The 141,171-nt window shown below is 39.9% G+C and overlaps 11 protein-coding genes, 1 long non-coding RNA gene and 1 other non-coding gene across 26 annotated transcripts in view; 8 read left to right on the top strand and 5 right to left on the bottom strand.

Annotated features, from left to right (window-relative positions):
• mbnl3 (muscleblind-like splicing regulator 3) overlaps positions 1–16,122 on the bottom strand; it is a 31,484-nt gene extending 15,362 nt beyond the window's left edge. The window contains exons 1-7 of one of the 5 annotated variants that reach the window (XM_067599528.1): positions 15,033–15,326; positions 8,655–9,007; positions 7,899–8,084; positions 2,085–2,249; positions 1,558–1,761; positions 1,230–1,469; positions 53–206 (exon numbers count right to left, since the gene is read on the bottom strand). In XM_067599528.1, coding sequence (XP_067455629.1) covers positions 53–206; positions 1,230–1,469; positions 1,558–1,761; positions 2,085–2,249; positions 7,899–8,072 — 937 coding nt within the window. In that variant the 5' untranslated portion in view covers positions 8,073–8,084; positions 8,655–9,007; positions 15,033–15,326. Of the gene's footprint in view, positions 1–52; positions 207–1,229; positions 1,470–1,557; positions 1,762–2,084; positions 2,250–7,898; positions 9,008–9,121; positions 9,342–15,032; positions 15,327–16,029 lie in introns of those variants that run through there. The other 4 variants (XM_067599527.1, XM_067599530.1, XM_067599529.1 and 1 more) reach the window with 4 other exon arrangements.
• Positions 16,123–17,953: 1,831 nt separating this feature from the next.
• On the bottom strand, positions 17,954–21,402 carry hs6st2 (heparan sulfate 6-O-sulfotransferase 2). Of its 2 annotated transcripts, none has more exons than XM_067599523.1 (2): positions 20,468–21,402; positions 17,954–19,348 (listed from the first exon to the last, which is right to left on the bottom strand). In XM_067599523.1, the coding sequence occupies exons 1-2, from the start codon at positions 21,040–21,042 to the stop codon at positions 18,520–18,522; spliced, it is 1,404 nt and encodes a 467-aa protein (XP_067455624.1). In that variant the 5' UTR covers positions 21,043–21,402; the 3' UTR covers positions 17,954–18,519. The 2 variants fall into 2 exon arrangements, with proteins under 2 accessions (XP_067455624.1, XP_067455625.1); XM_067599524.1 differs by having other exon boundaries at positions 17,954–19,345.
• A 233-nt stretch (positions 21,403–21,635) lies between these two features.
• On the top strand, positions 21,636–21,708 carry trnaf-gaa (transfer RNA phenylalanine (anticodon GAA)). Its single transcript has one exon. It is a non-coding gene; the product is annotated as a tRNA-Phe (tRNA).
• A 4,469-nt stretch (positions 21,709–26,177) lies between these two features.
• Positions 26,178–31,920, top strand: zgc:153018 (Transmembrane protein 179-like). Its single transcript, XM_067599531.1, has 4 exons — positions 26,178–26,501; positions 27,484–27,621; positions 28,882–28,960; positions 29,649–31,920. Exons 1-4 carry the CDS (start codon positions 26,179–26,181, stop codon positions 29,841–29,843), a joined length of 735 nt encoding a protein of 244 aa, XP_067455632.1. The 5' UTR covers position 26,178; the 3' UTR covers positions 29,844–31,920.
• On the bottom strand, positions 26,393–34,019 carry LOC137189576 (uncharacterized). The gene is made up of 3 exons (XR_010929665.1): positions 33,569–34,019; positions 29,684–29,839; positions 26,393–26,481 (listed from the first exon to the last, which is right to left on the bottom strand). It is a non-coding gene; the product is annotated as an uncharacterized lncRNA (long non-coding RNA).
• On the top strand, positions 33,433–40,724 carry si:ch211-107m4.1 (heterogeneous nuclear ribonucleoprotein U-like protein 2). Its single transcript, XM_067599522.1, has 11 exons — positions 33,433–34,373; positions 35,573–35,649; positions 35,803–36,039; positions 36,193–36,305; positions 36,413–36,679; positions 37,798–37,920; positions 38,075–38,176; positions 39,052–39,220; positions 39,920–40,138; positions 40,223–40,275; positions 40,381–40,724. Exons 1-11 carry the CDS (start codon positions 33,580–33,582, stop codon positions 40,459–40,461), a joined length of 2,235 nt encoding a protein of 744 aa, XP_067455623.1. The 5' UTR covers positions 33,433–33,579; the 3' UTR covers positions 40,462–40,724.
• nudt22 (nudix (nucleoside diphosphate linked moiety X)-type motif 22) lies at positions 40,663–47,016 on the bottom strand. Its single transcript, XM_067599525.1, has 7 exons — positions 46,827–47,016; positions 44,347–44,502; positions 43,501–44,140; positions 43,301–43,426; positions 42,152–42,249; positions 41,133–41,226; positions 40,663–40,964 (listed from the first exon to the last, which is right to left on the bottom strand). The coding sequence occupies exons 2-7, from the start codon at positions 44,433–44,435 to the stop codon at positions 40,818–40,820; spliced, it is 1,194 nt and encodes a 397-aa protein (XP_067455626.1). The 5' UTR covers positions 44,436–44,502; positions 46,827–47,016; the 3' UTR covers positions 40,663–40,817.
• Positions 47,017–48,824: 1,808 nt separating this feature from the next.
• dnajc4 (DnaJ (Hsp40) homolog, subfamily C, member 4) lies at positions 48,825–55,693 on the top strand. 2 transcript variants are annotated; one of them, XM_067599532.1, is made up of 8 exons: positions 48,825–48,925; positions 49,425–49,498; positions 50,682–50,806; positions 51,100–51,190; positions 51,597–51,778; positions 53,187–53,354; positions 54,250–54,336; positions 54,473–55,693. In XM_067599532.1, exons 3-8 carry the CDS (start codon positions 50,715–50,717, stop codon positions 54,567–54,569), a joined length of 717 nt encoding a protein of 238 aa, XP_067455633.1. In that variant the 5' UTR covers positions 48,825–48,925; positions 49,425–49,498; positions 50,682–50,714; the 3' UTR covers positions 54,570–55,693. The 2 variants fall into 2 exon arrangements, with proteins under 2 accessions (XP_067455633.1, XP_067455635.1); XM_067599534.1 differs by having other exon boundaries at positions 50,649–50,806.
• Positions 55,694–56,729: 1,036 nt separating this feature from the next.
• vegfba (vascular endothelial growth factor Ba) lies at positions 56,730–75,543 on the top strand. Its single transcript, XM_067599521.1, has 8 exons — positions 56,730–58,762; positions 63,830–63,881; positions 63,976–64,172; positions 64,272–64,345; positions 64,452–64,487; positions 67,290–67,373; positions 68,858–69,130; positions 70,065–75,543. The coding sequence occupies exons 1-8, from the start codon at positions 58,685–58,687 to the stop codon at positions 70,084–70,086; spliced, it is 816 nt and encodes a 271-aa protein (XP_067455622.1). The 5' UTR covers positions 56,730–58,684; the 3' UTR covers positions 70,087–75,543.
• Positions 75,544–83,017: 7,474 nt separating this feature from the next.
• On the top strand, positions 83,018–91,873 carry stx5a (syntaxin 5A). Of its 2 annotated transcripts, XM_067599516.1 has the most exons (12): positions 83,018–83,148; positions 83,900–84,136; positions 85,298–85,368; positions 85,736–85,791; positions 85,909–85,979; positions 86,101–86,217; positions 87,224–87,280; positions 87,396–87,477; positions 88,709–88,795; positions 88,946–89,049; positions 89,318–89,439; positions 90,052–91,873. In XM_067599516.1, exons 2-12 carry the CDS (start codon positions 84,074–84,076, stop codon positions 90,209–90,211), a joined length of 990 nt encoding a protein of 329 aa, XP_067455617.1. In that variant the 5' UTR covers positions 83,018–83,148; positions 83,900–84,073; the 3' UTR covers positions 90,212–91,873. The 2 variants fall into 2 exon arrangements, with proteins under 2 accessions (XP_067455617.1, XP_067455618.1); XM_067599517.1 differs by lacking the exon at positions 88,709–88,795.
• zgc:162144 (RD3 domain-containing protein) lies at positions 91,774–100,597 on the bottom strand. The gene is made up of 3 exons (XM_067599518.1): positions 95,228–100,597; positions 94,422–94,729; positions 91,774–92,997 (listed from the first exon to the last, which is right to left on the bottom strand). Exons 1-3 carry the CDS (start codon positions 95,231–95,233, stop codon positions 92,625–92,627), a joined length of 687 nt encoding a protein of 228 aa, XP_067455619.1. The 5' UTR covers positions 95,234–100,597; the 3' UTR covers positions 91,774–92,624.
• A 348-nt stretch (positions 100,598–100,945) lies between these two features.
• Positions 100,946–126,390, top strand: si:dkeyp-115e12.6 (centromere protein F). 3 transcript variants are annotated; one of them, XM_067599507.1, is made up of 20 exons: positions 100,947–101,152; positions 103,713–103,862; positions 103,949–104,042; positions 104,161–104,338; positions 105,949–106,145; positions 107,223–107,326; positions 107,656–107,720; positions 108,290–108,551; positions 111,319–111,512; positions 112,186–112,311; positions 112,543–112,671; positions 114,848–114,970; positions 116,060–116,195; positions 116,778–118,252; positions 118,713–119,609; positions 119,864–120,180; positions 120,865–120,949; positions 121,533–122,127; positions 123,164–123,292; positions 124,755–126,390. In XM_067599507.1, the coding sequence occupies exons 4-19, from the start codon at positions 104,177–104,179 to the stop codon at positions 123,277–123,279; spliced, it is 4,983 nt and encodes a 1,660-aa protein (XP_067455608.1). In that variant the 5' UTR covers positions 100,947–101,152; positions 103,713–103,862; positions 103,949–104,042; positions 104,161–104,176; the 3' UTR covers positions 123,280–123,292; positions 124,755–126,390. The 3 variants fall into 3 exon arrangements, with proteins under 3 accessions (XP_067455610.1, XP_067455608.1, XP_067455607.1); XM_067599509.1 differs by lacking the exon at positions 103,713–103,862 and having other exon boundaries at positions 100,946–101,152; positions 108,293–108,551; XM_067599506.1 differs by lacking the exon at positions 103,713–103,862.
• Positions 126,391–126,698: 308 nt separating this feature from the next.
• On the top strand, positions 126,699–140,921 carry kcnk4a (potassium channel, subfamily K, member 4a). Of its 5 annotated transcripts, XM_067599513.1 has the most exons (9): positions 126,699–127,195; positions 129,268–129,411; positions 129,680–129,838; positions 130,395–130,683; positions 132,651–132,768; positions 132,970–133,139; positions 134,100–134,286; positions 136,397–136,533; positions 136,623–140,921. In XM_067599513.1, exons 4-9 carry the CDS (start codon positions 130,495–130,497, stop codon positions 137,700–137,702), a joined length of 1,881 nt encoding a protein of 626 aa, XP_067455614.1. In that variant the 5' UTR covers positions 126,699–127,195; positions 129,268–129,411; positions 129,680–129,838; positions 130,395–130,494; the 3' UTR covers positions 137,703–140,921. The 5 variants fall into 5 exon arrangements, with proteins under 5 accessions (XP_067455614.1, XP_067455612.1, XP_067455613.1 ...); XM_067599511.1 differs by lacking the exon at positions 129,680–129,838 and having other exon boundaries at positions 130,374–130,683; XM_067599512.1 differs by lacking the exon at positions 129,680–129,838 and having other exon boundaries at positions 130,361–130,683.
• Positions 140,922–141,171: the final 250 nt, after the last annotated feature.

Below are 141,171 nucleotides of genomic sequence, written 5' to 3'. Positions count from 1 at the left end.
TTAACAGAAGATGGACTGTATCTCATTGTTGCGGATGTGTGCAGAGACTCACCAGTGGGGATAAAGGCTGGTTGTTGGAGCTGCATGTTAGCCAGGGCTTGCTGGTAGTGGAACATGCTGGGGTTAAAGACAGTGGCAGCAGCTCCGTTGCTCTTCTCTAAGATCGGCCTCTTTGGTAGCGACTGCATGGCCGCTGGTGGCAGACCCTGGCCAGCAGAGGAAGGAAAAGCAAGAAAGATGTAGACATTAGGCTCCGACGCTGGCACAGTCAGGCTATTAACTTGTCTTCACAGTATATTAACACTCTACTGGAAACAAAAAACTGCATTATTTAGTGTCATCTCTGAGTAAATATATAGTCGCACTGTACTGTAAGTGCCCTTTAGACTCAACATCCATTTAATCTGGATGTTTCTTTTTACCACCACAAGAGGACACTGCAGTATCTAAGATTAGCTGAAGTGATGTAGGCCAGCCCCAGAGGTCAGACCAAGAGCAAAATGGGATTGCTATGATTTCATTCTCTAATGGGGCCGGTGCTGAAACATCAAACTGCAGTGGAAGATAACCAAGAGAACTTTTTACTCACTATAGACAAGTATAAATGCAACAAATTATAGAAAAAAAGTACCACATTGCAGGGTTTTGCTTACAAAATTGATTCCTTTTTCAAAATTAAAATACCATGAACATTGTTTCTTATTCTTTTCATTTTACTATTTTGTATCATTTTTATCAACTGTTTCTCAACATCAGCACTGCAGATCGACCTGATTATGTTACAGCTGCTCACAATGCTAACTTTAGCTCTTGTAGCTTACTTCACTGAGAGTACGGGCTCACACACATGCACAGCAGCAGACATTCATGGAAAAAAAAAAAAAAAAAAAAATCCCCGGGCTGCGTTATCAAATTTCAACCCGGTTGGGGGATACCATGATACCCTGATCCTTTATTGCATCAGTAAACAATATCCAAGTGGAGAACAAGAAAATCTTCTCCTGTTTCAGTGACAGTGCTTCGCTGAACAGATATGATGAATGTTGATTTGTAACTTTTAAGAAGGTGAGCATCGGTTTACACCTGTTCTTTTTTCTGTTGTCTTGTTCAGCATATAATAGAAAGACAGCTGATGAGATTTCAAATCTTTGACCACTGTTTATTTTTGGTAAAAACAACAAAAAGAGTGCTCAGTGTTTGCCACTGTCACTGTGTTGAGGAGGACTCACCAGGGCTGCGGACGCAGTGTTTTGACTGGCTTGATGCTGCGCAGCCTTTATCCTGGCCTGCAGGTGAGCGGGGGGATGGAAGTACTTGCACTTATCTCGGCTGCAGCGGCCCTTGATGTAGTCCATGCAGACAATCACCGAGTTCTCGCTGCAGTCCACCATGCCAGCCTCCAGGGGGTGAGCGTAGCGGCAGTCGCTCTCACCCCGCGTGCAGTTACCGCGCTGGAATTCTCGACAAACCTGGCAGGACAAGCGGGACCGCTGATCAGCATTTACCTTTCATCATACTTTGGCCAAACATAGAAACACAACAACTGTACACACATACCTCCAGCTTGTCTGTGCGCACATGTTTTTGTGCGGAGGTGCCGTTGCCCATGGCTGCTAGGCCGGTGGGACTCCCGGGGACCAACAGGGGAGTACTGGGCAGCAGCTCAGGCATCAAGCCCATGCCTGGGCCCATGTGGCTCAGATATGGACTGAAAGCCATACTGGGACTCGTTGCCAGGGAGGGCGTCACTGGGAATGTTGTCTGAGGGAGGGAGAGATCGGCAGAGATGAGAAAGACAAACAGTTATGGCAAAGCTTTCCCTAAACGTAGCAGAACATTTGGTGGCAACATAACCAGTATTGTTCCGTTTTTACAGCAACAAAAAGCAACGAGAGTGACAGACAGGAAAGAAGGAGAGAGAGATGCAACAAAGGTCACTGATTGGAATAGAAACAGGGACGTTACAGTAACTATTCGGCTACCGAGGTGCTCCCATCATTAGTATTTTAGCAGGTAAATAGCGTTTCTTCAAACACGCTGCAGTGATTGATTGAAACGTTGTCGTTTTAGTTTGGGCTACTCACTATGGGCTGCAGCTGTGCTCCAGGCAGCATGAACTGCATCTGTTGAGCCAACATGGCGGCTGCGGCCTTCTGTTGGATCAGATTGTTCCTCCCGTTAATCTCCAGCTGGGTTTTCAGGTGTGGAGGTGGGTGCAGGTATTTACAGTTCTCACGTGTGCAGCGCCCCTGAAGAGGAGAGAGGATGGAGGACAGATGAGAGCGAGAGCAGACATGGTGACACTGACACATTACAGCGACTCTGGATTTAAGGGAGATGAAGTCCCGTAATAGGGAGATGAGAATAATGTGATTGAGATGCTAAATCAATCAAAGACCACATGACTCCATCACCAAAAATAAAAAAGCTCACATAATCGCAGCACTTGATCCAACATTAGCAGAGGATTCAATCATATAATCAAGTACAATTTGTTATAATAAACATCAACAATCAAGTGTGTTTTTAAAGCAGAACTACATCTTGTAAATTCTGGTGAAATAAAGTACTAATGAAGTCCCAGAAGAGCTTGATGCTGGATAATTCATGCAAGCACTTTCTAAAAATGCTCATCATTAAAAAGTACTCCATGCTGGAAATGCCAACAATCTGAGCAAAACAGTCATGTAGAAATTTAAGAGGCACTCATTTAAAGTTGTTTGTTGTTAGTACAACAATGCAACTGTACACAGGAATTACACATTTTAATAATTCATTTGTAACTCACTTGGCAACTAAACTGTACTTTTTTATCTTTTCTTTTTATACAAATAGCACGTTATTTTTAAAGCAATGTGAAATGACAGGTGGAGTATTTGAGCCAGCTTTGAATTTTTCCACAGTGGCACAGCAGAAGTCAAACAAACTGACAAGAGATAAAGCTGGAGGGTGAAAACATGTGCTTGACTCTCACCGTCCTGTAAGACAGATTCTGTATCTCTACCTGGTGTTTATCAGTCTAATAAATAAGCTACTTTCCAGAGAGAGAAAAAACAAATATTTCAGAGCTCATATGAGGTTCGATGGGGTAAAGTAAACCTACTTTATTTATAACAATATGATGTTTTATTGAAAGAGATACACTGATATGTTAACATACCATCAGCGTCGGCCACAAACAGCAGGTTACCAAATTAATAAAAGTATCAGGATTTTTTTTTAAACATTTAATTACAATCGGCTGAGAAGATGAACTATTTTTTCACCTGGATTAGCAGTAAAACGTTAGTGTTAGTGTTTACATACCAGTATATAAAGTATAGGTGGGAAACTAATCTCTTATTATTGATTCCTGGAGGTATTTTTTATCGCTCGCCACCTCCAGGAGGTCAGAAAACCACACACCAGAAGAAGAAATGTCCTGCTAAAGGATACATAAGCAAGAGGAGTGTTTGCTGACACAGGGTTTGCCAGTACGCCGGTCAACTGAAGGACAGTTTTCATTAACAAAACACACACATACACACACACACACACACACACACACACACACACACACACACACACACACACACACACACAGGGGTATCTCAGTTTTCTGACGGAACAATGTGCTCCAACAACTACAATTTGGTATAAAATATGTCAGCCTTAACGTGACTTTGTTAAACATGCTAATCTAATGAACACAAAGCACCTTTCATGACTATTTATCAACAAATGTGGCATGAGACGTGTTGGCTGAACAGCCAGTATTCTGCTGTTGGCCTTGTGTGCATAGTCAAAGCTTTTGTATTTGTCCTGCATGCAAAGCTTCATTCAACACATGCAGGTTCAAACAACAGCAGCAGTCAGCTTATATGACCCGAGTATTATACTTATTTAATCAAAGTATGAGCCTTTTGCAATAAATGTGAATGAAACTGCAAGAAATGGCAACAGAACACATTTGCAGAGTTCACACAGCTCAGTATTATTTTGGATTATGAATTAAACTGATTACTGGAAAGAAGTTGAACCATGTTTAAGGCTGACTGAAAGAACTTGTTGTTCTTTATCTGATCATCTGATGAGCCGATACCTTTCTGACTTTCCGTAAAAATATCTGTATCTGTACTTAACCCTGTAATCAATGCAATATTTTACATCCAAAATGAAGCTATGCATCCAAAACAATGACTTGGTGATTATTCTGCATCAGCAGCCTTTGCCAAATATTATTTTGAGCAGAAAAAAATTCTTAACGCTCCTTTTTACTTGTCACTTTTGGCTTCCTGACAAACAGTAAATCAAATTTTAGCCATTTATCTAAAAGCAATTCATTTTTCTCAAGAACGTCCTTTAAAGCAGTGTCCTTCCTCCCTGCTAGAGTCTGTGGGGAAGGTGAAGATGGTGCTGCAGGAACACTGCAGGTCAACACACACTCAGGGGAGAAACTGCAGTCTCCATTAAACCCCTGGGCAGACAGCAGCTGTCTGCTCCTGCAGATGAGCTGTTAACCCTGTAAACTACCTCCACTAAGCATCAGCCACATGCTCTGTCATCAAGCCACACCCACACAAACCAGCTCTCATTAGGTGCCCGTGAGCATGCCGCACAATTGACAAAGCACTAAAGCAACGGAAAATAAAAAAGAGTCAGATAACAAACTGACGTCATGGTGCAGAGACTCTGACGGTGATAGATGATGTCGCACTGAGATGAGGACACATAAAAAAGGGGCTTAGCAGCAGCAGGAGCACTATATAGGACAGAAGGAAACTGCAGTGCCTCCGATCGTATACCGCCATCCAGGAAGGGATTCACACGACCTCACACACCAGACAAAAAGCGGACAGAGTGGAGTGTGTAGCAGCCTGAAAAATGGTCAGGATGGTACACAGGCTTTACACAAACACTCTCGCCTACACTGGAGATGCGAGCAAGCTTTGCGTCAGCAGGCTGTGTGTTTAGGGATGAGTCTGTAATGAGGAGTGAGTCCCATGAGCCCAGCAAACCTGCTCAAACTCAGAGGAAAAGAAAAGTGCCTATTAATGAGCCTAATGATCTTTTTTATGCACAGTGTGCTCCAAAAAACAAACGCCAGACCAAATGACTGTCTGAATTTTGAGTTATGGTAGATATAACATATACATCACCTCTATTTTTAAAGATTTAAAATCTGGGTTAGAGAAGGAGGCCAATGAAAAGTGTTGTTGAGGAGAGTATTGGGTCAGGAATCTCCTTTTGGTAGCCATAGCAACACACTACGCAACACAGAGAAAGTCCCTCTTAGTGCAGTTGTGTGTTGTTGATGCATTCAGAGAGGAGAGAGACGGGATATCAACCTGTCTGCTCAGACAATAATACGATCACCAAACTGTTAACTACATTTTTTGAGCTGTAATAATGATGGTTTTCTTCAGCTGAAGCATCGCTGAGCTCAGGTTTGGGCTTGTTCTCATATGTGACAATGATGTCATCCAAACAAGACGCTGCTGTTAAATCTACTGTATGTTGGGCAGGTGTGACGGCCACACTAATCATTTGAGATGACAGCAGCACTCCGGTTAACAAGGTAAAAAGAACTAGGCAGTGAGCTCCCCTCCTCCTCCTCCTCCCTCTAGTAGGTTAAGACCGACCAGACAGAGCTAATGGAGGAGCAACAGGGAATGACAGCGGTCGGCTCGGACCGGGTTGGAGATGCCAGATATGGAAGGGACGGTGAGGAGGGAGGCCATTAGCAGATAAATCCATAAAATTAACAAAGAAGGGAGGGGCGGGCGGAGAGCAGGAAGAAGGAGTGGTGCTGTAGAACGACTCTGTCGGGGACAGAGCGTGGTGCTTCTTTGTTTTTTCTAGTCAGTCAACCAAAAACAACTGTTGTCAGCTGAGTATAATCCTGAACAACAATGAGGATAAAAACACTGCTGTAAAGAGGTGGCTGTTGACATACTGTGGGAGCACTAAAGCCCTGCTGTGGCTCCTGATGAAGAAAGCCACTTTGACCTTCAGCTGTCACCAACTTCAGTTCTTTCTCAAACTAACAACGTGACCCCGGGGCTTCAAACAGCCGAATGTGGCCTTTAATGCATGTTCACTGCCTTTGGTACAAAGCAGCTCGCCTCTTCCTCCCATCAATGCAACCAGTACAGAGCCAGGCTGTTGCTCTGTGCTAAAAACAGCCGTGCCACTCAGGAAGATCAAACTATCCAATGGGTACGCACTCCTGTGCTGTTGCTAGGCCCCCCTCTCTCTTTCTCTCCCTCTCCATCTCCCTCCTGCTCTGGAGGACATAACACAGAAAAATGGCTGAATAATAAATTCTAACTCAATAAACGAGGAGACAGCAGCTGCACTCAGACAGAAAGCCCCTTGTCTGGGTCTCACTTTTTCGCTGCAGGAAAGCTGGTCGAGCAAAACGTCTCGCAAACATGCATGCGGCCAGACGCGTACACACACACACACACACACACACACACACGCCAAACACAGCGACAGTCTATTCTCAATTTTAGCACAATCGTCCATTGATAGTCGGAGCCCTTTTAAAATACTGTAAAGCATCATCACTTCTCAGATTGTTAGTTTTTCTGCTGCCTGTGAGTAGTGCTAGTGTTGTGGTTCTGTGGAAAGAGGATGAGAGTCAAGAGAGCAGCTGCAGTGGCGTTGAGGCGGCAGCACGACCGACTAGCCCACATCAGCGGTGGAGGGATGGACTGTCAGCAAAGTGGCTTTATGAGAAATTACGCCTGAGTGGAGAAAATAAATATCCTTAAAACCAGAAGACACTGGAGTCAATATATGATATCTATTTCTGCTCAGGCATCAACGTGTCACGTTACCAGATTGAAATTAGGGCTGGGCAACATGACGATACACATAATGAGACAATAGAAATTTGTCATAGATATTTCTATATCATTTATACAGTGGTAACTATCTCTTTAAAATCACGGGCTGTATTCGGTCATTATAGCAACGTTAGAAATAAATTAGCAAGACTGATTTATGACAACATAAAATTTACAAGCTTTTTGCGTCAACGTATTAAAGTACCTTGATTGGGCGTCACGGTGGCGTCTTCCCCCTTTCTCTCTACTCACATTTCCTGTCTGCTTCTCGAATGTTTACTGTCTAATTAAGATGCCAAAAAAATAACCTTGATTCGTCCAGTATTTAATTCACCATATAAGCTAAAAACATATTAGATATTTTATCTATTTTACTGTTATGTTCTAAGTTTTATAATTTTCTAAGTTTTAATAATAATAACAATAATAATTTGTTTTATTTATAGAGCGCTTTTCAAGATACTCAAAGACGCCTTACACACTGTATATCATGATAAACAGTATATACTGCTATGATGAAATGAATTGACCTATAACATGATACAAATTTGATCCATTACGCCCAGCCCTAATTGCAATGCATCACTTCCGACTGCATGACGACGATCAAAAAAATTTCAGCTCACGTGTTTCGGAAATCACTCTGAGAGGGACCTGGTTTTAAATTTGTTTTGTATTTATAATACGGAAAACAAAATTGTAAATCATATTTTGCAATATTAGAATTATACACCACATTTACAGTGACATAAAATAATGATAATAAGGACTTGTCTGTATCAGCCGATGCTAGAAGGATGTAAAGATAAATTTAGAAGATTTCTATCAATAGCTCTGTGAAATGTAAACAGAGGTAAATAGGGTGGACCAGCTGACAAAGTTGGTATCTGTGTGTGTTTATGTGTCGGTGTATGTCTCTACGAGCTGGCACCACTTTTACTTCAGTGATTGTACAGTATTATGTAGCATCAGCTGACCTGACACAGACCACAGGGCATGTGTCACAACAAACAAGAGATGTATGCCAAGGACTGATGATGAGTGACATGTCTGTGGCGTTGTTACCTTGAGTGAGTCAAAGCAGGCGATGACTCGGCCATTCTCCACATGGCAGCTCCGGGAGGGGTGGGCGAACTTGCACTCGGCGTCAGGCCGCGAGCAGGTGCCTCTCTGAAACTCACGACACACTTCCAGGGTCAGCCATTTGGTGTCCCGTCCCATGGTCATGCTGACAGCCATCACAGACAAACACTGAGCAGCGGTGGGGGGGCAGACGTACAGAAAACTGTCTGATGAGGGTGACTAATAGTGACGCAAGGGGAAAAAATCCCCAGTAAAACAGAGAAGGAAATAGAAGTAAAAATATTTTCAAATGTTTCTTCAGCACAAACAGGCAGCTAGTCCTTTTGGTTGGGGGTATTTTAGGGGATGTTTATTAGTTCTTCCTGGGAAAAGTGGCAGCTGAAGTTTCTCTAGGGTGAGATAGATTGGGTTGACTGTAAGCAGAGGCCAGCTCTGTCTCGAAAAAAAAGAAAAAGGAGAAAAAACAGACACTACTCTGAGGACATTGCTCCTGGCATGCTTGGATATGTCGCTGAGACAGACACTGTTCAAGGAGAGGGAGGCACGAGACAACTCTGTCTATAGCCCTCTGCCCTGCCTCCGAGTGCCTGCGCCTTCACCTGGCCACCGGATCAACTGACACCCACCGTAAGTCACTGTTACATTCACGTCAACATGGCCAAGGCTGTGGCAGTCGCTGTAGTACTAGTTATCTTTTGACTGCTTGACAAACTAAAAGGAAAGAAAAAAAAGCAGAACCTTATAAGGATGGCGTCCTTGCACTGATGAGACGAGGCGGCGGCTCAGCTCAGGGTATGCGGGGACTGCAGCTCAGCAGCATGGGATGGATGACTCTGTGGCTGTCAGGATAAAATATAGCCTCCATTCAGGGCCAAACACACACTGGGCTCCGTCCTGCTCTCATCCAGGAGAAGACAGCAGCGCAGCAGCTAAACAGCAGCAGACGACCCCCTCGCAGTAGGCACTTTGGAGTTCCACTTCTTCCTCTTACTTCAGCCTCTTTCTCATCTCTCCTTCCCTTATTCTTCTGTTGTCATCCTCCTCCTCACTGACCTCTCTTCAGCATGTCCTTGCTTGTTGCCAAACCCCTGCTGTAGACCGTAAAAGCAGAAAAACAAACATCAATTTAAAACCTTAACAAAATGGCAGCCTGTTGAAGAGAGAAGAAGAGGTTTAAAAATGCAGCGTTAATGTAAAGCTATAACCTTGTGTGGAGCTTGTTTCAAGGCTAAACGGAGGGTGATGAGGACCACGAGGCAGGAGGGAGGAAGGGAACAAGCCAAAGAGAATAGAGCGAGGACAAACAAATAAGGGAGCAGAGCATACGGGAGGGAGTGAGGCAGCAATGAACAGGAAAGGGCAAGCTATGTCTTGATTAAGTGATACAACAGAGAGAGAGAGAGAGGGAGGGAGAGAGAGAGAGAGAGAGAGGGGATGGAGCGAGATTGCAGGCAGGACAGAGACGTCACTTCAACTCCCCTGAGCTCTACGGAGCAGAAAGTAATTGACTGACTTGACATGAATCATACTGCAATATAGTGTGAGAAGCAGTGTCCTTGAAAAGGCACATGCTGGCACGTGTGTTCGTCACCAGTAATTCGCGACTACAGCAGAGAGTTATTAATGTGGAAAGAAGAAGAAAAAAGGAGAGACAAGGCAGAAAGAGAAGGGGTAGTTCTTCACAACTGCAGCTGCTGTGCTCAATGCCAGGCTGCAGCCAATTGGACAGACTTTTGCAGGCAGGCAGAGCATGTCACCGGCCAATGACAGAGCAGTTTCCACAGCGGCTCCTCCCTCCACAGAGCCCGTCCTTGTTCCTCCCAGGCTTTTTTCACTGGCACAGCACAGTCATGGCTGAGCCACATGCTGATTTTTCAAACTGTACAAGAACTCTGAAGTGACTCCAAAGAGCTTTGTCTTCTTACAGATGTGCAGGAGCAAGTTGTGCCTTATTCAGACGGTGGAGTCTCCTGTAGTGTGATGCAAGGAGAATGCGTGCAGCCTGCTGCTGTGTGGCTCAGTGTGAGAGGGAGTAGGGTGACGTGTCTGGACACTAACTGAATACAGATAACAATCAGTGAGGTGGCCCAATAAAGATACACACAGAGGAGAAACTACAATTTAGCTTCCGAGGGGAAGGCAAAGTCCAAACTGCATTTTGGACATAGGAAATTTTTAAGAAAAAGGAGGGCTAGCCTATATAAAACATGAAGAGGTTGTACATTAATGCACAATGAAGTGAAGTGAATAAATAATAGGCTAGATGCAGGAGAGAAGGAGTACAAAAAAATAGGAGGAGGAGAGGGGGTTGGAGCAGATATTATCAGTCCCTGTGTCTGATGGCAGCAGACACAGACGGAGGAAGCGGCGGGGGGGAGAGTGTGAGGCAACGAGAGTGTGTGTGTGTGTGTGTGTGTGAGAGAGCATGCAGATAGACAACCCAGAAGGAGAACACTGCAGTGGAGTGGGAGAAGGAGGGATAGGGGGAGGTGGGAACCGAATTGATACACCCACCTTCAAACACAAGAACAAAGACACATCCCAGCCAAAAAAAAAAAGGCAGGAATGAGAGATGAGCAGGTACAGCAATTGCTTTGCTTATTATGCTTGTCTGTGCCTCTTCCTCCTCCTCCTCCTCCTCCTCCTCCTCCTCCTCCTCTTCCTCCTCTCAGCCTACCTGCAGATCGATAGAAACTTTTCTCAGGGGGACAAAACAAGCACTCCTCCTGCAGCTTTGCCTGTCCTGCATTCAGGTCCACATCAGAGTCAAGCGCCCTTGCTTACGCATGCCCTGACGACGCAGCTCAGCAATATGCAACCCGCATCATCAAAACGCTCCTCAGCCAACGCTCCTCACTCGCCTCTCCTCTCCTCACTCTCGCCACACCAGACACCAAATGGCGCACGGTTGCCATTACAACTGTTCTTGGAAAGCGACGTGGCAGATACTGGCTCTCCTACAAAGCCCTTTCAGTTTATACCGCGCCCTGTACATTTGAATATACACAGCAATGACCTTTCACTTGCTAAAATACTACGCTGCGATGACTCTGCTTTCCAGGCGTTTCACCCTTCTGAAAATTTCACCAAGTTGTTTAACCAAGCCTTTCCTTGTCACCTTTGCCTCTGGCGTCTATCAGGGCCTTTACGGATACTGGAAGACAATGGGGGCTGTTAAAAATAGAGAAATCACGCCATGCCCACATGGGGTTTGTGTTTGTTTCAGCGTGTTGATAGAACAGACAGAACGACACGTGAGCTCTATTAGCGAGCTTGTAGATCTGACATTTCAGACAACACAGGAGGGAAGTTTTATGAATGGGTTACACAAAAGTGGGTGTAACCACTTTATATCTGAATACAGAAAATGAAAGAACTCGGAGGAGGAACAAAACTTGCACTTAGGTTAAACTATTACATAAAAAAGCAGTCAACCTACCAGGAGTTTTGATTGACTCTGCTGTGTAAGTACACGGTGGGACTAATCTGTGCATTAGTCAATGAATAATTCAGCAGCAGCGGTAGGCCAATATCACCACCTGCACTGCCATCTTTACAAAAGACGTAGAATTTCACTTTACATCCAAGATATGCACCTCGAGTCACTGAGCATTAAAGATAGAAAACATACAGATGACTTGCATTTAATGGATGTTTTACATCCTCATCTGCTGTCTTTTTTTAGGAGACGCTACTCCTTAGAAACGGAGACCCTTCAGTTCTGAATGAAACATCAACTGCCAAGCTGCAATATTGCACAACACTACCTACCACAGCAGAAGATAAACACATGAAGAGACCAAATGACACATGAAAATAACAAACAGACAAGGATCAGATAATTAAGAGGCAAATGACGTGATAGGATACAAGTGAGGAAAAAGAATGGAAAGTTCAGCTTGAAGTACTGTTACAGCTAAATATTGATCAAAAGTGCTGTTCGAGAGACAGAGGCTTGATGCTACATGCTTGAGGCTGCATTATTGTGCAGTCACAGCCCACACACACACCACAGCGATCCTGGTGCTGTGCTTCACAACGCTGATGAATGGGATAAAGCTTCTAACGATTAAAAATAGTGAAAAAAGTGACCATCATTATGTCTTCAAATAGCTTGCTTTATCTGTCCAGTCATCCAAAAGCAATAGATATCGTGTCTAATATCATATATGACAAAGACAAACAGCTAATCCTCACATTTAGGAAGCTGGAAGCAGAAAATTATGAGAGAAACACTTAACTGATAATGAAAATAATTGCCAATTAACTTAGTTGACTCAATTAATTGACGAATTGTTTCAGCTCTGATACACGGATCCGCTCAGACGTTCGAACCACAACTCTCGACTGTGTTTCCTCCTTTGCTTATATAGAAAGTGTACATTTTGTCCAGAAACAATCTTGGCCTACTGAACTTGTTTGACCTTTACGCTGCAGCATAAACAGTCATTTGCAAGGATGCAGCACGGTGAATAAATATAGAGCGCCCCACTTATAACATTCATTATGCTGCTGCCTGTCCTCCAGGTGTCTGCAGTGAGAAGAGGGGCTCCAGCAGTCAGTAGGTGGGGGTCAACGTGTAGGTGGAACAGGATGTAGGAGGTGGAGGGAGGGTGGGGGGGTGGGGGGGGAATATAAGGAGGACAGATGGGGGTTGGCTGCTGTTGACTCCAGCGCACTGCGTCCCTCATCAAACACAGTGCACCAAAGGGCTACCGACAGTGTAACCTTCACCGGAGCTCTGACGTCTGCATTGTGGCAGGTGTGTAGCCTGGGTGCCACCTCGACAGACAGCCCTGCGCCTTATCTGCTGACATTAATAGATAGCCTTATACCAATAAAACTGTAACATGTCAGCCACGCATTCAGCAAAAGGCAGGGTGACACATTAAAGCTAAAACAATTGACAATAGTCAGTTCCTTTATACAGGAATGACATTTATACAGGAACAACATATGGGTACCTGACTACTGTTTCAAGACAGATTATTTCTCCTCTTAGATAGTTTCCCTTCCTTTTCATTTTTGCACAGTCATTGTGTAAGCAGGGAAATATTATAAGAGTCCTGAAACTTGAATTTCTCGCCAGTGGTTGATGGCAATTTTAATGTTTTAAAAATTTTGTTGCACTTATTGTGAATTGCTGCAGATAAAGCGGATTGAGTGAGTGGAAAAGTCAATAGTTATAGGCTAATACAGCTGGTTGACAGAGAGAACAAAATAATGATAAAACAAGAAAAAGGTTGAAGAAAAAGAGTTCAAGCTGAACTTCAAGCACTCAAACGAGACGATATGTTAATGTGTAGAAATCTAGCTTGCAAGCAAGAACGTTGGGTAAATAATACGTATACGGGAAAGTAATGTTTTATAGGCTAATACAGCAGAGAGAACGAGAGAACAAAAGGATCATGCAACTACTGAGTTCAGCATTTCATGTACTGGGGAAAGCCAGCGAGGGATTTTGTGTTACTTTTTGGTTTCGTATAAGAATCTCTGGAGTTTTCTGTGGGAATTTTATTTTTAATGTGGAGTTTCCCCCCATTCCCCAAAAGCCTGGTAAATTCCTTTTTTTGTAGTCACAGGTAGTTATATAACAAACACTTGAAGCTCTGAAAACACACAACGCTGTTCTCCATCTAAAAATGATCTGCGTTCTCCAGTCCGCCAAACAGACAACTCTGTTTGAGAGCAGTGACAAGGACGAGAGCAAAAAACAGGATAACATCAATGACCAGGTGATTGATTAAAAAGCACAAGGTGGAAGATCCATAAATCACAATGAGAGTGAAAGCCAGCAGCCTGGAGGGAGGGCGCAAAGTAATTAGGTTAAGTATCAGTAATCCTTTCAGCTCATTAAAGCACCACAGCTCTCATTCAATCAAACATACACCAAACCTATCCCATCATACAGGACGATATAGCTGACACACAGCAAGAATACTTTGTACAATTCAGCTTAACTTGGCTGCTGAACTTTTTAACTCGGACAAGAACAAAGAGTAGGGCCTTGCAGCTTTCATTTCACTTCACCATAACACTTGAGCTTGGAGTTTCACATCCCTGTACTAAGATCTTGAAAGTAGATGTTATAGCTAAGCTAATTACATACTGCCTGCATGACATTTTTGATTTATTATTGCTGCTACATTATTGTTGGATGGTTTTATCTGCACCGCAAAAGATGCATCATCCCAAGCGGGCAGTTAATGTGTATCTAAATGAGAGAAATGAAAACAGGTTATGTGGGAAATGTGGTGTATGCCTGTATGTGTGCGTGTGTGTGTGCGTGTTGGTCGGTTTACCACTGTTTATATTAAGAACAGCAAAACTAGCTAGACTGGTGCAGAGTCCACAGCCTGGAGGGAGCGTGAACTTGTCATGACTGGCTGTATCGTTAAGTGAGCCAAGACGATGGCAATCCATCCATAAGAGATGCATATATGTAGGCAAGTAGTGACAACACAGTGTGCCATGGTGGCTGGAGTGTCTGACCCTTGGGGGTGGGGGGGGGACAAGGACAAGACTCCCTGCACTGACTGAAAGCAAAGGAGGCTGGGTGAAAAATCCCCTCATAGACCAGGATGCAACCTGCAGGTGTGTTCTTCACCTCTGCCAGCTATAATGGATATAAAGTCAACATTACAGTGAACAGAGTACATCAGAAAGTGATTTCACATTGATTTTTTTTTAGCTCTCAGCTTTGTGGCATGACAGCTGAAACCAATATAAAACACCTAAAGATAGCAAGTAAAAATTCTACATATTGCATTCAACCTAATCCCACCTTAGACAATGCACTACAATGTGACAGCAGCTTGCAACCTTATTTGTGTGCATATGCAGCACAGCGGTCATCTGTCAGCAGACCTGCCCAAAAGCAGGTTAAAATGTAAATGTTATTACTGTCGTGCAGCACGACGTGTAACACAGCAATTACGCCCCGTATTTAACAATAACAAAGGCTGCTTTTGAGCCTCCACGCAACAGGCAGGAAGGCAGAAAACACTGCTGCAACCAGGAATAAATAAAAACTCACACCTAATGTTAGCTTGAATGGGTCAGGTAGCATTAATATTGCTGCAAAGTCAACTGCGCCAGACGTGGTCATGTTCTTACCTGTTTATAGTCCAAATCGGATTCAGATTCAGATGTCTTCCCCTAAATTAACGTCGGTTAAAATGTGTATTTGGTGGTTATTTCCCCACAAAGACTCGTTATTTATCTGTTAAACACTCAGCATTGCCTTACAGTAAAAGAGGAATTAAAAAAAACGCGCTATCTCTAGCTAGAAATAATAATACCGCGGGGTGAAAGAAAGAAGCGAGAGGTCTGGGCTGGCAGCTGAAATGTTAGCTGCGACTACATTTGCTCGGGAGTGAGCACACAGCAGAATGATTTGGGAGAAGAAGGAAAAAAATCAAGAGGGAGGGCAAAATGGTGAGGGAGGAGTTGGGAGAAAGTGTGCGTGTGTGTGTTTGCCTTCGTTTATTGGATAACATCATTAGCAATGAGGGGAAATCAAAGTCACGACCAAAGGAGAGCAGGCAAGGTAAACTACCATAAATAAAGACGTCGCAGGTAGCGTCAGGTACAGTAACGGGCTCCGGAATTTTACACACACACACACGTAACATAAATAAACCGGATAAAAGACTTCATTGGATACGAATTTCTCATTATTACTGAGGGAGAAATGGCTTTTTAACTGAAGGTTCATAGTTAAACACGGTCAGATTAACGTTGGTCCCCAGAAAAGCAATCCATGGCCCAACTGTGTTCTGTCATTTGAAAAAAATTATATATATATATATATATATATATATATATATATATATATATATATATATATATATATATATATATATAATTTCACTTTAAAGTGTTTTACTTTATGGAAATATAAGAATAACGGTTGGGCGTTTTTCACTCTAACTGCTGCTAACGTTTACTAACGGTCAAAATTTAAACGTTAGTTAGCTAACGTCAGCCGGAAGATACATATCAATTACATATAACATATAAATTGAGGCTGCCATGTATCCATGTCATGTCACTCAGTTAGCTATTCTAGTAAAAGATAAAATAAGTAAGTTATATTTAGTTGTTTTTTTACTTTTAGATGTCAGCCATAATGAGAGGTGGAGGGGTGTTCTCCAGTTATTCCACCTGCTGCTAGCAAGATGCTAACAGTTAACACTCAAGCGCACTGTGTCGTTATTTGCTCACCTGGAAAACCGATGAATGGAAGACCCAAAAAATCAAATTATGGTAGTCATTCAAGTATTATTATAATACGGACCCTCTGTATTTGTTAGATATTTCGATATGTCTTCAGGGGCTCGTCCAAAAAAGGAAATTTATTTATTTATATGTAGTAATGGTGTTTTATGTCCGTGCTTGTTGGACTTTCAGATTTTCTGCATTAGTTTTTAAAGTTGACAGAGGCTAAATGTATTTTTTTTTAAACAAAATAACACAAAACCGAAGACTTGGTGTTTTTTTTTATAGTCTAAGTCACTTTTATTCACATTTCTTATAAATTAATTAGGTGAAAAAGTCAGAAATAGTACATTTCATCTGCACCACGCGGACGACGTTATTCTCTGTACAACAGCGCCCTCTGTTGCCTAGGCGGATTAAAACTTGCATTTTTATTTCTGTGCTGTAAATTACTGTTTAACTCGGATAAAACAAAATGCATATTTTCTTGAAAACTGAAACAGTTCCACTGAAGTAAATATAATGGGATATCACTTGAAAGAGAATCCTCTTACAAATATCTTGGTTTCTGGCTTGATGACAAGCTGTGCTTCAAAAAAACATGTTAATGAACTAAGTCCTTAAAAGCAAAACTGGCATTCTTCTATCGTAATAAGGCATGTATTACCCAGAAATGCAGAAAGCAAATTGTTCAGTCAGCCTTTTTATGTGTTATGAACTATGGCGATGTTATTTGCATGCACTCACCTGCCTCTACTCTTCAACCTCTCGATGCAGTCTATCATTCTGCCCTTAGATTTATATGTGGAGATGGCTTTAGAAAGCATCGTTGTACTATATGAGAAAGTTGGGTGGCAGTCGTTGGCAGTGAGAACAGAAAGGCACTGCATCTTATTTATTTACAAAGCACTTCTTGGCAAACTTCCTGGGTATCTCATGTCTTTTTAACTATAAATCATTGTCACACTGCACTAGGTCCCAAGACTATTTGGTCCTCGAAAATCACCACGTAAGCACTGAGACTGGGAAACTGGCTTTTAAATATTATGCTCCACACAAGTGGAACAATTGCAAAAAAAATTTTAAATTAGACAAGCTAATCCCTTTTAATCAATTTAAATCTCTTTTGGTTGACATAGAGCAATGCGTATGCATGTTTGCTTTGACTTGACGTCCCTTATGTTGATGTCTTTTACCTGTTATATAATCTGTTGATGTATACTGTAACTTTCGTGTGTTTTTATTGTTTTATATTTACTCTAATGAGGGCATCCTCGTAATAGGAAGCTTGCTCTCAATGGCCCTCCCTGTTTAAATGAAGGTACTAATAATCATAATAGTCTAATCACAATTTTAATATACATAAAACTTATTTTTTATACTCCAGTATATTTAATGTTGACAATTACCTGCATATACACTGCTCTCATCCCTAAACCATTTCTGGCAGTGCAACTCTACTAATAAAAAAATCATCTCTCCTTTTAACAATCCGATACCTCCACAAGATCAGGCACATTTTCAGTATATTGCTGGATCATTCTTTAAATTTTAGTAGCAGCCTTCACAGTGGTCGTATGAGGATCTATTAGGTCGTCTGAGGATCAGATTGAACAACGACTCAAATCCTATCAAACCGTATTTAAGAATAAGCTGTGATAACAACTTTTACCTTAGTACCTCCATTCGGGAAGTTTTGATTTCATTAAAATGACTTGGGCACTCCCTGCTGGTGCTACAGAGATTTGCAAGTGTAACAAGAAATAAACAATAATGCAGTCTTTCGTGTACATGGTCAGACAAAAGTACATTAGGAGTTCAGTGAATGTAAAAGCATTTTTATATAAAAAGGTAGATTTGGGACACATTCAGTATTTTCACAACATTAGCAGCTATGCTACACATTGAGGTATCTATTTTTTGTTACTTAAAAGACACTTAAAAACAAGTACATTTTAAAAATGTACGTATTTCAGACAAGACAACAGTTTAGCAAACATACAGATTGGTAATCACAAACAGTAGCATATTTTCTGATTAAAATAAGATTAACATTGTTTCTTCTAACAAAGAAAATATAAACATCCCCTTGTTTCAAGCTACATCACAAGAGTTCAGATGTGTGTAATGACAACAATCACTGATGGCAGGGAGCTACACCAGCCTTTCTTTCTGTCAAGGACATGTGTCCATTGTGAATGTCATTTGTGGCAAAAAAATATACAATCATTATCAATAAATAAATGTGTGTCATTTAAAACAGTCCATGGTGAGAAAAAAGAAAATTCAGTGGAAGGCATATAATAAAAATAACTTGGATTATTAACAATAGACAAGGCAGAGCTCACTCAGTATTAAGACACCAAACTGTTTGTTCCTGTTACTACCACTGTTCCACGTTGTCCATGTAGTCCTCCATGGTGCCGTTCTCATCTAGGTCCCACCAGTCTGGGAGCAGTGCTTCAGACTCCACACCGTCTTCATCAGCTTTGCCCCTCTGCTTCTCCTCAGTTACTAGAGAGTGGCTGTCGCCTAGGCGGGTTGTTTCCGTGGGCTTTAGCTGCCTCCCTTGCTTCATTGTGAGCCTTCCACGGAGCCGCCTCCTCTCCTGCTGCCGCCTCTCCCTGGCTTGCCTGCGCTCCTGCTGCCTCGCCACCTGGAAACGCTGCAGGAAAAGGTCCCGGGCGTACTCGTACAGCTCTACGTCCCATCGGTTTAGCTGGCGGATTCTGTGTTGCGTCTCAGAAGGTACCTCAACACTGGAGGCACGTGTGCCGTTCAGCTGTGTGAACGGTGCAATGAACTCCAAATTGAAGGTACGTTCAAAAAGGTACTGGGTCTTACGCTGGTACTCGGTCAGTCCAAAGAAGGCCATGCCACGTAGGTTACGTTTAGCGCTCTCCAGAAGTAATGCCCAGCGCTCTTCCTCACTCATGGCAGAGACATTGTAGCAGCCCACCAGGCTGAGATCAGCCAGCATGCGGGTCTGCCGGTTGTTGGCCAGGTTGTAGGGGCAGTCCATGAACTCCTGCAAGGAGCAACCTGACCAGTCATCCCCTGAGTAGCAGCTCGGAAGCTCAGACAGTGTTGGTGAACGTCCATCACACACGTGTAAGGAGGCCTTCCATGTGGCACCGCGTTGCACGTGACGCCACTCGCTTAGGTAGCGTGATACTGGATCTCTTAGGATAGTTATATAATAATAGTTCCTACTGGAGAGGAAAAAGAGGACATTAGGTTTGTAATATGCCAACTCAAAGATCCACAATGTCACTACAATTAATTTTTCTGTTTGACTGTTAAGTCACAACCAAAGCAAAAGCTCAGAGTACAGTAGATCCCATTTTACAAGAAGCAGTCACTAAGATGGCAGATAGAAGGCAGTGTAAAAGACAGAAAACTGTCATTTTTACCTGGTAAACTCAAAATCAGAAAAAGAGACAGTAGATAGTAGAAAAAAAACAGTCTTTCTGTAATTAGTCATAGATTTTTCATGTTGATTTTTTCATGTGCATATACTCAGTGAAGTATCATGTTAGAACCAGTTGGGTTCGTGTTGGTCAGATTCACACTGAGGATGGAGTTGAATAGATCAATCAAATGAACATCTGTCACTTTGATATAGGTCAAGCTACCATCCAGCCTGACCTGGTTCATCTGTACCATAAAATATGTATGTTAACAGCTGTAGCAATCCATGTAATATCAAAACATTTTGACCTGTGCTTTACTTTTTTTTTTTTTTACATCCCTGCGGTGTATACATTTGTGCAAAACTGAAATCACTTCATTATATTATGGAAATCAACATTATTTGAGCATTAGGAGTATATTTTCCTCTTCAGTAAAGACGACCTTATGATATATTATAGATGATTATCTTGCAGCGTATTGCATGGTGCTTAACTGTATAATCTTAAAGATATAGTATGTAGGGTTGGGCAATATATTGATATTATACCGATATCGTGAGATATGAGACTAAATATCATCTTAGATATTGTAATATCATAATATATGGCATAAGTGTTGCATTTTCCTGGTTTTAAAAGCTGCATTACAATGAAGTAATTTTCTAAACTTACCAGACTGTTCTAGCCATTCTATTATTTGTCTTTACCCACTTAGTCATTATATCCACATTACTGATGATTATCAAAAATGTCCCTGTGAAAATATTTTGTGAAAGCACCAGTAGTCATCCCTACAATATTGTTGCAATATCGATATCGAGGTATTTGGTCCAAATAATTGTGATATTTGATTTTGTGATTGTATGTCACCAGTTCCCCTATGATCCCCACCCAAGCCTCCCTCCCTTCTTCACTAACCTCGGCAGGTTCCTAGGATTCTCCCGTGAGTCCATGCGCGACGGGACGCAGCTGGTCAGCTCAGTCCAGTCCGCATGAAGCCCGCAGCTCCAGCCGGTAGAGAAACGGGAAAAGAGCCAAGTTTCCTTTTTACCTGGCCGATAACAAGTACATTTCTTCTGACCTGCGTGGCACTCGCAGGGCCTCTCCAGCTGAATATTCCGCACCAGGTGACGACCAAACGTGGTGCCGCCTGTCTTTTGAATGTGCAGAAACACTATGACATCGTCTCCTTTGATGTTGAAGTCAACACCGCGATTTAAGTCCGCTTTGGTGAAGTTGAAGCGAGGGATAAAGCGGACCAGAGCGCCATCCTCTGCGATGTAGGGATCCTTTTGGAGCCCGTTTTGGTTTTCATTGCTCCGGGAACCAGTTGTACTGCCCACCTTAAACCAGGATCCCAGCTGGTGCAGCACCTGGCACTCAGACCTGCTGGGACACACATACTGGATCATAATGACGCCAGAGAGCAACACCATGAACAGGACGATCAGGAGGCGGTGGTGGCTGCTGCTGCTGCTGGACTTCTCATCCATCTTCCCGGGACGGACAGAAAAACATCACTCAGGCAGTCCCGGGCCCCTGCCTCGGCTGGGGAACGTCTGGGACTAATGTTTATGAGGCCACCTAAAAAAAAGCGAAAACAATAACAATGCAGCTGCTAGCCAGCTAACGTTAGCTAGTGTCGACTGAAGCTCAGTAAAACGGACGACATGTCATTGTAATATTTGCTGTATTATAAGCAAAAACGCGCAGAGGTCTCACAGCAGACAGATACGTTGTTTTGGCAGTTTTGGAAGTGGCATTGTTTTTTTTTTCTCTCAACAAAGCGATAGTCTTTCTTGCCAGCGTTAGATCGGCGTCCACTGGCGTCGATTCTTGACCTTTTCTTCCCAGCAGCCTCTGCGCTGAATGTGGGAGCGAAAATTACGTCAGCGTAACGTACGGGACGTTTCATTAGTCCGTAGTCATGGAGACACAAAGTCAACCTAACTGACGGTTCAAGCTGTTTCAAGCGATATCGGTCCAGTAATTACTGTTAATCAATTCATATCATATTTGAAATGTTCAGACGCTGTCCTTTAGTGTTTGTGTATAAATTTGACGTGCGCATATTGCGGTTTTTATCGCCGAAATAGCTCAGTTGGGAGAGCGTTAGACTGAAGATCTAAAGGTCCCTGGTTCGATCCCGGGTTTCGGCATTTTGACACAGCGAACAAAACCGGTATTTTTCAATAAAGACGTATAATCGATAATCGTCAATTATTGGTGGGCAGCGTTGCTTTATCGGAATCTGTTTTATTAGTGAAGTATGCAAGCATACGGGCGCCCTGATGGCCGATGTATCAACGCAGAAGTAATGTGAGGTAACGACTGTACGTTGCTGCTATGGAAACGGTCGTCTGTGTCTGTTCGTTGCTGTGACGTGACCGGCCCAGTTTTATAACGTTTACAATTAGACGTCACGGATTCTTCTGCAAGCTGCATCCAGTCTCGATGCGAATCATTGATCTGAACTGGCTTTAATGGTTCAGGCGCATAGCATAAAAACATGGTTCGATTCCCGGCCGGGGCACCCCTGCTGCAAATATTAGAAAGTGACGTGCAGGGATTAAATGAGGGATGTGACATGTAAAGTCCAGTTGGATTACGATACATTTCAGCTGTTTAGTAGGGCAACGACTTCTGCATGATTGATTGTGGTCAGGATTTTTATAACTTTCTGGTTTAATGTCAATTTTTTTCCTCTGGTATCATGCTCTTGCAGTAAAGCTGCAGCAATATGCCTCTTATCTCTGATTTTTTTTCTGGGAATATGCACACCTGAATTAGAGTTTACATTTTAGACAGTGGGTTTTTAAACAGCAGAAACCAATGTTTGTTTAGACTCATTGTCCTCAAATGTGATCAGTTTCAAGGTCAAGAAAAGTGAACAAATATATAGAGTAACGAAATAAATACATCAATTGAACATTTCTTCCCCTCCAGAATTTATTCCTGGTGGATAGAGAAAATTGTACAGCTTTTCAAACAAAAATAACAACAAAATATACATATATACATAAACTACAAACTATACTTACTTTTTCTAAGCTCTTCCTTATTATTTGGGGACGGTGAGTCTACTTGGATGACCTCAGTATTTTTCTCAGTATCTTGGCTATAGCCCTGTCTCCTGAATAGTATAAGTAACACTGCAAATCAAAAGCACCTGTACATTGAGGGTTGTCTCAACACCTATATTATTACAGTTTTAAACATTTATGATAATGATATTATGTTATAAAATGTAGTGATAGGAGATAAACTAGCATACAGTTTTGTTAATTCAGTTCCTGTTCTTTTCCATATATAGACCCATGAACTCCACAGTCCATTTTTAAATCCTAAGTCAAAAATGAAAATGAAAGTCCACACTTTTATAAACAAAATAGCATTGTTGCAAATAGCATTCAGAGTAAACAACCTATGTGGCCAAAATGGCTTAATACAACAAATTTGTGCAGAAAAAAAACAACATTTCAAATTCATAAAATTGACAATTAATAACCAGTTAAATTAATTATCTCCTTCATTCCCAGTGCATTCAGTACATTTCCATACAGTTGAGCTACATCTGGTCTTGGCCTTGCTTGTAATGGAAACCTGCCCTATATAGCAGCCTCATGATCCTCATAATGTTCCAATTTAATTAAGTGGTACAGACACTGTGTCCATTCAGTTCTGATGTAATTCACTCTGGAAACTTGGCTTCAGCAAGTACCCCATTAAGTGTTCATCTGTCCCTGAAGGCGAGCTTTCACTATTTAGTCTATTTGTTCAACAATTCACTGTCTTTTGGCCGATGATCATGATTGATATGGTCAGGATTTTTATAACTTTCTCACTTAATGTGAATTTTTTCCCGTATTATCGTGCTCTCGTAGCTCTTGCAGTAGAGCTGCAGCAATATGCCTCTTATCTCTAGTTACCACATGTTACCACATGTCTTATTTCTTTGTTAGCTTTCAATAAGATGTTTTAGAGGTTTTAGAAGTTGAATACACTATTTATTATTTAATTTCATATAAATCATGCCTGTAGAGTAAATACTACAGTAATACTGTGAGTCCTATGTGGTGTTTTCATTAATTTACCTCCTGCATTGTGACAATTATAGTATTGACAATTGCTTGTATGATATCCTATGATTTTATTAAAATAATATTTTACATTATTTATATTTTTATGGAACTTTTTTCCGAGTATGCGTTGACAAATACTTTGGTACAGATTTATAGTTTTGAGCTTAATGTTAATGGTCATTTGTACTTGTAGTTTATGCAGTAGATTACAGATAGTTGAATCTTTTGCACCTTGTTTTATTTCCACAGTTTGTGTTTTAGCTCCGTCAGTGTTTTTAATGTTCTGTTGTCTGCATATCACGAAAGCTGAAGACGTGTCTACATAATCTGAGCTGATTTGAGAGACCATGGTTTATCAGGGTGGTAGTGGTGGGGTGGACGGATGCCTTTGTCTGTCACACAGGGAAGAATTTCACCACAGCTCCACCCCACATTCCTCTACCAGTGGCATCCAACTGGGACTCCTATGAAGCCATTAAGAACATGCTATGGACCAAGGTTTTTGTAGTATGATGTTAAACTACACTAGACCTCAGTAAGCTGAATTCACATGGTGTCCCAGGATCTCATTCAGTGGCTGTAATGAAAATTAGCATGACTCTTCTTAGTCATGACTTATACAGGATATGTAAAAATGATTTTAAAAGTGTTAAATATGGGCAACAAGACGGCAAATCTAGTGTTTCTTTTATAATTTAATTATTAGGCCTAAAAGTGTATCATCAGCAATTTGTAGTTTAAAATGTTTGCAGGTTTATCCAAAAGCTGAAAAGAAAAATGTTGCATTTTGACTAAACCAGACTGACACAATTAGGATAAAGAAGGTATAATTTTAGCCCTGCTGCCTCCTCACAGTACAGCACAGAGCTGTTGAACCGGACATGACTGTCGATTGGCGTCATTGATCAGGTCCTTCATCAGTCAGAACCATCCAGAGAATCAATCTGTCTGCAGGCTGATTAAATCCTCTGCATGAGCAGACAAAAAGAGGCCAGTTGGTTTAAAAAAAAACAAAAAAACAGATGTGACGTCGCGACGTGCACGTCATCAAGGATCGTTTATTAAAGGAAGATGACTCACTCGACTCAAAACTGAAAAACAAAACGAAGTGGCGTCTTCAAGGTTCACCACTTTCGACCTTTCACTAAATAATAATGATTATTATCGGTTTTGGATGATATTTTCCCAATGGACCCCCCTTTAGAATTAATTTAAGTAAATAGAAGTAGTAATAATAAGAGTAGTAATACTGTTATTGCACCCACCAAGAAGGTGAAAGTTGTTTGTCTCTTAGTTAACAAAATATCTCAAAAACCTGTCGACAAATTTATTTATTTTTTAATTGCAGACCATAGATGTCACCATGTTTGTTTGTTTATTTATTTATGTAGTTTAATGGTGCGGTTCTGATCCAGTATAAAATTTAACATTTATACTGGACATTTTGCCTTATTACGCATAACTCTGAGCAATATCCTATATTTTACTAAATTTAGCTGCAGTAATGAGTGGAATATAATATTCCCAGATATAATTTAAATACTCTAAAAAAACAACTTGACATCAGCCAATTATTATGATTGTCTTTTACTCTGTGTCTTGATGCAGATCCAGGTCTTTGCCCAGATCAAAAAATTGTAAACATTTCTATTTTTAATCTAACCAGTTAAGAAGCCTTGGATGAGGTATGCACTCTCAGGGCAATCTCTGTCTACATATTTTAATGTGTTATTAAGTAAACAAATTGCTATATATAATGTTTACATTCAGTGAAAGTTGAAAGTTTTGCACTCAAAGTCAAAAGGTTATGAGGCAAGAGCTTACCATTGTCATAACAACTTGTCACACTGTACTCGCCGCGGTTTTAACACACACCTGCTGGCCAATCAGAAAAGAGTATTCACCCAGACCATGGTATAATCATCAGTAATGTGAATATAATGACTAAGTGTGTAAAGGCAAACAATAATAAAACAGCTAGAACAGTCTGGTAAGTTCAGAAAATGACATCACTTTATTTTAATGCAACCTTTAAAACAGGAAAAGACTTATGCCATATCACGATATTACGATATCTAGTATCTATGTCAATATCTAGTCTCATCACGATATTGATATAACATTGATATAAAGCCCAGCCAAACTACAAATCTAAATATAAATTTGAGTGTTAATAAACTCTGTGTGTTTATTAGCAGGATATTAAATTATATAAAGTTATAATACTGTATAACCACTACTACTTCTGTTATTACGATTATTATGACAACCGATGATAATTATTGGTCCCTTTTCGTGACTCCTAGAAACCGTGTCAGAGTGAGACCTCTGTGTCTGCTGCTCCTCTGTGTTATCACCATATATGGAGGGAGTTGTGTAACGGCTGGAATGCAGAGCGACGACCCGGTCCCCGCCCTGTCATCTTTAAATACCCCGCACCGCTGAGAGCCGCTACACGGTGAAACACAAGGACATGTGCTGACATTATTGGATTTTATTTTACAGCGTGATTACCGTCACAGTTTAAGTCTTTGTTTGACTTCGGACATGGAGCTGGACCGGCGGCTATTGCTGGCTCACTGCACCGCTCACGCCCTGTCGATCGCGGCGGGCTTGCTGGTGGTCGTCCCGATGGCTCTCAACGGCTCCGCTTTCAAAGGCCGCTGCGCACTCTTCTCCACCGGCTACTGGAGGACCGAGAACCGGGCCGAGATGACGGGGGAGCCGGGAGACGTCTCTCACCTGGTGGTGCAGCAGTGGGGTCCACCGTCAGCCTGCCAGTTCGCCACATTTGTGGGTATTTTCACGGTGCTGTACGGAGCCGCGCAGGGCTGGAGGTGCCTCTTCTATCTGCACGGACGGCATGACGAGTGAGGACCAACACAAACACACAACGTTACAGTCATTATAGTGATATATGACATGTTTATTAATATTACTGACCTAATTATTACTGCAGAACTCCAGTCATTGCAACTGTAGCAGCAATATTATTAGCGGTAGTACTTGTAGTACTGTATACTTTGCACCAACCCATTTGCTGCTGCTGCAGTAGTAGTACTTTAAAGACCAGAAATAACATTTTCTCCTCAGTTTGTTTATATTTTAAATATGTAACAACATAAATAAATACAAAACACAATTCTCCAAAGACAAAACACCCATGAAAAGGAGAAAAAGCAAATAAAAAAATAAGAACCTGTGAGAAAAACAAGGAAATTCTCCCATAGCTCATTTCTATTTGTATCATATGCCTAATCTTCTGGTTAACATCATTTCATAGGACATTGAGTTAGTAAACAAATTAATCTGCTCAGTGAAAGACCAGAAGTAACCTTGTCTATCTATGCTGTAATAATATTATATAACAATATATTGTGCTCCGCTTCTACATACAGACATTATTTTTGTTAATGTCTGTATTTTGACAAGTTTGCTACTGTGTGTGGTTAAAATGTCTTAAGTAACCTACAACAGTACAGACATGTAAACAACCCCCTGAAATTTCAAATCATAGCCTGTTCTGCATCACAGTGTTCATGGATTTTAGGGCTGCACGAAACAATTATTTTCTTGATTAATGGTTAAATTGTGATAAAATGGTCATCATAATTACATAAAGCCCAAACTGAAGTTGTCACGGCTTGAATTGCTTGTTTTATGCAGTCAGACACTGCAACCTGAGAAAGTTATATAAACGATGAATCATTTAGCAAAATAGTTGCTTTTTATTTCAGTGTCAATCATCTAATGGACTACTTATTTCAGCTCTAGTGGGCACATACATAGTCAACATATGGCTCCTGCCACATTCAGTGTGTCTCATGGTCTGTGATGTGTATTTCTGCTTAGCACTCTGTTTTCGTCCTTCCTGACGGTCCTGCTGAGTGTGTGTGTGCTCTTCCTGTCCGGAGGGGCCAGTGTCATCCTGTCTCTGGGTCTGGTTTCCTGGTGTGACACCGTGACTGATGCCAACACACGACCGTACAGGTAGGTTGTCTGATGCATGGTCATACATGTCGATGCTGGTTTATGACTGACAAGTTGGTCAAAGAGACTTTTTGATCCCAAAATACTGATGTTAGAACTTGTGCACCTGTCTGTCCGTCAGCCACAAACCAACCAGAACCATAACAGCTTGAAACAAGGAATGACTGACATTGAATCTTCTGCCAGTATCAAATAAATAATCATTTTCATTTAGCTGATACTGATATTGATACAGGTAGAGATCTTTTATCATCTCTATATGGTACCAACATGCGTCTAGTTTCTACCAGTAACTGTAATCATGGTTTTTGCAGTATTGTCCTAATTAATTTAAGTTCACTTTTTCAGACCTTTTTAATACATTTTTCTAAGTCATACTGTCAAAGAATGACAGAAAACCAGTAGGGACAATAAGGCTACAATTATTTATAAAGTACATCAGGGGTTCTCAGCCTTTTGTATCTTAAGGTCCACTTCTGATCGTTAGAAAATGAGGGAAAAACAACTTAATGTGACAAACAAAGGGGAAAAATAAACTGGGCTATAAATATGTGTTATGCAACTGTCAGCTGTAATGACCAAAGTAATTATTCTGTTTACCTCAGTTAGACACTTGGAATCGCTTCTGGGAAATGAGATGGAGTCGTGATGGGATGGGTGAGAGACTAACACGCAGAGCAGTGTTCACAGTTGATTTCAGTTTTATTCTTGCCTTTGAGTCACAATGGAAAACCCTGACTCACATAAATGAGTCGGGTTATGAAAGGCAACAGAAATTTGATTGCCCGCTATGACAGAGAGAGACATTGACTGGCAGCCAGCATCCAGAACGAAACAAGGTCAACGTCTGTGAGCTGAAGCTTCATTAGTTCATTGTCCAACACAGTGGACAGAGCCATGTCTTTTGAAGCAGGATCCCCAGAAAAAGGGTCCAAAATCCTCTGGGAAGTAATCAGTAAACTTTTGTGACAACTGAGTCAAATGCTGCGTTGTAGCACTGGATATGTTGACATGAGGAGAAGCTTCTGAAGTTTCACTTAGCAGTGAAAACATGTCAAATCATCTCTCCTTGCCTCTTCAGTTCAAGTTTTTTCTTGAATCCCTCAGTTTTGTCTGAAACCAAAAACACTGCTGATGCACATGCTGATAAAAGGACCCATCAGACAGGTGGAAGTCGATCTTTGTTGTTGTGTTTGTTATCGGCTGATTATTGTAGCCTTTCTATGAGTGTCTGATCTGTTTATTTTTGTTTGTGTGCAGCTGTGCCGAGTCCCAGTCTGTCCCTCTTTACCTGGATGTGGACACCTCCTCCTTCTACACAGAGCTCAGTCTGGCACAGGTAGGACCACAATTTAACAAACACACACACACACACATACATACAAAGTCACTCCCCCTGCTCTATAGAGCTTTATAGCATCTTTGCTATAACCAGCTCACTGGTTTTGGTTTTACGGCCCACAAGTTTTTGGTTCACTATCACTGCTCTCATCAGTGTTGTTTTCAGCTGCACCAGGCAGCTGTTTAGAGTGAAAAAGCTCTAAAAAACCCACCGTACACTACCTGCTCAGCACCAAACGGCAGACAGACAAAGTCAACAACTAGCTGGTGAACATAGTGGAGCAATTAGCAGCAACAGAGACAGATATTCTTCTCAGGAGTTGGTGGAAACCAAATCAGAGGAGAAAAGGAGAGTGAATATTGTACTTATATTTGCCAGGTAGACAGAAACACAACTCTAAATGAATGCTAATGTTTTACCGCTGGATGTGTAAATAATCGACTGTTTGATAACAAATTCGTCATAACAACTTTATAAGGTGTCAGTGTTGGTTCACAGGTGGTTGTACTGCCCCAGAGTGGCCAGAAAAAAATCAATTATTGCAGCTTTAACTGGATTAAAAACTAGAATGTTGTTGATGTGTAAAAACATCTGTGACTGCATCCTGCTACACACACTTTCACACTGACACACTCCAGCATCCACAGTCTGTACTACATAACAGTTCTGTCACCTCTCTGCTCAGGCATCTCTGTGGTGTGTGACGGCTCTGTGGCTCACCCAGTCCATCCTGGCCTTCCTGCGGCTTTATCACTCGCACAGCCAGCACATCGGCGGGCCTTGTCTTCCCCGGGAGAAGGATCTGCTGCTGGGCTACAGTCCGTCTGAAGGGTCCGCCTCACCTCCACATCCTCCAGCAACACCCACTATCTTTGTCTAATGTGAAGTGAAGTGAAGTGAAGTGGTGATTGAAGTCTTTATACTTGTCTCCACAATCTAAATTTTGTTGCATCTTTTTATTTTGGTACCTTTCATAAATGAACACGTCATGTAATGATATCTGAGCAGGGCTCAGCTTACATTACATCATTAATTAGCCCTGCATCATCCTCACCCGACACCTCACTTAGACCCAGTTTGTGTCTCTCATGCGTTATTACATTCAAGTCTGTAAGATAAGCATCTGTTATTTTCTGACTGATAAATATCCTGAGATCTTTGAAACATTTTGAAGGTCATTTAACAACAGTCTCGTCAATACAACTGAAGATACGTCCAGAATCCTCTGAGACTCCTCTAAACATCAGGATGAAAAATTATTGTGTCCGTATTTTACATCGAGGTGGCTGGAAATTAAATATATCCTCACATGTTTTGTACAACACAAAAAACATATAAACATACTGTTTATATATAAACATACTGTTTATATGTTTTTTTAGTTTTGAATTAAAATAAAAAGTAAAGTAACATAAATTTAGACAAATATAACTGATAATAAAACAGTTTAATTTTGGCTCACAGAATACAAATTATACAATATTTGGATACATTAAGTTTGTCTTCATTTGGATCCGTTAATAGAGTCACAACTTGGGAAGCAGGTTAAAAATCTATTTCATTTTGCTGCAGACTTAATATTTTTTAGGGTTGAACAATTTTGAAAAAGTATCTAATTAAGATTTTTTGACTGATATTGCAATTCCAATATAATTTGTGATATTAGAGGGAAAGATCATTTTTACATCATTATTCTCATTTTCATTGAATAACATTCTTAAGTGTGTAGAATATGATGTGTAATATGTTGTGTAAGCCAGAACGTCTCTGCAGCACGACAAAAATTAATTTAAAATGGCATATGTCGCCTTTAACAAATTTATATAATTTATATTGTGCCTCCTGCAATGTGAAAATTGCAGAAGGCCATATTGCAATTTCAATTAATTGTTCAGCCCTAATATTTTTTCATCAATATGGTCAGAAGAGTCTTTGGGGATACTGGGAATATCTTCAGAATTATTCAGTTTGTCTGAAATTACATCTTTTGAAACACAAAAGCTTAGTTCTGTGACTCAAATGTAATAATAATACACACATGAGAGGCACAAACTGGAGCTGAACACAAGCTTTGTAGGGACGAAAAGGGATTTTATAGAAAGAAAAAGAAAAAAAACACCCATCAGAGCAGTTAAAGTGGACGTATTCAGTGATCTAATAACAACAGTATTATTCCGAATCTGCAGCTTATCCTCCTCATTCGACTTTGTGAATTAATGCATTTAATTTACGTCACTGACGACACCTCAAGCAACCAGATGTTGTTGCTCCTACAGTCTGTCTTGAGTATATTTAATATGCATGTTTGTTTACAGTTCAGCTGAATATTTTGCACACTTGCGTCCTCATCAGGGAGAATAATTTTTTGTCGACTGTTCTGAGTGTTATATATTCAGACGGAGAACTGAGGCGCTTTTGTAGTGAAGCATGTGGTTAAGAGTGTGACTGAGCCACCATGTACGTAAAACAGGCTCACTGTGTGAGCATGACCCCGATGTTCTGTTGTGTAACGGAAAAAATCACAGCCGCTCCGTCTCTCTTCTTGTGACGATTTCTATTATGATGCTGTTTGTGTGGATGCAGCGGCTCGGAGGGCGTTAATGAAGCAGTCAAATCTTCATGTAGATAAGTAGATAAAAGGTTTGTGTGGAGGAAAGAAATACTGACTTTGCTGAGTTTTTAAACACATGATGCAAAGTTGTTTCCTGTTTGTCTTTGACCCGAGCAGCTGTAATGACACACAGACAGCGGAGCAAGAAATCTGAAGTAAAGAGAGATGAGACGGTTTTGTCGCTTGAAATGAATTTGTAATTTATGAAATGTTTTTGTATTATAACTGAAAATGGTCTTGCTTTTTACCTCTTGTACCTGTTTGTGCTCATTCATATTCCTGTTGTTGTTTTTTTGCATTTGTTTGTCTCGTTTGTCAAATAAAAAGTTTCCCATCATGAAAAAGATTTCTGTAACAGGCTTTTGTGAAATCTTTAAAACATGTTCAAACCACATAAAACTCAACATTCAGATCAACATTTTCTATATAAACAATTGATCAAATGCCTACATTTTATGTAAAAGGGATCAATGATAGTGATAAACTCATATAATTTTCACTTTTAGCCTCTTAGAGATAAAAGACAGATTTTATTTCAGGAGTTGTGTGGAGAACAAAACATATTAATCAGGTATATTAATGATGTGTCGTGCCTGCTGGAAGTGAAACTTTATGCCACATTAGTCATAATTACTAAATAACATGTCAGAGGAGGATAAAGTATTATGAAATAAATAATTGAATTAAGATGAATAAATACATCTAATTTGTTTGTCTTGACTGACAGATAAAAAACTTTGTGATGACGAGTGGCATTCTGAAATAAAATACCAAAGTGGAAAAATGGGATCATGAAATATAAACAGACCTTTTTTTAATAAAAACTTGGATTTAATTAGAAATGACCTGCAATAAACTTGGTTATTGTGGAAATCAGCAATGAGCTGAGTTTTGGATTTTTTTTTTTTTCACAATTTCATGGTTATAGTATATATATTCTATAAGTATTCATATGTTTCTTTAATATTGTTCAAAAATCACTGAATGCAGCTTTAAGTTTGTTTCACTTTGCCTTCAGCAGGTCAACATCCTTCATTTATTCACAGTCAGTAATTTTACAATTACAAATTACAAATTTTTCTACCACAAAATTGACCATAACGCAAAATATACATCTTACAGTTTACAGAAAAATAAAATAAAATCAAAAACTCTGAGCTTGGGGAGTTACAATTTACACAAAAATTTTAAACAAAAAAACAAGGCTGCAACTGACAATTATCTTCATTATTGATCAATCAATTAGTTGTTTGGTCTTTAAAATGTCAGAAAATGGTGAAAAATGTTGATCAGTGTTTCCCAAAGCCCAAGACTGAAGAAACCAGAATTTTGTCATTTTTTCTTAAAAATGACAGAATGATTAATCAAATATCAAAATAGTTGGCGAATAATTTTCTTTCAACTAATCGATTAATTGACTAATCGCCGCAGCTCTAAATATGTTCTAGCTATTAGAGAGTGGCAAACAGTTATTTCAGTTAGATTTCATGGACTTTATTTGAAGTAAGCTTGAAGTTTTGGCACTTTTGCTTAAAAAAATGACTAAATAATATTAATTTTGAATGAGGAAGAAGGAGTAGATGCCATTTTAAGGATTTTAAAGTGGCAATTATACTTTTTTGTGGACAAACCATATCAGACACACATTATTGTTCCAACCAGAGTATTTTTATATGTCTTAATGAATGTCTGGAGGGGATTTTAAGGATCTTTTATATGAATATTTAAAGTAATGCATCGTGTGAACATCAGTTGTAGTAACATTTCTGTCGCTGGGTGTCAGTAAACATTTCTACAAGAGTCCAATCTGCCAGAAAACAGCAGAAGAAGAAGTACAGGAGGACTAGTGGGCCAATCACAAAGTAGGGCACCATATTGAATCGTTGTTTTGGTGTGTGCACTTGGCTGCACCTTTTCCTGAGTTTACTTTGTACCTGTCTTTACTAAAGAAGACACTAAAACTAGAAACCAGAAGCAACAGGGTCTATACTCACACACGGCAACGATGAAGCTAGCGGACATCAAAAAGTTAAAAGTGGCCGAGCTGCGGTCCAGACTTAAAGAGCTTGATTTGGACACTAAAGGACTGAAGGCTGAGCTGGTAGTCAGGCTGTGGTCCGCTGTAGAGGCTGGACAAGGTGGAGAAGACGGTGGAGAAGAGTTTGAACTACAAAAAGACGACTCAATGACTCCTCCAACACCTGCGGAGACGGTGGAGGTCGTTGCCTCCGCCGCCGCTCCGTTCTCATCACCGGTGGCAACAGTTGGTATCACTGCGCCGTGTGACGGTGAGTCTGCCAGAGAGTTCAGAGAGTCTGCAACACAGACTGAGGCCAAAACCAGTCTGCAACCAGACCCTGCAACACAGACTGAGCCTAAAACCAGTCTGCAACCAGGCTCTGCAATTCAGACTAAGCCCAAAACCAGTCTGCAACCAGGCTCTGCAACACAGACTGAGACCAAAACCAGTCTGCAACCAGGCTCTGCAACACAGACTGAGACCAAAACCAGTCTGCAACCAGGCCCTGCAACACAGACTGAGCCCAAAACCAGTCTGCAGCCAGGCCCTGCAACACAGACTGAGCCCAAAACCAGTCTGCAACCAGGCTCTGCAACTCAGACTGAGGCTAAAAATAGTGTGCAGACCGTACAGCCAGACTCTGAGTGTGACTCAGAGAGGGTGACTGTGTGCCAAGCCAAGGGAGGAGAGCAGGGGAGGCAGCAGGGAGGTGCAGAGGATCCTGGAGAGGACAGAGGGAGAGCTTTCTACGAGTTCAAGGAGGAGATACGATATAAAAGGTAATACAAGTTAATCATTGCATCCCCAGATGAGATGGAGCTACCAGGGTTTTGTGCAAAAAATACATAAATCAGGATTATACTAAGTGGTATTTTAGGAAGAAGTACTCAGATCCTTTAGTACCAATATAGCAATGTAAAAATACTTCATTACAAGTAAAAGTCCTGCAGGAAAAAGTACGTGAGTATAAGCAACTAAATGTAGTTAAAGTATTACAGTAAAATTAGAGGTTTGGTCTCTCTGACAGATATATTATTATATATGACATCATTAGATTATTAATACTGAAGCATCAGTGTTAGAGCAGCATGTTACTGTTGTAGCTGCTGGAGATGGAGCTAGTTTCAACTACTTTATATACAGTAAGCTAGTTTAGTCCAGTGGTTCCCAACTGTCGTGGAAATTTTAGATGAATTCACAGAGAACAAGTTGTCTTTCAGAGTTTTATCGCAATATCCAGAATACATGCTCCCAGTTTGCTAGGCTGAAGAGATACTGTTTGAGGTTGAGTGTCAGTATTTGTACATACAGCCGCACACTTCACAGTCATCCCATATTCTTCAACCCTAATAGATTTCTTGTAATTAATTTACAATCTCTCTGGGGAGAGACTCTCTAAGAGATGAAGGCTGAATCCTTATCTGCCTTTCCTCCTTGAGATCTTTCTCTCTCTGCCTCTGTTTAATCAGCAGTAAGGTTACAGTGACCGAGCCCCACAGCTCAACTTTGATGGTACCTGTCAGGAACATTTTCACACGAGATGCAGAGATGACTATAAGGCTGTGTAACATAATTTTAAGACAACATAAATGTGCTTTCAATGTAAGTGATGGGGGCCAAAACCCACAGTGTGTCCACACAGTCATTTTGTGCAAAAATGCATTTAAAAGTTTATCTGAAGCTTATATGAGGCGTCAGCAGTCTGAGTTAGTCATATCAAGTGGATATCTGCCACATTTACAGTCTTTTTAGCATCAAATTCCCTCTTTCTGTGAACTCAGTGTTTCCCTATTGAGCTGCAGTTTCTCCGTCATAAATGATGGGAAACAACATTTTAATACAATTTGGATTTAAAAACAGTGAACTCATCATGAATCGGACCTTAAACATCATCCTTAAAAAGAACTTTTAAAATATTGTTTTCATGAGAGAGGTGTTATTAAGCAGCATATTTGTTTGTTTTGTTTTTCTCAACCAGAGCCAAATCACCACAACCACCAGTGGAGAGAGAGGAGGCAGAGGAGGAAGACGAAGATAAAGTCAGACTGGATCCATGTAAGTCTTTGGATAACATTCATCACCTCTCTGGTAATGGAACATGAAACAAACAAATTTTCTCAAAAAATAGTCCCTGAAGATGCAGTTTGTTTTGATAAAAGTATTAAGTCAGTAGTACAGACGCTTTATGAATCTTCTTGTTTCACACAGATGGCGGTCACCTCCACTTTGAGGTGGGTCCAGATGGAGCTTGTGGACAGCCGCGGTTCTGGGACAGATTCCCCTCGCTGTGGTCGGGCTGCAGGCTCTCCCATGGGGTGATACAGGGCAGGGTGGGCTTCGAGGTGAGGCTGGAGAGGAAGCTGTTGACTACACAAGACGGAGACGGCACTGAGCACTACGGCCTGAGAGTCGGCTGGTCAGTGGCCAACACCTCTCTGCTGCTGGGTGAGGATGTCGGGTCATTACTAGGTTTATTTTATGGTTTTTACAGGAGAGAGAGAAGTTATTTTAACAGAGACATATTTTCTTGTCTATTTTTGCTCTTGTTGAAAGTATTTAAAGGGTCACTTGCTGTTTTCTCCATCTGTTTACCTTCAGGTGAAGAGGAAGTTTCTTTTGCGTATGACAGGCGCGGTAAAAAAGTGTCCGCTGGAAAGGAGGAGAAGTTTGGAGAACCTTTTTCAGAGGGGGATATCATTGGCTGTTACGCTGTGAGTGACAATTTTCTCTCCACTTTTTCCTGCCTTCATATTGTTTGAAACTCTCACATCCAGTTTAGATGGAAATGGTCTCTAATCTCAGCCGTGTACACCCACAGTCTTTCTCCACAGACCACACCGTTCAGCTCTCTTTCCACAAGAACGGTCGTTTCATGGGTGCGGCCTTTTCCCTGGATGCCTCGGTGCTGCAGGGCTGTGCTCTGTTCCCTCACGTCCTCTGTAAGAGCTGTTCAGTTCGATTCCTCCTGGACCCCACGGCCCCTCCCTGGTACTCCAGCCCTCTAGGGTTTACACCGGTGGCGGCGCTCCCTGCTGGGCAGAGGATGAGAGCCACATCCGCCCCTACATCCAGAGCACAGTGTGAGGTGAGAGACTCTAGCCGGGTTTCTATCCAAACAATTTTAATGTGTGTAACAGAAATGTGGCACAATTTGACCAAATTTGACAGTATCACAAGGTATGTATATGATTCCATTTGGTGGAAGTTTGTTTATAAGTTTTAAAAAAATGACAAAATAATTCAGCACAATGGTCTAACAGATAAGTCAGTCTCATTTCGAAACAACATTGCTTTTGTCAAGTGCTTTGTTCAGCATAACCTCCTAATTATACAGTTCTGGTTAGACATTAAAGATGACATTATGTTTTTTGTGATTTTCTGTTATTTTTATACTGTTATGATGTCGTATATCTATGTTAAACATGGTCCAAAGGTCCAAAACTTGAGGTCAACGTTTGTAGAAATGCTCCCTGAAAGTCAAAAGTCAGGGCTTCAGTCTGCTCTGAATGTTTTGTAATGTTACCTCTACTTCCTCCTCGTGATGACATCAGATTGTTCATGTATGCCCACAAACAGCCGTCTATTGGTAGCCTTTGTTGCTATGGATGTTGCTAAGGTTGTTCCATGTGTTGTTTGTGTTGTCCACTCTCATATTTCAGATCAGATTTCGGTTTGAACAAGTACTAATGTTTTTGAGAAGTTTCGAGTAAAGAACGAGAGAAAGAAGTGAAAGCTGACTACTATTGTTTGTTGACGTAGCCTTCAGAGCCTTCAGAGCCTCCAGAAGTCTATTGAGGGGCAGCTGCTGGCCAATCAGAAAAGAGATAGGAGTTAAAACAACCTGTTTCAGACAGAGGCTGAACTGAGGGGCTGCATAAAGCCAGTATGAGATAAATAAGGAGTTTTTTGAACTGTAAATCATGCAAAGATATTCCAGTAGAGACCCAGAATATAAATATAGACCTGGAAATATGCATAATACATCCTTTTTAAAAAGAGCAGTCCTTGTTTATTTTCAGACAGGATCTAAAAGTAAAAGCACTCGTCACAAGTTGAAAAAAAAAGAACAATAACAGTTTACATAATCAGTTCTTGAAAACCTCTTTACAGTGTTTGTGGATATAATGTTTGATTTATATTTCCATGTGCAGTACGTTTACATATTTGTTACATTTCATCTTCCTCTCCCCTCTTCCTCCACAGGTGGTATTGATGGTGGGTCTTCCTGGTTCTGGGAAGAGCCACTGGGCTGCGACTCTCATGCAGCAGCATCCAGAGAAACACTACAGGCTGCTGGGAACAGAGGAGCTGCTCACATGTATGATTGTCAGTCAAACCTCCAGTCTTCACTCTCACGTCTCATACTTGCATTCAGAGATGGTCAGATGACATTTTAGAGTTCTGACTAACTGAGTTGAATGTGTGTGTGTGTGTGTGTGTGTGTGTGTGTGTGTGTGTGTGTGTGTGTGTGTGTGTTTAGAGCGGTGGAGAGAGGGACAGCAGGCTGCGGCAGGCCTCTCAGTGCCTGACTGATTTAATCAAGATGGCTGCTAAAACTCCAGGCAACTATATCCTTGACCAGGTAACCTTTCACTTCAAACACTCAACATCAATCAATTCAACTCTGAAAACCCTGTTAAGTATCATTAGTGTCTTGTGAAACTGCCCAGTAAATATTTACCTACTTTTAAATGCTTTTTTTAGTTTAGTTTTGCGTTGTTTGAACACATCTAAAGGCAAACAGGCACATTCAAAGGCGGGGCAAGAAGTTTTTCATCATGGAGAGACGTGATGCATCATAGAAACAGGGATACGGGTCACGGGTGGACACTTTTAGACAATTACTTCGTGAAGGCGTTCATGGTGTCGCACTTGTGTTGTGTCACTTGCTGTATTTGCAAATATAAAAATGAGTATGTAGTAAGTATGTAGCTGTGTGAAGAATGAGAGCTCTCACCTCTGCATACCAATCACAGTGTGACACGGGCATGAATATGAGACTGACGGTTTTGGAAATTCACAAAACTTTTCAGACAGACACCCTCCCCAGTCTAGACGACGTGGGGGAGGGGTTTGGACACAGTTAAACCATCCGACAAAAACTAGTTGAAGCACACTGGACCTCTTCAGTGTCCTTGAATTAAAATCCTGTACCTCTGTCTTGTTCATGTTTGGTTAATGAATTAATGATAATATGAATCATCGCTGCATTATTTCTTTAATCATTTACTTCAAAACTGTTGAAGACATATAACTAACTGTAATATGAGACAAAATGTTTACTACAGTCGCATATTTATAAAAGTCATATCAAAACTCATCAGGTCACAAGTATTTAAGAGTAAATTTATCACTGAAGCACTGAAACTTGTTTGGAAATGACAGCACTTGTTCAGTTCTGGAAAGTACATCACATTGTTCTCTACTTCATCACTCCTCTCATCCTTTTCTTTTCAGTGCAACATCCTCTTCTCTGCACAGCGTCACAAGCTGCAGCTGTTCAGGGGCTTCAGGCGCCGGGTGGTGGTGGTCTTCCCCTCAGCAGAGGAGTGGAGAAGACGACTGTCTCAGCACCAGACAGGAGACGGGGAGCAGATCCCTGAGACCGCACTGCTCAAACTGCAAGGTCTGACTCCTGCACCGTTTATAGGATTAAGTAACGTCTAACCAACCGTGGGAGTCGACACTCTCCAGACACTCTCCAGCTGTGGTGAACAGTCATCTCTCTTAGGGAGGGAAACTTTTAGATTTTTTGGTATTTCCATTAAATTATTATTCAGTCTCTTATCTTTGGGAGTCCTTTAACTGACTCCCTGATAAGAGAGACAACAGGAGGAGAAAGCAGAAACGAATATTTAACTTTATCAGGTACTTGTGTTATTTTTATGTGATGTAATTCTGTGCAATTCAGTGGTTTGGCAGATTTCATTATTCTTTTATTATTCAATTTGAATCACAAAAAACTGGAGCCTCTGGTAATGTTGCAATAAACAGTTTCCATTGTTGATTGATTTGATTAGTTGTTTGGTCCATAAGATGTCAGAGAATGGTGAAAAAGGCGATCACTGTTTCCCCGCATGCAACCAAAGCCCTCTCAAACATGACTGGTCAATTCTACTTGGGCTACAAATGGAGAACTCTTCTGGTACCAAAATCTTGTCCCGTTACCTACAGATCCGGCATTCATATGCAAATATCTTCAGATATCTGTTAATCGAGATTACGACTAAAGACATTATTGAATTTGGGAAGAAATGAAGAGCTTTGCTACATGTATGTATTTTCTGTGATTCCTCTTTAATTTTGACTTCCTTTCTCTCTCCAGTGAGCTGCAGTCTTCCAGAGAAGGGGGACCTTCTGGAGGAGCTGCAGTACGTTGAGCTTCCTCAGGAACAGGCGCAGACACTCCTGCAGAAGTATAAAGACGAAGCACGCAGACTGCTGCCTCCCATCACCAAACAAGAGAAGAAGAAACACAGACTCCACAAGAAGAGACCCTACCCGCACGGCCCTCCCCCCACTCATCGGATCCGGTGGCTAAATGGTCAGCATGAGAAATAAAAGACATTTATTTTGGGAGACTTGATGTTTAATGTTTGATGATGTGATTTTATCATTTTCTTTGAAGGATGGGGTGACGCGAGGTTCAACGTGCAGTCGTGGAGCCAGCAGCCAAGTTATGTGAGTAATACGCAACACACGAAACCTGAACATAAATCTGGTTTTAACTTAATTTAACAGAGCAAACAAAACCACTTCCTCATCCTGTGTTGTTCTACGTTGCAGTGGAACGTGGCGTATCAGGACCAGAGCTACTACTACGACAACAGAGACTTTGGTTACGGTGCTTATGAGGGTTACTGGTGAGGAAACACGGAGCGAGATGAAACAGAAGCCACCAAACTGCCTGCGTTTACATGGACATCAGTTCTACAGACATTTAGTTTGTAGAACGAGAGCCAACTCAAATAATATCATACAGAAAACTACAGTAAATGTTGCACTTCCTGCTTTGACCAATCAAAGATAATCGGTGTTGTATTTAAAGATTTAATAACAAAAACAAGGTCACTTTTTAGAATTTTTATTCAAAATATTTGTAAAAATCTACTTTTTCTGTACAGTGTATAAATGATGAAAAATACATTTTGCACATTTTGCTCAAAGTCAAACTAATAAATCCCTGAACTTGAATGAAAACTGTTTCTCTTTGTTATATTTGATCATCTGGATCCATTTTCTGCAGCAGGTTGTTTGCTCAGGCTTTGTCCTCCGTCAGGCTTCACTGACTGATACAGCTGCACGGCTCCTTTGGCTGAAGGACAAAGCTCCGACCACAGAGCGCTGCGTCTGTCCAGCTGCAGCATCTCCTTCAAATATCACAGACAACAAAATGCAGTTTTCTAAATATTTCACAGAATATTAAGCTTAGAGAGGTTTCAAATGTCTCTAAGGTGTGATTAGATATTTAACTTCAGTGTTTTTAATAATACAACTGGCCGAACAGAAAATTTGTTCTGGTATTAGAGATTTCTTACCGTTCTGCTGAGGAAGACGATATCTGTTGACTCGTTGGCCTCAGCTCCTCCTTTCCAGTACAACTTTCTAACTTCATCAGATGTCAGTGAGCAACTGAGGACACACGTATATATCAGACACTGCGTTACATCTTTATGAAGCCAACTTACAAACTTACTTCAGAGTTCATCCTGCACTTATTATCTCAGATCACACAACATATCTGCTGTCTGTCCCTGATGTACAGACAGAGATCGGAAAGAAAACTGTCATGTTTTCAACCACTTGGAAGAGTCTGAACAATAAATTTAAATTGAATGAATAAGATATCGATGGCAGAATTTGAGGTAAATTCTATTGTAAATTACTCTGTTATAATTATACTTTTAGCCTTATTTTAGTATTTATTCCTGTTATTAAGATCTGTTGCCTGTTTTCTCTTGCAAACCTCAATTGGACATATCTGGTTAAATTAAGGTTAAATTAATAAATTTAAAAGAATATAATGTCCAGTCAAACACTGTCATAATGGACGGTGACGACCTGGTTTCTCTCTCACAGTGCTGATTTGGGTTTTTTTTTTTTACCTTTCTTGAATTTAAGACGTCTTCTTCAAGAGATTACGACAATGTCAGGTATAAATTTCTCAGATTAGCACGTCATGCAATTTAAAAGTAGATATATTTGCTTTGTTGGCATTCTTCACTCAAACCAGACTGTATATTACAGGAAGTCCTGGAGCTTAGGTGACTTTATTGGATTTGTTTAGAGATGCCTCATTGCAAGGAAACTGTTTCCAAGGTTCATGACCATTTTGTCCCAGAGATCTTTTACAGGATTGGGAATATAAATATACTTGTAGGTGGGTGAATAATACCGGTGCGAACAAATCCTAATGAGATCAGTTCTTGTACGTTATCCCACTTCATTTAATGATAATGATGTAATTCATCTTTTCATTCCTCATTTTCCTGCTTTAAGAGGAAACATTTCTTGGGTATGTTTATTGGATTCAAATGAGAAGGGAGGATTAAAGTACCTGACGTAGAACTCTGCACTCGGTCTGCCAGCGCTGGTGTGATTCAGAGCGACGCCCATCAGGACGGGCTCTCCGAGGAACCTCAGAGGAACGTTCACCTGGAGACAAAAAGGAAGTAGTGAGAGATTCAGGGTCAAAACCTTTCCGTTTCCAAAGGACTTCCCTGTTTTTAACTCTTCAAAATATTTACTTAAGTATTAGTCATGCTGACTCAGCTCTTTCAGATATTGGACAAAGCAAGAGTGAAGATTGTTTAATGTTTCCTTAGAATTTAAAATACAAAGAGTACTGATAGATTTATTAATAGTTCCATGACGGAGACAACACCACTGAGATAACACCAGTGAATCAGTGGTGTGTAGTTGGGAACAGTGTTCATCAGTTCAGGTGGATGTAAATACACAGATGATCATTACAGCCAATCTGTAGGATTTGGAAGTCTTGACTTTATTATTCTAACAAACAGAGTTTGAAAGATGATATAATCAGGTAAAAACTCTACATATATTTGCTTTAAGTGAGCAAGTGGAGTTCATCTTCTATGAGAACTGACTCCAGTCGGTACAGTTATTCTCAGCTGTTTTATTGATCTTTTATTGAGACTTTTGAGTTTTTCTTTTATCTGCAGGTTTCATGGTTTTTCACTGAGGGACTAAAACAACTTGAGCAGTTGTGATGATTGGATAATCATTTAATTTATTTTATTAAAGGAAAAATGTTTAATGATTCCTGTGTTTGATTCCTGATGTTAATTAGACAAGACATTTTAGGCTCTAGATCGACATTTTCAGTTACTTTCTGACACTTTATAAAAACTAAACGAATAACCAATGAATCAAAAAACACATCAACATATTAACTGATAACAAAAACTATCATTAGTTGCAGCCATAGTTCATATGGGAGTAAAAAAAAGGACTTCGGTTCATTTAGTTACCAACAAATCATGAAGAGATTAATGAACATATGAAGCTCTGCAATTATTTTACGCCTTTTGTTTTTATTCTATTAAATCATCCTGCAAAACTCTTCACAGAACCTGACAGACACAAAAAGAGTCACAACAATGAAGTGACAACTGCTGCTGAACTAAACATCATGAGAGGTTATGAATTAACAAATTAAAAGGTGGACTTTTGAGAAACCCACCTCGTCTCTGATCTCGGCGCAGACAGACGAGAAAAGCTCAGCGACGACAGCCTCCGGCCTCTTCTGCAGCGCCGCCATGTCGACCTGCTCCTCACACACTGCCTGACCCAGACGCTCACACACCGCCTGAGGAGAGCAGCGACAGTGTGAGTAACACATCAGGCATATTTTAGTGACACGTACTTCCAATTCCTCCTCACCTTTGGCTCCGGGTGACCTCCGGGGATGTCCAGCAGCCCTCCTGCCTCCGCCACCTTCTGACTCCTCCTGATCAACACCACCTGTCCGTCATCTGTACACAGGACGGCGCCCACACCCAGAGGCTGAGCCAGCAGCGCCAGAGGATCATTGAACTCCTCTTCGCCACGCCGACGGAGCTCTGCCACTCGGCAGGACCAGTTGGTTCCAAGGTAGTCTTTGTAGCAGGTCAGACCTAGTCTCAGAGTGAGGAGCGCCTCGGCCTCCTGAGCTCTGCAGTCACACGTGGAGGAAGCTCGTCTCAGTGTACTGGTTTTCTGCTGGGTGACACCATCTCCGTTTTCTGTCTGATTCACAGACCCGTTTCTCTGGTCCAAACTGTTCCGAGCCTTTTCTCCCTGTCTGTTGACTAATTCACCCTCCCGGTCGCCTGCACAGTCCGAGACGGGAACGTGGGATGAATGAGTGCAGGGTGAGCGTTTGGGAGAAACTGAGGATGACGAGGGACACATAGGAGAGGCCAAGCTGAAAGAGTGCAGCCTGAATTTGGCGCCGTTGAAAAGCCACGGCTCCTTGGACACCCGCTCTGACCACATCTCCTCTATGTGACGTTCAAGAGCAGCATCTGTCTGCCGGTTATATCTGAAAGAAGAAAGAGGAAGTAATTCAAACATTTGAGGTGACAAATACATTTTCATTTCTGTCAAACTACTATATTGAACTAAATGAATACAGAGTAGAATTCATGTGTCATATCTACAAAAATGTTTTAGTGATTCTCTTTTCGACTTTTTCCTCCAATATCTACGTCACACATGTTAGAACTGTTGTGTTATAAATCGTCCTACCTTTCAGAGAGCTCCACCTGCACTTGAGCCTGCAGCAGCCCCCGCCAGGCTGCACAGTCCAGCAGCACAGACACTTCAGGGTCCATCATCTCTCACTGTGAATTGACTGGAGTTGTTGCCGTGATGCAGCTCTGTGAAGTTACTTCTGGTCGTCTCCTTTTGGAAATTATCAATAGAAATCGTTTTGAACAGTTAATGCGGTAAAAATACTGAATCTGTGAGCATTTAAATGCAGCAAATTACTGTGTAGTACAAGTCAGAAACTATTTCTGACCTGTTCTTCCGCTCCAGTCACACAAAGAGACACGTCAACACCACACAGACACTCCAGGCAGCGCGAGATTGTTTGCTGAATCATTTATGACAAACCACCACATCCACATGAGCTCAACGTTTAGATAACAACCCTCGTAGGCACAGTTTCTGTATTAATGCTGTCAACTGACAGGAAATTAATTGCCAACTAATCAAGTAATTTTTTAAGAAAAAAGGACAGAGTTTCTTAAATGTGAATATTTTCTGGTTTCTTTAGTCGTCTATGACAGTAAATGAAGATCTTTGGATTGTGGACAAAACAAGACATTTTAAGTTGCATCTTGGGCTTTGTGGAACAGTTAATCGACAGATTAATCTATGATGAAAGTAACATTTGTGTCCCTAATCTTTATGCTGTTGAATTTCATAAATCATTTTCTGGTACTTGAATAAAATCTTTTTGATTGATTTGTCAGGTATTTAATTTGCTGGAGTATCCAGAAACAGACATTCTTGTCTGGTTATTTCAATCATAACAATTTATCAACTAAAGATTATCTTTTTCAAATTTCTGATTTTATTTCTAGGAAATATATATTGTATGTGATGATAATGAATATATATACTGTGATAGAGGATTTTTATCCAAGTCGCTGACCTCAACCAGGTAATTTGTTGAGGAGAAAACTTGTGCTCCGCAGAGGCTGCAAGAAGGTTTTGCATCTGGCCACACCCACTCAGTGATGTCACAGCAGGTGTTTTGCATATTGAAATCTCATGAAAAACACCTGTAGTGACGTCACTGTGTGGGTGTGGCCAGAAGTTTAAGTTGTTCAGCCACAGAGCAGCAGTCGCAGTTACACATCGGTGTAGTGTTGATGAGTCCGCCCCTAAAGGACTATTGCAAAGATTAGGTTATTAATGAGGTGCTTGTACTTTACCTGAGTATTTCCATCTGATGCTACTTTATACTTCCACTCCACTACATTTATTTGACAGCTTTATTTACTTTTCAGGTGAAGATTTGACACCATGGATAATATAGCAAGATTTTAAAATAGAACACATTGTTAAACCAGTGGTTTCCAACCTTTTCGGCTTTTGACGTCTTACATAAAACAGTGTGTAGTCGGGGGTCACATTTCAGATGTCTATGAGTTGTTAACAGCTCCACCAAATAGTGATTTTTCCCTCTAAACCTCTCACATGGTTTCATTTCAATAAATGTTCAAATGATCCAATATTTCACCAAAAATCAAAGATTAGAGAAAAAGTCCAAAAACTGAAACCAGATTTGTGTATCAGAACTTTGTTTTTTCTTCTTTCCTCTCCCATTAATCATCTCACAACCCCTCAGATTTATCTGGTGACCCTTTGGAGGGGCCCGACCCCTAGGTTGGGAACCACTGGACTAAACAAGTTAACTTTATATAAAGTAGTTGAAACTAGTGTAAGAGTGAAGTTGTGTCTTATGGGCAAAAGTTTTGTAAAAGGTTAAACATCAGTTTACTGTGTTTTTTATTGAACATTGCCTGTTAGCATATGTTTAGTGATGCAGTGTTTGGGTGATATTGTAGTGTTCAGACAGTGGGTAGTTTTGAGGGAGAAGGAGAGAAAAGGGTGAGAAGTGTGATGACTTGACTGAGCGGTACTTGAACGTGACTGAAGTTATCAGGAGAACCCAGAACGTAGTGGACTGATTTATTCCCTCACTCACACCCACGTCGCTTACACTAGCTCCACCTTCAGCAGCTACAACAGTAACATGCTGCTTACACACTGATGCTTCAGTATTAATAATCTAATGATGTCATATATAATAATATATCAGTCAGAGGGACCAAACCACTACTTTTACTGTAATACTTTAACTACACCAAGTTGATAATGCTTACTTAAGTAGGATTTCCCTGCAGGACTTTTACTCGCAATGGAGAAAAGACACATAACTTTTCAAGACGACCGTTTTTAGCCTGTAAATGAATCCGACGGATCAGACAGATTTATGAGTTTATTGGGATCTCTTTAAGGTTTAAGATAACTTCAGTGACGAACAACTTTCAGTTTGTCTGATCTCGTCAGCATAAACAAACAGAGGTATTAGAGTACATATCTCAGATTGTCATGTAAAAATATAAAACCACCTGTTGTGTTTTGTGCTGCTTTAGCCTGAATAACTATCAAGACCTGTCTGTTACTGACTTATAAGTTGCAGAAGCTCTTACCTCCTTCGGCGGAAGTCAACAGACCCGACTGTAGTTTCTTCCTCTTTTTTCTGACTGCGGTGAAGTAAGTCGTCATTTGTGACAAGTTGGCAAGACAAACGCCACTTGAATTTTGATGCGCGTCTGTTCACGCTGATACGGTACCGGTGCTTGGAGGGGCCAAAAAGCACGAAAGACTCGCAATTTCTCATGTTTTATTTCACATAATGATTCATAAAAGTCTCGTTGAGTGTGACGTCACCGAATAAGTCCTACGTGGATAAAACATTTTCCATAATAAAAAATTAAAGGGAAAGTCAGCTCACATTACATTATACCATTCATAATTTCCTCATATTTGAAGGGTCTTTTTTTCTTTAAGACGTTTGCTGAAATTTTCAATGTTCCTTGAGTTATTTTACTGTACAGTTTTTGAGAAAATTAAAGGGAAGTCAGTTCAACTGTCATTATAATAATATAACATATATATATAACATATATAATAAATAACATCCATAATTGTCTCATAATGACCCTGACTATGACCGTGTTAAATTAGGGGTTATTTAACAGTACAGTGTTTGAGAAAATTAAAGGGAAAATTTCAGCAAACTGCTTATTTATTTATTTTTTATGACATTTCAAATATAAGGAGATTATGAATGGTATAATGTAATTTCAGCTGACTTTCCCTTTAACTTTCTATTATGGAAACGGTTTTATCAACTTAGAGCTATTTGGTGACGTCACATTTAACAAGACTTCATTGAATCATGATGTGTAATAAAACGTGAGAAATTGCGAGTCTTTCGTCCTTTTTGGCCGCTCCAGGCACCGGTAACGTAACAGTGTCAATAGACGCGCATGAAAATCCAAGTGGCGGCTGGTTTACCTTGTTTTCGCAAATGACGACTCACCTGAACACATTTATATCTGACGGATGGCAAAATGTGTTAATTACCGCCACCCAGCGAGCAAGAATATGATTCATCATCAGAAATAGTTTTACCGACAGTTGTGTAAAATGTAAATAATCATACATAATTTTAAAGACTTAACATGTGTCATGTAGAGTTCAGAAAATGTTGGTATTTTTTTATATCACATAAAACCTGTGTTTCACCTCTGTAGGTGAACTCGGCAGTCACAGGGTTAAAATCCTGGCAAACAAACACGTGCAGGGGCGTGTTTGTGTTTGTCAAGTCACCAAAGATCAACGACGACTTCTGGTCATGATAAAAATAAAACCCTAGAGACAATTTTAATATTATACTTTCTGCTCCACTACATTTATTTGACAGCTTTAGTTACTTTTCAGATGAAGATTTGACATAATGGATAATATAACAAGCTTTTAAAAGACAACACATTGTTAAAGATGAAACCAGTGGTTTCCAACCTTTTTGGATTTGAACGTCTTACCAAAAGCAGTGTGTAGTCGGGTCACATTTCAGATATCTATGAGTTGATAACAGCTCCACCAAATAGTGATTTTTACCTCTAAACTTCTCACATGGTTTCATTTCAATAAATAATGAAATGATCCAGTATTTCACCAAAAATCAAAGATTAGAGAAAAAGTCCATAAAACTGAAAACAGATTTGTGTATCAGAACTTCTTTCCTCTCCCATTACTCATCTCACGACCCCTCAGATTTATCTAGTGACCCTTTGGAGGAGCCTGACCCTAAGTTGGGAACTACTGGACTAGACTAGCTAACTGTATATAAAGTAGTTGAAACTAGCTCCACCTCCAGCAGCTACAACAGTAACATGCTGCTTACACACTGATGCTTCAGTATTAATAATCTAATTATGTCATATATAATAATATATCAATCAGAGGGACCAAACTACTTTTACTGTAATACTTTAACTACATAAAGCTGATAATACTTACGTACTTTTACTTCAGTTGGATTTTTCATGCAGGAGTTTTACATGTAATTGAGTATTTTTACATTGTTGTATTAGTACTTTTACTGAAGTATCTGAGTACTTCTTCCACCTCTGGAGGATAAATCTCCTACTTCCGGTTTAACTACAGCTAGCTTGACACAGTTGAGTTTATGTAACAGCCCCTCAACACAGCTACCGTGTTATGAAACTGAGCTCAGCTGGTATGTCACTTTTCTACTCTTAATTGGCGGTTTTATACTTTTTTAAAAATATCAGAGCATTGTTTCATGTTTGTTCTCCATCTTTCTGTAATTACATCATCGTTAGCACAGAGTGGCTAACAATAACAAAAGCTAACCCGGCTAACAGTAGCTAGCTCTGCTGCTCAGGTAGCAGAACAAAGTGTTCCTGCTTCAAAATCGTAACTTGACAGATTTGTTCATTGTATCTTGTAATCTGTAAACAAACCCAGCAGTTGCCACGTAGCTGGTGTAGAAGCTGATGAAAAAAGTCACGTCAGATTAATTTAGAAGTGTATAAAAAAGTAATTTGACTGCACACGCCCCCTGTAACACAGCTGCGTGGTGTTTAACTTAAATGTAACAAGTTGTGTTTATCACACAATAAAACAGGTCCAAGAAGTAGCTGGTTGTTTAAATATGTTTTTTAAATTCATTTTCTAAATATTTTACTCACCTCGTCCTCTGTTTTGGTCCGCAGTCAGGTCACGTGTTTCCAGATGAGGGGACAGCTGCTGACTCCATAATTTTCAATCAATGGAAACACACTGAAAGGTAAAAACATGTCTATTAGTGAGGTTAAAAGGTAAAACACTTCTTCCACCAACAGTGTGTCTCTTTATGACAAACTGTTTTTATTGTTTGCTTGTTTTTTTAAGCACAATGGGGGTTGGCTAACATTATTTTCATCATCAATGAAATGCTTTGTCTTGCATTGTCTATAAAATGTAAAATAAAATGTAAAGAAAAAAAAGGATTTCACGTTTTCTCAGAGCCTGGGGGGTTTTCTTCAGTTTGCTTGTTTTGTCTGACCAACAGCACAAAATAGGGCTGGACAACATATTGATATTATATCGATATTGTGATATGAGACTAGATATTGTCTTGGATATTGGAATATTTTGATATGGCATAAGTGTTGTCTTTTCCTTGTTTTAAAGGCTGCATTACAGTAAAGTGATGTCATTTTCTGAAGAAGCAATTTCTATACCAAATATTGTAATTTTCTCTTTGGCAATTTTTTTGCCCATATTATAAAATGAATAGACAAGTCTAGTAAATATCAAAATGACCAGACATTTTTACCACACCGTCTCCAGCATTTGTTTTTTGTCTCTATTTTTTCTCTTTTCTCTTTGTATAAAATAAACATGGGAATCAACCAACAGTGTTTCGCAAGTAGATTTCTGAATTCAGAGTGAAGTCCCTATCATAGCACCAAATATTTCTATATAACCTTAAATATTCATGACAAAAATATGCAGGAATCAAAGTTAAAGTTCAGAAGAAAAAAAAACAAACTTTGATATTTGTTATTAAGACTTTAAAACACAAAAACTCTGGTTAGGTAACATAAGCAAACAGCCCCAAAACTGTCACCACATGTTGAATCAAATTTTTCTGATTGATGCTGAAGTATATGACATCACGTTTTTTTTCAGTTTTTTTTACAACTAAGCCCTGACCCTTTGCAACCCAAAAGAAGACAAAGCAGCAAATACAGAAATCTCTTATGCAAAATAACCAAGACTACTAGTGTGCCCTACGTGTTGTATTCATGTAGAACCAAATCATTCATAGTAAGAAGCTGAGAAAAAAAGGTTTTTAGGGCCTTTTAAATGCTGCAACTGAGAGTGACGTGTCTGAAGTCTGCCTGTTTTAAATGTCTTTCTACTTCTCTTGTTATTGTCTGCTTGTACACCAGTTCTGTAGTTGACAGCTGCTCCTCTCTGCTCAGGTCCTCTGTGTTGAAGTTCAGGACATTTCCATCATGCAGTTGGAGGCTCAGCTGCGTCTCTGTCAGAGCTGTCTTTGGTGCTGCAAGAGTGGACTACGTCTGCTCTCCCAGAGCGCTGCGTACAGGTCTGTTTTGTTTGTCAAGTCAAGTTTATTTATAGAGCACATTTCATACAGAAAGCAACAAAGTGTGCTTCAGGCCAAGAGTAATACATGTATAATGACATAAAATACAAGCATACATATCATTATACATGAAAGCAAGCAAAGATACGCTTGCATACATGGACACAAAGGTAATTAAAGTACATAATAATTCAGTTAAAACAGGAGCAGACAGTGTGTGTTGGATTTAACAAGTGCTCTGCTTTTCACAGGTCTGTGTGTCTGTTTTGAATTGTTTTGCTTTCTCACTTCAGAAAAGCTGTGAACTACTATGATCTCCTGGGAGTCAAAACTGATGCGACCTTGGAGGAAATAAAAAATGCATTTTTTGACAAATCTAAAAAGGTAAGAGTCCTCATCACTCCTCAGTGAGTTGTGTATTTAGAGAACATGTGTAGCCACATGAGGGCAGCCTTTCACAGCTTAGTTTCTACGTGTTTGCTGTTCCCACAGTCGGCTTTTTCACTGTTTTCATGTTGTGGTCACCAGTGTAAATAAGGATTTATATTTACCAAGTGGTTCTGGCACAATTAAAGGGTGCGATGACTCACCCGTTAGAGAGGAAGCATAGTTGAGTGCAAAGCATACAGAGGCGTACATTTAATAGAAAATGAAAGAGTTTTTACATTTTATATATGTATACATGTACAGATGAGCTCATGCCTGCACCAGAATATCTCTTGGTTGGTTGGTTCGGTGTGTGTGTGTGTACACTTAATCTTACTGATCCGCCCGTCGTGTGTCACTGCAGCTGCACCCAGACAGCGACCCATCCAACCCGGGGCTGCACAGTCAGTTTGTGGAGCTGAACGAGGCCTATCGAGTGCTGAGCAAGGAGCCGAGCAGGAAGGAATATGACTTGAAAATCAGACACCCCTACAGCGGGAGCCAGGCCTTCAGATCTACCTCCAGTCATACCAGCTACAGAGCCAGGTGAAGATACACACCTACACAATCTGTCACAGCTTGTGTTGTTAATTAGTGTTACGTAAGCTGACCGTCCTCCACACTCTCTAACACTGCTCGTGTGGGAAAAACTGATGCAGCAATAAATGCAACTTATAGTTTTAATTTAAAAAACGACTCATCTGTGGGCTAATGTTTGCGTTCTGTCACACTCTCATGGGAAATGCTCTTCTTGTGAAGACTGCACCCCTCTATTCATATTTGTATAAATGATTCCTGATGGAAGCGTGCATACTGTAGTTTCATTCTTCTGGTGTTGTTCAATGTTGTGCGTGAATCTAGAAACTGTGTCTGCTAAACTGTATTTGTGTCTGTGCGAAGCATCACTCAGTCTTCAGCAGATTGTGGTTTTGGTGAAGCAATGGCAGAAAAATATTTTTCGTTTACTGTCAGCTGACAACTAAGTAGAAGTTTAACTAAAGTCAGGGACACACATCACATTTGTTGAGCCCATTATGAGAATGATTTGTTTATGACGACTGATCAGACCAACGTTGACAGAGTCACATCCAGACGCACACGACGCTCGTTTGTACCTTCAAATGCACCATTTTAACTGTACATAAGTTTGGTGAAACTCAGTCAATCTGGATTATTTTGAGCTGATTATTTGCTTTGGTATTGACTTAATTTCATTGGTGGTAGTTTGATTTAGAGATTACGATTTACGATTAATCGATTGACAGAAAATTAATTGCCATCTATTTTGCCAATCAATTAATTGTTTTGAGTAATTTTTGAAAGACCAATGTCAAAATTCTCATGCCACTTTCTCAAATGTGAATATTTTCTAGTTTCTTAAGTCTTCTGTGAAACAATAATCAACATTTTTTCTGCATTTTCTGACATTTTATAGACCAAACAACTAATCAGATAATCCAGAAAAGAATCGTTAGTTGCAGCTCTAGTTTGGTTGTCTGTTCTCATGAGGACATGAAGGTGGTTGTTTTGACAAATTAATTAATCAGCCAAATATTGAATGATGATGACGTCTGTGCGCAGTTGGAAGGCTTTATACATAGATTCATATGTTTCAGGAATCTCCAGTACTGTCATTCACAGAACATTTCATTAGATTTCTGTTTTCTCACTGTTGTTGGCCACTTTGTTTTCATTAAAATAATCAAAATAATCTCAATGAAAACAATGGGCAGCAACTGAATCGAAAGACAAACTAATAAAATCCTTCAACACCACACTCTCTATGATGTTATCTGCTGATTAAAAACACCAACTGAACCAGACTGGAACAGATTTGCCTAAATCACATTTATAACTGGCTCAACAGTCGTGTTCTCTATCGAACGCCAATCTGTCAGGCTTCCTTCATGAAATATGTCTGTTCACACTCTTTCTTCAACTGTTTCTCCACCAGTACAATGGCGCAGGACAACATTCGTTATTGGGAGCAGTTCCGTCACTCTCAGGCTCAGGAGATGACGGCAGAGGAGTGGCAGAAGAGGAGGAGGAGGAACTTCCGCCTGGTGGGCTACTGCATCATCACTATGTTTCTCAGTGTTGGAGCCCACATGGTCTTCTTCAGGTAAAAACACAGAACTTACTGTGTTTTTCGTTACTTTGTCACTTTAGTTAAGACTTTTTAAAAGGGAAACTATCGCAGGATAGTTGAGGGATAGTCTGAGTTAGTCATATCAAGTGGATATTTGCCATATTTACAGTCTTCATAGCCTCAAATTCCCTCTTTGTGTTTCCCTGTTGAGCTGCGGTGGAAGTATAGAAACAAAAAGAGGGACTTTGGCGCTAAAAAGACTGTAATGTTGAAAGATATGTACTGGATTTGACTATTTTGGACGACTGAAGCTTCATATCAGCTTCAGATGAACTTTTAAATACGTTTTTGCACAGATGGGGGACTGTGGATTTTGGCCCCAACACTTACATTGTAAATGCATTATGAAGGGATCTTCTAATGGTCAGTATGACCAAGAGGGATGATTACAAGAAAAACATGTTTCAATGTTCGTTTTGGCACCTGACTGTTGTTTTAAGACAGACTTGAAAACATCTAAAGTCTAGTTATTAAAATATAGTTATTCAGATCTTCCCGCTGCAGCCCGTCACATTATTTCCTGAATTCACATTTTCCCTTTTACTGCTTCTACTCTCACGTTTTCTTTGCTGCACGTTCAACCTCCAGATGAGAGGACATGATTGTTTGAGGACATGTCTCTGTACCATGTGTCTTGGCACAACCTCGCGGCTTGTGGCCTCGTATTTGTTTTCACACACCGACTCGGTGGCACTTGTGTTTGTGGAGATTCACTGGGTTGTGATCTGAAGAGCTTGTTATCACAGCTGTACAAACTCATAAATAACAACTGAGCATACAGGACGCCTGCTGCGCTCCGAGTTTTTAGGTTAAGCAAAGTTATTCTGTTGAGATTGTCTTAACTCGAGCATTTCTTCAACTATTACAGTAAACTGGAGGAAGTTCACAATAACTTCATGGACGAGAAAGATCGAGTCATCACAGAAATATACAATGAATCCAAAGAGAGAGCGAGGTTTGTGCAAGAACAGCTTTTCCCCCTGTTTGATATAATTTGGTTGGTAATAGTACATTTGTTTTGATTATGTGATAACTATTTGATTGGCTGTGTGATTCATAGGACTTAAAAGCATTTCTGTGCTATTTATCAGGATCAACGGCTTTAAGAGACAGACAGAAATCCTGCGGCAGAAACACGCGGAGTTTCTGGAGAAATACAAAATCAACAACGATGGAGAGAACAAGTAGGAGAGTCTCCAGCTGTGCTACGTGATGACCGAAATCGTCTGGGAATCAAGTTTGAGCTGCCAGCAGGAGGAATATGCAGCTGACTGGATGTGGTAGTAGTTTTTAGAGTTTTTAAAGTTTATTCTGACCTATTTACACATGTTGATACACCCTCGTTTTGCCCTCGCTAGTGACGCTGAGGAATGACATGGGTGTGACGTGGGAGGGTTTCTTTATTGTCACTCATGGTTTATTTCTAACCAAGCTGAGCTGTGTTAAACTGGACTTTAAAGGTTGCTCATAAAACATTTATACCGATGCTGCTGTTCAAAGGGTCTAGATGCAGTTTGTACACAAACCTCTCCGCTGTTTGTTCAGAGGAGCCGTAAAGAACACTGATAAACTGCCTTTAATGAAGTCAAAGTAACATGTTATCGTCCTCAGATCGACTTCGATGTCGGTGGAACAAAGCAGGTGAGACTCAGACGTGTTGATCGAGTCATGATGAGGCGACTGTTGCAAAGCTGATATGTTTCTTGGTGCTAAAAGAAACTGATATTGATTAAAATCTCCGGTAGCACACAAGAGGACGCTGTACCAAGAGTTTGATGGGACTCGTTCTGTAAAGGGGGCATTGAGGAGGATGCACATGCAAAGTCTACATTTTCAGCATGAATGTTTTTAGGGGTAAAATGGTTAAAACATGACACATCACTGGGTGTGTTCATCATTCCCAGCTGCTGAATTTTGGGATATCACTGGTCAGCTCCTCATTGTTCCCTCTATTGATCCTCTGTTACTGTAGAAATGATCAGATGGAGGCGCAACTCCATTTGTTAGAAATGGAATTTATAAATGATCAATATCATGACTTGAAAAAGGGTAACACAGTAGTAATTTATTTATAGTCAAACTGTAACTAATAATACAGAGACTGTGGAAATGTGCAAACTGAATGGAAAGATGATTAATGATAAAAACATCTTCACTGTTCATTTCAACAAGTTCAAGTACCAACATTTACCATTTTGCCTCTCAGTTTTTAGATATTACAGATTGTTGTTTTTTCTGTTTTTGATTGCCTTATCTTCTCCCTGTTGGGACGTCAGTGAGAAATTATTAAAAGATCAACTTTGTCTCGTCAATCATTACTCCCTGCGTGCTTTGCTTCTCATTCACAGTTGGGTTTGTAAGACAGAGCAGAGTACAGAGACTTCAAAATGATGACTTCCCCGCTTATAATTTTTTCTTTTTTACTACTAAAGATAATGAAGAAGATCTCGGAGGGGAAAAAATAAGAACTACTAGAAGTTAATCAACTGTTTCAGTGCTTAGTTTCTGCTGTGACTTTGGTCTCCTGTGATTCGAAGAATTACAAAGACTTGTAATGAACACTCAGTATTGCTGTAATTGGACAGACTTGTTTGCATATTAACATTCACATGAAAGTTATGTTTATAAAATCACCACCAGTTATGCAAAGACTGCTGGTTTGTTTTTGTTAATTTTTTTTAAAAAAACAACCCAGAATACTTACACTCACTTATGCAAGATCCCGTAACTACTGTGTGAATTATGTTATAGGAAAAGATTTTGACTTCTCATCTGTCTTGTGCTGAGACGTCAGCGGGAGATAACATATCCCCGCATAGCATACAGACACCCTCACCCTCATGTGGCGTGTGAGTGGCCTGTCATAACCCAAACACCATAATGACTGAGACTCTGTTGTCAGCATGGCGACACACACACACACACACACACACACATACACACACACACTGATGGAAGAAAAGGCTTATGGGAAAGGGAGCTACCACACATGTAAACCAGATATGAAGACAGCTTAGTTTAGACAGAGGTGAAAGTGTCAAATCATCCGCTGAAATAATGAGCTGTGTATGAAACGTTCATTAACCTTGATTTGTTATTTGGAAAACTATTGATAGTGTTTGGAGTATTAATAAATCTTTCCGAGCAGGGCTCCCAAATACTAAACTACCTTGTTTGATGTGATTCTGTCCTGCAATAAATACCATTTACTCTTTTAATCACCTCTTTTAATCAGGCTGTTACAACACAGTGTGAATTTTATTTCCTATCAAGGCCACAGCCAAGATTTCAGACATTTAAGAGCATGAGTCAAAGTCCCACAAGATCATCATCAAAGTTTCTCATTTATTTGGGTTTTTCATGTTTTTCATTTCTCAGTTTACAGGTCCATTATTTCCTAATAATCTCCTGGAAAGAACTGTGTAATTCGGTGCTAATTATAGAGCACACAGAGGACATTTGGAGGTGTTTGAGCATGAAAAGCACGGGTGTAAACAATGAAGTTAATCATGGCTGAAATCAGTTTATCTGCCTCAGTTTGAGGTTCTTGGTTTTGTTCATGCTGACTCACCGTCACGCTGTCGTGACACCTGAATACAGCAGAGTCATTGTTGATATTATTAGTAACACCTTTGCTTTTACTGCTATGACAAGTCAAGATTTCTGCTGTGAAAAAGCCTGTTTAGACTAAAATTCAGCTATTGTGGTTAGAGGTTAGTCAGTAGCTGTGTTGAGTATATAAGCTGATTCCCAGAGGAACTTATTTGAAATAATTGCTCAGTTTAACTAGATATTCATTCATCATCAAGAAGCTTTATTCTCCATATACATATATAGATTGAATTACATTGACAAAGTCCATGTTTTCAGCTGACATGCAGTGTCCTGACTACACAAGCCGAGCCTTGGAGTTAATTGATTGAAATCTAATTACAATGTCCTTTCCTGGAAACTTATTTGTTATAGTAACATTCATTAGGAAATTATTATAAATTATTGTAATGATTGAAGAATAAACTGTCAGCAAACATAAAGAAATACACTTTTGGTGTAGAAATGGTTACTGAAACCTTTTTGTAAGCCGAGTAGTCCAATTAAAATGTATTCAGTGCAGAAATACAGGGATCAGCATGTAAAACATTCACTGTGTCCTCCCGGTTAATTAAAAAAACAAACACAAATTCCCAGATAAAATACCGAGGACATGACCTCAGTGTCCTCAGTGTCAGCTACAGCCTTGTTCCCCACTTGCAAAGAGGCCCCCTAAACCCCCAGTTCGGGACCAGCAGAGACGCAGCACCTGTATCCAGTGTCTGTCCCGTTTGGAAAAAGTTGGCAGCGCAATGGTTACGCTGCGTGCGTCTCAAGGGCAAAGGAAATGAGGAAACCGATCACAACAACAAATGAAGACTCCTACCTCTCCAGACCTCTTTCCTCTGTCTGCGGACTGGCTCTGCTGGCTCTGCTGTAGCCGCACTACACGGCAGAGGATTTTATTCTAGCTTCATGTATAAGAGGATAAAAAACGGAAAGATGCGCCTGGAGGGAAAACGTCACGTTTTCAGTGGGAGCGACAGTGTGGAGAGACTGTGACCGAGCCGGGCAGCGGAATATGCGGCACTGTCCCTCTGCACGTCGGGCCAAAGCGTCGGATCTTTACCGGAGAAACGTCCTGTAGCTGGATGATGTGATTTTTTTTTTCACCCGCACACAGGATTTTATAATCGCACCACGTTTCAGCGGGAGTCTGGATGATCCTCCAGTCACACCACCCCCGGACCCCCCTGACCGGTTTCATGAGATCAGGACCAGCATACTGACGGTACCCTGAAAATAAATGTAAGGAGGCATCACTTAAAGTTGACACAAGTGTCACCAAAATATCTGGATTCTGGGGTCACGGTTGGATATTTAATGATGACTCAAGAGTGGCACATTTACAGTTAAATTATACTGCAAGCAGATAAAAAAAAAAGCTCCAGACAACAATCCAGTGTCTCACTGATAAAGATATTATAACAAACTATCAGTAGAGTTTAGGTTTAGTCTGCAATAGCTCAGATTATCATATAATCTCAAATGCAACAAGATAAAAGTTGTTCCTGCAGCACTGAAGATGCCACCCTGGGTGTCCTTTCAAGGAAGGGAGACTGGAGAATGAAAGCGGGATTTCTGCGTCTTTGATCGAGCACAGAGGCGACAGACAGACAGACAGACACCTTCTTTTGTTTTTTTTTCTTTGCTTTTTTTTTTTTTGGATTGGTCCAAAAATATTTTTTGCGTGCCCCTTGGACTCCTGCACAATGGGGATTATGCTTCAAGTTATTCTAGGAATGTTTCAATTCCTGCTGCTCACCAGAATACCGACGTCCCACGCCAAGGTATGTATGGACCATTGACCTCAAAAGACTGCATGTCTGAAGTGGTCAGCCTGCCATCAGCCATGAGGCCTGTTAGCTTTTTACCAGCTTATAATGGTGACCACTTGATTGGCATTTAAAAGAAAAAAAACAGCCTTAATGTATGGATTTTGTCTGTGGGGAACATTGTGGAAGTTATCCTGTAGGTCAATGACACCTGTCACTTCAGGTCCAGTGACAGACAAACTATAATATAATTAACTATAATAGTCCTGTAGCATGTTTGGGACTGTCTGTGGCGCTTAGTAATTGTTTTATAGTGACATTTATGGTATTTAATGTCTCCTTTCACTGTGAATTTGGTTCCACTTTCAAGTTTATAAGCTGTAATTAATCACTTCATTAATGTTTGATCAATATTTTAGGCTGGCTAATACTTTATATATATGAGATAAACCATTCATAAGAACGGTGAAGTTGCCAGATTGTACAAAAACCTCCTCCAGCATGACACTTGCTTTGCCTTTTTATCTATCTAGCTGTTTAATTGATCAGGAAAACCCCAATAATGGACTGATTAAACCACTTATCCTCCTGAAAAGAGCTGCAGGACATCTGAAGCAGAAATACATTCATGAGCAACATTAATATGAAAGAAATAGTTGGGAATTTTTGTGGGGAAATATGTTTTCTTACTGAGATCTTGGCCAGATGAGAAGATTGATACCACTTCAGTAGGCTTAATTTAGCATAAATACTGGAAACAAGGGGGAAAGTAGCTAGTAGTACCTCTGAAGCTCAGTTATCAACATGTTTAATCTCGTTTGTTTAATCTGTACAAAAAAACAAAGAGTAAAAACAATATTTTTTTTGGCTAGGACCAGTAACTTCCTGAAGTCCACACTGGTTGCCTGGCAACTGGTCGAAATAGCCTGGCACATAAACCTCCATACAATGGCAAATTGTCTGTTTTAGACATAGTTTTTTTTTTGCACAAATTAAACAAACAAGATATATTAATTAGTGAGTTTTAAAGGTGCCACTGTTCATATTTTGTTGCCATTTTTGAGCTAAGCTAAGCTAATTTGGCAGTTATTAGCTTCATATTTAACGGACAGATATGAGGATGGTGTCAATTTTCTCTTCCAACTCTCAGCAAGAAAGCAAATCAGCAAATTTCCCAATGTCAAACTATTCCTGTAAGTTATTAATATCAACCACCAGTCCAGTCCAAGTAGACTAAAAAGACAAAGCAAGTGACATGTTGGACGAGGATTTTTCCACAACCTGGGAACCCGAAAGTTGTTCTAATCAATGCTTTATAACCAATATATAAAGAATTAGTAATAAAACCATTAATTACAGCTTATACATGATGCCTCTTTAGACACTGGCTCCAGTTATTTTGCTTTGTTTCATTTAAAAAGACGCTAATTATAATTAAGATTCATTAAAAATGTTCAGTGGTTGTTGTAACATGTTCCTCTAATGTGACATATGGTCTCACACACATATATACAGAGACCTGCATGTGTTGGTGTTTTATTTATGTCTGGAGACTTCTATCAGGAACAAGCAGTGCTCTGAGGCGGTGTGGGATCCAGCTCTGACTTTGAGCTGCTGTATACTGTATGTTTTAGTGATTCATCATCCTAGACGCTACATGGCACACAGCAGCGTGCGCTGAAAAAGCTTCTTCACCTGCTGCTCACAGCCACCGTCTCACACCCGGGACTCTCTGCTTTCATGCTGTCTGCTTCTCTGACAGCTAATTTAGAAAAGGGGTCATCATTTTCCTGCGGTATAGCGATGACGCTGGGTGTGGGAGAGATGGTATATAGCTGCAGGGTTGGATATTTCTCCCTATCTCTGTCTCACACACACACATACACACACACACACACACACACACACACACACACACACACACACACACACACACACACACACACACACTTGGCTGTACACACAGTGTGCTCTGGGAGCAGCTTGACGTGTTAGACAGTAGACAGACAGCAGTACCATTGCAGATGGCACCGGACTGGCACTCAGGTGTGTGCGTGTGTGTGTGTGTGTGTGTGTGTGTGTGTGTGCCAGCTACTGGCAGATGTAGCTGCCAAAAGGAGGTAATCTCAGCTCCGTCTAAAAGGCTCATACAGAAACAACACACACAACATCTTACCCGTCACAAAATGGCCTCAATCGTAGCTTAACTCAGAATCAATGTGGGCCAAACCAGTGTGTGTGTGCGTGTGTGTGTGTGTGTGTGTGTGTTGAAGGGGGTGGAGCAGTTAAAGGGGGGCAATTGGACAAAGTCTACATTCCCTTACAAGTGGCCTTGGTCTTCACACACACAAATATAAACGCAATAACGACTGTGTGTGTGTGTTTGTGTGTGTGTGTGTGTGTGTGTGTGTGTGTGTGTGTGTGTGTGTGTTATATAAAGTTATAAAATGCAGTCTCTCTGTGTGTGTTTTTCCCTCCCAGAGCTGACTATAGGAAATCAAATGTGTGTGAAAAGTAAGATGAACTGATATAAAAACAAACTAAAAGAGGAAAACAACACATGTTACTGAAATAACTGTCAGAACAAAACCTTTATGCCACACAAGCTGCAGTATTTGGTTTTCTTTGGGTCACTTTATAAAATAGTCGTCCGTGTCTCACTGATTGAACTGTAACAGTTTGTTGGTGAGAAATCCAGTGGCAGAAACTCTCACTATCTCCCACCGCAGAGCTACTGAAAGTGTTTCAAGCACCATAATCAGCTAATAGACTTGAGGGCAAAGGTAGCAGGTACACAAACCCAGCAGCTCCCTCCCACAGACAGAATCAAGGAGTTGAAAAAAAGGGTTGTTTTGAGTAAAGATAATTTCAATACGATGGACTCCATCCATGCAGAAACTATTTCATGACAGAGCCTAAAATGAGGCCTCTTCCTTCCATCTTTTGTTCTTCTGATTTATCGTCATAAATTACTGAGCTTTGCGTGTTCAGAGAAAAAGGAAATGTGTGAAATAATCCTCTGTAATCTAACATTTCTATCTATGTAATAACAGTTGGTATGAGTCAACCTTTGAAACAATGTCAAACAGGAGGTTGCTGCTAATTGCTCAATAATAACATTAGTCATTGAGCAATACATGATATAATGATGGTGTTATTTTGTGATTAATGACAGCAGATATATGTGATCTTATTTGTACTGACTTTATGACTTAAAGAGGCTATAAATTACATTTTAGTGTTGAGAGAATTATCACCTGACTCTGTAGCTTCCCTCAGCTTTATTGAGCTTTATAGCGAATTTCAGCTCATTGTTTAGCTGTCCGGCTGGAATTTTTCTGTTTTGGTTCATTCTCAGCGCTCTCATAATGTTATTTTCGGCCACAGTAGGCAACTGTTTTGAGAGAAAAACCTCTAAAAACCCACTGTAAACTACCTGCTCATCACCAAACCGCAAACAGACACAGTTAGCTGTAGACTAGCTGGTGAATATAGAGCATTTAACAACTAAAGAGCTCGATATTTCCCTCAAGAGTTGATAGAGATTAAAAAAACAGAGCTAAAAGAGAGTGAAATGATAATGTTGCTCCATACCTGCTGGATCTGTAAAGAAGCAACAAGTCCACCATATCAACTTAAAATATGTCAGTGTTCACAACTTGTTTCCGCTGCCCCCAAGTGGCCAAAAAATCAGTTAATGAAGGTTTAAATAAATATCACACATCTTGAAACTAAGTGGCAACGTCTGGGGCTGGAAAGTGAAGCCAACGTGTTAAGTACCCAAAAGTGCAGTTCCTTGAATGGACACTTGAGGCTGGCTCCAAAAGCGAGTCAATCCCTATAGACCCACATTTTAAAATTCTGAACTTTACAGCTGAAATAAACACGTTTACAGCCTGGTGCAAAAAACAGTTTTGGTTTCTATAGCTAATTTCCCCGTTCATGACAACTGTACAGGGGGTGATTTGTTTTTATATATAACTCACTTGTTTAAATTATACCACAGTGACAATGTTGGTTAGGTAACGTAACCATGGCGTAACCCCAGATTCACAGTATCGGCGTAGCCATCGCTATTTCACTGTGTTTTCAGTTCATGAAAGCTAATTGTAACATTTTGGTGGCCTAAAAAAGTCTTGTTCAGCCTTCGGTTGCACTAAAAGACCCTCTAAGGAGTCGGATTTTCCATTTTTTTCCAATAAATACTTTTTTTTTAAAGCAAAGCATTAGCTTTATCACAGTTAACCATGGATTGTAAATGCACTGTGCTAATCAAGCTAGCAGCTAGCATTACGGTCAGCTCCTGCCGCTTGTCCAAATATGGTCACTTCTGGTTCCAAAAATCCAAGATGGCGACAGTCAAAATGCAAAGTCGAGGCTTCAAAACAGGAGTCCACAAACCAATGGGTGACGTCATGGTGGCCATGTTCATTATTTTTTACAGTCTATGCATGAAACTGACATTCTTCAGCATGTGAAGTCAGTCTGGGAAAATCTTTTAGGGTAAATTATGGTACTATTGGCATCATGTGTTCATGGATTTTACTCACTTTATAACACATTTTTCTCACAAAATTTTACTTTAACTTGATTTAATCTAATTTTTTGTCATTGAGTATAATTAATCAATCTCAGTTTGTTGTGTTCTGGTTGATATTTGATCATGTACATACATTTTTTTCAGAATATTTGGTGGAAAGCAAATTTAGCTAATTCAAAACTTTTAGTTTGGGTATATATGTTGACATATTGCATAAATTGATAGTATAAATCATGTAAATCAGCTTCCAACACATTGAGGTTATATTAGGATATATATATTAGTATATCAGGATATTTTAAGTATTGGAAACTATTGTTTTTCTATGATGATGACTCACTGGAAGTCATCATTTACTCTCCTACTAACCAGTCGCTGTATCACTGGTTTTGCTTCAGTTTCACTCTCTTTTATTTCAAATTTTAACTAACTTGTATGACCTGTAAGTGCTCTGCTAAATAAATCTAATAGGTCAACTCAACCAAGAAACCCTGAACTTAACTTCACATTAACTTTTTTATTACTTTTATTTCTCCCTCCAGCTTGCTCACTGGCGACCGGCCGATTCCCCTAAATCCAGAGAAGCTCGAGAAGGTATGCTCCCTGTTTCTACACAGACTCTTACAGCACTTCACGGAGCTGAAAGAGAAAAATCAAAACATGCAGTTTGTCTTTGTCTCTCCATCAGTGCGGCGGTGGTTGGAGGTGTACTCGCGGAGCGGCTGTGAGCCTCGGGACACTCTGGTGGAGGTTTGGCGGGAATTGCCGGGGGAGACACACCACCTCTTCGTCCCATCCTGTGTGTCGGTGAGGAGATGTGGCGGCTGCTGTGCCGACGAGGCCATGGAGTGTGTTCCCTTGCTCACGCACACACTCACCATGGAGGTACACACACAACTTCACTGTAAAAAATAGACGATTAATGTTGAAAACAGTGAAAGGATGTTTGCAGTTAAACACGATTGTTTTCTGATTTGTGTGCAGCTGATGAGGACCTCCTTCATGAGACACGAGCTCGTTGAACTGCCCTTCATCGAGCACAGCCAGTGTGAGTGCAGGTAATAAAAACACACTCTTAATGTCTCTGCACAAAGGAACAGAAGGACGGTGTACCTGTTGTTCATTCACCTTTATACTAACACGATCTGTTTTATCTGTGTGCAGATTAAAAGAACAATTCCAGCTGACGCCAACTACAAGGTAACACCCCCTCCTGTCCTTTCTCTCTTCCCTTCAGGGTTTTAATATACCTGCTGTTGTTTGTGTGTGTTCAATTGTGTGTTAAGTTGTGAAATCTTGTGCGCCATACCTCTAATGACTTTATAAAACCCTGTCTAGCAACACATGTTCAATTTCTGCCTTAATGATGCACTCATTATTCTGCTGATGGTGTTATTGAGGAGGAGGAGGAGGTCGTCAGATGAGTTAAATCCAAGTTGCCCTTAAAAGATTCAGTTGTAGTACAAAGAGGTCACAGTTATGAGCTACTTGTTCTTATAGTCATGAACGGAGGCCAGCATGCATTAATTGATTTCAAACAATCTGTCATGTGGATTTATTCCACCATTTTTATTACTCTTCTGGAAAAGTGAAAAAGTCCAACATCTGACCTTTACAAAATACAAACAGCATCACCAATTTAATGTCAGCATGTCAGTGTTTGCTTTGGAGCTTAAACTGAAATTCAATAGTCACTCTCACTGTTTATCTGGAGTGTTTATACCAACAAAATCAGCCAACTAGATATGGTTTGCACTCAAATTGAAATATTGTCTTTTGGGGTTCAAAGTAACCTTTTTGAACTTGGTGAGACTACTTTTTACGTTGCGTGGGAGCAAGTTTACTTCTAGTTGGACATTGATTATAGTTGAACCCATAAATATGAGGCTTTTCTGCAGACGACTACAATTTGCCGTCACTGTAATAGGCCATCAACAGAGATTTCAAAAACAATCACTTTTTGTAACATATACTACCACAAGTGCATTATCACACAACAATCATTAAACTTTTTAGCCTGTATTAGATAGTTGAGTTTGAAAACATGAAGAGAACATCGTGGTTACGCCCTGGGAAAAAATGAAAAGTGGCAAATGTGACAAATTACCTATCTATTTAGTTTGAAGTTTCCACTCCTCAGACTTTAAGTCAACATACACATACTAGGAGTAAAGAAACCTTTTTGTCTGGAGGAAACAGCCCTGATGTCCAGTTTTGTTGAGTGTGAGCTTGGACTGACAGCTGTGAACTGTGAAACAGAAACTCCTGTTGGATGTTTGTCGGAGTGCCTCATACATGATTGCATCTTTAATGTTTATGTCCCCCTGCTTCCTGTTAGGATGTGGACATAAATAAAGGATTCCAATGTATACGTGTGTATGTGTGTGTACGTCTTTTGTTTTTCACCTCAGCCAGGGTTTATATGTGTGTGTGTTTTGCTAAATATGTACTTATGCATGTGTACATTCTCTAATATAAATGTGTGTGAATATTTGTTTCTGTGTGTGTGTGTGTGTGTGTCCCTCTCAGTGAGTTAGCATCTGTGTGACTCTCTCCCAGCATCCCCTGGGACAGCCCGCATCCTGTTGTCACCATAGTGATGATTTTATCTCCCCTGCCATGTGCTCTCTCACAGACTGACGAAGCAGAGTCACGCATCCATGATAGTAAATTAGAGCTCCAAAGACAACAACAGCAGCAGCACAGTCTGTTAATAATGTCAGAGCTAAGCTGGTAAACACTGTCCACATAATTTGATATAGTTTAATATAGTTTACAGAAGATTAGATCAGACAGAGAGAGGGAAACAAACCAGTAAAAACAAAAAACAGATCTACAGGCAGATGCACTTTGCTGTTGAGGGCACCAGTGTTCAATAAGGTAAAACTGTTTTTGCTCGTAAAGGCTAGATGTTAAAAAGAAGGATAGTGATCAGAAAATTGTGGACAGAGCTTGTTTAACTGCAGGCAAAATGGACATGACCCAAAAAAGTGCAGCCATAAAGTCTACTAAAGTCTACAGATGTCATTGTGTTGATTTTCGTTTTGTCAGGACATTTAATAAGATAATAATCCATGTTTATTTGAGCCTTCAAGTCAGTGATTCATCCTACAACTGAAATAGAAATTGCAGCCTTAAAAATATACATATTGGTATCAAAACCATTAAATGATTCTCAAATAGTGAATCTTTTTGTCAACTTCTGTCTCTGATACTGCAAATTAAATTTCATTCTGTTGAGTCGCTACAACAGAACACATGTTACAATATGATGCATTAAAAATAATGCAAAGTTTTGGTAAAGATGTGAAATAAAACACAGATAACAAACATCATAAGTTACTTTAAGAATATACATTTTCTCTATTATGGTGATGTAAGAAGTTACAGACAAAAATGTGAAGCATGTCAAGCTCACTGGAAAGTCACTAAATCATGACTGTGAGCTTCCTGTTTTTGAAAAGGAGATCTAGTTCAGATTTCAAAGGCCTAAATGTTTGTTTTGGGGCAAATTTAAAAGCTATGCATTTCATAAAAAATAAATTTTTACTTAAAATAGAGGACTAGGTCTGGATATTGTGTTTTTATTACAATACTTGTGCAGATATGACATCTGATTTTTGGTACTAATACCAAAACAATACATTTTTTGGAACCTTACTCAGAGGAATAAGAACATGTGTTTCCAACAAAAACATTTTTATTTCACAAAACAAGCCAAACTTCTCAATTATTGTGTAAACAAGAGCAGCTGCCTAAGAAATTCGTCTGAAACTGGCGAAATTAAGATTAAAATCAGAAGCTGTCTAATCAAGTAAAGAAAAATACAAAACATAGCAAGTATTCAATCAGGACATAGAGCATAGGGTTCATTTAAGGATGTGTTACATTCACGCAGTAGATGCACGGAGAAGTTTTTAGTTTGGTGTTTGTTGTTTCATACAAATTGAAAAATTTAAATTCAATCAGGTGTCAAAACTAAACATTTTTTTTAATTCTCAGGCCCCATCTGAAGCCAGCAAGAAAAAACAAGAAAAAGTTGAGGGGAATGTCCGGACAGATGACGACTGAAACCATCAGAGCTGCGTATGTTGAACACTCACTACATACCTCACATTTTTTTAACTCAATAGGCTAGTCAGAGACTTTTTACTCATAAAGCTTCAGATAAATTTTCCACTTATAGTAAATATTAGTTAGTATTTTCCAGATAATGTCGCTCTGAGTGAGAATGTTTGGATTAGAAAAAAAAAAACTAGGTTATCTGGTCTTCATTATTCCTGAAGGACAATTTGTTTTACAGCCACATTATTCAAGGTCTCTCACACGTGCACACACACACACACACACACGTACAGGATACACACTCACTCATGGAAGTCGCCTTTGTTTATACTGAACACATAAGATAAGTAAGCTACATAATCACATTAATACAGCATACAAGTGTTGCTTAACATGAACTGTCATCAGTAATGTGATATAATCCCCAACTCAGGCTCTGAACAAGGTAATTCAGAAGCTTTCAAGGACAGTAAGAACATTTTGAAACTATTAACCTGTTAAACTGTGATCTGAGAGGAACAGGTGGAGCTTCAAACACGAGTTGAGATAATCATGATTCCCATGATTCTGAAGGAGAAAAGGAGTTAACGCTCTTCCCCCTCCACTTTGCTGTCAGTCATGTCCGGCCCCGGGGGCCAGAGGTGGCTGGGTTTTGGTGTGATGTCCCTCAGCACCCATCCATCACTCAGAACAAGCTTTATTCAGACTCTGGCAGGGGTGAAATCTGTATAATTTGCTTCCAAATGCCACCTTCTCTGTCCATGCCAGCGGCAGGCGTGGTCACCGGGATCCGAACAAAGATGGCCCCTCTCTGCCTCATTAAGTAACTTCATTAAAGCCGCCAGCTTCCCGGGAAGACTGAGGCAGAACCAGCTCCAGTTAATGGACCAACTCACGCAGGCAACTTTCTCAGACTCAGAGGGAAAGTACCGAGAATCTGGAGGAGAGACTGAAGGCCTCATAGGAAACTAGCAGACTAGCCATGGCAACCGACAGAGAGACCAATCGACAGAAAGAGCAGAAAGTCTGTCAGCAGCAAAGGAAACAGATCCCACATTAGTCACCCTCACTTCAGTCTCCCACACTCTCCACTGTGTGGGTTTGTTACAGACTGTGGATGTTTAAACAAGGCTCTAGTGACAGCAATATGAGCCTGTTGTTCAGTGCATCACCCCTTTATGTCGACAACTGTTAGATGGACTGCCATGAAATTAGCTGCAGACATTCATGGTCCCCATAGGATGAATCCTGCTGACTTTGATGATTCACTGACATTTCCTCTAGCACCACCATGAGGTTGACATTTGTAATTTTGAATAAAATGTCTCAACCGTCAGTGTGGTTGCGAAAAAAAATTTGGTACAAACATTTATGTTCCCTTCAGGAACTTTGATGTTCCCTTTACTTTTCCATTAGCACCACCATCAACAGTCATCAACACATAATCAATGAATTAGTAAATTCTGGAGATAACCAAATCATTCTTATACCCTTTTCCCATCCAGGACCCCTGCCCCTCCAACCACTACTCCCTCGCCCTCTCCTTCTCCATCCTTTCTTCCCACCAGCTCCTCTCCCTTTCTCTCTCCCCCTCCCTCTCCCTCTCCCCCTCCCTCTCCTTCTCTTTCTCCCTCTCCCTCTCCCTCTCCGGGGCCTCGTTGTAAACCCTGCAGAGGGAGGAAGTGGGCACTGGACGCGACATCGTGCCAGTGCCGCTGTACCATCACTGCTGAGAGCTGCAGCCGGAAAAACCGGAGGCTCAACCCCCATCGCTGCAGGTTAGTCCACATGCAAACACACAAAAAAAGAAATTTCAGAGCTGAATGGTAAATGCACATTCCACATAACCGCAACATCCCTGGTTAAAGGGTTCAAGGGTTCCCTGGTTCAGGGACTTCTGTTGCATGTCATACCCATCTCTCTTTCCCCTTGTTTCCTGTCTGCCTCTTCACTGTCCAATAAAGAAAAAAAATGCCAAAAAAAATTCTTTAAAAAAAAGTAAAGTCAAGAAATTTTTTAAGCTGTTTTTATTTTTTGGTTTTTGAACATACCAATATCGAACAAAAACATAACGATACAAATATAGGGGGAAGATTCTAGACAGATAGTCTGTCCAAAAAATATGAGACATTTAAAAAAACTGAGCTCCAAACAGTGGATACTGTAGGATTTAGCAACTTAGGTACATTTTTGTGAGTTTAACTTAAGAAAAATGCAATCCTTACGCTACATCAGTGCTGAGTACAAATTTAAACTCTATGTACTCCTTTCAGAGCATCTTCTCATTGCTTTGTTATAGCCAAAATACATTTACATAGATACACCCCTGTTTTAAATAATCAAATGACGGATTCTGCAGTTTAGACAGTTAATCAGTTACTTGAAGTTTTGGTGCAGTGAGACTGCATAACTCAGGTGGTACAGCAGGTTGACCATGTATGTTGATTTGGACTGTTTGGAAGTGTCCGGTGTTATTCCACTTAATCAACAGACCACCATTGTGCAGCTGTGATACACAAACCAGCGACCGGGTCCATTATGATTTCAGTATTTTCTTAGTACACGGATGGAAGAGAACTTTTTATGTCATTATTGCACTTCAGAGAATTAACAGTAGAAACAAGACTCATGTCATGTGCATTTGAAGGTTGGAGAGTCAGTCCTGTATCCGAACAATTTCAAGCTATAACCTTCCTCTCTTTGTGCTTCCAGGTGTGATGCCATGAGGACTTGATGTGTCCACCAGCTTCCCTTTCGTCTCCTTCTCTCCACCAAATCCCTGCTGATTCATCACCCACTCTAAGCATCAGTGCCATGAAGAATACAGACGCTTGGACATCCAGTACCTCAAACGGAAGGAAATATTAGCAGACGCACACGCATGAACCTGTAGTAGCGCTCTAGTTAAGCAACAAGTGCAGTATTACATCCTTAATATACTGTAGATCTACGTGTACGTGTGTGTGCAGTCAAACATCTCACCACCTCCTTGCTTCTGTGGCAAAGCTTCTGTCAGTCCACATGTAAATGCGTCTATAGACATGTAGAGTCACAAAACACATCCCATGAGTGGCACGATGAAGGTGGCAGCATAATGGCGACTTAGAGAGACTAGGAGGAGAGGGATATTTAAAAAAATCTTTCCTGGTAGACACAAACCTGTCCTACTGTGGTTCAGTGGTTGGACTCTTTTGATCTGCAGTTGAACTTCAATACAAGAAAACAGTGTAAACACAAATAATTACACCATGCAAGAACAACGAGGACGAGGTTTTACGCAGGTGTCCGACATGTTGATGCTACAGTGGAATTTGTGATTTGTTGTTCGCAGGGAAAGTGCACATGGAGACGGATTCCTGGTTCAAGTCAAGGCCAATGTTTGCACGGAGGATTAGAAAAACAACTGCAAACAGAGTATAGGTGGACACATACACACTCAGACATACCAGAAGGACACAAGACGTGCACATGAACTGGCACCCCTGTGTGCATGGACCTATAGTCGAGCTGAATGCTGGGATGGAGTGTATCTGTGTGGTCCCCCCGCTGAAAGACCCAGATGGGTTATCCCTGCAGCCGTTCTCTCTCATTCAAAGCATACGACCACGGGCTGGCTCTCCAAGCCGCTTTCCGGCATTTGTTTAATTTGGTCCTTTTGTCTCCATCTTTCCTCGGCTCCTCGATTGAAAGCAGCCGCTTTGCCTCTCTTTGCCTCTCTTTTAGGCAGTGAGGAGAATGACAATAATGAGGCCTGGCGGCAGTCCACTGCTTCACACACAAACATTCACACTTACACCAAGAACACAGACGACACACACAATCTCACCCACCCTGTGCTGCAGCAAGCACACACACACACACACATGCATATTTACACACAAGCACACATGCAATGTGAAATGAATGCAGGTAGCCATAAGCTTTTCTTCGTGCCACACCAAGTGTGCAAATATGTCAGTTGTTTATATTTGCAATTTACTGCAAAGTCTTCATTGAATATTGTATTATATGCCTCTGTTTTATATTTTATTATAATTCTGTCAAGTTGATTGAGAAGATATTCTATATTGCAGAATGTGTCTTTGTTTTGTTTTTGTTCATCTTTAATCCGTCTGCATAAAGAGTCACACTGGGTGGCCAACTATGTACACACTCAGCATCTAAACTGATACCCAAATGTATTGAATTTAAACAGAGACAGCTCACACATGGCCACGAATGGGAGACTATATACATTATAATGTGTAATTCAAACAATCACCGGGGCAGTCTTGTCTGTGGCACAAAGAAACCAAGCAAATAACTGTTCCCAGTGCAGTGAAAAGAAAACATGGTTGTTTTTGTTGCATGTTAGAGCCACGATGGAAAGAGTATTATTCATTTGGAACATAACTTGTTTATATTCTGACTGAATCTCACGGTTTAACTCCATGTTAGTTCATGACTGCTTGGCTGCCGGGTGGGAACGGGGATTTGAACTGTGACTGTGGCCGAAAGGATGAGGCCTTGAACAGCTTGTCAAAGCCAGAGCTGTGTTGACGTGAAGACCTAGAGGACACATAATGGCAGGTCAGGGAGTTGAAACCTATTTTTGAGACCTTTTCAGAGCGTGTGTCCTGTGCTAAATTTTACTGAGAACATTTACAGTGACGTCTTTGCTCTGTGGTAATCAGTAGCTATGAGACTCCATGATTCATGTCCGTGCTCTCCCCCAGGATTCATGTCCTCCTGCTGATTGAATAATAGTCACCCAGAAACAGCGTGCAGACCAGAGTCCGAATGGCTGTTTTGCAGCCTTGAGCAAAAGAACTTCAAGTGATTGTGATAAGCTCTGTATTTATACTCTCCTGAGGTGAGATTATTTTTTCCACGCTCAAGTTTATTGTCCAGTGTTTGTTATTACTGTCAATCAATGCTTCAATCACTACCTCTATATGATAACATATTAATGACCAAGTATTAGAGCATTGTTGTTACTTTCCCTGTGTTATTTCAGACCTCGCTAAGATAATTATGTTTTTATTTACATTTAGCAATAAGCGCAGTCTCTGGTGTAGCGATGTGGAGCTGCAGCAGATCTGTAGTGATTATCACCGGTTAGAGGAGCTTATAGGAGTTTTCGGAGTGCGTTTTAGCAATCTGAAGGGAAACATTTTTCCTATGAGGAGAGCTGAACTGGTCCTCTGAGTACAGACCAGACACTGTGTGATAATGTGGAGCAGGAGATGGTTTCCCAAAACCTTTGTAGCTGCAAACTAATGGTGACAATTCTTGGCTTTAAAGAAATTGTTCAACATTTTGGGAAATATGCTTGTTCACTTTATTGCTGAGAATTACAGTCTGTATGGTAAATATCAAGCTGCAGACAGCAGCTAGTTAGCTTAGCTTAGCTTAGCTTAGCTTAGCTGAGCTTAGCTGAGCTGAGCTGAGCTGAGCTTAGCTTAGCTTAGCTTAGCACCTCTAAAGCTCATTAATTAACATGTTAAATCTATTAAAAAACAAACAAACAAAACAAACAGAAAAAACAGAACTGCAAAAACAAAAATTTGCCAATTTTAGGGGGTTATGTGCTGGACTATTTCTTGTCAGTTGCAACCAGTGGAGACTCCAGGAGGTTACTGTGCTTGGTAATAGTCTGGCACAAAAATCCTCTGTAAAATCTTGAATTGTCATTGTTATACTTTTTGTGCAAGTTTTTAAAAATGACCTATAATATGTTAATTAGTGTGCTTTAGAGATTCTGGTTGGCAGATTCTTACCTTTTCTAGCTGTTGGTGGTTGCTGATAACAATCTTCTCATCTAACTCACGTTAAGAAAGCAAATTAGTATATTTCCCAAAATGTTAAACTATTACTGAAATTTAAGTTTTGCTAGCTCACTCTCAAATTTGCACAAACATTTATTAGGTGCATAAATTGATCTATTTTCCAGCCTATATTTGTTTTTATAATATAACATTTTGTGAATGAGTAAATCAATGTTTTGGGAAAGCTAAGAGTCCCTGAACTCCAGTACAGATTGCACTTGTGTTTGAGATTGCAAAGCACACACTGTACATCGTTCCACTGGAGAAAATTGTAATGAGGGCAGAACTGAAGCAGCAAATGGACTCCACTCATGTAGATATGTACGACATATCAAACACATTCCACCTGAAAGAGTTGAGGTGCTGAGATATCAACATATGCATTTACAACTCCGGTTGTTACTTCTTGTGACCAAATTTTTCTATGTTAAAGCACTAATTCCAACTAATAATAGTGACTAATGCTATACCAATCAGCCACAACATTAAAACCACCGACACCTGAAGTGAATAACACCGATGATCTTGTTACAGTGGCACCTGTCAAGGGGTGGGACATATTAGGCAGCAAGTGAACCATCAGTTCTTGAAGACGATGTGTTGGAAGCAGGAAAAATGGGCAAGCGTAAGGATCCAAGCAACTTTGGGCCAAATTGTGATGGCTAGACAACTGGGTCAGAGAATCTGTGGGTCTTCCCAGTATGCAGTGGTCAGAACCTACCAAAAGTGGTCCAAGGAAGGACAACTGGTGAACTGACGACAGGGTCATGGGCGCCCAAGGCTCATTGATTCACATGGGGAGCAAAGTCTAGCCCATCTGGTCCAATCCCAAAGAAGAGCTACTTCAGCAGTTGCTCTATGGGTCTGCATAGCCATCGACCGGTCAGAATGCCCATGATGACCCCTGTCCACTGCCAAAAGTGCCTACTATGGGCACGTGAGCGTCAGAACTGGACCATGGAGCAATTGAACAAGTTGGCCTGGTCTGATGAATCATGTTTTCTTTTACATGGACGGACAGTCAGGTGCGTGTGCATCATCTACGTGGGGAAGAGATACCACCAGGATGCACTATGGATAGAAGACAAGCCACCAGAGGCAGTGTGATGCTCTGGACAATGTTGTGTTGGGAGACCTTCAGTCCTGGCATTCATGTGGATGTTACTTTGACACATACCACCTCCCTAAACATTGTTGCAGACCAAGTACACCCATTCATGGCAACGGTATTCCCTCATGGCAGTGGCCTCTTTCAGCAGGATAATGCACCCTGCCACACTGCAAAAATTGTTTGGGAATGGTTTGAAGAACATAACAAAGAGTTCAAGGTGTTGCCTTTGCCTCCAAGTTCCCCAGATCTCAATCCAATCCAGCATCTGTGGGATGTGCTGGGAAAATGATTCATGGAGGCCCCACCTCGCAAATTACAGGACTTTAAGGTTCTGCTGCCTTGGTGCCAGATACCAGAGGACACCTTCAGAGGTCTTGTGGAGTCCATGCCTAGACGAGTCAGAGGTGTTTTTGCGGCACAAGGGAGACCTACACAATATTAGGCAGGTGGTTTTAATGTTGTAGCTGATCGGTGTATATTCCATCAGGACACACTGGGACCTCCAGTGATTTCAGCATCACAACTCTTTGAGAGCTTTGTATCAGTATCTTGATCCTGTGTCAGTATCAAACATCAATGTGCTTTGTATCTGCACACTACATTGTACTGTAAAGGTAGCCCTGTTCTAGCCTCCAATATCTTAGCAGCCTATAGAGACCCCTTACTAAAGTGTATAACATTTTATAATCTCTAATATCCAGCCATGACCTTGTGTATGACATAGTGCATACTTTAGAAATGTATTAGTAACTTCATTATAGCTGTACTTAACAACTCTCTTCTCTGCAAGTACATTGTACGACTGTAGCCTATGTATAAAGAAAAACTACACTCTTTTTTTGCTGCTACACCATTTGTGCCCTATTATGATGTCTTTGTAGAAAACAATGCAGTTTCATGTTGTATTAGTATACTATAAATGCCAATTAATCAAGTCAATGTCCGCATAAAAGTGTATACTGCATCGTCAAATATATTGAAAATGATACAACCGTGATGTTACAGATGTTATTAAAGGAAATGTCTTATTTTTCGTATAAACCTGTCGCCCTCTTCCTGTCACTGTTTATCTGCTCTGATGTCCCCATCTGACGTCCCTCTGGTTTGACATCATCTCTCCTCCCTCTCCTCCATTCCCTTTGTTTTAATCTGTCGTTTGACGGTAATGAAAGGTAAACAGGCATTTTTGATTACAGTGCCACCCTGGGAGTTGGGGACGGAGACAGCGTGTGTGATGTGATGTGATGTTATGAGACACAATATTGTTCCCTCCCCTCCTCTCATCTGTACTGCTGAGTCAGAAGCTGGACGAGTACAAAGGTGTGCATCCCCATACTGTACGTGTGAACATAACTGAATACATGTACCCAAGTACTGTACTGAAGTACAACTTTGAGGTACTATGTTAATAATAATAAAAATAACTTAATCTGTATAGAACCTTTCAAACAAAATGCAGCTCAAAGTGCTTCACATTAAAGAGATAAAGAACAAAAGAGAGACATTAAGAACATTAAACAGAAATACATGTGTAGAATAAAAGGAGGCAAACAAGATGTTACTTTAATACTTCAACTCCACTTTATTTTAGAAGGGAATTTTGTACTTTGTACTATTTCACAGCTACATTAACTAGTTATTTTGCAGATTAAGATTTTTTCAACAAAACATATGAACAGTTCGTAACATATGATGCCTTTTTCATAGAATAAACTACACAATAGTAGAATATTTACATATTGACCAATTACAACATTAAAACGATGATACCATACTTAAGAACAATTTCAATTTGAGGTGCTTGTGATTATTTCCTTTTTATGCTAATTTGTACTTCTACTGCATTTATTTTACAATTATAAGTTTCATATAGATACTAGTTCCCTCTCAGAAATATTGATCAGTCTATTAATATGATGCATCGTTATAGATTAAACTACTCCAAAATATTTAAAGCTGCTAAAATTAGCTCCACCTCCACCAACTGCAACAGTAAAGTACTGCTTAGATGTTAATGCATCAATAATAATCATCCAGTAATTTAAAATATCAAAAAAATCACAAATGGGGGCCATACTGCTGCATAAAAAAGTACTTTTACTTTTGAGTCTCACATTTTCCTGATACCATTATGCACTTTAACTAAGTAACATTTTGACTGCATGGCTTTTACTTGTACTTTTCCTTATGTAGTACTCCTTCCCCTACTGCCTACACTGTGAAGTCTGTGTATTTGCTACAGTGTGTGTGTGTGTGTGTGAGAGAGACAGAGAGAGAGAGACTGTTATAGAGGATATTGTCTGAACACATGGCTTTCTGTTCTGTGTTGCTGAGCGCTGTGCTTTTGCCTCCTCTGACATCAATGATGACGCTGATGACGCCAATGATGACCATGATGATGATGAAAGTTTCATGCAATATGATGTTCGTTTCTCACATTTGTGTCCTTACATCACGGAGCAGACTTTAGACCAAAGGCAGGGTAACTGTGTTAATGACAGCGTGGTTATAACATGATAAGCTTGCATGTCATTATTACTGATGATGATTGATAGCATGTTTATTCGCAGCAGTTTAATTCGGTGACTGTGAATGATGGAGCTGGATTCCAGAGAAAGAGGAGGAGAGGAGAGGAGAGGAGAGGAGAGGACAGGAGAGGAGAGGAGATATAATAAGGAGAGGAGCATAAATGCTGCTGCCAACCTTTCTGTCTTGAAGGGCATTATGCCAGTACTAAATATAGCTGCCAGATTAGGGAGACAGAGGGAGAGAGAAAGAGAAAAGGACAGAGTGAGTCATGCATCACGATACAGAAAATATATATGTACTACAAAATCAGCTTTTTAGAGCTCTGTGCTCATCAGAAACCCCCAAAAACGTGTCGTCATGCAGAGGCAGAAACACTGTTGCTGCTTCATGTGTCTCTTTGATTATTTCTCTGTCTGTTCTTGTGCAGTTAAAGCTTGAATCTAACCTTATATATACATATGTATTTTCAACTGGTAGCTCACATCACACTCTCTCCATCCCTCTGCACCTCTCACTATGTCATCAATCTCCCTCTTGTCTCTTTCAGTCTCTGCACTTGTATCAGTACTTCCTGTATTTTTCCACCTTGCTTTCTCTGCGTTCGGACTCATGTTTTTCTAATACTCCAGCCATGGTTTCCTCCCTGCTTTTGTAGCAGCAGCTGTGTTGAAGCAGGTATTGGACGCTATCTGTCCCACGAATGTGTGTTGTTAGATGGTATCAGCATTCCTGTGTGTGTGTGTGTGAGAGAGAGAGACAGAGAGAAATAAAAGACATAGAAAGAGAGAGAGATTGAGTTCAATATGGGCAGTGTAAAGAAGCTTCATGTGTGTTTGCTGATTTCTGTTAAACTAACAGGAAAGTGTGAGTTTTTTAACATCTCTTGTGAACACAAAGAACTTTTTTTAAAATTTACAGAATAAACAAGCAGTGTTATCTCCAACAGAAACATGAGACTCATCTGTCTCAGTCCACTGAAGGACATAAAGCTTGATAAAAGATTCACAGTTCACACATGAGAAACAATATCTGCAAAGTCAACAGGTGGAGATATCAGTCACAAGTCTCTTTCGGAGATAGTTCAATTATTCTTATTTGTAAAAACGTATCCAGATTCAAATCTTTTACTTTATTTGCATCGCTGTAAGTAAGTACAGTATTGCAGAAGCATGTTGTGCAAAGTTTACAACATAATCTAATAAAATCCACTGGATGCTGCAAAATTCTACTTGCATGCAATAATTCTCTCAGACTTTAGTTACAAGTTGATCCCAAACTTGAGTTTCCTCATTAAAGCCACACTCACTTTATAAAGAAGTACTCTATAACAAACCCAGTTATTACCACCTCTATCATATCATTCAGAGATAAAGCTTTATACATTATATCGATTTGTGTCCCATATTTAAGGTTCTGTACTCCTCCTTTAAGCTGATAAACTTATGGACAGTGCCACCAGGAAATCAGAAGTAGTCAGAGTCAACTGTGTCATCCCATATAAATGCAGCACATGGGAAAAAAATCAGTTTTTTCTGTGAGAGCAGTCCAGCATTTTTAAAATCATACTTAAAACATGGTTAAAATCTATTTAGATAGTGTTCATGAGTTACTTTTTTTATAGACTGACTTGTTTATAGTGTTTTAAACCTGTCTGATTGCATTGTATGTTTAACATTGTTTGGACAAACAGTTGTGATACATTTTCTCAAATTCTCCCTCCTATTTTGTTGCAACTGCACTATTTATGATGTGTTTTATCCATTTGTACAATTTTTAGTTGTGTTAGGTCTACAGGTGCAAATTAGCTGTCGAGCTAACCCTGCCACATGTTGTTAATACGTCCGTGAGTGCTTTTACATGCACACAAGTATCCTGGTTTTGATCATATTCTGGATATAATGTTTACATGAAACATGAGAAACCTGGTTGTTCACATCCCTGTTTACATGATTCTAACAGTATCCAGGTCTCTGATCATAACCATTTTCCAGCTGTGTCTTGATTCCTCAACATCTCAGCCGCTCATTTCTCTGCTAACAGAGAATGTTGAGAGACCTGGATCAGGTGTTTACATGCCACAGTATCCTGGTTTCTGTTGGCCTACTCCAAGTAGCTTATTTCAAACCCAGGATAAGGGTTTATCCAGGTTTACATGTGCAACACAGAACAGAGATACTCCAAACACCAGATCATAACCAGGACACTAATACACATGTAAACACAATCTGTGTTGTCCTAAATAAATGAAAATAAAACTACACTAAACTATACATAACTATACATTATATCACAGAAAACAGATCATTGAATATGTAAATAGAAGAATTTATATGATAAAATTAGAGATTGTTTAACAATAGAATGCAATGCACCGGAGGAAAGAGGAGGGAGATTTTAAAGGAGAAACTATTCGGCTCTGATAAGGGTCATTTTGTTCAGCGAAACAGGTTGAAACATCATCTACGGTGTGAGAGGAGTTGTCTGCAGGGAGGTTGGATTAGACTGAGGTATAGAGGTGAAGGGGAGCGTAGATGAGCGGTGGCGTAATTGTGGTTGGTGGTCTAGGAGGTAATAGGTGAGGGCATAGTTGTGGTCTGGGCGTGCTCACTCATGTCAGGCGGAGGATGCGGGTACCAGTAGGAGCAGGAGGAGATCAGAGAGCCTGCTGCTTGTTATCTCCACATTGTACCTGCAGGTTGACTCACCTGAGGCAGCAGCCAATCACAGCCTCTGTCAGTGTGTCTGCTCATTCCTCCTCCGCTCTTACTTTTAAAAACATTTTTTTTGTTTTATTGAAAGTGCAAACTAAGTAATTGACAGGACATACAAGACATGACAAAGGGAGACAAGGAGAGACTTACGTTTTTAAACAGGAGGCCTATAAAGGAATGGAGACAAAACAAATTATAAGAGACAAAACTACATAAAACACAAAAGCAAAGAGACAAAAACAAAAATCACATTTTGCTTTCAGCAGCACTGATCCAGTTGATTCTCCTCCCTTTATGCTTCTAATTGCACTGCATTCCTTTGTTGATAACGTTGGTTTAATAACACATAAGCCTATGACTAAAAGTTCAAATTCATTCTTCTGTTTTCTTTTTGACTCAGACGCTGAAATTTGTGCCATAACAAGACTCCAACATGCTCAAATTTCTCCTCTTGTGAAGGAGAATTTAAGCATTAAAGTATCTTATATAATATTAGGATTTACCAGAGTGCATATTTATTACATGTCGTAACTTTCATTCAGACTCATATTTCAACATACAGTATAATAAACTGTTTGGACAACTTGTGATTCATATCAGATTTTTTGAAAACACAGCTGTAGTGTCAATTTTAGCCTATAAGTCAGTGAAACATCTCAGTGTGTTACTACGTGGGCTGCTGTGTGTACGTATATTGAAAGATATTGAAAACTAGTCATATTCCTTCTTTGTTTTAATATTGTTTAACAATACACTTGATTCAGATTTGATTATCATCATTCTTGTGGAAGACATTTTACAGCCAATCTGATGCTGAAGATGAAGATAAAATATGTTTATTTAGAGATGAAAGTGTTACTAAGTGAGGAAAGGAGCTGCTCTGTACAAATATAGGAAGTATAGCTATACAGACAATGTAAAAGTTCCAGTGTTGCCGACTGTAGTTTAATACCAACATGGGTACTTGTCCTTTTAGGTTTTGTGGTGCTAGCAGGGCCGAGTTACGCACTAATAACTGTAAATTCCTTTTTCGGAGGATTGTTGATATTCACAGGGTGTTGTATGCTGTACAGATTGTAAAGCCTCCTGAGGCAAATTTGTGATTTGTTATTTTGGGCTGTATAAATAAAAACTTTAAATTGAAGCAGGCGAAGCGGGTAACCACCCCCGAACCCCAGATCTCCAGATCCCCAGATCTCCCTCAAAGCTCCAGCATTGCTGTGTGTCAGCTGGTTTGCATCATTAAAGCCAAATACCATCTGACATGACAATGGCCTAAAATGAGTCCCACTTTATTTCATTATCAACAGGCCCTGTCTTGAGAAGAAGTTCTGTATAAAAATAATAGTTTTGAGACTTTTATTATTTCAGTTATGTGATTATATGTTGTATATTCCTGAATGATTTGTGTTTAATCAACATGCAGACCTGGTGGTTACTGCACATTGCACAGAGGATCAGAGGAACTGGAGGATTAACAGGGATCCAGTCATCGCTCATACTTGCCACCGGGCCCCTTAATGCAGCAATATGTTCTATCACCCAGAATAATGTGCTTTCGCATTAAAAAAATAGGCCAAATTATGACTTAAGGGACCTTAAAATTGTTCAGTTTATACCTACTATGTAATTTTTATAATGTATTTTTTACTGTGTGACACACAGTGATTTTATTGATGATAAGATGATGTCACCTTTTCATCTGGACTCCTGGACTCCTACATCTTTACTAGGGCTGAAACCAACAATTATTTCTCGATTAATCAATTAGTTGCCCAAGGTGACGTCCTCAAATGTCTTGTTTTGTCACAACCATCAATCCACAACCCAAAGATATATAGATATATGTACTATCATAGAAGAAACCAGGAAATATTCACATTTAAGAAGCTGGAATCAGAGAATTTGGATATTTTTTCTTTAAAAAATGACTAAAAATGATTGATTATCAAAATACTTGGAGATTAATTTATCAGTTGACAATTGTTTGCAGATCTAATCTTTACTCTCTTTACACTGAAGACCAAAATGAAAAGACAGCTTAAATTTTATTGTGTCATACTTGAAAGTGTGTAGTTGTGTCCTTTTATGTCAAATAAACCAAAATAATATCAAGAAACTGAGCTGCATTATTGTGGTTTCTGGAGCAGTTCTACACAGACATCATTAAATCAATAATCTCCTCCTCCATCGCTGTGTGGTTTGGCTCTGCATCATCACACAGAGAAGATCATCTCACTCGCACTTCCCTCCCTCGCAGACATTAGCAACTCCCGAAAGAGAGTGCGTAACATCATGTCTGACCCTTTTCACTGCTGCCAGAATCTCTTTGAAAAACTCCCCTCCGAGAGGAAAATCAGATCCCAGAACCAGGACGACCTGCCGCCTCCACAGTTTCTTCCTCCAGGCAACAGCCAACTTTAACAAGGACAGAAAAAGACTGTAAATACAGCAGCTTCACTTCACCTTCATATGTCATTCATGTTCATATTGTGTCTATTGTGTCTGTCCTGCACTGTGTAGACGTATACAGATTTTATTGTTTAGTTGTAAACTGTACATATATATCCTGTTAATACACACACATAGTTTATTTTCACTCATATTTATATTTATATCAACATTTGTATTCATACATCAATTTATATGCTGCTTTTTTGCACACAGTTTTTATCATGTCAGTATGCGTACACATCCCTCTCTCTCTTACACTGTTTGTGTTTATTTTTATAGTTCAATGTTCATGTTTATTGCTTTTTCTATTGACATTTGGACCACATTGAATTCCTTGTACTTGCAACTTGGTGAATAAATCTAATTCAGATTCTAATATATATTACTATATCAACAGTGTAATTACATCACATTCACATCCTTGAACTTTGCATACTCAGCAAATATTATATTATGTTGTGGTTTTATCTCTGGTTTCCACTGTATTTTTATTTATTCTGTATTTTTATACATGTGAGTTAGTTATATCTATCTATCTATCTATCTATCTATCTATCTATCTATCTATCTATCTATCTATCTATCTATCTACCTACCTACCTACCTACCTTCCTATCTATCTATCTATCTATCTATCTATCTATCTATCTATCTATCTACCTACCTACCTACCTACCTTCCTATCTATCTATCTATCTATCTATCTACCTACCTACCTACCTTCCTATCTATCTAGCTATCTATCTATCTATCTATCTATCTACCTACCTACCTACCTACCTACCTACCTATCTATCTATCTATCTATCTATCTATCTATCTATCTATCTATTCTCTTTAAACCACAGTGGAAATAGATGTTATTGTTTCATCCTTGTACAGTTGTCTCGCTTCTTCTCATAATGTCAAATAAACCAAAATAATCTAAAGCAACTGAACTGTGTTACTGTGTTTGCACTCTGCTTTCTACTGTAAACAGTGAGCTGTCACCAGGTGTGGCGACCACGTGGTGCCCCCTGCTGGTGACGTATTGCACCTGCAGGGATTTTCCGCCTCGGTAAAGTAGACGTGGCAGTGACGTCAATGCCGGAAACGACCCGGATCGTAACTTTAAACTCCTGGCTTGGTTTAGTTTCTGCCAGAAACATCGAGGGCTCCCGAAAAATGGTCTAATATCAATTCAAGTAAGTTGGAACTGATCGATTTGTATACTTTAAATACGACTGAACGTGAGAGGGTCAGTTTTTGTCGAATTTAACAACGGTAAAGAAGCAGAAACCGTATAGAAAGCCCGGTTAGCTTTCCGTAGCTAACGTTAGCCTGTGGTTAGCCGGTCAGGCCGTGATCAGCTGTGTCGTGACGGGCGGCCTTCACACAGACAGCCCGGTGAAGACGTTAAATAATCATCGTTACCTAATGAAGTTGATAATCAGCTCGCCTGTAGTGTTTAACGTTAGCTGTGGCGGCTATAATGCTATTTATTGCCGTGTTGTTGTGGTGAAGTCGGTGTTTCAGCCGTGTTGTTGTGATACTAACCGAGCTGTTAGCTAACGGTACCGCCTGACTTACCACTGCCTGCTGGATCAAACTGTGTTTTTAATATTAACGTCAGGTTGTCAGCCTAAACGGTATAATAATGATAATGATAATAACAATGATAATTATAATAATACGAAACTTTATTTATACAGCACTTCTCAATACAACGTTACAAAGTGCTTTACATGGTTAAAACATTTAAGTTCTTCAATTAAGCAGGATATTTAGACAATTAAAATGACATAAAACAGAAAAAAATACCCCTAGTATAAGATCACAAATAATAACATAATAAATCAATAGTTGTAATAACAGAGATAAGACATGTTGGATATAAAACAGTGTGGTATCAATTAAATAAAGGCGTTTCTTCACATCTTCTTTCTGTCGCCACAGACATGCATGTTCAAATGTCCATGAAGGATACCCCACCTTGGATGTGAGTTTAGTCCAAACACTGGGAAGGTCTACCTGTTTATCCATCAGACAGACCCTCAGGAGGAGGAGGACCGGGAAGTCGCAGGTGGTTTTTTGTCTCTGGCTGGCTGGTGAGCATTAACCGGCCACAGGATGACGTGTCGTGACCGGACCCTCGAGTTCCAGTCAGCCTGCAAGTCTCTCCAGGGCAGACAGGTATATTGGGACACCTCTACCTGACATACCTACACATTTATAACATTGTCACTTAAGTCAAAACAGGCATTCATCCTAACTGAATAATATATACATTTATAGCAGGCTATTGTGTGATTTTCACTTTTATTTTTTGTAGTCTTGATTACTTTTGGTTTTGGTTCCTTTTTTACTTCTTTCTCAGCTTCTACATTTGGTTTCACTGAGCGTTGCAGTAGTCTAGTCAAGTTTTAGTTGATTTGTCAGGCCTGAAAACATCCTAAAACAGGACAGGTTCACAATTTCACAAGTCTGTCTTAAAACAACAGTCAGATGTCCATATGAACACTGAAAGTGGTTTTCCTCACTGGAATCATTCCTCCTGTTCATACTGGCTATTAAAAGATCCCCTTCAAATGTGCTTTCAATGTAATTGATGGGGTACAGCTGTATCCACACAGTCATTTTGTGCAAAAATGCATTTAAAAACTTATCTGACGCTTATATGAGATTCCTCTCTTATTGCAAATCCCCTATCTCAAGATAATGGCAAATGGCCACACGTCACAAGTACAGCCTGATAAATTGGTTTAGCCTTTATAAAGTATCAATACAGTATATGTTAATCGCAGCTTTATCAGCATTGGTATTATGTACATGTCAGCTGATAAATGAGAGTAATGGCAGCACAGACATGCCAAAGATATGTTAGAGGTATATTAGAAACAGTATCTCCAGTGTCTCTCTAGTTAGTTTGTTCACTGGAGAGTTTTACTTTACAACTGTATAATGTTCTGCTCAGTAAATGTCTTGATAACACTTATCTCAGAAATAAATCTTTTGGATCCTCATCAAAAATGTTTGGTTATGTGTTTGTTATAAGACACATATCAGCTCTCTAATTTTATCTAATATGAAATGGATGAAAGGAAGCACCGTTTGTGAAGCTTTAACCTGGAAATTTGGGGGATTTTTACTTGACAATTGACTACAATGGTATAGGCAAATAAGTCAACAAGATTGGAATCAGTTGGTAATCTGTTACTTGACTAATTGATTGTATCTGAATCAATGTTTAGGAGTTTAGGAGCACTGTTGTCATATCTTCAGTTACCTTTCAGTGTCTCATTTTCAAATTCTTCCTCCTTCTTATATTCTTCACTTTTTTTCCCTCCCTATCAGAATGGAGTCCAGCCCAGTAAACCAGCTCTCAGCGCGCTCAGGCAGCGCAGTGACTTCACAGTCATGGCCAAGTAAGTTCCTCAAACTCTGTTTTCTTATGCGTTTCAACAGCTAATAAATATTTGCTGAATACACTCATTCTCTTATGTTGATATTGGGTGTTGCGTTGTTTTCACACGTTACCATCCTCTTTGTCCTTATTGCATGTGAAATACAACATCATTGCACTTGTGCAGCGTACTTTGGAGTATTTATATTGTTTCTCTGTAAGTTAACTGAGACGATTAAGAAGAATTTCTAGTGGAGAATCTAGTGTTTGACCCGAGCACGAAGATAAAACTAATACAACCCTCTTATCTAACTCTTGATGACAATGCATAGCAGCATATTTCCCAGAAAGTTGCTGTACTACTTTTTGTTTGTTTGTTTTTCTTGTAGGAGAATTGGGAAAGACTTGAGCAATACATTTGCCAAACTGGAAAAACTCACTATTCGTAAGTGTCCTTGAATGTCATTCCAGCTTATTTTTATCTGTTGTAAAGATCTGTGTGTGTGTATCTGTTTTGTGTCCCAATGTGCTGATCCTACATGCTGTTGTTTTGATGTTTTAGTGGCAAAAAGAAAATCTCTATTTGACGACAAGGCAGTGGAGATTGAGGAGCTAACGTACATTATTAAACAAGTGAGTTGAATTTTTAACAACCTGTGAAATGTGGTTTTGTGGACGTACATGGTTAAGAATAGATCCGTTCTCTGTTTTATACCTCTCCTCTGTGTGTGTGTGTGTGTGTGTGTGTGTGTAGGACATCAACAGCCTAAACAAACAGATAGCACAGCTGCAAGACTTGGTGAGGTCTCGTGGAGCTCCAGGTGGCCGACATATCCAAACCCACTCTAACACTATAGTGGTGTCTTTACAGGTACAGTTTAATACACACTATACAGTGTGTGTGTGTATATATATATAGTGTGTATATATATATATATATATATATATCTGTGAACTGTGTCTATGTGTGGAACCAGTTACATCCTGGTAAGCTTTGCTTTTATAGACAGTGTTTTTTGTAATTTTTTAAAATTATGCCTAAAAGAAACAAGGTTAAAGGGGACCTATTATGCTCAGGTCTATATTTTTATTCTGGGACTCCACTAGAGTATCTTTGCATGATTCACAGTTTAAAAAACTCCTTATTTATCTTATATTGGCTCTTTATGCAGCCCCTCAGTTCAGCCTCTGTCTGAAACAGGCCGTTTTAGCTCCTGTCTCTTTAAGGCCACCCCTCCCAATGAGCCTAGTCTGTTCTGATTGGTTATCTTCTGGAAGCTTTGTCATAGCTGACTTCTGGCCGCTCAGGAGGCTACGTAAACAAACCATGAAACACACTATAGTAGTGGGATTTCACTTCTTCTTCTCGTTCTTTACTCGAAATGTCAACAAATACATCCCTACAGATCAGGTTGAAGCCCTGGCTTTTGACTTGCAGGCAGCATTTCTACATACGTTAACCTCAAGTTTTGAAACTTTTTTAACATGTATATCTGACATCATAACAGTATATAAATAACAGAAAACCACAAAAAGTATAATAGGTCCCATTTAAACTAAGACTTTTTACAATTAAAAGCAGTCTTCATTTTCACATTTTCACATTCACATTTTTATTTAATTATCTCTGACTTTTAGCCATTTATAAGAAGGAGAAATAAAACAAAACTTCTCATGAAATATGCCCAGGTTGTGATTCTGTACAATAACCATAATGTGGAAGAAATCATGTCAGTTTAATATGGGGGTTAGAATAAATTAAATAGTTTTACATGTCATATTTGAAAGTTATTGCATCATGGAGCGCTGTAACAAATGCACACAGCCGGACTGAGCTGCATTTTGTTTAACTTCACTGCCTGTTTCTCTGCCCACAGTCTAAACTGGCTTCAATGTCCAATGACTTCAAATCAGTCCTAGAAGTCAGAACAGAGGTGAGACGTGTTTGAAATACTTAATCATTCAAAGGCAGAAAATGGAAAAATACGGTTTTGAACTGGGAGCAGGTTTCTTCTCAGTCATGTTTACAACCATCGTTTGTCTCTGCAGAACCTGAAACAGCAGCGCAGCAGGAGAGAGCAGTTCTCCCAGCCCCCCGTCTCCTCTTCTCCCCTGATGGCCAACAACTTCAGTAAGTCCATTCACATCTCAGCTCCAGGCTTGTAGTTGTGCACTATTCTCTCATGATTTTTACAAGGGTCTCGCGCTAAAGTTATGGCACAAAGTTATGGGAACAGATAAACACAGCATGCCGGTGTAGCTTCGTAAGGGCGTGTTCACTCTATGCTGATATTTTTTGTGGGAAAGTTTTGCCCTCACCACATTTTGTGTAAGTCCTGTTTTCATTCTGGTTGTTCTAGTTATTTTAACCTTCTGCGCAGAAAAAAACAAATCCTCACAAAAACATGCCCCGGTCATATGTGTTCCTCAAAAAATTGTAAAGTATCCCCGTTCTAAAAATCAATTATTACCTTAAATATTGCCTGCTCTTCATCTGTTAAACAGGAAAATTGTGCCAACACTTTCCAAAAGTATAATAGAGTGAACACGCCTTTAGTAGTTCTTTGTTTTGGCTTTGAGGGAATATTCGACATGTCTGGCTCCTGCTCAGTTTACCATTTTGCTAAACGAATAGCTGAATGTTTTGCTAAACAGGCTACTTACCAGAGACCCTCTAATGAGCACTAGAAGCTCAGACGCTTCCTGTGCAGGCATTTACACTGCCAGTAAAATGTTTATGGACAGCTTCTACTTCAGCTGCGTAGGTCAAAACTTCAGCAATGTTGCTCACTGTAAATATCCAAAAATTAAATGATATATATACCAAATAGATATGAATTAAGAGTGTTTCTAATATTTTATTTTATTGGAAATTAATAAAATTTGTTTGATTATGATCACTGTAACTAGGCTCTTGTCGCAGACAGAGTATTTTACAGATTTATTTTTCTTGACAATCGATGCTAGAACTGTCAAGGCTTAATTGCTTAATCTGTTGCGAGCATCTGCCATTAAATTATGTAATAATCATCTCATTATGATCAAAGTGGTTTCCAGAAATTAGTTCTTGCATAGAAAAATTTAGATCTTAAGTAATTGGCCACATCTGCTGCTCATGACAAAGAAAAGACTCAAAAATTTGAACTTATGATTATAATTGTTGTGTTTTGATTTGAGGGTATTTAGAACGAGCACATTGCTTGAAGTTTAGCTACAAATGCCACAAGCATGTACAGAAACATTTGACTGCCAGTGTACTTTGCGAAACCCCAGCTGTTGTAATAAGGAACTGCTCGAAATCCATGTGAATGATTATTACTGTATTTGGTCATCTGTAATGCAAAAATTAAAAAATATTTTAGGGAGCCGCAAAAAAGGGGCCCAGGAGCCGCATGCAGGTCGCGAGCTGCGCAATGACTACCAGGGCTATACAACCTCAAATTTAAAAGGTATTTCCCTGGAACGTTTGACTCTCCCAGTGGGTATAACTAGCTACTGTATGTGCCCGCTGTTCTTTCTGCTTTTGGCCTCTACCATTGAGGATTTCTACATGAGCTTGTTGAACATGGTTCTGTGTTTTGCTTGTTGTCTCCCTTCAGAGAGCTCAGTCTTGATGCAGGATGAGTCCAGGAGTCTGGGGGATGTGGCCATCGACATGGACTCTCAGACCAATCCCCTGCAACTCCAGCTTATTGATGAGCAGGTAGACTGTTGGTGTATGTCTCTTAAAGTCAGGTAGATTAAGAGGGCTAGAGCAGAAGATTGATAAATTTATAAATAAGAGAAATTGATTTTTGAAGTCAATTACTTGGCAATGTGTTTATTTTTTTGCCAATATAAGACAGAAATGTATCACTTTGTAGAAATCGTAGACTTAAATATTTGGAAAAAGTGAGCAAATATATAGACTTTGCACATTTTCATGCTCTTAAATGACCCTTTTTGAAATCTTGTCACCCGTGTCGTTATAGGATTCGTACATCCAGAGCCGTGCAGACACCATGCAGAACATTGAGAGCACCATCGTGGAACTGGGCTCAATATTCCAGCAGCTGGCACACATGGTCAAGGAGCAAGAGGAGACCATCCAAAGGTGAGATGAAGATAGAAATATATGGAGGATCTTGATAGGAAAGGTCCTCCAGAAAGGAAATGCTGGAATGTTTTCAAACAAGAAAATGGAAATTAAAGCTGGAAATCTATCTTACATGGTTTAATGCAGAATTTTTATATGAAATTCTGTCATTTTCCAGTTTATTGACACATTTAATCAGGACTGGGAAATACGGTTGAAATAATTATCATGTTATTAATGAGGAAGATTTCAGATTTCAATCACAACATGGGGAAATGCAGGCAAAATAACTAATATTCAAAGCAATGCAGTTTGTTCCACCGCACTGCACTGAGACAAAACATCTCATATGTGTAAAAATGAAGCTCCAGTAGCTGCTTTTGTTAGCTTTTAAATACATCAAACTCTGAATCATTCATTTGGACAACAGAAATTTGTAGAATGAAGTCAAGGTAAGTTCATGTCATCAGGATATAATCATGCGTTTACAAAATGTTTACATATTTAACTTGACACGAATGTCCTGAACTGACTGGTTTTGAAAGAGAATTGATGAGTTGTAGTGTAATTAGCGTCTGTGTTTGAAGTCCCGTCTCACTGATCATTCAACCTGTCACGCTCCTCTCGCAGGATCGATGCCAACGTTGAAGACACGCAACTGAACGTGGAAGCGGCCCACACGGAGATCCTCAAATACTTCCAGTCAGTCTCCTCCAACCGCTGGCTGATGATCAAGATCTTTCTCGTCCTCATCATCTTCTTCATCGTCTTTGTTGTCTTCTTTGCTTAAAGAAAAGAGGAGCGGCTGAGGAGAGCGGGGGCGGGGAAAGCACATGGAGGGAGGGGAAATAAAGCTAAAGCAGGACTGAGACGATGCGCCCAGACAACGTTTTTGAAGGACAGACTTCTCTATCAAAGTGACGGTTGAACGGAGGCTTGAGATCCACTTAAAAGAATACAGACTGTCGGTTATTCTCAAGCCACAGACTCTCGATCTGAATTCGACAATATGCAGTCGAGAATGAAAATGTTGATGAATAAATTATCTAAAATCCCCTCTTTGTATAGAGTGAGCAGAATACTGCTCTGTATTGTACTTTGACCAATTATACATAAACATTTAATCAAAATGGCTATAATTTAATGGTTTGATTCTGCAAACTGTCTTTTTTTTTTTTTTGTTTACTCCCTTTCCCACACGTCATTCATTATTGTTATTTCACAGCCAAACTACAAAACTGGAGTTTATCAGATTATTTTGCTTCCTAGTTTACTCGACTACTTTGTATTCAAGAGCATGACTGTCTAACCTGTTTATCAACATTTTTTCACGCACCAGCATTCAGTTATGATGTGAAATCTTTTTTTTTTTTTTTTATTAGTTACTTTCTGTTTTGCTTTCAAAGTTTATTTGCCAAATGGGTACTTTAGGACTGTGACACAGTACGAAGACACTCGCTGAGGTCCAGAGTCTTGTGTCCTGGAGGCACAAGAAGGGCAGCGCAGCCGGCCAGAGGGAACGTTGCTGGTATGATCCATGCAAGAACTGTATGTTATAACACTGTTATAGAGGAAAATGTTTGGACTGTCTGGTTGCCAGCCAGGATGCAGATTGAAATGGTGTAAACCTCGCACATTGAGTGCTGTAGGGAGACGATTCAAGTATTTGACATCAGTGCTTATGAAGGGGTTACGCTGGTTGTGAAAGCCCACTAATAAAGTGACTAGAATCAGCCAGATTCCCTGGAAGTGTCTGGTTGGACGTCACTGTTGTAGTTGCTTCCCCTCTTTATCTATCTGATGTACAGGATGTTATTTAAATGACCACAGCTTTTTAAGAAGAAAAGACATTCTTCCTATTTTTTCCCCTGTCTGTTTTTTTTTTTTTCTTTCTTAGCCAAATGCCTTGACTTCAATGTAAAAAGTGCAAATAGTGATAATGATGTATTGATAAGAAAGTGCATATTAATAAAACAAAAATGGGGTGCTGGCTTTCACGGCTGAGATTTTCTTGGGATAAGAGGATTAGTCAGCAGTGATATAATTAGCCGCACTGGGCCATGAGGTTAGTTAACTGAGACGTGTTAAGCAGAGCTGGTTAGTGCGATGTGTTCAACATATTCTCACTTCGTATTCCTTTTCCCTTTCTTTCATCACGGTTCAGGACCCAGAAGGATTCACCTTTGGGCTAAAAATAAAGTGCAGTTTTCCCTGGCGGCCGCGATAAAGTCATAAAGGACTCGTGAAAGCTACCACACTTAAAAAGTGAACACTTAAAACAAATGGACCAAAATGCAAGAATGCACGCAAATGTAGTAGTTACATTTTTTAACAAAAGGGATCACGCAAATATTTTTGTGAAAAAAAGCTGTTTTATTCACAGAGTAATGACAACATTGTATCTTTTCCCCCAAATCCCTTTCATCCACAATAAAAAATACTTTAAATGTGATTCTAGTCGTTTCCTGCTTTCAGGGATTTGCTTGATGGACACTATGGGAGCAACTGAGCTGGTGATCCAGAGCCAAACTGCTGAATATACAGATGTGAGGCCTTGACTGACCCCAACATCTACTGAAGAAGACAGCTGTTCTGTCTGTTGCGTAACATGTTTTTAAAGGAACAGTTTAAAGTTCAGTCTTTGTTTTTAATGATACCTGAAGCATGTGAAGATTAGCAATGCAAGAGATATTACTCAGAAAAATCCCATACAGCAGATTTTAGTTTTTAGAGTCTTGTTTTAACAAGTTTTTACCCATCAGCACAACAAAACACTACTTTTAAAGCTCTGCTTCAGACATCTTAAAACCAAAACCATACTGCTTTTGGGATGGACTAAAGACTTAAAGTTTGTTAGCAATTTGACTTAAGTGAAGTTGTTAGCAACTTCACTTAAGTGAAGAAATCTTTCTGAGCCCTCGCCATCGACTTTTCTCCTCCTTTTGAAAGAGGCCAAATGATTAGGAAACAGGAAAATATGCTCGGTTCTGTCCTTCCCTGAATGCTACCTTCCCTCTTTCCTCAACGTCCCCTGTTTTGTGTCTCCTCCCCATATTTACAGTATACTGCTCCTCTCTATTTTGTGCTCATCCTCTCTTATCCCCCCCACCCCCCTCCACCAGACCTCCTCTACAGGAGCTCCTTTCCTCCCTCCCACCATCGCCTCTGCATCATCTCTCCCCTCCCTCTCTCCCTCCCTCCTCTCACCCCTGGGCACTTTGCTCCATAGGGGTGATCTCTGGCATGCTCCTGCTCCTTCCCTTCCTCGCCCTGGCCTTGATTGCCTCCTCCTCCGTTTCTCCGTCCTCCTCCTCGTCAGACCAATCCACCTGCTGCTGCAGGTTCCCTCTGGAGCCGCTCAAGTTGCTGCCCTTGAAGAACTGGCCTGTGCGGAACTTGGAGCGGAAGGTAACGAAGGAGAGGCTCTTGCTGCGCTGCTGCTTCTCAAACACAGGGTCATGCGTCTCCACTTCTCCGTTTCTGTTAACCTCGTCCACGCACTCACGCAGTGCCGAGCGAAACAGCCGGGGCACCTCGTGAACCTCGGGCTCCATCTGTGACACCAGGCGCCTGAACCTGCAGGGGGAGGAGTAATTGCAATGATTAGGAACAGCATAATCTGGAATAAGAAACGAGTTAAAAGACTGCTTTACGCTCACGACAAAAAAAAAAGGTCAACCATACAGAAAAGAGGACAGACAGACAGATGTAACCACAACAACAGAGGTGTTATTGCATCTCGGGGCCCAGAATTCGTAGCTACGCCCCTGTTACAACACAAACTACGATTACACTAAAGTATGCTGGACAGAGGATGAGGCAGCATCATTAAATAGAAAGAGAAAAATCTTTTATGTAGAACATATCTGCAGAAGTTAGAAGCCAAACATTACTGGTGCTGCTGAGGAGCCACAGTTGTGACCCTTGACCTCTGTGATGCACATGTAGTTACACGAGCAGAACCAAACAGGTCTGTGATCTCTGGTTGGATTATTGTGGGCATCACCTCTACTCAGGCTGTGAGACTCCTCCAATCAACCTCTGCACTCAATTATAAAAAAAATGGTTTCATTTTTATGACTTATTATTTAATAACCCATTAATATAATTTTAGTTTTTGTGAGTAGCATAAACGGACTACAAACTACATTTCATTACACATTCTTGTGTCGTAAAATCATAATAATAAATGAATCTTGAATGACAGTGGTCTCAGATCCTCATTCTCACTCTTACTAACTTCTCTTAAGAGGACACGTGTATGATATCTCAGAAGTTATTAGAAGTTACAGGGATTAGATTGAAATTGTGTCTCTCTCTCAGTGGTAAAAGTATTCAGATCCTTTACTTAAGCTAAATTATAAATAGCACAATATAATAATTACTTCATTACTTACTTCAAATTAAAGTCCTGCATTAAATAGTTTACTTGTACACTAAGATGATTAGTAATATGTACTTAAAGTACCAAACATAAAAGTACTCATTATGCAGGACAACTGATTTGTATTTGTATAATATATATTTGTTTATATAGATTCTATTTATATTATTTGATTATTTTTACTAATGTATTTAGATATAAAAAATATTTTAATGTTGTATCTGATCGAGGTGGAGTTAATTTTAACTACTATATACATTTTTAGTTAGTTCACAACACTTATTTACTGGACAACAATACTTCATACTATATATGCTTATATGATTTCAAAATCTGCAGAGTAACTTGTACATATATGTCAAATAAATGTGGTGTAGAAGAAGTATAACGCAGCATAAAACAATACAGTACTTTAGTAAATGTACTTTGCTTTGCGCTCTCTTCCTCTTTCTTGTTCATTCTGTTTCTTCATGCTTTGTCTCGTTCTCATATAGCTTTCTGTTTCTTTCTGCATCTTACTGCATATCTCTGCACCAGTATACATCTCTCTTGCTGCCACTTAGGATCTACATTCAGTCTTGCAGCCCTTTTTGCTGCCTCTCTCTCTCTCTCTCACCTGACGATCAAAGGGCCGCACTGTGCAGGAGGGATCTTGCTACAGAGGTCCTGCAGCTCCAGCAGGTCGCTGGGGGTCAGCTCGAATGGCTGCCGGGTCGGCATGTTGGCCAGCCAGCTGTAGTCAGCTGTGGAGGAGGAGCTGCGGCGGCGACGCCGACCTTCTGTTGCCCGCTCCAGACGGATGCGTTCGGTACGCTTCACCATGGCCCCCAGCTCCAGCATCAGAGTATTGGTGACCAACTCCTCAGAGGTGCGCTGGCCGGGCACTTTGGGCTCAAGGGTGAACACAGCGGACCAAGGAAACATCTTTAGAAGGACAGAATTAGTGTTGAGTTACAGCATAATAGTTTAAACCATAAAGTGAAAACCAATATCCTAATCAAGGATGTCAACAGGATGTGGAAAGATATGGAATTTACCTTACTTATCTCTGAGCATACTAATATTTAGTCTTATAGTTTATTTAGAATTGTACCAGAGTGTAAAAATAAAGCTAAAAATCATAGAAACATTTGGAAACAATGAAAAAAATCACATCAGGTGTTTGCAGTAAGTAGGTTTTGGCATTTTGAAACTGATTAACTGAAACCTCTGAAATACTGTATAAACTTCATGCCAGAGCTACTATCTTATCAGTACGAAGTCTGTTTACTCTGCAAACTGTGACTCATAACGAGCATAAAAGTGAACACAAAATGGCAAACAGCTCATATCACTGATCAATACAAGCCATGTTTTCTTAAGCCTATTATCACCTTCTTCTAACCAAACTTCAGCCCAACAGAAGTTGTATTATTGTCTTACCTTCATGAAAGTGGCTTTCCAAAGCTGTAGTGTATTCTTCTTTCACACAAATCCACCGGTTGTCTGGTAAAACCTCCGTTAGCAGCCAGATGAGCTGAAGGCCTCCATGGACTTGTGAGACTCAAAAAGGGTGAAACTCCTCTGTCTCCAGCGGGTACCTGTACACAGCTACCTGCCTGCCTTGCTACCTTTGACGGTCCCGGCAGACAGTACTTGTTCGTACTTTTGTGAGGAGCATGTGGAGTGTGTGTGTGAGTTTAGGATTGAGAATAAATGTAATCCTGTATTAATAAAGATGAGCTTACCACATGACATGAGCATCCACCTGAGTGACAGAATTCAAGTGGGATGTTTACGTAATAGCACGCGAACCTTATTGTTGGCTGTACAAAGCTATTTTCATTTCATTTAAGCCACATTTCTGTTGTGTTTTAACAATTTGATCTCCTTTTTATCTGGCAGTTAAAGCTGTAAAGAGGATTTGATCTCATACACACATGCAGGCTGGACGCTGCCTCGTTCAAAGGTACTTCAATCTTCTTCCACAGTGGCTGAAAGATTTTCCTGAAGAGTCATAAAATTCTAACCATGAGACTTTCTGGTTTCTTGAAAATAACACATTGCATGAGTGACAATGGTCTCCCAGTTCACAGACAGCAATTCTTGAGGCACACCTGTAAATTACCAGACCAGCATTGCACTAAGATTACATAACCACCCACCTAATATAACTTTCTCACACTTATAAACTGTCAGGCCTGTCCCACTAACTAGCATATGTTATTGTATGGAAGATAATTGCAGGCTAGTTTCTGGGTTTCCGCATTACTCAGCACTGAGCCACCAAATCCCAGATTACACTGAAATCCAGAGCCTACCGGGAAGAATGAGTGGTTGTAATGACTATTATAATCTAATTAAAGTCGCCTACAGTGGGTGCTGTAATTGTTTGTAATATAGGGGAAAGGTTAGTTGCTACTGTATGTGGCCCACCACTGAAAATAACATAAATCAGAAGAATAACCTTAATTTTGGATTGTATAGGAAGGGTATCGTGAATCGTTTCACCATTGTGGAAAAAAACGGCACATAGATTTCCGCGCTAAAGCCTCCTTCAGACCCCCTGACCAGCTTACTGTTAAATTAACATCAGTTGCAGAAAATGAAATGAAATATTCTCTGAATCCTAATGATCCATTCGCACATATTCAATCCACTTATGAAACAATCATGAAATATCAACGTGTAAAATTAATTTGCTCTGCCGCTCTCTGTCACGCAGTTTGACATGACAAACTCTCAAAGAAACAGAGCAAACCTGTCTTCTTGTGTCGTGTCATACAGTCGTGCATTCATATTTGTCAGTGATTACCACCCTTTAAAAAGTATTTTAGGTCTTTTTCATGGAACACATTTTTATATGTCATGGTAGGAAAAGCACAGGTGTAAATAATAAAATCAACTACGGCTGAATTCTATATAGCTGCTTCAGTTTCAGGGTCTTGGTGTCGTGCGTGCTCGCTCACTGTCACACTGTCGTGGCTTACTGGGACAACTGAATTAGAACAGAGGCATTGTTAATGATATTAGTAACACCTGTGCTTTTCCTGCTATGACAAACGCCTGTGTCGTATGCCGCTCTCGCACTATGTGAAATATGCTGGGCCTCCATTTTCTGATGGGTGTGTATGTGCGGCCAATCAAGACAAAGTTCAGATGTGTTTCTATCCAATAAAAATGTGGGCAGCGTCTTTGTCTCTGCAGTATCATCCGCTGGATTAACAGGTGTCTCTTGTCACCCAGATACACGTATCCACAATCTAAATCACAATCTTCGCCCTGTAGTTTTAATATATTTGCCAATGAAGAGCTTTGAAAGGCTCATTCTACCACAGCTACAGAGGGAGGAAGGTTTTTGTGGATTTCTCAAGCGCATTTAACAGCATGCAACCTCATCTAATGCGATACAATCTCCTTCAGATGAATGTCAACCCCCACCTCACACTCCTCATCCTCTCCTTCCTCACAGACAGACACCAGACAGTCAAATTCAACGTCCACAGGGTGCAATTCTTGGTCATTTATTATTTTGTTTAAATATGCCACCACTTGGTAAAATTATTGGTGATCATGGTTTGAATTATCATTGTTATGCTGATGACACTGTTGTATTTATCTGTAGCGCCAGATGACTCTGATGCACTGAATCTCATTATAAATTGCCTCTTGAGTGTGTAACAGCGGATGAGCAATAATTTTCTTGAATTAAATGAAGAAAAAAAAGAAATTCTCATAATTGGTAAAAGTGAACAGAGACAAAAGGTTTCTAGCAAACTTGGAAGTCTGGTACCACAGAACAAGTTGGAAGTAAAAAATCTGTGTGTTATTCTTGATTCTGAGTTAGATTTTAATTCACACATAAACAATGTTACAAAGATTGTCTTTTATCACTGAAGAAAATTGCAAGAGTTAGACCCTACTTACAATGGAGGCTGCAGCTCAACAGCCAGGGTTTTAACAAGAACCAGGGAAAGAGATCATATTACTCCAGTTTTAGTGTCATTACACTGGCTGCCTGCGTCACTGAGGATTGATTTTAAATTCTTTAACTTGTTTTTAAGGCTCTTAGTGGTTCAGAACCTTCATACATTTCTGATTGCTTGTCCGAATATGTTCCAAACCGTCGCATCAGATCCAAAAATGAACCATAAAAAGTGAAGCAGACTTCTGTTTTTATGCACCAAAGGTTTAAAACATACTCCCACTATGAATTAGACAAGCAACTTTGGTTGATAGTTTTAAGAAACAGCCCAAAACCTATTTTTACGATCTTGATATTTATTTTTTTATGACATCAATGTTTTATTTAATACTTCTTTTATACCTTTATACCCATTCTATGCTTTTTTATTCTTTTTTAAATTGTTTTATTGCTCTTTTTATTGCTCCTTTTATTGCTCTTTTTTATGGCCCCTCATGTCTTCTTTATAGTACCTCTGTCTTTTTATTTTCTGCTGTAAAGCACTTTGAGCTGCATTTTATGTATGAAAGATGCTGTATAAATAAAGTTTCATATCATTAAAGTTCATTAATTACAGTAACTGGTCTTGAGTCTGAAATGTGTCCCCAAAAGTGGGCTAAGTCAGACCACACACACACACACACACACACACACACACACACACACACACACTAGCACTGCTGCACTGTAGCATTATTATTGCTCGTGGCTTTTACTCCAAGTTTTTTATCCTTAGAATGGTATTTCAATTTGTATGTGAATTAGGTATTTATTTTATGTATTTTATGTATCATGGCTGCACAAAATGATTAACTAATCATGGCCATGACTGTGCTTTGATTGTCTATGACTGCTGTATTTGCCTTATTTGTCCACTGCACAAATGAAAATAAAGTAATTTGGATTGAAGTGAATTGAAAGGAGGTTAATAGGAGAAAAGAAGTTTAATATATATAATTTATTTATGGAGTCAGACCCATAAATACAACTATGAAATCAAATTTGCTGTTCAATTTTGGCCAGAATTTTAGAATTTGTTTAAGTCATATTATCTTATGTTTTCTAGTTTTATACCGTAAAACTGTACTGAACAGGTTTCTTTATTTGAAATATTTTTTGTGATAATTTACATATTGCAAAGCTCATTTTAAATTTGGGTGTATGCTGGCTTGTTATATTACACTTTATTTCAGTACACCACATACCTATTGTCAAAAACACTACTTTTCACTTGTATTATTCCATTTCATTTATTTGTTTCGCTCATGGTTATGCACAGCTCCAGATAAAATGCGATTCATGAATAAAACACAAATTTCTTTGTACACATTGCATGACCGAAAAGGAGCAGGGAGAAGAAAATCTTATATTGCCTGAACCTTACTGAAAATATAAATAAACAATCATATGATATATTATATGTGATATGTTATGAAATAATGCTGTTTGGTAAGAGCCCCAAAACTAAATAAGCCCAGTATAGGATCAAAAATCCAGCCAATCCCTGTTTAAGACAGATGAAGATGGGTCAACTGAGCACTAGCTATACAAGGTAATTAAAACCTACTTTGTCTTCATGAATACTAATCCTAAATTTCTGCTTTGTGTGAAATTTGTAACTTGGTGGTTACAACTACTGCCAGAATAACCTGTGTGGAGGTCTCTGGGGGAAAAAAAATCCCTATTACTCTCACTCTCTGTGCAAATAGAAACTGTGTCAACTATTCATATGCTGAAGCATTACACAGCTCCATGTTTACTGCGAGGTAATTTGATTAATCACAAATCAATTTAGAAATATGCAACATGTAAGCAGTATCAGCTGAAACAATGAAGGTCTTAAGACTAAAACTAAACTAAGCCGACCAGCCTTTCATCATGTTATTTAATATTGTGCTTAAATAGTGCATATTCCCCAAAGTTAATTACAATTAATCAAATTGCCATAAAGAATTGAAGGTGAGAAGTCTCTCTTGACATTGCAAATAATACTTTGACAAAAAAAACAAAAAAAAACCTACAAAAGAAACTTAAGGCCCACTCACAAGATTTTGCTTTATTTTTTGCTATATTGCTATATCCAGACGATGTGACGATGTGACGATTAATTGATTAGTAGCCAGCTATTTTGATTATTGATTAATCACCTTGAGTCATTTTTTAAGAAAACAAAACTTCCATTCCAGCTTTTTAAATGTGAATATTTTCTAGTTTATTTAATCTTTATGATAATAAACTGAATATATTTGGGTTATGGACTGTTATTCTGGACAAAACAAGACATTTGAGGTTGCATCTAAGGTTTTCGTGAAAAAGTGGTCGACAATTTTTTTTTACGATTTTCTGACATTTTATAGACCAAACGTCTAATCGATTAATCGAAAAAAAGAATTTACATATGAATTGATAATGACAATAGTCATTAGTGGCAATTAAAGTTTTGTGGTTGGGCAGATATCTGACAATAAAGCAATAAGCCACAAGAGGCCGTGGTTTACAATGATTTTACAGCAGGTGAGGGTCGTTACGCACGACGTGGAGGATACGACGTTTACTGACCGTGATTATGTGATTTCGGGCAAAATCCTAGACTTCACAATGTCTTTGCCGCTTTACGTGATGCATGGTGGGTCAGGATCCCTCTCACAACACAATCTAACGGGGTCCTGACTTCGTTTCTTGACTTTTCCAGCTCTTTAATTTCTCTCTCATTAATTTCAGCGTGTTGCCTTTCTTTTTTATCTCCCCCTTCTATCCTGTCCATCGCTCTCCACCACTCATCTATGCTTTGCCCACCCAGTAAATCAATAATCATAACGTTTTGAAACAATTTATGACTAACTGGCGCAGTAATACTGTTGTAATGCGGTCACAGGTGTGTGTTTATATAGTACTTTACAACGGTTTCGAACGCGGCTCAGCCAATCATAATCAAGGACGGGAACTAATCGTTTTATAACGGAAATTAAAGACGTGTTAGGATGGCAGCAGCTGTATAACTCACATGTTTATCAGAAACTGAAGTGTAACCGTTGATATGTTAGACTTGAGGTTGTGGTTTTTGTCGCTAGAGGTCATCAGAGGTTCACTCCGCCCGCGAGGACTTTTCCCAAAACATCCCCCTGCTACGTCACTAACCCCCGGCCCAACCCGCCTCGTGCCACAACGACTCTGTCTCGTTCTGTTGGCTTGTCAGCGGCATGAGACGCGCGCGGCATCTTTATGGGATATGAAAACTGTCAGTTAACGATACGTGTTCGCTTTGTTTCGGATTAAAAGCGACCACTCGCTCGTCATATAGTGAATAACCGGCGGTTGCTGTTACTTTTAAACGGTATCGGAGCACCGTCTCAGTGTGAGCCTCTCCCCTGCGGCTGGCGCCCTTTGTAACTCCAAACTGAATGGTAAGTAGCTTTAGTGAGGGGGTTAGCTTGTAGCATCACAGCGAAGTTGAGTGTCAGCTACTGACCGCTGATGAACCAGACACTAAACAACCGACAGAGGAGAGTCTGTCTCGGCGGGCTCAGTCACTGACACTGCTGCTCAGGATGGACGTTAAAATGATGAATGATGAAATCCAGCTGCTTGTGATCCTGAAGTTGTCATTTCTTGTCTCTTGTTGTGTTGTGAACCTCGTGATCAGACGTTGGTAACAGCGGCAGGCCAATGTCCAACTTCTGGATGTCTGCCACCTCTGACCACAGACTTAACTAAACCTGCTTTTAACCACTTGATGAACAGTTAGTTAGTTAGTTAGTTTAGATAGATGGAGAGATATAGAATGATTAATAGAGTTATCGACTGACTTTAATAATCTTAAAGAGAAGTTAATGAGTTACAGCAGCCACTTGACATAAATCAAAACTCAAAACAATGAGGCAGGTCAAATAAAAATGCTACAGGCAGAAAGCAATTAATCAGTTTGTACTTTATACACTTCTTTGTAAGCGCTGATTGAGTTGCAGGTCATAAGATATCTTGGGACCTTTGAAGCAGGTCCTTATTAACCAGTGAAATATAGTTATTTACATGCTGTTAAAATTAAAGGTTAAATTATATACAATAACTAAATAGTTTAACTCATATGAAAAATAAATAGAATAACTAAAAAGTAGAATAGAGTTCAGAGATATAACTATGACTATAGTATATTATTTGCAAAATATACAATGTTCAGTGATGTTGATATGCTGTAGTATATTGTACATTAGGACAATTGGACATTTGGTTTCTGTCTTTACTATGCATAGAAGACGGGGAAAGGTCATAGTCAAAATAGCAGGGCCAGTATAACAAACTTGATTAAATCTTTATAGATTCAAAAAGCATTGAAATGCCTACATGTTAGTACCATGGAAAAGGCTGCCTCCTTTTTTAAAGAGGTGTGGCAAAGGTTAACAGGTGCTGCTAGTATTCCTACATGGATTCGAGATAGATCAATATGTTGATTTACCCTTTAATCCACTGATATTTGCATCTTTAACAATGTCAAATAACTTTTGTGAGATGATTTTTTTTGGGTGGTGTCTGCTTCTTTAAAAAGAAATGTATGTTGTTTGTGTACAAGATTCTGTTTTCTGGTTTTTAAGTTCCTATTTTATAATACATCTGAAGTCGGATGTTGAATTCCTGTGTCCATCTTGACAAATGGTTGGTAGACTGTTTAATTCCCTTTGGGGACCACAATGGAAATAAGCCTCAGGGCTTTATTGTGTTATCCTGACTTTACCTTTATGTAAGCACTCAATGCCCTGGCAGTGCTGGTGTTCTTTTTTAAATGATTTTGTCAAATAAAATCAGTCAATCAATCAAAACACCAAGGACAGCGATAGAAATTATCTATCTACGATCTTCATTCAGATTAATCAGTTTGTCTATAAAATATTAGAAAATGGAGAAAAATGCCTGTTAAAATTTCTTAAAGCTCAGCTCAAATGTCTTTTTTTGTCAGATCAACAGTCTAAAATCCAAATATATTCAGATTACTATAATGTATGGCACAGAAAAGCTTCAAATTCTCACAATTTAGAAGCTTTGGCATTTTTACTTTAAAAATTACTAAAATGATTTTTTCGATTATCAGATTAGTTGCCAATTAATTTTCTGCCAATCAACTAATTGATTAATCAACTAATCATTGCAACTGTAGTTACATCATTTAAGTTTTTAATTTTTGGTAATACAAAATAAGCAATTTGAAGACCTTGAGCTCTGGGAATTTGCAAAAGGCCGTTTTCTACTATTTTCTGACATTTTAGAGACTAAACTATAAATAGATGAATCACAATGTATTGATAGAATAATAGATTATGAGAATAACCGATAACTGCAGCCATAAACTAAACTAAATGCTTCCTCTTAACCAACCAGCATCTTATTCTCATTAACACAACACTTAACATGTCACCCTAATGAAATCACATACAAACTCACTTTGAAGCAGTCCCTCTAACATATTGTTTAACAGTCTTTGTGATTACTGTAGGATTTATGTTGTTGCTTGTCTCACTAACACTTCTGTCAGTGCAGTTGTGTATTCCTGCCATTCTTGTCCTCAGAAACAGGTAAACACTGTGACACAACCTGTAAACTATGACAGAAACCATGTGACTGGAGTTGCGGCGTTAATAGCCTCGAGGCTGGAGTGCATGTCAAAACTGAGTTCAGAATTAACTTTTACAGGTTTGGTCAGGCCGTCGTTTTCAATCAGGCTTTTCTTCATTCCGACACACTCTCACTTTTAATACTGCTTGTTCTTGTGTGTGTGGGCTTTTGTCGGTGTTTATCCTCATGAACAAAGTGTTAGCAAATGTAGTGTTTGTAGATTTAACTCTAAAATAGTCAGATGTGAAGTATTTTGAGCAAAAATGTTGAATTCTATGTGAACATGTAACTGCTGCTACATAGGTTTGAGAGAGAAGGGATTTTATTTTCAACTTGAAGAGTGCTCTTGGAAAATTGCAGGCCATCTGTGTTGGAAAACACTGAGTCACAGCTGCCCAGCGGTGACAACCAGCGTCTCCCTGAGGGATCAAAGCCTCGGCAACATAACATATTCAAGACAGGACTCGGAGCCAGAGGCGCAGATGATTGAGACTTATTTAGATAGATGTGGTATGGATTGGATTCTCTGTCACAACACACATGACGCACGACTACCTGTACCTTATATACAATCTTGTGCTTCCTCTTTCTTTCAGCCTGTGTTTGTTGCTGTTTCCTTCACTCCAGCTGCTGACTCCCATGGCTCCAGGAACTGTCTGATTCTGGATCTGTTAGGCAGGAATAGGACAGGTCAGCTCTCACATTGTCTCGACACTCTGTCTTTTATGCAGACAAACTTAAAATGTAAAGGTAAAAGTTAATTAAATGTCTGCATTGTGTGGCTGATGTTATTTTTCCACTCTGTCAGGCCCAGACAGGGAGAGATGAGCTGGGCTGAGGAGGACTGGACGGTGGGGCTGTCTGGACGGGTCCTGCAAAAGGTGAAGGAGCTGCAGGTCCATCAGGAGCGTCTGTCCAGAGAGAACAAGCAGAAACAGCTGCAGCTGGACAACATCAATACTAGCCTTGAAAAACAAACTGTGAAGGTAAAAGCAACTATGTTGGTTATATGATGCCGTTACCCAAAAAATTCATTTGAATCACAAAGATTTATGAATCATATCATTAGTATTTTCAACATTTTCACTGGTAGTGAGAAGAGTTACATTTACATTTTACATTTTGTCATTTGGCAGACATTTTGATCCAAAGCAACTTACAAGTGAGGCAAGACAATCAAGCGTTAGAGGGCAGCGACTGAAAGAGCTGTTGTACAAATTCTCAAGTAGCTGACCAGGTACAAGTGCAATGAGAGAGAGCATAGACAGAACAGAAGTTTTCATGCCTCCACGCCAGCAACAGCCGTGGCTGGAGGTATTATGTTTTCAGGCTGTCTGTCCGTCTGTCCGTCCTTCCCATTTGAAAGTGAACGTGATATCTCATGAACGCCTTGAGGGAATTTCTTCAAATTTCCACAAACATCCATTTGGACTCAAGGATGAACTGATTAGACTTTGGCAATCAAAGGTCAAATGTCACTGTGACTTCACAAAACACATTTTTGGCTATAACTCAAGAATTCATATGCTAACTATGAAAAAGTTTCACACAAATGTCCAATAGGATAAAATGATGAAGTGATAACATTTTATATCCAAAAGGTCAAAGGTCAACTTCATTGTGACATCATAATGTTCTGTGAAAACACTTTTATGGCCACGATTCAACGCAATAACTCGGGAACAGAAGGAGAGATTATGACCATATTTCACATTTGAACGGATACTGAATTAGTGATGCCAATAAAATCACCACAGTTTCTAGATGGGCACCCAAGATTAAATTCCTTCAAAGTCTTCACTACAAATATTATATGACTATTATATAACAGACATGGATGTGAACTGCAACTTGACTGGTTGGTGGAGGCATACAACCACGAGGCTAATATATAAAGTAAGAAACAACTGAATGTAGGCAAGTGCATAAGAAATACCATAAGCAACAAGAAAGAAGTACAACAATCAACAAAGTGCTAAAAAGAGGAAGGGGCTCAAGTGTTGAATTGTTCACGGAAGTTTTCAGGCGTTTCTTGAATGCACCAAGGGAATCAGCAGACCGTAGGGAGCTGGAGGAGTTAGGTGTTGACCAGTGTGAGGGATGTGGACAGTGGTGAGAACTTGAATTTGATGTACAAAATAAGGCAGCCTTCCCAGCAGCCTCAGCTGTACTTTATGGTACAAAGACTGTTAGCATGCTAAAATGTTAAACTGTGAACATGGTAAACATCAGCATGTTAGCATAGTCATGTGATCTTGTTAGCATTTAGCTCAAGGCTGTGCTGAAGTACAGCCTCACAGAGCCGCTAACATGGTTGTAGACTCTTGTTTTCCTTTAGTTTACAGATATTAACCTGTATAAGCTTTCAGCATCCAAACAAAACCTAGTTTAGTTTGTCTCCAGAAACAGTCAACGTTGTTATTACAACAATTTGTTAATAAGATTTTGTTGTACAAAATATTTGATAACATTCACCATATCATTCTGCAACACACTGGCATAGTTAATCATCTGTAGTAGGATTTGTTATTTGTTTTCACCACTTTTATCATTAAAATCACTCTCCTCTCCTCTCTTCTCCTCCCCTCCTGCCTAGTATGAGGAGGTGCGGGGAGAGCTCCAGTCTGTGCACAGGGAGCTCCAGAGTGTTCGGGAGGAGGCCAAGGTGGCAGTGACCAGCGGCCAGCGCCTGTCCCAGGATCTTCAGACCAAGCAAGCCCAAGTATGTTCCTTGGAGGGCCAGCTGGACGCTTCGCGCTCCGTCAACAACAAACTCACACAGGAAGTCAAAAGGTCAGCAACCGGAAAAAATCAGCCACAACAGCTGGAACAGCTCGGACAGCTTTTCTGTCAAATGCCCTGTCTTTATCTGTCTTGTATGTTGTTCGTTTTTCTGTAGGAGGTTTTATATTCTCAGTAAGAACAGCAGAGTTGGTATTAAAATTTAATGTAGCAGTGAGATGTTATTTATTAATGAAATATGAGTACTTGATCTGGGATGTTTTTAACAGATAATTTTCAGAATGCTGGGAGAACATCTGCAACATCAGAAATCAGACTGTTGAGAACTGATTTTCTGCCAAGTTTTGCACATTTAGAAAGTCGTTTAAGCTCTCTGATATGTGAAAATCAATTATGCATCAGTTAATGACCAATAATGTCCACTTAATCCAATATAAAACCATCATAACAATACAGTTGAAGTAATAGATCTGCACTCTGAATTGGTATCAGTATTATAAAATTTAACTTTGTACATCTATAATGTAAAATTAAATTACATTTATATTCTCCAGTGCTAGTTTAGCATCTTTTAAAGGAATAGTTAAATATTTTCTCATATCTGTCTGTTAAATATGAAGCTAGTCCAAGCAGCAAAACAAAATCTGCCTCCCAGCACCTCTAAAGCTACTAGTTAACATTTCGTTTTTAAAATCCCTTTGAAAACCAAAGTGTAAAAATAACAATTTGTCTTTCTAACTGCATTCATGTGCTATTTCTTGAAAGCGGCTTCCAGTCTTTGTGCTAAGCTGAATTAGCCAGCTGCTGGCTGTAGCTTCATATTTAACAGACACATGTGAGTGATTACTATCTTCTCATCTAACTCCAGTTTCTCTGTGTCAAATGTCAAAATATTCCTTTAAACTGAGGCCATTAGGTCCAGAATAAGATTCATGGCTATCATTAAAAATTACCCACTAGATGCTTTTCTTGATATGCATCAGGTTTTTTTCATACATGATTTTTTTTTAGATGGCATGAAACCGGTTGCTCAAGTTTATGATGACATATTCATAAACCAAACTGTCATCTGTTTGATCTGATCCTTATTTTCGATTTCGTTGCCCACACTGACCTCCGTCCCTGCAGGCTGGAGGCAGAACTGGAGAAGCTGCAGAACAGCAGCAGGTCGGCAGACACCACTCTGTTCTCAACACCCTGCTGGAATACAGCCTCGCCCTGGGAAAACAATGGTACAGTCCTGAAACTTAATGACCTGTGTGTTTATTCTCTCTAATGGTTTCTTTCCTATCTTATTAATTCACTGCACAATATGTGTAATGTGGAAAATTAAACAGAAAACCACAAGAGTCCCAAATGAGCAGAGAGGTTATAAACGAACTCCCTCAGCTCGTGTCCTTTCCCGACCCTTCTCTCTGGAGACTGTTGTATTTTCTCTTTCCTCTCTTTTCATGAAACCACTTGGGTTCTTCACCGCTGTCGTGCTGTACAGCTTTAGTGATTAGGATTTGGTACTAGGATTTGGTAAGTCCAGTCCATATGCTGTGTTTTTGCCCTGTAGGGAGCAGAAAGGAGGAGCGGTCAGGGCAGAGAGATGAAGGACAGAACCGGGCGCTCCAAATCCGAGTAAGTACCAGCATGTTGTTGGTTGTGTTTCAGAAAACTGGCTAATCTAAGAGCAAAGAGGATTTTAGCTGAAAGCTGTTCTGTAGTTGTAGGATTTGGCTCATTTCTTGTTTTCTTCTTATCACTCTCTTTCAGTTATTCCGTCTTTTAACTAACTATTAATTAAATAATTATGATCTTGTCACCATGGCTCCTTGTTTGTCAGCAAAAATACATACACTTCCTTTTTTTTTAAAAAAAAAGGTAAAATAGAAAAAGAAGGAAAATGCTGAATTATTGTTATGGTTTACCTTTACTGTACAAGTGATCTGTGGCTTTTCTCAGAGCTCCCTTAAGAAAGATATTTTGGTCATCATCACAAATCTAATATTTACTCAGGAAGTTTCATAAATACGACACGAGTCAGTGATGCTTCAGTAAAATGTTGTTTTTAGTTTAAAGCGAAAGAGAGCTTTAACCCTGGAGCCATGTTGTCAGTGCAAAAAAGTTTTGCAAAAGAAAGTTTGACATCCTGTTCAGTTTCACGCCCTTTTTTCTCCTTTTTTGTCTAATCCCTCTCTTCCCTTCAGCAGCGGCTCCAGTTCTCAGACATGCCTACGGCCTCGTTGCCACGACAGCAACACAAGAGCACACCCCACCGCCACCCTTCAGACCAATCGGACTCCTTCTCTACTCCCTTGGCTGCGTTTCCGTGGGAACGGGATGACTCGAGGCAGGCAGCCAAGAGACGATCCCCGTCTTCTCCCCAGACGCCCGCCGTTGACATCAGTCATGCCCAGTCAGAGCAGGGGGTTTGTGGGAAGGAGAAGGACCCTGGGACACAAACAGACAGTGAGTGGGGATGTCAAATGGTTATCTTGGAAACATGGAAACGACTGAGTGTTGCCCAGTTTGAAAAAATAAACACACACACATGCGGCTCAGCCCAGCAGCCTGTCTCCTAAAGCAGGATTATTGAAGTAGCTTGTACTAAGACCAGGACCCAGCATGAACTGAAGTAAAAAGAGCAGATCTCAGTTTCACTCTGTTTAACTCAGTAATTCAAATTACTGAGTTAAACAGAGTCCTAAATGCCAGAATTTAGCCTTTGATTTTGGATGCTTGTCCACTCTAATACAGGGTTTTGCAGACCTCAGTCAAATGCTGCGAGTACAAATACAGATGTTGTTTACAACAGTCAACATTGTTGATCAAACTAATGTCAATACGCAGCCTGATCCAGAGCCCGAGGCCACAGCAGCAAAAGCTCGATTATAGCTGGTCTTGAATTTTCATTGAAGGATAGCAAACTGGTAGAAGAACTCAGTATAGACTATTATTAGCCAAAGGGCAATTTCTCTATATTTTTCTTATTGTCAGTCAATCCAACGAAAAGAACAAAACCAGGAATGCTTTAACCCATTTATAAATACCTTTTGATATCCCTACCTCGTCTGTGGCACTCAGTCTTAAGCCCATTTCTTCACTACTGAAGACTTAAATCTATAAAAACAAGTCAAACATGTATTGTTTTATAGATTTTTAAAGGCTTAGTAAAACAGCTGGGCACTGTTGTTTGGTAGGAATGTGGGCGCTGTAGTTTATGTAGCATTATATTAGAATGAAGGAACATGTCACCCAGTGCAACACAGAGGCTCATTTTTCATTAGTTCTTAGACAACAATGAGACCTATGTTTGCACAGACAATATTGCACTTGTTAGTAGGATCAAAGTATTGTTGGTTTTGGTTTTCTTTTAAGATTTATGGACAGTATTGAATGATAAATATAACTATCTTGATCCCTTAAAATGTTTGTGATTTGTACATTTATATTAGGTTTCATATACTGACAGTTACACAGCATTTGAAGTATAACCAGAGTTTATTTGTTGCTGTGATCTTGGGCTGAGTTACGAGGCCAAATGATAAAATTTGATCTGTTTTAGGCGTCGTTTTTAACTCTAATGCGACTACCATAGCAAACTCAGTATAAGTAAATCAATGTGGTCATCCTACATCTCGTGTTCTCTGCGTAACCTTAAAAAACACTTGTTACATAAGAGGTTGTGTAGAAATCAGTGGCTCAGCAGGAGACTCCTCTGCCTGCTCTCAGTGTAGCTTCATGTTGTAGAAGTGGCTCTGGATACACTTTATAGTTGTGATATAACACTCCCCTTTCTCTCTGCTCCACTGTGTGCGTGCGTGTGTGTGTGTGTTTGTTCAGAGGAAGGGGAGAGTTCAATGTGAAACAATAAATGCTTCTTTTAGCTGCTGGGACACAGAGGGGGAGGGGTGGTGCAGTGTTTTCTTTAGGTGTGCTTTTTTGGCTGACTAGGTGCTGTTTGTGTGTGTGTTTGTGTTTTTATAATGCTCCTCCCCACTGTAATATGCTGTAATCATATAAGTTGTACATACTTATTATGAAAAACATTTTTATAGAGATTTTCTTAATTGGGTAGTACAGAAAGTAGTATTAAGAAAATAACTTATATTTATTAGTAGCACAATAAATTGTTTACATATGTTTAAAGGCAGATATCTACTAATGTATTTGCTAGACTCACCATAGACATATTTTACAAAACATTACAAAACATACATTTCTATTGGTAGATTGTCGTTCTTTTTGTTTAGCCACATGGTGGTGATGATGATGATGATTGTGACAATGCTAGATACTTTTATGGAGTAGTACAAATAGGAAAAGATACACAAACAACATGGGGGACAGACAGAAAATTGATTTCAGCATTGGCTTCAGATATCGGCAGGCCTTGTGAAAGTGTATCATACAGCAGCTGTGGCCATCAATGAGCAAGTCTGTATGGATTGACCTCATTTGTATGGATTGACCCCATTTGTGAAGACCCCAACTTAGTGTTGCTGTTGTGTTGTCGACATGTGGTGGTCAAAGTAAAGATATCTTTACTAATAATTTTGCGTCGTGTTTTTCTTTTTTTTTTTGGTATTTTAGACTTCATTGATACACAGCAGCGAAGATTTACATAAGTGTTTTTTACAGTGTTTTTTCTCTTTTGTTTTCGCCGTTGCCGTCCAACCATTTGGTCAACTTTTACCCATTTAAAGTTGAGTCCTTGCTACACTGGGATTCAAATGTTCTTTTGTTTTTGTTCCAAATGTTTTTGGGATTCAAATGTCAAAACATTTGCACAATTTAATCAATATTTGTTTGCATCATTTTCTGCTGGAAGACGAGCGGCAATAATGCAAAATATTATTAGTTAAAACCTACAAAAAACTGGTACAGAAAATAAAGTTATTAGAGGCATAATTCTTAATTATGCAGTGATGGGACATCCACTCTTAGATAAGTAGAAGAAGGATTTGAGGAGTGTATGTGCGACACTGTTATCGCTAATGGTCTTCCTGTCCCGTAAGAATTGATAACCTGTCGTTCTTTTTCTTGCACCTGTTGATGGTTTTAGAACTATGTTCAATTACCTACTTTTGGTGATTCTTTTTGTTTTTTTTAATTATAATCTCAGTAATGTTTAATTAAAATGTTTCAAAATTCAAATTAGTTTTTCTGAGACCTGTTTTTTACCCAAATTAGTGTAGTAACTTGTGCGTTTCTGTGTGTTTGTTCCATCCACCAGTATCTTTGTCAGAACTGCGGAGTCGCATTTCTTCTCTGGAGGAGGAGCTGCGTGTGAAGGCTGAGGCATTGAAGTCGACTCAGAACGAAATGGTGCAGAGCAAGAAGGAGATCGCCAGCAGGGACCTCAGTCTGCAGAGAGCCCGCGACGAGCTCAGCCTGGCACACACACGTATGGCCCAGGAGAGTGAACGGGTAATTGTTATAACGATTGCTGGTGGTACAACTACGGAAAACAAATGATTGTGATTCATACTAGTGCTTTACATTCCCAATAAAATGGGTGTCAGCTTCATTTGTAAATACATTCATCTTCAGCTTCCCTGAAAAGGACAAACGTGTTGGAAATATTACACTTGCTCCACCATATGCTATCGATAGGAACTTTGAAAAGGTTTAGCTGTAAAGACGGTGTCCTGTTCAGGGCTGTAAAACAATCCAGATGATATTCAGTGTGATCTTACCTTTTTTGGAAACAATGAACAATGCTGAGGAGAGACTGGGAGAGGCCACTGATACTCCCATTAATTGTTTTGTTTGTTAAGAGTCACTATGCTCAGCTCTCAAAATGTTAATGCTTTCCTGATCTTAATGTCAAATGCAGACTCGTAATCAGCATTACAGGATTAAAACAAGGTAAACAAATCAAAAACAATACAACAAATGCCTTAAACAAGACACATAAAAACAAGTCAATACAATAGCTTCTGTGAAGTGACTTAATGTTTCCACAAAGACACAAACATGGCCATACCTGCAATATCTTTCACAGGCATAAACACTAAAAAGTGCATCAAGTTATGAACACAAAAATGCATTGTATTATCAATATAAAAGAGAATATTTTGTGTTTTTTGTTTTTTTTCAGGCATCAAGAGGAGAGCAGAGGCTGAAGCAGCTACAAGAAGAGATGAAGTGTCAGAGGCAGAATGCTGAGAGTAGCCGACTGCAACACCAGCAACGCACCAAAGAGCTGGAGAAACAAAATCAGAGGGTGAGAGAGATGGATGGATGGAGGGATGAATGGACAGGACATGACAGATTGAGAGGAACAGAGGAAGATGTAACACTAACAAGAGATATAACAATCAAAGGAAGCGAGACACAGTTTCAAGTTGCTTGGACACAAACGGCATCCATATTTTCTTCCATTCTCTCTGTGAAAGAAATAATTGGGTCCCACATTACAGTTGAAGATTGGTGTGTGTGTGTTTGTTGCATGCAGGATTTGTTGGAGCTTCAGAAGGAAAGACAGTGTCTAGAGAAGCACCATCAGCAGGAGATGAATAAGCTCAACCAGGAGCTCCAGCAGGCCAGGACACTCCACAATGCCCTGCAGGCCCAGGCTGACAAGGTAGACACACACACACACAATGTATGTACGTACAATATGCACAAGATGAGGTAAAGAACAAGCTCTCTACCGGACTGTACATTTTCATACGATTTCAGGATAAAACCTTTAAATCAGTTCTGTATCAACACTTAAAACAGGACCAAAATGATATTCTGGACATATTGTTTATCTTTTTGGTGTCATACGTCTGATCTGTTTTTTCAGCTATTTCCTGCTTCTCGTTTCTGCTTTTTCTGTCTCTATCCTCTCGCCCTCTTTCTCCTGGGACTTGTATTATTTGTATCAAAGGTCAATAAACTTATGTCACTTCTCCCACGCTTGTTTCATGCCCCTGTTGTTTTCTCTCGCTCTCTGTTTCACTCTCTCTTTCTCTGTGTGTATTTTCCTTTTTTTCCCAACCTGCTCTCCTGTCCTCTCCTCTCTCCGCTTCGTCCTTCCTTCTCCTCTCCTCTCGGTTTCTCCCCAGTGGAAAGGTTGAGCGACGAAGGTAATGACGGTGTGACTGCGTTTGACACTGCAGAATGCTTTTGCTATGGAAGCGTGAAACAAACGTATAACTCAAAACTTGTGTGTGAGAAAGTCAGCATTCTCAGTAACAGAGGCGTGAAGGCATGACTGCGGGATGAGGGTGAAGATGGAAGGTGTGTTTGGAGCAGGTCGCATGAGCAAAACGTGGTGTTGTGATTTATTTTTTTTTTCTCATTTAAATTACTCACACGTGAAGGAATGCTGTGTTATTTACTTTTTATCAGCAGAACAATAATGCAAATTTTAATCTCAAGTCAAGGTTGAGCCTCTTGATGCATACAAAGAAAGAAACTATTCCTCAGACTTCGATTCCTACGCTTTTAAACATGCTGTAAACAATGAGAGTCAAGTCTACCCACAGTGTCCCTTAAAACCTTACTGTTAGCCCTTTGTAAACCAAACAGATGTTATCTTATATCTGATAAGGCCACAGCGACTACGTACAATAGAGGCACAGTTTGTGTTCAAGTGACATTCAACTGCTGATAGTGCACAGTTCATGTGACCCAAGTGACCAATTTGCATAGCTCTTTGTGGAATTTGTGTTTGCAGTTTTGATTTTCCTTTTTCTTTTTTCTTTATTTTGCCTTGTTTTTAAAGTTTGCTCATGCATGCAGTTTCAGTCACAGCATAAGTAATAATTTTATAGATTATTTTATAGATATTTGAATGCAATAAATCACAATGTGATTTATTGCACAGCAGACTAATCATTACTACCTTGAAACAATCTGGTTATGATCTGCATAACTCCCAAAAAACACGAAAAGCTGGTAATTCCAGAGAGATCAAAATGATCCACATGTTCGATTGGCATATAGGAACAATTCATGAGCAGTGTTGGGTTGTTGCAGGGAAAAAGTATTGAATTACAGATCACCTGCTGCTTCTCTCAAAGGTTATTCCTTACACCACTCTTAAAATTACCTTTGCATTAAAGCCTGAGAGGATCATGTAGGTTCACTTGGAGTCATGTGGTCCGTCAGTGTTGTAGACCAAAGCCCACATTACAGCCCAACATAAAAACATTCTGCAAAGGTTTCCATAAAACATGTATTCTACAGAATTAAATTGACACTATGAGCTATATTTACCACTTTGACAGCTTATTCTAGTACGATAAACTCTACTCAGAATCCATATATTTATATATCAATGTTTTCCACATGATGAGTAGTTAGCATAATACACAAGACTAACAAAGTTGATGAAAGTAACACAGATATTAACTGATTTGTTTGATTAGTAGATATAATTAGATTACAAAGAAATGTTCTATGCTGTTACAGTAGCTTTTAAGTAGCACTTGTTTAAGAACTGCTTGTCGTCTGAATTTTCTATAAGAACTGGTGGGAAGCCAATCAGCTATAGTCTGTTAAGTCTTCATTTGTTTCCCCACAGAGGTAAAAAAACACATTAGACTCTGCTTGTGCTCGCTATTGATCACTGATTGCTCTCCTGCTTCCTGTTCCCTTCACTGGTCCTGACTGCTGCGCCCATATCAAGACAGGCATTCATTTTTCAATTTCTTTGTTCTTTTCACCTGCTATTCTTCACCTTTTTCTCATATCTTTTCCCTCCCATCCTCTTTGATTTAATGTCTCTTCTTTTCTGGCTACCACTGAATCAAAACATTGTGTGTCAGCTGTCTCTGCAGAAGCAGGCGTTGGATAAAGAATTGGAGACTCTGAAAGAGAAACTGAAATGGACGGAGGGACAGCTGCAAGAGAGCCAAAAGAAAGAGGCACAGACACAAGCCAAACTGACAGTAAGACACACACACACACACACACACACACACACACACACACACACACACACACACACACACATACATACACACACACATACACACACACACATACACAGGCTGGTGGCAGTGCTGAGCTTAGTGAGTCAGGGTCTATATGCATCAATTATTCATTAACTGAGCTGTGGACATATGATGAACTCTGTAAATTTTTTAACAGCACCTTAATGTACCATATGTCAGTCTGTAAGATTTTGATAATAAGTAAATTGTAAATAAATGATGATTAAATTACAGCTTCTCTGTATTATGTTCAATAATGGTTTAGCATTAGAGAGGATTTCACAGAGCTAAAAATGAACTCCAGACGACAGCCAAAGGATTTGTCTGATATTAGTTTCATAACTTGCCTCACCTACCGGTCACATTGGCAGGGAATAAACCTCCTTTAATCGCACTGTACTAAAAAAAACCAACCTGGAAAATACTCTCTGACTCCCACTGCGACTTGCACACAAGAAAAGCTAGTGTCTGTATGCATCAGAAAGCCTTTGCTAAAACCATACGTTAAAATACCAGACCAAAGCTTGATACAGTCTGCAAAGAAGTTTGTCAGTGGCTGTTTATTACATGTTTACCTTGTAATAAACAGGTGGCATTAGTTTTGTGTGTCTCTGGCTTGTAACTGTTGTGACACTGTTTTTACATGAAGCTCTTAGTACACAGCTCTTACACAGTTATCTGTCATCTGGAGTTCCTGCTGCACAAGTACAAATATTCCAGGTGGAAGTATTAAAATTAGACTATTGGCAATATTGCACACTCTTCTCATCTAGTTATTAGTGGCTATGTTTTAATAAACTCTGGCAGACATAAATCATTACAGGCCCATTTAGAGGCTCCAAAGACAACAAATATTTCACATTCTGTAAAACATCTGAGGAATGATTTGTATGTATGATAAATGTTGTGATGACTACTGTAGGAACAACTGATCTGAATCTTTGTAAGTACCTGAAATAAATTCAGTTCTTACTGTGAAAAGTAGAGCCAACTTCCATTTGACTGGATTTAATCCACCTCATTTGTAATTTATCCTCACATTAGGAAGCGGTGCGTGAGGCGGAGGGTGTGGCAGTGAGTCTGGAACAGAGCAGGAAGAAAGAGCGAGTTCTGGAGGAGGAGGGGAAGAGACTGGCAGAGGAGCGAGGTGACGCCTTGCGTCTCCTCAAAGAACTGCAAGGTATTGTAAGGAGGGAGCTGTGGGTGGGAGAGAGGAGACATCTATGAGATTTATCAGTCATAGGGTGTTAACTGATTATTATGTTAATGTGATACGTTATTGATCTGGAGATCTTGTAGAGACGTTTTCTCTTTCCTCCCTCCATGGGAAGGTCAGAGGTCAGGTGATAGTAGGGATTCAGTATCTTATTTAAAGATACAACAGCAGGAGAAACACTTGCTGATATGTGTCCTTTGGTGGATTCCTTGTAAATAAAATTCATTTTTGATTTTAAATAATTGGTGGACATTCATTATAGTCCTGATGATAAAGCACTTGAAATGCAGGTATGCTACACAGTACATACCATGTTAATTCCCTTTTAATGCACAAGTCTCTCATCCCAATTCTGCCCCCTGCTGGTTAATAATAGATCACCTATTTTCTCAAATAAAAATACATTGAACTTCTCCAGTAATGGACTTAAAAAAATAATTAAAAAATTGCTTTATTTACAGCTTTTTATCCAGCTAATTATTTCTTATTGTATGTGTTGTGTTGTATTAGAAAAACAATCTTTTATTCTGCCGTCTGTCTTTTCAGAGCAAAAAGCTGCCCCAGTACCTCTACAACCGGCCCAGTATTGCTCTGTTGGACAGAGCTTCTCCCCTCAACCTTCCCTCTCTCATCAGTCTCGACTGTCAACTTACACAAAGAGGCCTGCCACCAGCCGAGCCGAGCAGACGAGGGAAAAGGAAGAAGAGGAGGAGTACGAGGGAAAGGCAGAGATTACAGCATCTTACCCCACTGACAGAGAGCCAGGCGAAGGCATAGACTCTGAACACATCACTGTCCTCATCTCACAAGACTCTGAGCGTTTGCAAAGAGGACGACACAGAAGAGGAAGTAACGATGAGGAGAACAAGAGTAGAAATCAGACGATGGAGTGTGACAGCTCTGGGACAAACAAGCCTTCCTCATTTGATCAAGTACTGTGCAGATCCTCTGAGTCTACTTCTGTTACACCCACCATGACTTCCATGGATGGTGATAACTGCAGGTTGATGCACTCTGCTGATAAGACACCGCCTCTCAAGTCCGAGCAGGCCATACCCTCCAAAGACCTCCAGAGGGAGAATGCCACACTACGTTCAGAGTTACAAGATGTGCGTGAAGAACTCCAGAAACGACTGGAGGACCTTGAGGTCCAACGACGGGCTGAGTCAGAAGCCAGAACCCGGCTGAAACAGCTCAGCCGAAAACATGCCAGCCAGGGTGTGGAGAAAGACGAGCAGGACAAGGAATGGAAAGCACAGCTGGAGAAGGAGAGGGCTGAGACAGAAAGGTTGAGGAAGGCCCTGTCAGCTTTGGAGACAGAGATGAAGAGAGGAAGGGAAGAAAGAGAAAATAATGAGAGAAAGGAGGAGGAGGAGGAGGGAACAAAGAAAACACAAGAAGACAGGGAGAGCGAAATGATAGAACTTAATATCCAGCTGAAGAAGCAGCTAGCAGAGGTTAAAGCCCAGTTAGCTTTAGAACGAGAAGAGAGACAGAGAGAGGAAGAGGAGCGGAATCAAATAATAAACTCAGATAAACACATAAAGACGGAGCTGAACATGAAACTGGCAGAACTTGAGGCCAAACTGGAGGAACTAAAGTGCAGCAGAAATGAAGACTCATTAGAAGAGGACAAACTCTCAGTAGCCAACAGCCCGCTGCCATATCTGACTCTTCATAATGATGAGCTCAACTCCAACATCATTGGCTGGGAAAAGAAACTCCTCCCTTCACCTGAGCAGCATCTCCTCTTCTGTCAGTCCACCAACCAACGCAACACACTTGTATCTCAGGCAACAATGGATCTTATCCAAGAAGAGCAAACGATGATAGATCCTGAACACTCACATCTGTCAGATGAGGGGCAAACAAAGCCAGTGGTCTCAGACCTCCAGTGCCAGAGGGGTGATTCTGCCCCCGGTGATTTGACAAAGGAGGTGGAACGATTACGGAAAGAAAACTTAAGGGAGACAGATCGTGCTAACCAGTGCGAGGTTAAACTGAAAGCCCTGCAGAACCAGGTAAATCAGGGTGGATATTCTTTAGCCCATAAACCTTGTCCAGTCCCAGTAAAACTATTAATGAGATACAAACACATTTATTTTATTCATTTACTAAATGATAACACTTTAATTCTCAGTAGCATACTCCACAAAGTAACTATTGGACCAATTTTAAAACGTATAGCTATGCCTCCATGAGAACATCCATACTGCACATTGGTAAAAGCACACCTGTGAATACATTCAGGTGTTATATTTCACTTACTGATCATAATATTTAGGTACAGATTGAAGAATGATATTGCCATGTGGAAGAATAATATTCAGGTATTATTGCAGAGATTTATCAAAAGATAGATATATAAATTCTGCTATGTGTTGTATAGCTGTTCTAAAAACACAGCAAAGGACCTGGTCTGGTTTTTTTTTTTTTTTTTTAACAATTTCTCTTTTCCTTCAATCTTTATTTTACTCTTAGGTGACAAGTCAGACCAAACAGTTAACCATGGCCTTTGAGAACCAGAGCCAGCACATCTCTGGACTTCTAGCTGAGCTACAGGAGAAGGAGAGCACCCTCCTCAGCCAGGGAGAGGAACTGCAGCGCTGCAAGCAAGAGCTGGAAGCACTCAAGGCTGGAAGAGAGGGAGAGGCGATAGGTGTCAAAGAGGTAGAGAAGAAAGAATCAAAAGAAGAGAGGCGAGAGAGGGGAAGCCGAGATGATTCAGCGGATTCCCCTGAATTTCAACCAAATCAGGAAAAGGAGTCAGCTGTTACCTTCTTCACTACAACCTCACTGACTGACACTGACTCTCATGCACAAAAAGATGCAAGTCAACCAGAGATTGTGACCTCTGATGCTAAAAAACCAACACCTATCAACAGTGAAGTAGATAATGCAAGCAATGCATTATCAGAGGCTCAGCGTCAAGACTCTGAACTGGACTCTGAAAAGACTCAAAGTAACCATGACTCTGCTTGGGTGAAGACTGAGTGTGGTCAAGATGGAGGAACAACAGGCGTAGTTACAGAACTACTCGCTCTCCAAAAGGAGAATCAGCTGCTGAAACAAAGAATTGAGGCCTTGATGGTTTCAGACACAAACAACTTAGCACTACACGCTGCCAGCGAAAACCAAGAAGACCCAGTGGAGCAAGACCAAAACACAGGAAATGTAACTCTGTCCTGCTCAAAGGAGCAGAAAACAACTAATGTGCCAAGTGACATCACCACTGAAGCACGACAGTCTCTGCTGCTGAGTATGAGAAGGAGTGAAGATGAAAGACAAGTTTTAGAAAGGGAAGATAAAAGTACAACTGAGGCTGATGAAGAGGCTGAGGCAGCGTCTCAGCTTCAGATCAACCATCTAGAGCAACAGGTAGTGATATTTCACAGTGTCATATCAAACAAGAGTGACAAAAATATGGGATTTGAAAACTGAATCCATGTCTTGTAAATAAAATATTTATATATTATTTGAGAAAATTAAATTGTCAACCTAGTTTTCTTTCCACCAGTTGTATTTGGACATAAACATGGCATGATACAGTACAAATATGTATTTTTCCTAAGTGAGTTTTAGTAGAATCTTGTGTTTATTTCAGTCTATCCTGTCCTTTCTCTCCTGTCCAGGTTGTGGCGCTGCAGAAGAAACTTCGGGCTCTCTCTGAGGAGACCCAGCAGCAGAACGAGGAGCTGGCTGTTTGGAGATTAGCCTCTCAACCCGCCCCAACATTTGAACACATCCTTCCCAACAAAGACAACCAGTCTGAGATCCAGGACCAGGTCTCAAGCCAGCAGCACACTTATGACATGACCCACATTCTTCATCAGGAACCAGCACCTCTGGGTGTCCCCCAGAACCCCGGTCATGTGACAGTCATCAGAGAAGATGAGTTATTCCTGTCCTGCTCCACCAAGAAACTTCAGGGTCGCATGATGTTCTCCAGGTAACACACTCACACGGGGCTGGGAGTGTTCAGAATTATGTTTATAACTTCTGAGCCTACTATCCTCATTTCAAATATACTGTAATTACAGTTCTGTGCAAAGGTTTTAGCCACTAAAAATAATAATGCCATGAATAGTTTTTATTTATCAATTAACTTCATACAAAGCAGCAGAAACCTAAATTAAATCAATATTTGATGTGACCACACACACCAGTTCTCCTCGGTACACCTGCACACAGTTTTTCAAGGTACTTGGCAGGTCAGTTGCTCCTGCATCTTTGAGAAGTTACCACAGTTGTTCTGTGGATTTAGACGTCTCAGTTGCTTCCATCTCTTCATGTAATCTCAAACTGACTCGATGATGTTGAGATCAGGGCTCTGTGGGGGCCGCACCATCTGTTGCAGGACTCCTTGTACCTTTTGTAACTGAAGATAGAGATTTATGACTCTGGTTGTTTGGAGTCATTGTCATGCTGCAGAATAAATTTGGGTCTGATCAGAGGCCTCCTTGATGGTATTGCTTAACATCTAAACATCTACAGTGCCCAAAACTTTTGCACAGTACTGTATATAATTTTATATTTTTACTGTTTGATCTTTGATCATAGAAAAGCTTTTGTTCTTCATCTGTCTTCTTTTGTGTCTGCTTTGAATTAATATTTTTTCCTGTTTTACCACAAGACTGCAGCAGAGCAACCTCTCTGAACCGAAGAGTCTCCAGTCTTCAAAAAAGACTTCAGTACAGGACACTGCCGAGATTGACATGGTGAGCTTTTTTTTAAATAATGACTTACCAGACGACCAAATGTGTTGTAGGATATTGTAAGACTCTTCAAGGTTTCCTGGAATATTTTAGGAATAAGGACTAAATTTGTGTTTCCAGTGACGCTTTATTTTACAGGTCTGTAATTTCCTAAGAATTTCCCAGGACGTTTCTGCAAGAACTATGTAATTTTGTACTAATTATAGGGAGAATAGAGACAGTGTTAAATTGGTACACTTCAACTTAAATAATTCCAAATAATTGTTTGTGTAACTTGGAGAGTCTTTTCGTCATGGCACTGGAAGTAAGCTGAACATGCAAAAATGTGAAATCTGTTGTCGGGGAAGCATATTATTCAACATGTAAAGAGATTAAAGTTTCCATAGATATATATGTATAACTCAATATATTGTGTTTAAATAGAGCTGTTTTTCAAGAAAACTCCAAATTACACAACCCTTTCCAGGAAATTAATTGGATTAATAAAGCGTTATCAGTTTTCCTTTTGCATCAAAACTCGAAACACATGTCCTGAGTATTTGTCTTTTGTTGGAAAACTTTAATTTCTGTTTCTCTCTTGATTTAGGAATCTGAAAAAGAAAACCAGGAGATCAGCTTCTTACAGCAGTCGGATACCTGTCCAACACAACACAAAGAGAAGAGAGATACTGAACTTCTCCAAACATCATCTGAGAAAACAGGTCAACAACACATCACCAAAGATCCCCACAAAGTCTCAAAGAGCCAAATCAGACCAAAAGCAGAAACTCCTGAGGCCAAACCAAACACTTCCAGAGCAACCAATGAAATAATCACAACCAATGACTCCCCAGAGAGAGATTTCAGGACAGAAACAAGAAGCGTGAGCAGTCAAACAGAGGAAAGTTTATATCCTCGCAGTCCTCCAACAGCATCTGAACTCCACTGTGCATACACACAGACTGAGGAGGAGGAAGAAGAGGATGATGATGAAGAGTTAGTGGATTCACCCCCTGTCTCTCCTGTCCCGCTATCTGGGGTGGCACAGTCAGGAGACAAAATGTTGTTTACTAGTTCCTTCCCCATCCCGGCTGACCCGGCGCGTCTTGCAGAAAGAATCCGCCGGAACAGGACACAGCTGTCAGCCGCTTTTGACGACACCGAATATGAACCGTATGGCCTGCCGGAAGTTGTCATGAAAGGTAAATTATTAGCAAGTTTGTGGGGGGGGGGGAGGAAAACTGAACCTCTAAAACCTCAGATTTGAATTGAATTTGTACAAAATCCTTTTCACTATTTTTATGACATTTTAAGTTAAAAGAAGCGTCAGACATACATACAGTATTGGTCCTGTGTTGGCTAACAGACTTAAAAGAGCGTAAAGTAGATTTGAAGTGTTTTGTTTTTTCCCAAGTGTGTCAAAACAGCTGTAATCTGGGCACAGGTGTTTACACTGCCACTGCCTCTTCATGCTTATTGTTGATTCTTTAGTTGTTGCACCTTATCAAAAAGCTAAAACTGTAACTGTGCCTCAGACCACGTCACTCCAGACGCTGTCTCAGTTTGTTGTGGCACCAGTTTGAGTTTGCTGACATTTTTTCACTTTTAATAGAGCTAGACTAGTACTGTATTGTCTGCTTACAGTCTTGTTGATAAGCGAGACTAAACATTTTCCCAGTCCTCAGTACTGAATGCATAGAGCTGAAATTGATTAATCTTTTCATCTTTATGAGGATCTGGCAGGAAAAAGAGCCTCTTTCCCAAAGTTTCATATTGTTTCCGAAAGATTACTTTAATGGGAGAGATGGCAATGTCCTGCACACAGCAGAAAACCCCCAAAAAACCTTCAGTCGTCTTCTTGATGCTTCTATTCTGACATACAAAGCTGGAGGATTTTATTTTATTTTAATGGACAACCACCCTTAAGTTTGAGGGTCTGTTTGAAAGTTAAAAGCTGGTGATTAAACAGTCAGGAAAAGACAAAAAAGCCGTATAGTGTACTATATGTCCACGACACAGCATCCTGCCCTGACAAAGCAAATGTTGGAATATAAGTGTTTGTTTGTTTTTTTTAAATGTTCATGGTTACAGTCTCTGACTCTATAAAGCTCAGTCATGACTTTTTGAGTTTGTAAAGTACAGAAAACAGAAGTCCTGTCATGTGTGCTGCCTTTTTATCTACTCTTTTGCTCTAATCCTCTTATTTATTCTTCTGTCCTGCTTCTTCCTGTCCTCCAGGTTTTGCAGACATCCCCACTGGTCCGTCATGTCCCTACATAGTGAGGAGGGGTTTGTTAGGAACGGCTGTCGTACCCGCCCCTCAGAAAGACCCGGGACAGGAGGAGACAGATTAAAACACAGCTACAGGTACAGGCACCTTCCATAGACCATCATCAAGTAATGAGGAAACTCATGTAGATTTTGTGTCCCAAGAAACAAAATTTCCTGTAACAGGTTTCTAATTTTTATAATAACAACAACCTCAAACAAGTTATTTAGACTAAACGTATTTAAATCACAGCTTTATTACTTGTGACTGCACAGATGGTTTCGTGCTTTTTAACAGTGTATATATATCAGAGTAATACTGTATGGAAATACTTGTGCAGCAGCCAAGTTTTAATTTGTCTGCTTAGGAGACATTACAATAGAGCTGCAACGATTAATAGATAAATCGATCAACAGAAAATTCATCTGCAACTATTTTGATAATCAATTAATTGTTTGTCATCTTTTTAAGCAAAAATGCCAAAGTTTCGTTGGCCTCAACTTCTCCAATGTGACAATTTGCTGTCTTTACTAGTCGTATGTGTGTGAGGACATTACTGTGGCCTCTGAGAAAATGTGTGAGATGTCTGCCATCTTTTCACTATTTTTTAACATTTCATATACTAAACGATTAAATGAGAAAATAATCAGCAGATAAATCGATTATGAAAATAATCCATATTTGCAGCCAAACATTAAATTGTCTAAAGAGACGGTTTAGTATTAATTGTACATATTTTGTTGAGATAACTCAACGTGGCTCATCTAGTTCCTCTGCTAAATCGCGTGCTAGTTCTTTGCCTCCAGGGCAGCGATCTGACTTAATTAAAAAATAAGGCTGCCAATACCTTATATTTTTGTTATTACCAGTAAATCCCATTAAATGACACCAGTTCTCTCTGATATCCCGAGTCAATAACCTGAAGCCCCTGTGTTCTTGCTGAAGATGTAAATCTTTAAAAACATATATATAGTTTTTGTTTGTTTGTTTTTTGGGCTAAATAATTTCCTTAAACAGCAGGTCACTGTTTGTTTCAGTAGCGTTACTCAAACAGAAGTAAGTACTCGTGTATTTGTTGGGTGCTGCAGAGTATTTACTGCAGTCATGTGATTTATCTTATTATCTTCTGGACACTTTAAAAAAGTTAGTTTAGTTCAAGTTTAACTTGAACAGAAAAGCCAAAGAATCCCACACACTCAGACCTCCATCAGGCAAAATTTGTGATGAAAGTATTGATGAAAGTCTGATGACCAAACATCAGATTATTAAAGTGAGCTCAGGTAAGAATGTGTGTACAGAATTAAAAAAAATAATGGAGGTCTATGGAGACTGACAATACTTGTTAGTAGGATCAATTTATTGTTGTTTTTAGTCTTTTCATGGGATTTGCTTGATTTTTTTTCCTTCAAAAATATAGTTACTTGTCCCCTCAACATTCTTAGTGAAGTTATTGTATTGAATTATTATTGTAGGTCTTTTTTATTTGGTTAAGATTTTGACTCTATTGAGACTAAATGTCTGTGTTTCATTTGCATCTTTTTGCATTAACGTTGTCTACAGATGTGGTGGAAAGAATCAATCACTGCGGCCTGATTGGGATGGACGACAGCAGGTTTACAAAGACACTCCGATCACCAGCAACCTGAAGCACCTCGGACCTTCAGACCAACACAGGAGCAGCATCTGTTAGTGCTGCAACCACACAGGGACTCCTGTACGAGTGTGTGTGTGTGTCTGCAGGTAACTGAGCCTGCACTTGCTGAATACACATCTCCACTTTGGATCTAAAATGTTTTATTAGTTGTAGTTTTTAATTCAATATTCACTAGTTTACCCTCTAACTGCTGTGTGGAGACTTTACTGTCTGTAAGGATGCAGTTACTTCACACCCACCTGTGTATTTAAGGACGGATGTAGTGATTTAGTGATGTTTGTTGATGTTTCTTGAAGTTAACGAGTACTCTTCAAAAGGGACTGTTTAGGATTTAGTAACTCCGAATTAACTTATGTCTACTCTGAGTGAATCAGTGCCTAGTGGAAGCTTTTCTAAACAAGCTCCTGTCAAGATAAGTCTGACTTGTTTTCCAAAAAGGTGAAGCCAAGAGAGGCCTGTTTGTTAAAATGTGCTATTTTTTTGTGTTTAATTCTTGAGGTGGCTTATTTATGGACACTTGAATGTGTTTTAGTTGTGAACGCGGGTGTTTACAAAAAAAAATGTGTGAGCGTGTGGGACATTCGCTGTGCATTTGAACATGTGTGTCTTCTTCTTGATGTTACTGTTTGTATATGTGTGTGTGTGTGTGTGTGTGTGTATGGGGAGGGGGGAGAGAGAGAGAGAGAGAGAGAGAGGGAGAGGGGCGAGCTCATGTCTATGACTCAATCTAACCTGCGTTGGTTTCCGCTCCATGTATGGTGATACACACTGAGCTCCCTCTCTCCTCCCTCTGCTGCTTTGCTTTTCTGCCTTACACTAACGAGCACTCAGTAGTTAATTTGCCAAAAAACTAAACGTGACGCTTTATTTTGTTAGCGGAGGACAGCGAGAAATTGAGCTGCTTTCTTATATCTTAATTTATTTGATTGATGTATCTATTTTTGAAAGAGTTCCTGTCTTGCACATTTGTCACTGTGCCACAGACAACAGTAGCCCAGATTTATGAACACTGTAGATTTTGTAGATGAGTTTTGAGTTGATGTACAGTTTGTATTTTGCCCTTTAACAGAGGATTTCACCACTTTGCATGCTTACAGGGTTTGACCAGTTTGTTAAAACCTTGTTGTGCTGAAGACCAGTGACTTTTGAGACACATTTGTGTTTAAAGTGTGGAGTGATTTGTTTTCTTTTTTTTATGTTTACATTTTATTTAGAGGTAGTTGTTCTCTCCTGACCGTGGCTTGTTGACTCAGTAAGAACAGAGTGAACTGTTACTGCACTGATTCACTGCCATTCATTTGCTATTTTGACACCCTCACACAAACACACACACACACACACACACACACACACACACACTTTTCCTCCCTTTCAGCTGCCTTCATATCTCTGGGATCTGTAGTCTTTTGGCAGTGAGGTGGGATTGTCAGACTCCGAGTGGGAAAACTAACTGTGTATCTTTTGCCTTTTTTTGGACACTTTCATGTGAATGTATTTGTGTTGTGTTTGCTGCTAGAATAAAAAGGCTTGCTCCTAATTTAACTGTTGTCTCCCGTTTGGATTAATTTACTGTGTGAGCACCTTCGAGTCTGAGAAGTCAGGCTGTGAACTTCATGTCGAGACGTTATGTCTGTGTGATACGCTGTCGGCTGTGTGTGCCATCGTTTAATGAGGATAGCCTCAAGATATTTAAGTGGAAAATCTTAAATCACATAACTATTTCCGCTGTTATCAGTTTCCTCTCCCTTTGCATCTTGGTTGCAAACACATTGTTGAGAAGGTGCTGTAAGGTTGACAGGAGCACACTTGTCACAAAGCATTAAAGAGTCAGTGGAGTTAGGCTTTCCAACTTTAGAGTCTGTTTTATTTCATGACACAATTCCTCCTTAAGCGTAAGAAAAATCGTGAGGAACATAACTCTGACTTTGAAGAAACAAGTGTCTCTTTTTGTTTCCAAAAAAGACAGAAGTTGGAAAGGCGAGGTTTTAGAGAGCAAAGCCCCCCCACGACCAGCTCAGGAAACTCCGGGCCCTCTGCTCTTCCTCTGCAGTGACGGCACTTAATCACACTCAGAGGGCTGTGATGGACTTCACATGCACTCACACGCCTCCGCCTCGTCCCTTTCTTCTTCTCCTCCTCCTACAATCTGCTCTCCTCTGTCAGAGTGATGTAGGGTCACGAGAATGGGGAAACACCTTCCAAGGAGAAAACACACATGCACACATGCACTTTCACAACACACACACACACACACACACACAGAGCTCCTCGCTGAGTGCTGAATGGTGAGAGAACAGCACATGCTGCATGAGACGAAGTTGGATAGCAACATTTCTCCAAACTGAAGGTAAGACAATCAAAACTAACTTCTGTCAGGGGGGGTTATTGTGAGTTTTAACATCAGGATTTTTGATTCTTTAGTTTATTTTCACTTTACATGTGAAATCTGTATTTTTATTGTGCTTGCAGCTTATTTTTAGAGTCAGTTGTCAGTTTGGCTCCCAGGCCTTTTCTCCAAAATTCCTTTTTTTTCTTTTTAGTTATAAGTTAAATTTAGTAGCAGACTGTTGCACTGATTTAAAAAGAGATGATCAATTCCCAACCATAACATTTCTGCCCTTATATATTCTCTGTCAACCCTCTAACAATGCAGCCAACAGTAATTTAGGTACAATATTTAGAAAGTAACTGGTTAAAAATGTATGGATCCATGTCTCTGCGAGTGCAGCTGCTAAATTTGATAAGCATTTCATTGGAAATAGTCTCGTTTAATTTTGTATCCTCAGAGGAAAATGTCAGCCAGTTTATCTTTCTCTGTGCTACTTCTGTGGGCCAAAACAGTCCTATCATTATTTTTGTGGATGATTATTTTCCAGAGCATGAAACCAGAGAACCAGGGTTGTAACCTGTGATCTCTCTCTGACGTCAGTGTTGGTTCACTTAAAAAGGAGGCAAATACTTTGAGGCGTAATTACATCTAAAGGAACTTTATTTTCTCCCAGTGCTGTAAAAATCTTTTTAGTAGATACTACATCCTCATCAACTGACGGTCATGTTCAACTCTGGAGGTTTTAATCGCCACAATGTCACTTGACAAAGGGGACAAAATCTTTGTTTCTCTGGCTGTTGAAGACAGTCGCGTTCACAAACAGGCCTCTTTTTGTTACACTGGCACTCAGTAGAAAAAATAAACAGCCACCAAAATCCATTAGTTGTGAGCTTTTAGCCCACCAAATCAGTGGTATTATGTCATGTGGTCAACGCCTGAACAAATAAATATTAGTTTTGTTTGCCAAAAAGTCATTCACTGACAAAGGAATCTACAGTATGTAGTTTTTAACTCCCTATTAGACTTCTTATGAACAAACTTATGAAATTCCAGTCACAGAACGTCAACAGTAAGATTGTTGAAGTAATTCTCATGAAATTATTAGTAGGAAGTTATTAAGATGATAAAACAGTGTTAAGTGTGTTTTCTCAGCTGTCAATGAGCGATTTAATGAGGATTAAATTAGTGAGTAATCGCGTTTAGAGGAATTTTTGCAGCTGTTTTAAATTATTTTAGTTTCTGCGGTTTATCTCAGTTTGGTTCGATTTGTCTCATACACCTGCCTTAAATGTAAACTTAAGAAAAGCTCATGTACATCTTCTCCCAGCCCCCATGCTTCTTTTTAAACAGCTCACCTCGTGATTTATTACCCAACCTGCTCCGCTGTTTAATTTAAGATGAGATCACAGCCCATCAGCCGGTGCCACAGACCTGCTCTTTCTAAGCCCCCTCACTCATATCTTAGCAAAATATCAAAATATGCCAGCGCAGGTTTAGACAGTGATAATAACTAATAATATCTGTCAGTGTTGAAGCCAGGGGCAGAAAGCAAGACTGTCCACACGAACTGAAGCCAGCAGTCCATTAGAGCAGAATGCTAACATTCGGCCAGACTCTGGGAAATCTCAGAACATTGTCAAGGTCCGTGTGGAGACCAGGGCCGGCCGACCCAGAGCAGAAGCTCCTAAATCCCGCTCCTGACTGGCTGAGCTCAGGCCAGGGCTCCTCTGACAAGTGTGTGTGTGTATCTGAAAAAGTAAACACAGTTCAAAGAAAACATTAGAAGCCAAATGAAGATAAGCGATAAACATGTTTTCTATTAGTGTCAAGATGTAGTGTTGGAGTTTTGGCAGCGTGTAATCGTTTTGTGAGACCACTGGCAGGACAGCCTGGTGTGTGTCAGTCCCTCCCTGCTTATTATGACAGAGTCTATACAGTGTGAACACTCATTTAATGCCAGTCATACCCTGCTGCTGCGACAGCGAGAGAAACTGGTAAATGTGCCAACTTAGAGCTGTACACTTTACATCTTTAATCTAATCTATTAATCTAATCTATGTTTTTTTTCATGCCTACGTTGTCTTTTAAAGACACTCCCTACTCCCTGAGGACATCGGAGTACCAGACAGAGCCGAGCAGAGATCTGAGAGAAAGTGTGAAGAGGGAAGAAGAGTCACATCACCTGATTCGTGGAGCTTTAACATGGGATGAGCTCCTGACATCAGTGTCTTAAGGTACTGTCTTAAACAGTTTCTCAGCTATAAAACACTCTTTATCTCACATAAAAGCTATCATAAAAGAAACCACAGATGGCATCTACAAGATAAGAAGGGCTCCTTTTAGTATTTGACATTTGACAGTGACTTTGCACTTTTGTATGTAGCTGCACCTCTTTTTTTTCTGATTATCAGTTTGATCGTAGCGTGAGTGCATCTCTTTCTAACTGTGCTTCTGATGTGGTTTATTTCTGGGGTTATTCCCTGTGTGCTTCGAGTTAAACAGGTCTCAACATAGTCGTGTCACACGTTACATCAGTGTGACCTAGGAAACAACAGATGTGTTCAGTGTTAGTGGGTAAATCCATGTTAACCCACTGAAGATGTAAAACTGCTGCTGCGCAGCCTGAAAAAGGCGTATTAGAGCTACAAATCAAATCAAGAAGTAAAACCAAGCAACAAATTTACAGTATTCTGCACCCTCTCATAACCCCAATATCCATTTGTGATCCTACATTTTTATATATGTTAAGTAAATTATTTTAAAACTTACTACAGCTCCTTCGTAAATTAACCCCTTTTACACTAATCCTCATATTTGTAACATCAGAATCACATCAGAAGGCCAGTATGTTCAGGAGAAATGCTTACAGCGACCAATAACTCTTTTAATGTACATATGGGCATGTGAGTTTTGCTTTAAGAAGTCTTAATGTTGTAGAGCTTGAACTGATTAATATACTGTTGGTTAGTGTAAATACTTAAAGACCTGTTTTAATGTAAAACCTTAACCTGCACTGCAGCCGTCAGATAAATAGTTACTGCACACCATCTTCTCGCTTTTCCTTTCAGTGACTGTCTCTCTGGTTCTGGTTTGACGCACAGATGTATAAATTAAAGTCGTTAATGTCTGTCTGTCAGCCTTCCAAGAGCGCTTGCTCACACGTTTCCGTGCTCAAACATGCAGTCCCTCTCTAAAGGAACTTCCTGTTTATGGCCAGCTGTGTCCCCCGTGTATACTGACTGCGAGCCCGACGAGATCCTGGCCTCTGAGCTCTGACCTTTAACCCTGGAGGGGCTGGGAGGGTCGTCGGGGAGAAAATGCGGTGCACCACCCTCTTGGCCCTGCTGACGGGGGTCATGCTGTACCTGGTGATGGGAGCGCTTGTTTTCCGTACACTGGAGTCCTCCTCCGAGAGCCTGAAGTATGAAAATCTGCTGAGAGCAAAGAAGACCTTCCTTCATAATCACTCCTGTGTCAGCGAACATGAATTCTACAAGCTTGTGAAGGTATCAGTGGACACACTAACAAACTGGCTTCACATAATCCCCCACCCCCCCACACACACACAGACACACACACACACACACACACACACACACTCTTCGTAGATACAAGTTTAAACACACACACACACCTGCAGGGTTTCTTTTTTTTTTCCTCTTTTTGCTTTTCAACAGACACGTCCATTTTAAGGGCACGCTACATTAGCCTCCTCCAAAACAAACCTGTGATATGAAAGTGTGAGTAAGTCCAGCACAAAGCGGATGTTTGGAGAGCTTTAATTCCAGTAAATCTGTTGAACAGAAAACCGGTTTAAAGCTTAAATTTTGCTACGAATTTTTGTTTTTTGACTTGCATTTTTTCATTTTCCAATAACAAAATAAATTTAACAAACACAATCAGTTACAAAAGTATTTATTTACAAAAAACCCCAAACACAAAAGCCAGAGGGAGACCGATAAATCAATCCATATGGCCTTGTAAAAAAATAAATAAAAACACAGTTTTTGTTGACGTCAATATACTAAGAAATCTTTTTTATTTTGCTTTTATAGAGAGATGAGCAGCATTATTGTCTGGCACCGTGACATCTCTATCACAAACATACTGTATATTACGGACTGCAGGTCTTTGTGCAGCTCTGTGTATTTTGAGAATAACTATCCGTGATTGATAAAGCAAACAACAAAAAGAAGAAGGTGAATTTTTAAATTTAAAGGAGTAAAGATGAGAGAAGTAAACCAACAGCCATGTCTATTATTCCAATAAATATATATCATACATTCTCACTTAGTGGCCTTTATATCTAATTTCCTCAGTTAATGCAAACTTGAAACCATTTACTTGATAAATTCAGCTTAGAGTCTGTTTCCACAGCACTGATTCATCAGTTCATCAGTACAGCAAGAGTCATGTCAGGTTTTCCACTTGAACTTTGTCCCTGAATGACGTTAAACTAACATGAATGAATCTCAACATTCACTTAAGAATTTTTAAATTAAAAGTCTTGCAGCCTTCTCTGTTACATGTAGGCGTTTAATGTGGAAAAAATATCAGGACGTCTTGAGTTATGTTGATGGTAGCTTAACATGGATCAGGAAGACAGCAAAGAAGAGTATAAAAACATTATTTCTGTTTAAAAAGAGACACTGAGAGCTGCAGGTGGTTGTACTGACAGATTTAGAGCTGCAATTATTAGTCAATTAATCGATTGTTAGACTGACAAAATAAATTGGCAACTATTTTTATCATAGATAAATCTGTTTGAGTAATTTTTTTAAGAAAGAAATGCTAAAGTTCTCTGGTTTCATCTGTTAATTGAACGTCTTTGGATTTTGGACTGAAGACGTCACCTTGGACTCTTTCTGATGTTATAAAGGTTAAACAATTAATCAAGAAAAATAAAGTAAATAAGTCATAGTTACGGCCCTAGAAGGATTAGTGCTGTGGAAATGTACATTACTATGAATTTACCATGTGACCTGTTGTAGTAGAATACAGGTAATTACACCCACCTCAGTGTTTTTTCATCCAGCCTTTATTTGCTCGTGCTGGTGACTCCATTATTTTGATACCAGCTATTATATGAGAATTTACTTTAATCCATTTAAGTCCATTTTGCAATGATTTCAAGCCATTTATCCGCTGTAGGAAATGACCTCTGACATTAATCTTCTTTAAAGGTGTGCCATCATAATGCCAAAGATCTTGAGCTTTATTAGAGTCATAACAAATGATGTACTGCTTAACGCTGCTAAACCGCTTAATGTACAAGTTAAGTATGTAAAGCTTATTTATATAGCACCTTTCTAGAGCAGATGTCCTAAAGTGCTTCCCAAAAAAATACAAAATCAAGACAGATACAATATAAGAATAATGAATAAAACCAAACAAAGGCAGGTCTGAACAGGTGTAACTACAAAGACACTTTAAATGGTGTTACAGTTAAATAGATTACTTCCTGCCCCTGCAGACAGTGGTGTCTGCGGTGGAGGCAGGTCTGGATGTGAGCAGCCTCCCTGCCAACTTCACCAGCCGCTGGGATGTAGCCTCCGCCTTCCTCTTCTGTGGTACCATCATAACCACCATAGGTAGGTGGGGGACTCACCTTCAAGGGGCTCTTTGAAGATCTTCCAAGTATGAAACGCTTCTTTAAGCGAAGGAGGATTACAAACCTGACATAACGTTGTGAGAATTGTCCTCAAAAGACTTGAAAAATTGTGACTCAATCCTTTAAGTCGTGTAAAAAGCTGAAGGTCTTCGTGGTCTCTTTTGTTTGTTTTTCTTAACAGGTTTTGGGAACCTGTCTCCTCGGACGTGGTACGGCCAGTTGTTCTGCGTGTGCTACGCTCTGGTGGGGATCCCTATGTTTGGCATACTGCTAGCTGGAGTGGGTGACCACATGGGCACGGTGCTGCGGAGAGCTGTGGCCAAGATTGAGACCCTCTTCCTGGTGAGAATGGTCTGTCCTGCCCAGGAACCAAAGCTCAGATGAATTTACACCTTTCTGAATCACAGATGTGCACCTACAGCACGCATAAGAGGCCCAGACTCCCTTTTTAAACTGTTATCTAAGTAGCGAATAATTGTTCAACTGGAGGTGAACCATCGTTAAAATAATAATTAATGTTAAAAATACTAACTGAAGTAGCTTTTGCCTCCATAAAAGTCACAAAAAGGAAACTGCAAAACAAAGTCTCTACGAGAGATAATTTATTTAAAACCTTTATACAGTGTAGGTGTGAGCCTGCACGGCTGCTATCAGCACGGCCTGCACACGTTAACTTTGTGACCCATATTGTAGCTGCAGCCTTCATCACTGAGCAGCTACACAGCAGCTTTGAACAAGAGCACTACTGCAGTGATGCCTTAAGAAGAAGAGTATTTTACTTATTCACTCCTCACAGTTTGGAAGGTCACAAATGAAAATCTCTAATCTAAGACGCTACGTGTACCTGTAAATACTCAGGAGTCTTCAGCCTAGAAACTTAAATATAAAGAAAGCTGAGCAGAAAAACCTTAAACCCAAAGTTTAAAATTAGTGTGATAAAAGACGACTCCAAATTATAAAAACCAAGACTTTTTCATTCCACTTACATTAAATATAGATTTATTTGACTAAAGAAATTATTCAGTGTGGCTTCAAATCTTATCTGGAAAGAGCAAAAATACGGATACAATAAATTGCAGAAGCACTGTTCATGTAAACAAAAAAGTTTGATCTGAAACCAACGTTTAAGTAAAACCATGAAACTTTTAAGTGAATGATTCTGAACCTTGTTTCATTTAATCCACTTCCATCCTCGTCTTCGTCACTTCTGTTCCTGTAACTATCCTTACAGTAATTAATCATTATCATTAATTCTTCCTCTGCTTTTTTTGTTGTTGTTGTTGTTGTCGCTGCTATCCGTCTCTGTCTCAGAAACACAAGGTCAGGCCCACCACTGTGCGTGTGACCTCAGCGGTCCTCTCCATCCTGATTGGGTGTCTGATCTTTCTCGCCGTGCCGACAGTCGTGTTTCAGAAAGTGGAGAAATGGTCGTTTCTGGAGTCGCTCTACTTTGTGGTCATCACTCTCACCACTGTTGGCTTTGGAGACTACGTACCAGGTGTTTACACACACACACACACACACACACACAGAGTTACACACAAACATGTCTTACTTCTAACAGTGTGGACAGCAGGTCGATGTAGAGTACATGGAAAGATTGTGGAGGAACTAATTTACAAAAAAAAAAAAAAAAGGATTTGATTTAACAATACATCAACATATCAAGTCAGTTAGAGCACTTAGTAATATGTGAAAATCAAGAGAGAAACAGTTAATGATGGATAAATAGTTAAAATAGATTAGAGCTGCAACAATAAGTTGACTAATCGTTTAGTTGCTAACTATTAAATTAATTGCCCACTATTTTGATAATCAATTCATTGTTTTAAGGCATCTTTTAAGAAAAAAATTTCCAAATTCTCTGATTCCGGCTTTTTAAATATGAATAATTCCTGGTTTCTTTAGTCCTCTATGATAGTGAACTAAATAAATCTTTGGGTTGTGGACTGTCAGTCGGGACTAAACAAGAAGTTTGATGTTGCATCTTGGACTTTGGGGAACAGTGATCAACATTTTTCAACATTTTCTGACATTTTATGGACTAAACAATTAATTGATTAATCAAGAAAATATTTCAACAGAATTCATAATGAAAATAATCGTTAGTTGCAGCCCTAAAATAAATAAGTAAAAGGTATCTGGATAAACATTTAATAAAAATGTGACTGAAATAATAAAAATGGATAAACAGTTGAAATGGTTAACTTGAAGTAATCAGTAATCAGTAGTCGTAGTAAACAGACCTAAACATTAACAGTTCAATTGTATGAAAAAATATTTTAACATTGACTATTATTTCTACTTTTGTATCGTTTAAGAGTTAAATGATATCTAGTTTAAAATCAATTGATGTGAACACATTTGGAACATGACAGGTGTTGTTGATTGAGGGGTACTTGAGATCATGTGATAGGGCTGATAAGGCGGTCAGCAGATGATTATCAGGGTGGGAAATAAAAAATGAAAATTCTCTTACACAACACTTATTGCTTCATATTAAAGCAGAAAAACATTCTATGTGTTTGGTTAGTGAAAGATTATTTGGAGAAGTGGGAGGCTAAGGCAGCTAACACTTAGAGCTAACTTATTGCCAAATGTCAATTTTGAAATAGTGTTAATTTTTAACTATTTTATCGTCTGTTCTGTGTCTGTCAGGTGAAAGCTAACAGTAATTAGATCATTAAATACACTCAAACAACCTTTATGTTACAAACCTGGTGGCTGAATTTCACCCATCAAATGTATCTTTTAATTTTCTTTCAAAGGTTTATTGATTGACTATCGATTTTTCCTTTTAACGAAACCTCAGGCATCAAGTGAACAAGACATGCATGTGAACACACACAAACAAATAACATTTTTTAAGAAAAAGTTTAGTCTCAATATGACGTGATGATGATTTGTTATCATACAGACACATTTAGAAACACACCTTACTAATTTATCTTTCTACAAATTTCAAGATCCGTAAACACAACCCTGTTTCTACAGCGTTCTAGAGGAGGCAAACACAGAAGCTGTATGTCTGCATTAATGTCAACATGACTTAAAGGCACCATGTGAAGTTTTCTTGTCAACAAACAAATTTATGTTTACATTCAGTGTTTCTTACTAATTGGGTGTTTACTTGAGACCTACCAGAAAGACATTTTCTTCCTCATAAAACATTTACAAAGCCAAAGTATTTGAAACCTGCATTGTTTACATTCAGATTTACTAGCTTGCAGTTTTCTTCTTCTTCTTTGCCTTCTGCTGACACATTGGGACGTCTCTCGTTTAGATGCTGTTACTACTGTGACTGTTGATTAGTGTAATAGCCTGAAACTGGCGGCAGGAAACTGTAGTCAGCTGAGTTCTCTTGTGTATGCACATGGTAGAAACAAACCAAAGACCTGCTCAACAAAAACCCACAGCTCCATAGTGCTACTAGTGGTCAAAAAGCAAAAAATGTTTGGAACCTTTGGTCTCATAGTCAGAGCGACTGTCTTTGAACCAGAAAACCTCGATTAAAGCCACGTCTGTAGGGAGGTTTACGGACTGTGGTCTCTCAGTAGAACGTCACATTACGTTCAAATCCTCTTTAAATCTACTTTCTCTGTGTGCAGGTGGCGGTCATGAAGGCGGTTTTTTTTTCAAGCCGCTGGTGTGGTTGTGGATAGTGTTTGGTCTCGCTTACTTCGCCTCCATCCTCACCATGATAGGCAACTGGCTGCGGGTGCTGTCTAAGAGGACCCGCGCTGAGGTGAGAGATGCACAGCGATACAGGTTTAGGAAAGCTGCACTTAATCTTGTTCAGACTCTCATCTTCTCTGGTTATGTTCTCCCTCTCAGATGGAGGAGTTGAGGGCTCACGCGACAGACTGGACCCAGAACATCCAGAACATGTCGATGGACTTTCGAATCCCCAACCCTCTGGAGTTTAATGACCCCTTCCTACTGCAGCGCCGGAAATGGAAACGCAGTCAGCGTCGCCGCATCCGTCGGGGAGCCGAAGGCACTCTGGGATACTTGGATCGCAGGGGATCTGAGAATGGACACCTGCCGAACCGCTGGGCCCCCCTCTCCAGCTCCATGAGCCGAATAGAGGACCATTCCTCTCTTGAGAGGGCGGCAGTGCCCAAACCGCGAGTGAGGATCGTTGTTCCTGGAGGTGGAGGCGGAACAGTCCCAAAAGTGGGGTCTAGACTGAGGGTTGACCCCGTTGTGGGTATTCAAGTGGAGGGAAGGGCGTTTCCTCACCTGCTGGCCCGCTCATTCTCCCTCCCTGTGGCCCGCTCCACCTCAGAGCTGGACTCGGCAGGTGTAGCCATGCAGGGAATGACGCTCTCTGGATTAGAGTCTCCGTTTGACTCCAGATCAGAAGCCTCCTCGGCCTCCTCGTCCTTCTCGGCGCTCTGCGGGTTCCAGCCCTACTGCGCAGTCAGCAGCGTGGAGGAGGGAGGAGCGAGAGCAGCGGAGATGAACACATCAAAGGAGAAAGACAAACTGATTCCAGCAGAAGGAAGTAGAATTGTTGAAAACAGACGCACACCCACACCTGGTTTCCTCCCATACTCCTCCACCCCTCCTTCCCGTCGTCCTTCTTTTTACCACCCAGTCCTCTCCCCATCCGGCTGCCAGCTGCTGGATTTCTTTGGGGAGAACCTGGCGTACATCGACGAGTCCTCAGACACTCTGAGCGACCGCGACCGGGCCAAGCCGGCAGCAAACGAGGAGAAGAAGAAGCGGCCGCGAAAGCCCAAAAGGAGGAGCATGAGGAGGCAGCTGTCACACAAGTTGAGCCCCCTGCAGGTGAGGAGGCCCAACAGCGATATGCAGCCACCGTCCAATCCCCCTACACCACCTCCAGACTCTTCTCTTTCAGACGTACCTCGTTCAGAGAGCCACAAAGACTCAAAGCCAACACTCTGACAGCCACCACACTCACGAGATGGTGCCAAAGTCAAGATGGGACAGAACATAATAATGCACACTAAAGCTGTGGGTTTACAGCAGACTTGACACTCCTACTGATATTTTAAATCAACAATAAGTAAAGCTATTCAAAGTTAGCCTCACAAAGTCAGCCCACACATTTTGATTTGTTAGGTTGCGGTCTGGAAAAGCTCAGTAGACATTTGTTTGAGACAGGAATCCCTTTAAGTGGTCTGGACAGCAGATGATTGATAATAACTGCTTCCCTTCACTGAGACAAATGCACACTTTACTAACCTGTCACTGGTCTTTGAGTCAGATTTGCAAACCACAAAAAATATATCTGTTGGTCTGTAAATGCCAGGTTGCTTCGACATTTGTCTCAGAAACTTAGTTTTTAAATCAATCTAAAGAGAGAAACAAGCCTTGCAAGTGAGGGACTTGTGCTTAAATTTGAAACAACCATCCCTGCTGTTGGTCATAAGTTTTAGTGGTTTCAGGAGACAATGAGTCACATCATTAAACATAATTATCCACTTAATTGATCTGGCTTCCAGTTCAGTCAAACCTCAATGTTTTCAGCTCTAAATCTAATATTTAAACCGGCTTTGTGAGGCTAACTCTCAGCTTTAGTTTGTCACAGTGTATTTATAGCAGAGGTGTACCGCCCCACCTGAAACACACACAAACACAATGCTCTTTTATGGAAAAGAAAAAAATTAAAAGGGAAATAAAAGAAAGGGAAAGAGAGCAGAGGCGCTGTTAGTCACAGAAAATGCCACATATTAAATAAGTGTGGCTGTTTTTAGGCTGTCATCTAAACAAACTAAATGGTTCACCAGATGAGAATGCTCCAGGATCTGGGTGGCTCACCACCTCGGCTAAAAAAGAAATTCCCCGGGGGGAAAACCCTGCAGTGGGTGGAGAACCCTAACCACAACAACAGTACATTAGTATTAAGCACTTGGGAAGGACCACAGCCATAATTCACCCTCAAACCAGCGTCAGTCCTTTGTGTAGTTCTGTCATTACAAGTCCTGACTATTGGAAACTTTCAAGATGGAAAGTGTGCAGTTGTTTAAGGGAGTAAGCAGGTCGCCAACTCCTTCCCCTAAAGGTTCTGTGATCTTCTGGTTCATGAAACCGCTCTTGAATTATTTTTTAAAGGGAAAAAAAGGGTAAAAGACAATTTAACAGATCATGTTGTTTTCCACTGCTTTTGTGCTCCTCACATCATGATAATAGTTGTGCGCTCGCCTCGGAAATAAGTGGTCAGAGAGCTATTAAACAACGCTAAGTTTATTTTTAAGTTTGTGGTGTTAACCAGCTGTACTGTCCTTAAGTGTCCTGAACTCACTGTTGGCGAGATTCTTCTTGTGACCACTGCTCCTTATTTGGCTTATACTGTTTGACTTGAATCGATTTTTATTATTTTTAAGGACCGTGGCCACATAAACAATTGTGTAGCTTTTTTAACACGCCTTTCAAGTGCTATTTGTCCTCAGTTGAACCTTCTTTGTTGCCTCATCTTATTGTCCTAAAGTGACATGTTAAAGTGATGATTACCAGACCTGTTAAGCTCACATACTGCTGTTTGACATTAACTTTTACAAGGCCTTGTGATTCAGTAATGTCATGGTGATAATTTATCTCTTTTTCTTATTGCACAATGCCTATAGTACCTATGAAATGATGCCGAGTGATATAAAACCCATGCCATGATCCAATTAGGGCTACAATTAACGATTATTTTCCTTATCATTACATCTTTTTTTCTCTCTTTTTTTTAAAATCAATTAGTCATTTGGTCTATAAAATGTAGGATGTAGAATGTAAGATGCAACCTAAAATGTCCTGTTTTGTCTCGACCAACAGTCCACAACCCAAAGATATTCAGTTTGCTATCACAGAAGACCAAAAAAAAGTTGGAACCAGAGAATTTGGGCATTTTTTTCTCAAAAAATTACTTAAAAGAATCGATTATCAAAATAGTTGGCGATTTATTTTCTGTTGATGGACTAATGCCGCTCCAGTCCCAGTTCCATGTTACATCCTGAGCAGGTTTTAAATGTGTTCACACTGGAAAAGTGACAAAATTATTTAAATTTTTTTATTTTTTTGTTTATTTTTATTTGGAACAAGGGTTTTGTACAGTTGTACATGTTATACAGCATAACCGGCTTTCCATCACGTTCCTGTTTTTGACAAAATGACAATTTTGACAAAATTATTTTAAAAGATTTTTGAGTGTGCAAAATGCAAAAACATGAAATGGAGGCACTACTCAACGCTGGGGGAAAAAATGAATCACAATTTTGGTCAGAAAGTATTAAACCTGTAGAAAGACACTCTGCTTTGTCTTTGTAAAGTCTGACAGCAGCATCGTTAAGTTCCAGTTTACTAAATGCATCATTTTTAAATGGTATAAAACGGCTAAGTTTAACTGCAAAAACATTATACTATAAAGATTAGTATGTAGCGCACTTTGTATGCAGTTAGTTTGTAGGGAAACTGGGTCACAGTCTGATGTGCAGATGACCTGAACCTTGAACTCTGAAAGTCCTGAATGAACCTGGCTCATGGTGGATGCGGGATAGACAGAAAGCTCTTGCTTACTCATAACCAGAAACTACTACAGTACAAGAAGCTATTATGGCGTTTTGCCCTCTACCAGGACCAAAATAAGTAGCTGACTGAATCCACGCTCAAATTCAGGCTGCCACATATTTTGTCATATGTTGACAGAGAGCTGGAAAGGAAGAATATTCACATGGCACTGTGTTGGACCTACTGGCATTATTGTCACTTTAAGTCTGACTCCCGACAGATGATGATTGTTTTTACTCTTTGTCTCTCAATTCTGATTTATATACGATAAAAAAGTAGGAGGAATTGTGCCACTGGCAGTGAGTTTTGTGAAAGAAATCACAGAAATGTCGCCCCCATCTGTCCAAAAAGAGAACAGCAGGGCCTCTGTGGGTTTGGCCTTCTGGCTATTTTGTCCCAGTGGGGCCTCCAGTACACAGCTACGCTCTCCAAGTTTGACTGCTCGAAGAATATGGCTTCAATAACTCTGAAGCCACAGATCCGTATCTCCTGTTTTCTCCTGTGTCTCTCTGTCGCTTGTATAACCTTTTTGTGTTTACTGTGTCCTGTTGCCCCAAGAGCTTTATTTTAATTTAACTGCCAGAAATAAATGGGAACGATTTCAATCTAGTTGTTATTCTCTGAGCAATGATTAAAGTCTTGTCTAAACCTGTTAAGTGAATTATATTTGACACAGACCATAAGGTGTTTGTGTATGTGTGTGTGTGAGAGAGAGAGACAAAAACAATTGCTTTCTGTCATCTTCAAAAACATTTTTTACAAGTCTTATCAAAGGCTCTCTCACATTTTTTGGTCAGTATGGGAAGTGTGGGTGAGTATGTCAAGAACCAGAGACATGAATCATGACATATTTTGCCAT

The sequence above is a fragment of the Thunnus thynnus genome, chromosome 9 (genome assembly GCF_963924715.1).
Source record: "Thunnus thynnus chromosome 9, fThuThy2.1, whole genome shotgun sequence".
Classification (NCBI taxonomy): Eukaryota; Metazoa; Chordata; class Actinopteri; order Scombriformes; family Scombridae; genus Thunnus; species Thunnus thynnus.
Note: the sequence above shows the minus strand (reverse complement) of the source record. Positions and strands in the feature narration are given on the sequence as shown.

Bases quoted from the DNA above. Each gene is read 5' to 3' on its own strand.
- hs6st2 (XM_067599523.1), bottom strand. From the start codon at position 21,042: ATGGATGAGAAGTCCAGCAGCAGCAGCAGCCACCACCGCCTCCTGATC. The intron at 19,349-20,467 runs GTTAGTGAAGAA...TTTCCTCTCCAG, and splicing joins AATCCTAGGAACCTGCCGAG to TAGGAACTATTATTATATAA.
- zgc:153018 (XM_067599531.1), top strand. From the start codon at position 26,179: ATGGAGCTGGACCGGCGGCTATTGCTGGCTCACTGCACCGCTCACGCC. The intron at 26,502-27,483 runs GTGAGGACCAAC...ATTTCTGCTTAG, and splicing joins CTGCACGGACGGCATGACGA to CACTCTGTTTTCGTCCTTCC. The intron at 28,961-29,648 runs GTAGGACCACAA...CTCTCTGCTCAG, and splicing joins CAGAGCTCAGTCTGGCACAG to GCATCTCTGTGGTGTGTGAC.
- si:ch211-107m4.1 (XM_067599522.1), top strand. From the start codon at position 33,580: ATGAAGCTAGCGGACATCAAAAAGTTAAAAGTGGCCGAGCTGCGGTCC. The intron at 39,221-39,919 runs GTCTGACTCCTG...TTCTCTCTCCAG, and splicing joins CGCACTGCTCAAACTGCAAG to TGAGCTGCAGTCTTCCAGAG. The intron at 40,139-40,222 runs GTCAGCATGAGA...TTTTCTTTGAAG, and splicing joins TCGGATCCGGTGGCTAAATG to GATGGGGTGACGCGAGGTTC.
- nudt22 (XM_067599525.1), bottom strand. From the start codon at position 44,435: ATGATGGACCCTGAAGTGTCTGTGCTGCTGGACTGTGCAGCCTGGCGG. The intron at 44,141-44,346 runs GTAGGACGATTT...TTCTTCTTTCAG, and splicing joins CAGGTGGAGCTCTCTGAAAG to ATATAACCGGCAGACAGATG. The intron at 42,250-43,300 runs GTGGGTTTCTCA...TTTTGTCTCCAG, and splicing joins GCGCCGAGATCAGAGACGAG to GTGAACGTTCCTCTGAGGTT.
- dnajc4 (XM_067599532.1), top strand. From the start codon at position 50,715: ATGCAGTTGGAGGCTCAGCTGCGTCTCTGTCAGAGCTGTCTTTGGTGC. The intron at 51,779-53,186 runs GTGAAGATACAC...TTTCTCCACCAG, and splicing joins CATACCAGCTACAGAGCCAG to TACAATGGCGCAGGACAACA. The intron at 54,337-54,472 runs GTTTGTGCAAGA...GCTATTTATCAG, and splicing joins GAATCCAAAGAGAGAGCGAG to GATCAACGGCTTTAAGAGAC.
- vegfba (XM_067599521.1), top strand. From the start codon at position 58,685: ATGGGGATTATGCTTCAAGTTATTCTAGGAATGTTTCAATTCCTGCTG. The intron at 58,763-63,829 runs GTATGTATGGAC...TTCTCCCTCCAG, and splicing joins TACCGACGTCCCACGCCAAG to CTTGCTCACTGGCGACCGGC. The intron at 69,131-70,064 runs GTTAGTCCACAT...TTGTGCTTCCAG, and splicing joins CTCAACCCCCATCGCTGCAG to GTGTGATGCCATGAGGACTT.
- stx5a (XM_067599516.1), top strand. From the start codon at position 84,074: ATGACGTGTCGTGACCGGACCCTCGAGTTCCAGTCAGCCTGCAAGTCT. The intron at 86,218-87,223 runs GTACAGTTTAAT...CTCTGCCCACAG, and splicing joins CTATAGTGGTGTCTTTACAG to TCTAAACTGGCTTCAATGTC. The intron at 89,440-90,051 runs GTGAGATGAAGA...CTCCTCTCGCAG, and splicing joins CAAGAGGAGACCATCCAAAG to GATCGATGCCAACGTTGAAG.
- zgc:162144 (XM_067599518.1), bottom strand. The intron at 92,998-94,421 runs GTGAGAGAGAGA...CTCCCCCTGCAG, and splicing joins TGCGGCCCTTTGATCGTCAG to GTTCAGGCGCCTGGTGTCAC.
- si:dkeyp-115e12.6 (XM_067599506.1), top strand. From the start codon at position 104,177: ATGAGCTGGGCTGAGGAGGACTGGACGGTGGGGCTGTCTGGACGGGTC. The intron at 116,196-116,777 runs GTATTGTAAGGA...CTGTCTTTTCAG, and splicing joins TCTCCTCAAAGAACTGCAAG to AGCAAAAAGCTGCCCCAGTA. The intron at 119,610-119,863 runs GTAGTGATATTT...TCTCCTGTCCAG, and splicing joins TCAACCATCTAGAGCAACAG to GTTGTGGCGCTGCAGAAGAA.
- kcnk4a (XM_067599511.1), top strand. From the start codon at position 130,495: ATGCGGTGCACCACCCTCTTGGCCCTGCTGACGGGGGTCATGCTGTAC. The intron at 130,684-132,650 runs GTATCAGTGGAC...CTGCCCCTGCAG, and splicing joins AATTCTACAAGCTTGTGAAG to ACAGTGGTGTCTGCGGTGGA. The intron at 134,287-136,396 runs GTGTTTACACAC...CTCTGTGTGCAG, and splicing joins CTTTGGAGACTACGTACCAG to GTGGCGGTCATGAAGGCGGT.